Below are 144,179 nucleotides of genomic sequence, written 5' to 3'. Positions count from 1 at the left end.
TTTGCTAAGACATTTCCAGATGTTGTAGCTCGTATATACATACATTTAATATTTGTATCGATGATTGTGCTTGCATAGTCAATTCTGAAATACTGTTGAGTAAAATAAAAAGTATATTTAACTATGAGACATATTAATCTTAGTTTAGAATAGAAAAATGTCAATTTGTATTTTTTATTCATATATTTGTACAATATATGGATATTGTATCATCTTAGGTGCCTGGATGTACTATGCTAAAACCTGGCTAATTCAGAAACATGGAGTCTAGTCTTCCAAGAGCTTCAAGCAGCTTCAAATGTATAAATGCAAGAAGAAAAAATGGCAGGGGGACAAAAGCCACAGAGAATCTCCCTTTAAATAATAAGAAGCAAAGATAACATAGAAGAATGAAAGGCTCATTTCCATTCAGTGTTCTATTCACCAGCGGATCAAAAAGACCTACCCCATTTTTCTGGCTTTTCTTTGGAAAGGCAGGAAATTGAAAGCCCAAAGATACAATATAAGCAAACACAGAAGGAGGAGGAAAAAGAGAAAAAGGTGGAAGAAGAAATATGGACCTTGATGGTAAGGAGAAAGGAAACTAAAAAGAAACAAAACAATTCTAGAGAATAGTCTGTTACCTTCAATAAAACAAAACATGTAGAATTAGAAGGTAGGACAAGTTAGAATCTGCAAATGACCCAGTGATAAATAACGAAACTTCTCCTCATGTCAGATGAATTTATAGATGAATCTGCAGAATTAAACTATAAAGTATCTGCGTGCCCAAGTTTAAAGCATGTAATAGCAAAGTGTAGATTTAGCAACCTGAGGAAAACCAGTTTTCATCCCCATCCAACAAAAGAAAAAATAAGGTAATGAAACATAAAGCCAAAACCAAAAACAACAACAAAAAACCCACATCAAATTACAGCAATGATGAAATATTAGAAGGTCAATTTAACACTAACTGGTTTACAATAATAATGGAAAGTATTGGTCCTTTATACAATCACATAAATTTAATATGACTAATAGACACTTTGAAGAAAATTGACATTAACTTTAGGATTATCATCATATAAAGAGTTTGTGATTATCAAGCGAGCTATCTTGGAGCCACCAAACCATTCATACAACTGCATACTAAAACATGAGATGGATTTCCAACCCCAATTTGGGCAGAGAAGTAGGCAGCCCTGGGGGCTAACCTTGGGCACACCATAGGCCAGCCAGGAAGGAATTCCAGAAAGGAATACTGGATGTAAACTAGAGTTGGAGCCTAAAGAAGAATGAAAAGGAAGAATTTAAGGTTTTAAATAAAACATATATTACAGAATGTGTGCTTGAGAGCACATGACACACTGCAGACTAGTTGCTTCTCTCACTGGTCAGGGAAGAGTAGTTAGTAAATCATGTAGATGTAATCCATTCTACTTCATTTCTACTTATTGATATTGCTGCATGTAAGATAAAAGAAATAAGAAAAGGTAAAGTGTCTCTCCCTTTGTGCCTTACATGAGTTTGCCTGAGCTTGGAGTAATCTCAGTACCTATTTTTTCTACTCTGGCTTCAACTGTGAAGGTTTGGGCTGGCTCAGAACAGAGTAAAATAAGAAATCAATTATGGTATCATTCCAGCTTTCAGTAATAGTTAATTGATACTTAAGCCCTTCAAAACATTAAAAAGGTTGGAAATATTCTTTTTTTTAAGATTTTATTTATTTATTCATGAGACACACACACACACACACACACAGAGGCGCAGACACAGGCAAAGGCAGAGGGAGAAGCAGGCTCCATTCCATGCAGAGAGCGGGACGTGAGACTCGATCCCAGGTCTCCAGGACCACACCTTGGGCTGAAGGTGGCGCTAAACCGCTGAGCCATCTGGGCTGCCTGGTTGGAAATATTCTTAATTAGTTTTGCAAAAATATAATAATCCTGGTACCAATATCTGAAATATATAGCACAAAAAAGAAAACCAAAGCTCAGCTTTAAACAAAAATATGGATACGAATTTTAAATAAATCACTAAAAAAGTCCAAAGTAAATAATAAATAAAAAAGAATTATTTGTCACCGAAGAAGTTTTATCTCCTAAAAATACACACATAGTTATTATTAAATACTTTATAAAATATATCATATTAATAGATTCAATATTTTAAAAATATAAATTTTTTTTATTTTTTAATTGAAGTTCGATTTGCCAACATATAGTATAACACCCAGTGCTCATCTCTCCAAATGCCCCTCAGTGCCCATCACCCAGTTACCTCACCCCCCACCTCCCCTTCCACTACCCTTTGTTTGTTTCCCAGAGTTAAGAGTCCCTCATGGTTTGTCTCCCTCTCTACCCTCTCTAATTTTTCCCACTCTTTTTCCCTCCTTTCCCTTATAATCCCTTTCACTATTTCTTATATTTCCCATATGAGTGAAACCATATGATGAATGTCTTTCTCCAACTGACTTACTTCACTTATCATATTAATTTTTTTAAAATAGTACTGGAACATTTGTTTCAAACCCAAAGAATCAGGGTGGCTGAGTGGCTCAGTTGGTTAGCATCTGATTCTTTATTTTGGCTCAAGTCATGATTTCAGAGTGATAGGAATGATCTCTGTATTGGTTCATGCTGGGTGTGGAGTCTGCTTAAGATTCTCTCCCTCTCCCTCTGCCCTACCCCCATACTGTCTTCTTCTTTCCTAAATAAATAAACAAAAACAAAAACAAAGCATAATTAACCAAATGAAAAACCCAAGTTCTAACAAGCTTTAAAACATACTACAAATAGTAAACTTGATAAAAGATACCAGTCACTGAAGAGCAAACACCACCATACTATAAAGAGAAATAGTGAAAGCATCTCACTGAAGTCCGAATGGTAATAGCAACATCAGCATTTAACCTAACCCTAACTCTAACCGTAACCCTAAACCCTAACCGGGCACTAACCCCTAACCCTAACACTACACCTAAACCTATCCCTAACTCCTAACTCAAAACTTAACCTTAACCCTAAGCCTGTCCCCTAACCCTCACCCTAACTCTAACCATAACCATAACTCTAACAACTAAACCTTACTCTAAACCTAAACCTTACCCTAAACATAAACCTAACCCTAACCCTAATAATAACACTAATCCCTAATCCAGCCCTAACCCCTAACGCTAGCCCTAACCCTAAACTTAACCCTAATTCATAACTACCCCCAAACCAATAACTCTAACCCTATCTCCTAACCCTAACCATGAACCTAAATCTAAACCCTAACCCTAAACTTAACCCTAAGCCTAACCCTAAACCATAACAATAACACTAACCATAACCAAAACCCTAAATCTTAACCCTAAACCTAAACCTAACCCTAAACATAACAGTAACTTCAACACTAACCTTAAACTAAACCCTAAACTCCAACCCGAAACCTAATAACCCTAAGCCTAACCCTAACCCTAACCCCTAAACCTAACTGTAACCCTAACCCTACCCCAAACCTAACCCATAACCATAACACTAACCCTATTCCTTAGTCTTAACCCTAGCCATACCCTAAACCCTAAACCTTACGACAACCTAACCCTACCTCTAAACCTAAACCTAACACTAAACCTAACACTAACCCCTACTCTAACCCTTAGCCTAACCCTAATCTTAATGCCTAATCATAAACCTAAACCAAACCAATAACAATAAAATTAACCCTAATTTAACCCTAATTAACCCTTATCCCCTAATCATAACCCAAGCCCTAACTCTGAAATCTAACCTAACACTAACCCTAACCCTAAACCTAACAGTAACTCTAACAGGAACACATAAAAATAACCCTAACCTTAACCCTATCCCATAAGCATACCCTAACCTTAACCAATAACCATAACTCTAACCTGAAACCTAACCCTAACCTGTTAAACTAAACATTACCCTAACTTTATCCCTAACCCTAACCCTAACCCCTAAAGCTAATAAACTCTAACCCTGTTACCCTAACCCTAACCATTACCCTTAATCCTAACCCTAACACTAAGCCTTAACATTAACCATAATAATCCAAGCACTTACCCTAACCCCAACCCTACACCCTAACCATAACCTTAATCCTAACACTCACACTAACCCCTAACACTAACCCTAAGCCTAATATCAATTTATCCCAAAACCATAACCCCGAACCTAACCCTTAATCCTAACCCAAACACTAACATTACACTAACCCTAAATACTAACCCTAACCCTAATCTCTACCCTAACCCTAACCTTAAACCTAATCCTTAACAATAACCCTAACCTGAACCATAACTCATAATCCTAAATCTAACATAAAACCCTAATCCTAATCTAACCCTTAAAGCTAATCCTAACCGTAACCCCAAACCTATGCCAGACCCCAACCCTAAACTTAAACCTAACACTAACCCCTAACCATAGCCCTAATGCTAATCCCTATCCCTAACAGTACCCTAACCCAAACCCTAAATCTAACCCTAACACTAACACTAACACTAACCCAATTGCTAATCCTTAACCCTAACCTTAACCTAACCCTACACCTAACCTAACCCTATCCCTAAATCTAACCTTAAATTTAGCCCCTAACCCTAACCCTAATCATAAACCTAACCCTAAACACTAAACCTTACCTTACTCTAATCCCTAACCATAAACTTAACCCTAACCCTAAAACATAAAAATGACCCTAACTCTAAACCCTAACCTAACCCTAAATCTAAACAGAAACCCTAAACATATCACTAACTCTAAACTTAAAACCTAACCATAACCATAACCCTACTGCTAAACCTGACCCTAATGACTAAAGCTTACCTAACTCTAACCCTAGCATAAACTTAACCCTAAACCTAACCCTAAAACAGAACAATAACCCTAACTCTAAACCCTAACGTAACACTAAATCTAACCACTAACCCTAAACCTATCACTAACCCTAAACTTAAAACCTAACCATAACCAAACCCTAACCCTAACACTAAACTCAGTACTTGGCAAAACTTCCCGTCATGATAGCCTCACGGCCACACAGCGCCTCCTGTGAGCGAGGGCTATTTGCCCAGGGAGGAGTGAAGAGAGGCTGCCCTTAGTCCACTGGTCCTGGGGTCAAGTCTGCTGCCTAGATGCAAAGCAGCACGAGGTTGGTCTGGGTTGACCTCAGCCTCTCCCCAACAGCCCCTGCCCACCTAAGGCTTTGGCCTCCCCTTCCTGTTATACAGGATGCCAGACCAGCCACCCTATGTATTCCTTTCCCTGGACACCAGAGCCTGGCCTAGATCACAGTCATCGTGTATGCAGGCACCCTCGGGTGCCTGGCCTCAGTGTAGCATGAGATGGGCTGCGTATTAGCAGCTCGTAATAACCAGGGTGCTTTTACTAAAGACTTGGGTTGTCTTCTTTCAGGGGAATGAGATCAACCACCAGAAGAAGAGTAAGGTGAGGCTCTGTATGACTTCCTGTAGGGAAGGGTAGGGCTGTGGCTATCAAAGATGTCCCTGGGAGAAACATTCCTTGCCTCCATTTCTTCATTCTCACGTCACGGGAATAGTTTGATAATAAAGTGAAAGTCCCATCCAGTTAGTAAGTGAGGACAGGGGAATGGCAATCAAGGATAACTTGCCAGAGGAGGGGCAATTTATACTCACCTCTGAGAACAAGTTGGGATTGGATGAATTTGCAGGAAGGGGGCACCACGTGTGCAAAGACCCAGCACTGGTCCCCTGTCCCAGTGCTCAACCCTCCCAAGACCTTGCATCTCCCCACTCAGGCTCTGCATGCATCCTCTCCTCTTCTCTTGGCCCAGAAATACAAAGTCATGATGCAGATCATGCTGCTCCAGGTGTCTGCTTATCTTTACAACATAGAGCCCAAGGATCCATTTAGGGCCTGGTTCCAGTATGGGCAGTGGCTTGGTGAAGAGGGGAGGTGAGGCCCATCAAAAGCTGGGTGAGTGTAGGGGTAGACTCTTTCTGGTGACCATTCCAGGGATCCTTCTTCTTTGACTCCTGAGGAAGCCTCCAGCCTTGCTGCTGGGGCACCAGACTCCAGCTCCTAGGAAAATACCAGGAAAGACTCCTGAATTGAAGCTCCTGCTCAACTGACATGTGTCACTCTGTCCTTAGCTACATCCTGTCCTGCCAGCTGGAGCCCCGATCCTAGCTGGCCAACAGAACTCAAGAACAAAAAGAACTGACCATAGTCAACCTCAGGGCTGAGCCAGTGTCCAGTGGCAATGCACGTGCATGGGACCTATCTGCTCAACACCTCTTCCTCCCATCTCTTTACTTATGTGGAGGGCCAATATTTCATTGTCTGAAATCGCAATTGGTAGATTTTAATGTTATACTAAAGCCCCTTTTATTTTAGAGTCCAGGAGTATGGTTTGGTTCTTTTACTTCCTAGAGTAATCTAAAAGAGGTAGAGACTCTCATATTCTTTTTTTTTTTTTTTTTTTAGATCTTGTTTATTTATTCATGAGAGACACAGAGATAGAGGCAGAAACACAGGCAGAGGGAGAAGCAGCCTCCCTGTGGGGAGCCTGACTTGGGACTTGAACACAGGTCCCTGGGATCACAACCTGAGCCAAAGGCAGACACTCAACAACTGAACCACCCAGGCATCCTCTCATATTCATTTTATTTTTTTTTAAGATTTTATATTCATGAGACACACACACACAGAGAGGCAGAGAAAGAGACAGAGGGAGGAGCAGGCTCCATGCAGGGAGCCCGATATGGGACTCGATCCCAAGACTCCAGGATCATGGCCTGAGCTGAAGGCAGGTGCTAAACCACTGAGCCACCCAGGGATCCCCTCATATTCATTTTATACTAAGAAATTTTACAGTCATTAGCTCCTGTATGTAGAAAGAAGTAGAAGATCCAGCCCTCCTCACTAGCTACTGAATGGCACCCCCAACCTACCCTTTCTCAGAGGACAGAATAAGGAATTTGGGCAAATGGCAGAGACAGCCCCTCAGAACTGCTGAGATATAGAGGTTGGAGGTAATTTCACAGGGATAGCAACGACCACTGAATTCGGTGTTTTTAGGGTACCACTTGCCAGAACTACTTGCTGCAGGACAGTGGCTGCCTTTGTACACTTTAAAGGAAGGAGGACTTTTTCTTGCTTCTTTTGCTGATGTGGACTATTTTGACTTGGGCTTTGAGGGTTCTTTAACGTTCCCAGTATTTGGAACGTGTAGTTGTCTAGTTCAACCTCTGGAATTGCATCAACACTAAAGTGGAGATAAACATTTAAAGAGACCAAATCCTGCATGTGAAAGGATGAGGCCAGGGTAAGAGAATTAGCCAATGAAATAAGGGCAGGCTGGACTTTCCATCCTCAGTCTCATTCTAAGGGCTCTAGGATCACCCCTGACCAAGATTGGAATCTTCCTGGGATCCTTGTGAATAATCTCTGAATTCCTTTTCCCTCTTAGTTTGCATGTGGGGGAAAGATATTGGTGTACCTTGAGAGCCACACCTGGGCCAGGTTCCATGAACATCTGTGCTTACTTCTGAGCTAGGATTTCCCTCCTTCTTGCATTTCTTTGGGCATCTCTCTTGAAGGCAGAAATTCCCTGAAGGCCTCAGCCTCTTGGTTGGATATGTAATAGCCACTCTTCCCTGGCTAGGAGCTGATGGATTAGGGATTGGTTCTCCCTTGCTAGGATAACGTTTTGACCAGAGAAACCCCCATACTCTCCTTGCTGGCTGGACAAAATGACTTTTAGGCTTTTGTTGTTCTGATGTCCTTGGTCCCAGTCATTCACCAGTTTACACACTCAGTCTCAGTATACACACTTTCACTGACTTGTCTGAAATTGCTAACTGAGCTTGACCCCATAGGTCTTATGCTTCGCTTATGTCATGGGATGCATAAACTTTTCCTGTCAGGAGCTTTGAAAGATGATGAATGAGAGAGGAGGATTCGGGGGGTTCCATCAGGGGAATGTCACCAAACTGGTGGTCTGAGTAATCGAATGACAATAAATATATTCCTATCAATAATTACTATGAAACTAAATGGACTAAATACTCCGATTAAAAGATATAGGGTGACATTATGAGAGTGGATTAAAACACAAAACTCATTAAAGCAACAACAGTAACAACAAAAGGAAACAAGAATCACTTATGTGCTGCTGACAAGAGACTCATTTCAGACCTATAGACACTTGCAGAATGATAGTGAGCAGTTGGAGAAAAAAAATCTATCATTCAGATGGTTGTCAGAAGAAAGCAGGAGTAGGAACACTTCTATCAGACAAAACAGACTTTAAAACAAAGAGAATATAACAAGAGACAAAGAAGGACATTACGTAATAATAGCGGAGACAACACAACAAGAAGATATAACAGTTTTAATATCTGTACACTCAACATAGGAGCTCCCAAATACACAAAGCAGTTAGTCAAAAACATAAAGGAATTGACAGTAATACAATGATAGTAGAGGACTTTAACACCCCGCCTACTTTAATGGAGGGATGATCCAAACTGAAAATCAACAAGGAAACAATGGCTTGGACTGAGGCACTGGGTTCAACACATATATTCTGAACATTCCATATTCAAACAGCAGGATACTCATTCCTTTCAAGTGCACGTGGTATATTCTCCAGCAGAAGAAACATATTAGACCACAAAACAAGTCTCAACAAATTCAACAGGATTGAAATAATACCAAGAATCTTTCTGAGCACAAGGCTGTGGAACTAGAAATCAACCCCAAGGAAAAAAAAAAAAAACCTGGAAAAAAACACCAACACGTGAAGGTTCAAAACCATGCTACTAAACAATGAATGCATCCACGAAAATTCAAAGACGAAAAGAAAAAATTACATGGAAACAAAATGGCAAGACCATTTTCCAGCATCTTTGGGATACAGCAAAAATGGATCCTAAAGAGGGAAGGTTACAGCAATACAGGCCTACCTCAGACAAAAATCTCAAATCACATAAACTTACACAATAGGATCTGGCAAAGAACAGTAAACAAAACCAAAAACCAGCAGAAGACAGAAAATACTAAATATTAGAGCTGAACTATATGTTACAGAAAAAAATTAAAAACCAGTAGAACAGATTAATGAAACCTGGCTCTAGTTCTTTGAAAATAACAAAGTGATAATCTTCTAGCTAGACTCTTTAAATAAGAAGGGGGAAGCACTCAAAGAAACAGAATCACAAAGGAAAAAGGAGGAATTACAACCAAATCCATCCATACATAAATTATTGTAACAGAATATTGTGAAAAACTATTTCCCAACAAATTGGACAAACTACATGCAATGGATAAATTCCTAGAAGTGTAGACACTACAAAAACTAAAGCAGGAAGAAAGTGAAAAGTTGAACAGACCAATTACCAACAATGAAATTGAGTTAGTAATAAAAATAACTGCCAACAAACAAATGCCCAGGACCAGATGGCTTCACAGGCAAGTTCTACCAAACATTGAAGGAGTGGAATACCTACTCTTCTCAAACTGTTCAAAAAAATAAAAAAAGAAGGAGAACTTCACATTCATTTTATGAGGCTACCCTGACCCTGATACCAAAACCAGATAAATACATCACACACAAAAAGAGAACTACAGGCCAATATCTCTGATGAATAGAGGTACAAAAATTCTCAACACCAAACTACCTTATGGAATCCAGCAAAACATTACAAAAAATTTCAACACAATCCAGTGGAATTTATCAGGATGCAAGGGTGGTTCAATATTCAAGAATCAATCAACATGAAACATCACACCCCTTATAGAGAGGATAAAAACCATCTGATCATGTCAAGAGACACAGACAAAGCATTTGATAAAGTACAACATCCATTGATGAAAAAAGCCCTCAAGAGAGGAGCTCTAGGCATAAGAAAGGTCATATACGAAAAACCCACAGGCCACATTAACCTTTCTTCATGGGGAAAAATGGACCTTTCTCGCTAAGATCAGCAACTAGACAAGGATGTCCATTCTCACTACCTTCATTCAGTCCTGGTACTGGTAAGCCTAGCCACAGGCTTCAGACAACAAAAAGAATTAAATGGCAACCAAATGGAAGGAAGAGGCCAAACTTTCACTATTTGCAGATGACATGATACTCTATAGAGCAAACCTGACAGACTCCACCAGAAGTCGACTAGAACTGATAAATGAATTCAGTCAAGTAGCAGAATACAAAATCAACGTGCAGAAAACTGCTGCATTTCTATAGTGAAATAATGAAGTAACATAAGGAGAAATTAAGAAAACAATTACATTTAAACCTGCACCAAAAATAATAAGATACCTGGGAATAAACCTCACCAAGGAGGCAAAAGATTTGTTCTCTGAAAACTATCAAACAGCAAGGAAAGAAACTGAACAACACACACACCCACCCCAAACTGATGATCTATAAACATGTGTGAACTCAGCTGTAGCAATTAAAGGACTAAAATGCTCATAAGGTGGTAAAAAAAAAAAAAAAAAAAGGAAGCAACAAACAGACTGCTCAGATCTCACACCAAGTCCCCACTTCATGATCGGGAGCTTAAGGGTTCCTGGCTGACATGGTGAACATCATCCCTTGGGAACACGCTGGATGAACTAGCCCCAGATGAATTTCCATGGCAGTTCAGTGTCCTACCCCCCAAACAAAGGCTGCAACTTTCCCTAGAAACACAAGGAGCTGGCCTCTGCCAGGGAAGCCATTTCATATAGCCAAGGGACCTGACAGCCCGGGTGCTTTCTGACATGGGCCAGCCATCCTTGAAAATGATTTTTGAAAGGAAGGACAGGCAAGAGGATACTGGAACTCTAAAGAGAATGGGAAGTGACAGGGTCCAGGGCAGTCAAGGCCAGAAGGAAGCAAGTGTTTCTAGAGTAAGCCTGTTTGTATGCACTAACTCATTTTATCCACCCCCTGCTCCCCTCAAAAGAAATATGGGTTCTTGTGAATATTATCACTATTTTCTTATATGGTGAGGGAAACACAGAGGGGCAAGCAGGGTGCTTGATATTACACATGAAGAAATGAATAGTGTTGGGATTCTAACACACAGAATGATGGTTTTCTCTGTGAAAATGATGGTGGAATAGTCTATCCAACACACACACACACACACACAAGCACCTCACCCACGAGCTCATTTACCCTTAAGCAAGCTTGGGCTTTCCTGCTCCTACAGCTTTGAGTTTTGTGTCCTCCACCTAGAATGCCTGCTCACCTCAGGTCTGCCTCCCCAGGGAGTTGGCTCCCCCCCGGTGACTCCACAGTCATCAAGGAGAATCTTGATGTCTTTCATGTGACCAAGGCCCTGGTCAGTTCTGACCTCTTCCTGATCGCAGTGACCTTTAAATACAGAGCCTTGTCCCTATTTGTCCAATGGGATCAGAGGTGGGGGTCAGGATTTCTTTCTGTCTGACATACTAAAGGCCTGGAAAGGAGGAAGCAATGAGAATCTTCCTGGGTTGAAGGCACATTTACTTCTGGAGAGAAACAGCATCACATTGGTAAGCGGTGCTGAAGTAGAAACTTTGGCCACCCTCTTGCAACACAAAGTTCTGCCCTGTAGTTAACATGCTTCTTAATATGGAACTCCCTCATTGTTCCTAACCATGGTTAGTGGAAATAATAATTGGGCAAAACATAGTAAACAGAATTCTTCACCAGTCTTGGACATTTTGCCAAAGAAAAGAAACAGGCCTGAGTTTTCAATGTTCACCACTGGTGCCATGCCATGAGTGGCTGGTGCTGTCTTCCATCTGCATGTGCAATGGCCATCCTATCACACTGCATTGGAAGATGCATTGGAAGGCTACCAAATACTTTCGTCCTTCTCCCTGGGGAAGACATGCTGGAAAAGGCTCTGGAACTGGTTGAGGAGGACAGTGCTCGCTCTCCCAGCCCATGAGCAGAATATCTAAGCAAACTCCCATTAACCATGACACAATTTTGATTTTTCTGAACATTACTAGTGTGGGGCTGATGATGAGTGCCTGTAGCAGAAGAAACCTTGTTCTGGACCTAGGACAGAATCACAGCAGAGAGCCTGGGAGAATGGGCAGCTTGTCCTTGTCTAAGAGGCTGTTGGAAAAGCTGCCTAGAAAGCATGAGCTCTAGAAGAAGGAGCATTACCAGGACCTCTGGAGATATTAGGGTGGCTGGTGAGACAATGGCACTGTCTCACAGAGCTGGTTACCCACGGTGTTGGAAACTGAGAGAAATACAGTCCAGATTGGTGCTGAATGTGCACAGGTATCACATGGCTAAAGTAAAGACTTCCCAGCAGAAGGGAGAGCAGAATAGGGGTGTGGTGTGAAAGACAGTATAGGGCCTCAAGGGAGTAGCAGTCAGTGGCCCAGAGAGTTTGTAGCAAGCAATGGCACAGATTAAGCAAAACTGAGCCCTTCCTGGGGGACAGAAGGTCTCAAGTCTGGGATATGGATTAGTCTCAAGCAAATGGGCAATGGATGACTCTGTAGCAGGGCCACAGTTTACTTCTGGGGAAAGAGAGGTGCCCAGTTAGGAGGACAAGATCCTATTGCTGCAGGGGTCCCATAGACAGGTTGACTGATCCCTGAGTTTCTTGATCTCTTGAGAAGAATGGAGTGTGGAGGAATGAGGAAAGGAAAATCTACCCCCTTATGCATTAAGGACTGCCCTGAGCCAACAAGACTCCCATGACTGACCTCACGAGAATGATCAAACTGACTTCTACTCCCCACCTGCATATACCCACCACCTCTGTCCCACAATTTCCTTACATAAGCTGGATGCATTCTCAGCACTTTAGCAGTCTTGAGACAGTGCCATTGTCTCACAATTGTCTACTGTCTTCCCATATTGGGCTCACTGAAATAAATTCCTTTCTTGTTTCACCACCACTCCTCTTCCTGCCTTTGGATTTTGTCAGCAGTGAGTGCCTAGGCCTGATATGTCTGGTACCTCTAGAACCAGGTGATCCTACACTCCTCCACTCCAGGTAGAAGAAGTCAATGAGATGAACACAAACACCCCATTAATGGGAAGACATCTAAGCACCCACTGTGCCAATGACAATACAAATAGTAAACAAACATACAAATATATGCTCAACATCATATATCTTTAGGGACTTACATAACGGAAAAGCAATGAGAGAGCACATAACAATTGTTAGAATGGCGAAGTTACAACAACAAAAATGACAATAGCCATTGCCTGACAGTGAGGAACACTAGGAGGTCTTCATTTATTACTAGTGGAGTGCATGTACATCCACTCTGGAAGAGTCTGCAAGTTTTCTCCAAAGATACACAGTATCACTTTAGGTTCCAAAAATCATACATCTAGTAGTTAGACAACTTTCAAAACCATGACCAAATAAAAAACAAGCATCCCAATATGCAACTATGAATAGAACCTCTATTAATAATGACTAAAATCCTAACAAAACAATATGTCCTTCAGTAGACGAATGCAGAAGCAAACTAGGGTACACTCATGTGAAAGGAAGTAGAATTTGCCACCCAGAATAAGCATTTTGGCATGAACATTATTTGAGGCTGATTAATTGTTTAAAAAAAAAAAACAAATACGGAAGAATGGCTCAACACAGAATAGAAGGTACCTTTCCATGAGGAAAATTTATATTTATAAGAATCCATTTGTAAGGATATCTCCCTCTCTGTACCAGGAACAAACGAATGACTAAATCATTGGACTTAAACCTGGACTTAAAACTGCATAACAACTGTTTCTTTTTTTTTTTTAAAGAAAACAATGGGTAACAACCATGCCCTTGTTACTGTGCTTTCCCTGATAACTTTCCTTAACTGGCATACCAATAACCCAGACATCTTCTTGTCTTTAGCTAAACATGCTGTTCCAGTGGATGTCGTGAGCTATTTATGGCAGTTACTCAATTTTCCTAGGTATCTCCTATGTATACATCTTATTACTTCTATTTGTGTTTCTCCTGTTAATCTTTTATGGGGAGGAAGGGGGACTCAGCCAAGAACCTAGAAGAGTAGAAGGAAAATTATTTTTGCCCACTTACACATGTAATGCCATTCTATCCAGCAATATAAAGAATGAAATATCAACCCATTCAAAGATATGAATGAACCTTACGGCAAATAGAATTTAAATAAAATATCTTTTACAATAAAAAAGAAACAAACAAACAAAGAATCTAGTCTGAAGAGGCTTCCACACTTTATGACCCCTTTATAGGATATTCTTGAAAAGGCAAAACACAGAAGAGAAACAGATCATGCATTTGGGGTTTTGAAGTATTCCATAGGATACTGCAGGGATGACTTCTTGCTATCCCCTAAAATGTATTGATTTTTATATCCCAAGAAGCGAACCGTAATTTATTCAAATTTTGTATGTGGGATTGTCACAGGATGGAATAGATAATGTGACAAATAACCTCATAGTATTAAAATGTATGAAAAAAATCATCATAGGTGGTAGTTCAAGAGGTGTAGATATAAGTAAGTTTGGAAATGAATGGAATGTGTACTCTTAAGGCATCTTCTACTGAGCATGAGCAGCAGATTCTATTTTTCCATGGGTGTAGTAGCTAAATGGGAAAACCCTTCTGTAATCTGGAAAGGAAAATTTCTGTGGAATCAGAAAAGACCCCGAATAGCCAGGGGACTGTTGAAAAAGAAAACCAGAGCCAGGGGCATCATAATGCCAGATTTCAGGTTGTACTACAAAGCTGTGATAATCAAGACAATGTGGTCCTGGTACAAAAACTGACACATAAATCAATGGAACAGAATAGAGAACCAGAAATGAGCCCTCAACTCTACAGTCAACTAATATTCGACAAAGCAGGAAAGACTATCCACTGGACAAAGGACAGTCTCTTCAGTAAGTAGTGCGGGGAAAATTGGACAGCCACGTGCAGAAGAATGAAACTAGACCATTCTCTTACACCAGACACAAAGATAAACTGAAAATGGATTAAAGACCTAACTGTGAGACAAGAATCCATCCAAATCCTAGAGGAGAACACAGGCAACACCCTTTTTGAACTTGGCCACAGCCACTTCTTGCAAGATACACCTATGAAGGCAAGATAAACAAAAGCAAAAGTGAACTATTGGAACTTAATCAAGATAAAAAGCCTCTGCACAGCACAAGAAACAGTCACCAAAACTAAAAGTCAACCTACAGAATGGGAGAAGATATTTGCAAATGACAGATCAAATAAAGGACTAGTATCCAAGATATAGAGAGAACTTATTAAACTCAACACCCAAGAACCAAACAATCCAATCATGAAATGGGCAGAAGACATAAACAGAAATATCACCAAAGAAAACCTACACATGGCCAACAAGCACATGAGAAAATGCTCTGCATCACTTGCCATCAGGGAAACACAAATCAAAACCACAATGAGATCCCACCTCACACCAGTGAGAATGGGGAAAATTAATAAGATGGGAAACAACAAATGTTGGAGAGGATGTGGAAAAAGGGGAACCCTCTGCACTGTTGGTGGGAATGTGAACTGGTGCAGCCACTCTGGAAAACAGTGTGAAGGTTCCTCAAAGAGTTAAAAATAGATCTGCCCTACGACCCAGCAATTGCCCTGCTGGGGATTTACCCCAAAGATACAGATGCAGTGAAACACCAGGACACCTGCACCCCAATATTCATAGCAGCCATGTCTACCATAACCAAACTGTGAAAGGAGCCTCAATGTCCTTCGAAAGATGATGGATAAAGAAGATGTGTTCTATATATGCAATGGGATATTCCTCAGCCATCAGAAAGGACGAATACTCACCATTTGCTTCAACTTGGATGGAACTGGAGGGTATTATACTGAGTGAAGTTAAGTCAATCTAAGAAGGACAAACATTATATGGTTCCACTCATATGGGGTATATAAGAAATAGTGACAGGGATTATAAAGTAAAGGAGGGAAACTGAGTGGGACAAATTAGAGAGAGAAAAAACATGAGAGACTCCTAAGTATGGGAAACAAGCAAACAAAGGGTTGCTGAAGGGGAGAATGGTGGGAGGATACAGTGACTGGGTGATGGGCACTGAGGAAGGCCCTTTATGGGATGAGCACTGGGTGTTATACTGTATGTTCAGAAATTGAATTAAATTAAATATTTTTATAAAGGAATTCTTCCCCTTAGGACAGGGGTATTTGACCCACTTATAAATATAGATAGATGGATAGATAGATAGATAGATAGATAGATAGATAGATAGATAGATAGGATGAGCACTGGGTGTTACATGTTGGCAAATCGAACTCCAATAAAAAAGTATACAAAAAGAAAGGAACAATGAGTTAAATAAATGAGAGATGATGGGAGCCAAGTTTTTCACAGTTGAAATATGAAGTTTTAGAAAGTCAAAGAGAGATTACAATGTCCATGTGATAAATGGGTCAGGTTAGAGACATCAGTATAAACTCATCTTTAACTTAATATGGAGATGGACAGTTCCACATAGAAACTTGATAATTAGATGTGTATAAATTGGGTTGCATGCATATAATTTCTTGCATTGTCTATTGAGCACATTTCACACATGTAAAATCACGAGATCGTCAAGTGCCCCGCTCAGTGCCTGTCACCCAGTCACCCCGTCCCCCTGCCCACGTCCCCTTCCACTACCCCTTGTTCATTTTCCAGAGTTAAGAGTCTCTCATGTTTTGTCTCCTTCTCTGATATTTCCCACTTAGTTCCCCTCCTTATCCCTATAATCCTTTTCACTATTTCTTACATTCCCCGTATGAGTGAAACCATGTGATGATTGTCCTTCTCTGATTGACTTACTTCACTCAGCATGATACCCTCCAGTTCCATCCATGTTGAAGCCAAGGGTGGGTATTCATTATTTCTGATGGCTGAGTAATATCCCATTGTATATAAGACCACATCTTTTCTATCCATCATCTGTCGATGGACACCGAGGCTCCTCCCACAGTTTGGCTACTGTGGACATTGCTGCTGTGAACATTGGGGTAAAGACTCACTTTTTTGATCTAGAAGTCTCATTCCAAGAGAGGAACCAAAGAGCAAACCCCAGCTTACTTGCAGCAGTGAGCACCTACAAAAATCATGAATGTACTCACAGGGAGCAGGGAGAGCCACAAAATCAAGAGTAAAACTTGTGGTTTTCCATTCTGAAATCCTGGAGTCTCTTGTCTTATTCCTATTAAAGTTCAAATTCTTTAGAGGTGGGGGCTGGGCCTGGTTACTGATACCTACTACAGATCTGGGAATAGTATAGCCAGCCTTGGTAAGTGTGGAAGGAAGGAATAAAAAAAGGTATACATATGAAGATCTAAAATATAGTGTCCCAAATATCTTAAAAGCAAAAAACAGAAAGAAGAGCCAACTCACTAGTAAATGGTGACAATTTGGCACCATTAATTGACATGAAAACTGTGAAAGTGAGCATCTGAAAAGTTTATGTTGCCTACCACAAGGATATTACTCTTCAATATAAGAGTGATATATGTTACCATAATGAACCTGAAAACGTTATGCTAAATGAAAGAATCCAGTCACAAAAGACCACATATTGTAGGACTCCATTTCTAATACATATTCTGGACCTCTGTCCCTTTCGGCGCCCCCGGGAACCCCAGTTAAATGTAGATTTTTCTTCCTGAGGCTGTCATTTATTTCCCTTAATCTCTCCTCGTGATCTTTTAATTGTTTTTCTCTTTTTTCCTCAGTTTCCCTCTTGGCCATCAACTTGTCTTCCTTGTCACTCACTCGTTCTTCTACCTTGTTAACCCTCGTCGCTAGGACCTCTAGTTTGGATTGCATCTCATTTAATTGATTTTTAATTTCTGCCTGATTAGATCTAAATTCTGCAGTCATGAAGTCTCTTGAGTCCTTTATGCTTTTTTCTAGAGCCACCAGTAGCTTTATAATAGTGCTTCTGAATTGGCTTTCTGACATTGAATTGTAATCCAGATTTTGTAACTCTGTGGGAGAGAGGACTGTTTCTGATTCTTTCTTTTGAGGTGAGGTGTTCCTTCTAGTCATTTAGCTCAGTGCAGAGTGGCCAAAAACAAGTTGCATTGGGAAAAGGAGAAAAAGAGAGAAGAGAAAGAAGAAAAAGGAAAAAAAAAAAAAAAAAAGAGAAGAAAAGAAAAAAAAGGGGTGGGGGGAAGCAAACAGTAAACAAAACACAAGGGGGGAGTATGCTCTGATTCTATATACTGTAAATCCCTCGACTTCCCCCTGGAACTTTCCAGTGCCGCTTGGTCAATAACTTGCTCTTCCCTTGTCTGTCTAGCGGGTCTTCTGGGGGAGGGGCCTGCTGTGCTGATTCTCAGGTGTGTGCACCTGGGGAGCTGCCCCGCCCCCTGCCAGATGCACGGCTCAGTGGGAGCTGTTTATCCTGTGAGGCCCCTGCTCCGTCCAAGGCACGAGGTCACACCAGGAGGAACCCCAGTGGCGGCGGCCAGCTCGCAGCCCAGAGTCAGCTCCCGCAGTAGCTCCCGCAGCAGCTCCCACAGCAGCTCCCACAGCTCCCAGTCCGCAGGGGCCTGGATGCTCCGGGGCGGGGGCCGCTGACCTGCACAGCCTGGGGGCGCCCGGGACAGGAGCGTCCTTGCTGTCCTGGGCCCTCCCGGCCTCCGCCTGTCCCGGGGGGAGGCCGGTTCTTGGGCTGTGTCCCCGGGCGCCCTGTGCTCCGGGACCTGCGCTGTTGGATTCGCGCTCCTGGCCGCGCAGCCACCTCTCCGCGGAGCCGCCGCCCGAGCCCCTCCGAGCTGCTCCCACCCCGCAGCCCCCTCCGCGGAGCCTCTTCCTCTGCCCGAGCCCCCCCCCCCCCCCCCGCCAGCTGCTCCCGCCCCGCAGCCCCCTCCGCGGAGCCGCCGCCCGAGCCCCTCCGAGCTGCTCCGGGTCCCGCCGTGCGCGCTGCAGCCCTTAGGGAGCTCGGCGCACTCTCCCGGGGCGCAGGTGTCTGTTAGTGTCCCCGGGAGCCCGAGGGCATCCCCGCCCTCCTGGGGTCCTGCTCCAACTCCCTGCGAGCCCCTTTCCGCCCGGGAAGGTTGGTGCAGCTCCTGCTTCTCCCGGACTGGGCTCTCCTGTCCTGGGGACACTCGCCCCGGCCTCAGCCCGGCTCCTCGCGGGGCCCCTCCCCCTTGGAGGCCTTTTGTTTCCTTATTTCTTCCCCCCCACCACCACCCGTCTTCCGTCTTCCTACCTTGATAGTAGAAGCGCGAACTCTTCTCACTGTAGCATTCCAGCTGGTGTCTCTTTTGGGATCCCTGGGTGGCGCAGTGGTTTAGCGCCTGCCTTTGGCCCAGGGCATGATCCTGGAGACCTGGGATCAAATCCCAGGTCAACAGAGCCAGGATTAGGGAAGTTCCTTGTTTCCAATCCCGGTGCATGGAGCCTGCTTCTCCCTCTGCCTATGTCTCTGCCTCTCTGTGTGTGTGTGTGACTATCATAAAAAAATTTAAAAAAAATAATAATAAATAAATAAATCTCAGGCCTAGTTCGAAGGTTTTCAGGATGATTTGAAAGTTATCTAGGTAATTTGGTGGGAACAGGTGACTTGGGGACCCTACTCTTCGGCCTCTTGCCCCACCTCTCTAGGATTCCATTTCTAAGAAATATCCAGAATAGGCAAATCCATAGAGACCCCAGATTAGTGGTGGTAAGGGTATGGAGAGAAGGAAGTATGAGTAAATGCTAAAGGAACAGGATTTCTTTTGTGGTGATCGACATGTTCTGAAATTGATGCGGTGATTAAATGAATATGTAAAAATCAATGATTTATACACTTTAAATGGATAATTATATGGTATGTGGATTTTATCTCAATAAAACTGTATTTTTTTATAAAGGAAACAAATAGGTAGCCACTATGGGAGCACAAGAAATCACAGAATATGGAAGAACAGACTCTCATTAAATAAAGAGGGTTGCTGAAGAGGAAGTGAGTGGGGGATGGAGTAACTGGGAGATGGTCATTAAGGAGGGCATGTGATGGGATGAGCACTGGGTGTTATATGCGACTGACGAATTGCATCTGTAGATCTTCTGTGAAAGCAAGCACTGATGAATTGCATCTGAAACTAATGATGCACTATATCTTGGCTAGTTGAATTTAAAATAAAAAATACTTCATTGAAACATAAATAAAGTGGCAGCCAAAACATTGTTTAGGAACATGTTTTGACAGAATTCCTTTTCGAAAGGACAGGAAGGGCCTTGATGTCTCAGCTGTCCCAGGTGAAAGAAAGGATCTTTTAGACTTGATCTTCAAAGGAAGTTTTAGAAAGATTTGAGAATTTCTAAGATTTCTATTCTTTTCTTTTTTAAAAATTTAAATTCAATTTAGTTAACATACATTGTATTGTTAGTTTCAGAGATAGAATTTAGTGATTCATCAGTTGCATATAACACCCATTATTCATTACATCAAGTGCCCTGTTTGATACCCATTACCCAGTTACCCAATTGCCCACCAACCTCTCCTCCAGCAACTTTCTGTCTCCTAGAGTTGAGTCTTTCAGTTTGCCTCCCTCTCTGTTTTCATCTTATTTTATTTTCCTTTAACTTCCCCTATGTTTATGTTTTGTTTCTTAAATTCCACATTTGAGTGAAATCATATGGCATGTGTCTTTCTGACTGACTTACTTCTCTTAGCATAGTACATTCTAGCTCTATCCATAACATTGCAAATGGCAAGATTTCATTCTATTTGATGGCTGAATAATACATATATTATTAAGTGATATATATATATATATATATATATATATATATATATATATATACCACATCTCCTTTATTTGTTCATCTGCCAATGGATATCTGGGTTCTTTCCATTGTTTGGCTACAGTGGACATTATTGGGATGCATGTGCCCCCTTCGAATCACTGTTTGTATCCCTTGGATAAACACCTGGGAGTGCAATTGCTAAGTCATAGGGTAGATCTATTTAACTTTTTAAGGAACCTCCATACTGTTTACTAGAGTGGCTGAACCAGCTTACATTTCCATCAAGAGTACTGGGTGGCCCAGCAGTTTAGCACCTGCCTTTGGCCCAGGGTGCAATCCAGGAGACCCAGGATCAAATCCCACGTCGGGCTCCTGGTGCATGGAGCCTGCTTCTCCCTCTGCCTATGTCTCTGCCTCTCTCTCTCTCTCTCTCTCTCTCTCTGTGTGACTATCATAAATAAATAAAAATTTAAAAAAAAGTACTAGAGGGTTACCCTTTCTCCCCATACTCACCAACATCTGCTATTTCCTGAGTTGTTCATTTTAGCCATTCTGACCTATGTGAGGTAGAATCTCATTGTGGTGTTGATTTGTATCAAATCAAATCAAATGCTGACTGATATTGAGCATTTTTTCATGTATCTGTTGGTCATTTGCATATCTTTTTGGATAAATGTCTTTTCATATCTTCTGCCCATTTCTTGACTGGACTTTTTGTTTTTTGAGTGTTGAGTTTCTTATGTTCTTTATAGATTTTGAATACTAAGCCTTCATCTGATAAGTCATTTGCAAATAAATATCTTTGCAAATAAATATAATCTTTTTATCTTTTTATCTTTTATCTTTGCAAATAAATATCTTTGCAAATAAATATAAATAAATATATATATTCTTCTCCCATTTTGTAGGATGCCTTTTAGTTTTCTTGACTGTTTCCTTTGTTGTGCAAAAGCATTTTATCTTGATGAAATCCCAGTATTGTATTTTCGCCTTTGTTTCTCTTGTTTTTGGAGATGTATCTAGGAAGAAGTTGTTGTGGCCTAGGTCAAAGAGATCACTGCCTATGTTCTCCTGTAGGATTTTGATGGATTCCTGTCACATATTTAGGTCTTTCATCCCTTTTGAGTTTATTTGTGTGTGTGGTGTAAGGAAGTAGTCCAGTTTCATTCTTCTGCTTTGTCTGTCCAATTTTCCAACAGCATTTGTTGAAGAGACTATCTTTTTTCCATTGTAAATTCTTTCCTATTTTGTTGAAGATCAGTTCATCATAGAGTGGAGGGTCCATTTCTGGATTCTCTTCTTTGTTCCAGTGAGCTGTGTATCTGTTTTTGTGCCAGTACCATACTGTCGTGATTGATGTAACTGATTCCTGTGCATTGATTTTATATCCTGTGAGTTTGCTCAATTCCTGTATCAGTTCTAGGAACGTTTTGGTGGAATCTTTTGGGTTTTCTACATAGAATCATGTCATCTGTGAAGAGTGAAAATTTAACTTATTCTTTGCTGATTTGGATGCCTTTTATTTCTTTTTGTTGTCTGATTACTGAAGCTAAGGCTTCTGGTATATGTTGAACAACAGTGATGAAAGTGGGCATCCCCGTTGTGTTCCTGACCTTAGGGAAAATCTCTTAGTTTTTCCCTGTTGAGAATGATATTTGCTGTGGGACTTTAATATATGGGTTTTATGATGTTGAGAGTTATTGTTGGGGCCAGGCGGGAAGGGAAACTCCTCAAGATGGCGGATACCCCAAAATGGTTGAGGTTCCTGTCACCACCTCCACTTGGGATGCCAATGGACCAATGACCTGCTGACAGCTTGACGCAGACCCTTACATCTCTCCTTTGGACTTCCCCAACCTAACCCAATGCCCTTCAAACCCCAGAGGAGGAAGTCACCTTTGACTGGTCGAATTGCAATCCTTCCTTTGCATAGTGAGGGTCACTCTGACTGGTTGGATTGCAATCCTTCCTTTGCATATGAGCCAACCAATAGGAAACCGTTCTGCCTTACAACGTTATGTAAACCCCCTACCACCTTGTCTTGGTGCGACTTCCCCGACTCACATCCCCCCGCCCCCCGTGAGTTGTGGAACCTCACCCCAGGGTGCCTGCAATAAAATCTGTTCTTGGACCCTCGCTTGCCTTGGCAGTCTCATTTCCATTTAGTTACTAAAAAACCTAACAGTTATGTTCCCTCTATCCTTACATTTCGAAGGGTTTTTATCAAGAAAGGATACTGTATTTTGTCAGATGCTTTGTCTGCATCTATTAAGAGGATCATATAGTTCTTGTCCTTCCTCTTATTATTGTGGTGTATCATGTTGATTGATTTGTGGATGTTGAACCACCCATGCAGCCCAGGGATAAATCCCACTTTGTTATGGTGAATAATCCTTTTAAGGTAATGTTGGATCCTATTAGCTAGTACCTTCGTGAGAATTTTTGTATCCATGTTCATCAGGGATTTTTGTCTGTAATTCTCCTTTTTGGTGAGGCCTTTGTCTAGGTTTGAGAAGAGGGTAAAACTGGCCTCATAGGACGAGTTTGGAAGTTTTCCTTCCATTTCAATTTTTTGAAAGAACTTTAGAAGAATAGGTATTAATTATTTAAATGTTTGCTAGAAATTTGCTGGGAGGCCATTGGCCCTGGAATCTTGTTTATTGGGAGATTTTTGATTACTGATTCAATTTCTTTGCTGATTATGGGTGTGTTAATGTTTTCTATTTTTTTCTTGTTTCAGTTTTGGTAGTTTATATGTTTCAAGGAATTTCTCCATTCCCGATTGTCTGATTCATTGGCATATAATTACTTATAATATGCTCTTACAATTGTTTGTATTTTTTTGGTGTTGGTTATGATCTCTACCCTTTCATTATGATTTTATTTATTTGGGTCCTTTCTCTTTTCTTTTTGATAAGTCTATCTAGGGGTTTAGTAAGATGCTCTTTAACCTCCACATATTTGTGGCCCTTCCAAATTTTTCTTTGTGATTGATTGAAGTTTTAAAGCATTGTGGTCTGAAAATATGCATGATATAATCACAATTTTGGTAGTCGTTGTGACCTGATTTGTAATCCAGTATGTGACTTATTCTGGAGAACGTGATGTGTGTACTTGAAAAAAAAAATGTTTATTTGGTTGTAGGATGAAACACTCTGAATATATCTGTTAAGTCTATCTGGTCCAGTGTGGCATTTCAAGCCCTTGTTTCCTTATTTATCTGCTTAGATGACCTGTCCATTGCTGTGAGTGGGGCATGTAAGTTCCCTACTAGTATTGTGTTATTATCAATGAGTTTCTTTAGGTTGTCATTAACTGATGTATATATTTGGCAACTCCCAAGTTAGGTGTATAAATAATTATAAGCAATCCTTATATCAGACAAATTACATTTTTTTGGATGGACACTTTTATTATGATATAGTGTCCTTCTTCATCTCTTATAACAGTGTTTGGTTTAAAATCTAGTTTTTCTGGTATAAGGATGGCTACTCCAGCTTTCTTTTGATGTCCATTAGTATGGTAGATGATTGTTACCCCCACACATACACACACTTTCAATGGGGAGATGTCTTTGGGTCCAAAATGAGTCTCTTGTAAGCACCATAGCCATGGATCTTGTTTGTTTGCTTAAATTTTTTAGATTTTATTTATTTATTCATGAGAGATACACACAGATAGAGGCAGAGACATAGGCAGAGGGAGAAGCTGGCTCCTCACAGGAAGCCCAATGTGGGATTCGATCCTGAACCCCAGGATCATGCCCTGAGCTGAAAGGAGATGCTCAACTGCTGAGCCATGTAGGCATCCCAGATCTTGTTTTTTTTTTTAAATCCATTATGATATCATATGTCTTTTGATAGTAGTATTTAGTATTTTTACATTCAGAGTAATTATTGAAAGATATGAATTTAATGCCATTGTATTGCCTGTAAAGTAACTGTTTCTGTTCCTTTCTGGTCTTTATTAGCTTCAGTTTCTCATTTTGCTCGAAGGGTCCCCTTTAATATTTCTTGCAGGACTAGTTTAGTGTTCACACATTCCTTTAGTTTTGTTTTAGAAGCTCTTTATCTCTCCTTCTATTTTGAATGATAGCCTTGCTGGATAAAGTATTCTTGGCTGCATATTTGTGCCATTTAGCACTTTAAATATATCAGGCCAGTCTTTTCTGGCCTGCCAGGTCTCTGTGGACAGATCTGCTGCCAGCCTTATGTGCCTACCCTTGTAGGTTAAGGGCCTCTTCTCCTGAGCTACTTTCATGATCTTCTCTTTATTCTTGTAACTTACAAATTTTGCTAAAATATGTTGAGCTGTTAACCTAATTTTGTTTATTTAGAGGGGATTTTTCTGTGCCTCTTGCTGTGAATGCCTGTTTCCTTCCTTGGATTAGGGAAGTTCTCAGCTATGATTTGTTCAAATAAATCTGCCACCTTTTCCATCACTCTTCATCTTCTGAGACTCCTATAATATGGATATTTTTTGGTTTATGGAATTGCTGATTTCCATGTCTACCTTTATGATCTTTGCTATTACTGATTTGCTCCTCTGCTTCATTCATCGTCATTTTTATGGATTACACTTGAGACTGCACATCAGTATTTGCATTTTAATTTCCTCCTGACTAGACTTTATTTTTTTGTTTTTTGTTTTTAGGTTCTACAGTAAAGGATCTCCAGCATCTTTTATGCTTTATTTGAAGCCCAGCTAGTATCCTTATAATCTTTTTCAATTCTAATTCAGACATCTTACTTATATCTGAATTCATTAAATCCCTGATGATAAATACTACTTCCTGTTCTTTCTTTTGGGCTGAATTTCTCTATCTCATCATTTTATCCAGAAAATAAAAGAAGAAAGAAAAAGAAAGAAACAATAACAACAGCTATAGCCACCACTACAACAACAAAAATAAAACAAACAAAAAACACTAGATCCTCAAAAAAAAAAAAAACTAGATACTCAAGAAAGAAAGAAAAGAAACAAAAAAATAAAAATATATAATATATATGGAAATAAAAATTTTAAAAGAATAAAAAACAATTGAAAAATAAGGAAATAACTGAAATAGTTTTACTGAAGGATGAGGAATAAAAATACAAAGAATGCTATATGCTAGAGCTGAAGATTTGCAGACCTCTATGATAAGTAAACTTGGTGCAAGCAAGTTGTTCATGCTGGTTCTCTGGGGGAGAGTCCTGTTGCACTGATTGGCAGATGGCCTTGCCCTAGTGGAAATGTGCCTCCACTGCACAGGGAAACAGAACTTGCATTCATCCCACCAAGGTGGTGCTGTTTTGTTCCCTGGAGGCTTTCAGCATTGTTGGGCAGGATGAATATGGTGGTGCTCAGCTCCTTAGCCCCAGAGCTGAAAATGTACACCCCCTGTTCTTCAGTGAACCCTTACAGAACAATCAATCACTCTTGTCTCCCTAGTTTCCATCAGAACTCTGTTCATCCCACCTGTGACCAAATGTTTTTATCTCTGTGATGGGACTGAGTTTCAAAACTCCAAATTTTAGTGACTCCCTCAGCTTTTTGCTGGACCTGTCCCAGAAAAGCAATTGCAGGAGTGTGCAGTGGTTCACAATTTATAGCAACACAGGCAGCCAGCCAGTACCTAGACAGGCTGTTCTACACTGGCTTTCACATTCTAATGCCTGGGAACCATGCCGCACTTAGGCACCATCCATTCTCCCTGCTACCCCAGGGCTCCTCAGACCACACAGTCACACCTGGGAGTCTGCCTTGCTTCACCACCTGAGCACCTTTAAGTCAGGCATGTCTCCCACATAGCAGACTTCTAAAGGTTTGGATTTTGGTATCTATTGTTAATAATACTTTGGGGTACCCAAAGACTAAAACCCATATTTTCTTGCCTCTCTCAATGGTGCATGTTCCATCCCATCCCAGATATAGCACATTTTACCAGGTCCAGTTTACAGCAGGACCATGCCATCTAGGGTAGAATGAGTAATTCCTCACCAGGGATGCTTAGTAATTCATCCATCCTGGTGGAATATCCCATCATAAATGCCAGTAGATAATGGGATTTTTTTTTTTTTTACAAGTGTGATAGAGCTTGGTGTTCTCAGCAACATATCACCTTCATTCATGGTAAGATCCAGGATAATGGCTGTTCCCAAGGCTTCCATACCTTTATGTTATTAGGTGCCTCAACAGGGACCCCAGTCTGAAAATAGGTCCTATTGGTTGATCATTCAAATGTATTAAGTCCTGATGCAGTACTTTAGAGCACCCAGCCAACATGGTTTCACTTGTTAATAATTTAATATGTGGCTTTAATATTCTATTTTTTCTTTCTACCAACCCTTCTGCTTGTAGATTCTAGGAATGATGGAAGTTCCATCAAATGTAATGTTCTTTTGCCCAATCTTGCAGATTATGACTTTTGAAATGTGATTCCTGATCACTGTCTAGTTGATAATGATATTCATTCATGATGCTTAGCTTTTTTTAAGCCCCTGATTGTGGCAGCCTGGTTTGCATGGCAATATGAGAACGCTTGGATTAGTCATTATTCAGTGTTCACACAAACCATGCCATATTTAGGACCTTTACTCAGAGAATGGAGGTAAGTACAGTCAACTTTTCAGTCCCATACTGGTTGGGAACTTTGGTGCATGGTCCCAGATTCCTTTGGCAGATGCTTGGGAATTGTTTAGAACATACAGGACGTGCTGCTACTGCATTAACCAGGTCACTGTACTTCAAGGGCAATCTGGCACACTTGGCAATACATAATCCCAACAAGACACTGCACTGACATCTACTTCTGTGCACCCAAAGTGCTGTATCTATTGAATAATCAATTTTTAGGGCTGATACCCAAACTAGGGCATTAGCTCCCTCATTGCCAGGGATCAGAGTGCCTTATGAGCCAGGAAATGAAAAACAGTGAAAACTATCTCAGGCTCTTATAGACGAATTCATATATCTCTCCATATATCCTGACCACACAAGGGTATCCATGATTATACATCCCTCAGTTACCCATTGCCCCAGCCAAAGTGTTAATCTCTTTAGAACAGCCTAACTGTGAACCTACAGAGTTAATGACCAGGGCTGATGGGTGATCACCAGTCAAATCATTCTGAGTTTAGCCCATGGATTTGCTGTGGTTTATTCCTTCTTGAGAAATTACACCTGGAGAAGTTACACTGTGTACACATAACGGAGCTGTTGCTTTATGGGGTATATTGGATTCTTACCCCCTTCCAGAGCTAGGACACAAATTCTAGGGACATTCTCTCCTTTTTTATTTCTGCCATAGTGCCATCCATACATTCTGGAGTTACAGGTGTGGAGGCTGAGAAAATTAAGGCCATTCCACTTTAAGTTCAGTGTTAGCACAAGTCCAGCCATCCCAGGCCCCTGTGAATAAGAGCTGAATTTTACATTACTTCGGTTATAGGAGGAAAACAGCTTACAGCTTAACGTCCTAGAAAACCTCATATTAGAATGAGAACAGAGCCCCACCCAGTGGCAGGAAGCCCCTATTAGAATGAGAACAGAGCTCAATGCCCTTGAAAGCCCCATATCAGAATGTAAACAGAACTTGAGAAATTCCTTCTCCCCTTCTGGAGGTTCCCCTAGACCAGCCCATAAAAGTCAGCTAGAACCCACATCGGGGTCCAAGTCCCTGCTCCGCTGGGTCGGTATACTTGGGCCCAAGCTTGAGCTTGTAAATAAACCCTCGTGTGTTTGCATTGGTGTCAGCTCCTCAGTGGTTTCTCAGATTTGCAATCTTGGGCACAACATTTGAGGGCTTGTCCAGGATCCGAGAAACCCCCAGGACCCCATCCGGAGGGTTTCACACGTGGTGAGTGCACTCAACTTTTTCCACCTTTTGTGCATATATTTTCTGAGAGCTCTAAATTGTACTTTAACCTGTAGGAATTCCAATCTGTATTGGGTTGGCATTGGCTTAGGCGGATGTGCTGGTGGGCCGTCGACTGGGGGTCTTGAGGAGACGTCCCTTGCCCCTGCCTGGAGGACTCCTCAATTGTAAGGAGGACAGGGTCCTCATCTGTAGGAGGACGAGAGTCCTCATCTGTAAGGAGGACAGGAGTCCTCATTTGTAAGGAGGATGGAGGTCCCCATCTGTAAGGAAGACAGGAGTCCTCGTCTGTAAGGAGGGCTGACTGCCAGCCCTTCAGGTTACTTTCTGTTTTGTCTCCATGGCCACACGGGAACAGTTGTCTGTGTTGTTGTGTCCTTGCTAATCGTCTTTACTGTCTGTGTCTTGGTGTGGATTGGGGACATAACGGGGGAGAGAGAAACCACTCCCCTGTCTCTTATGCTCTCCCACTTCTCGGATGTTAGGGAAAGAGCTCATATTCTGAGCATAGACATACGGAGAGAGAGATTCCAAATTTATTGCATATCAGAATGGCCAACCTTTGACGTGGGATGGCCCCAAGAAGGAACTTTCCACCTACCTATTATCTTACAGGTTAAGGCCATGATCTTCAGGGACAAACCCGATGGCCACTCTGACCAGGTGCCCTACATCCTGATCTGGCAGGACATGATTGAGAATCCCCCTCCTTGGATAAAACCATTTTTACCCCCCAAAGCAGGACCCACCAAGATTCCAGCCCTGCGGAAAGCCGAGAAGGAGATGGACTCTATGCCCCAAGTGCCCCTTAATCCGGTTTTGCAGGATTCCTCCCTGGAGGACCTGATCCTCCTGCCACCCTACCGGGCACCCCCCTCCCCCTTCCGCCCCTCCATTGGAGGCTCTGGGGGCTGCAGAAGGGGCGCCACCCCTCCCTGATGAGGGAGTCCCTGTGCTTGGGCCAGCAGAGGGGACGCACGGTGGGACCCACGGGGCAGCCCCACCTCCTTATGCGGGTTGGCCGACTCCACCGCCCGTCCCCTCCACGCCATGGGGCTCCCCCGATGAGACTGGTGGACAGCTACTGTTATATTGGCCGATCTCCACCAGTGATTTATATAATTGGAAAACCCAAAATGCAAAGCTCTCTGATAATCTGAGAGATCTAATAGGGCTTTTAGATACTGTTCTCTTTACCCACCAGCCTACTTGGGAGGACAGCCAATAGCTCTTGCAGGTTCTCTTCACCACCAAGGAGAGAGAATGAATTCAGGTGGAAGCCGGGAAGTCTGTCCTGGTGGAGGACAGACAGCTGACTCAAAACCCAGACCTCATAAATGCTGCCTTCCCTTTATCCCGCCCCACCTGGGACCACAACTTGGCTGAAGGTAAGGAGAGACTCCGGGCCCACCACCAGACTCCAGGCTGCCATGTGCAAGCCTACTGATCTGGCCAAGGTCTATGATGTGAGACAGGGTAAGGATGAGAGTCCAGAAGCCTTCTTAGAGTCATAGAGGCTTTTAGGCAGTGCACCCATATGAACCCAGAAGCCCCAGAAACAAAAGCCACAATTATCATGGCTTTTGTTAACCAGGCAGCACCGGACATTAAAAAGAAATTGCAAAGAGTAGAGAGACTGGGAGAGAAGAGCTTGCAGGACTTAGTGATAGTAGCAGAACGAGTCTATAATAATAAAGTCCGGAAGAACAACAAACCAAACTAAGTGACTGGCAGACCCGAAACCTGGCCAAGATCCTGCTGGCCACAACCATGGACGACCCATGGGAAAGACAGAGGCACCTCAAGAAGCTGGCCTCAGAGACAGGTAAGGAGGATGGCCCTGGTCCCCATTGGGAGTGCCCTAAGCTGAACAAAAACTAATGTGTTTATTGCAAAGAAGAGGGCCACTGGGTGAAAAGCTGCCCTAACAAAAGATCTAAGGCCCCTGCCAAGATCTTGGAGATGGAAGACCTGGACAACTAGGGGAGTCGGGGTTTGGCACCGCTCCCCAAGCCCAGGGTAACTCTCAGAGTGGAGGGGCAGCCCGTTGAATTCCTAGTGGACACTGGGGCACAACATTCGGTTTTATTACAACCCCAAGGGAAATTGGCAAGCAAGACTTCATGGGTGCAAGGGGCCATGGGCACCAAACAGTACTCATGGACTACCCGAAGAACTGGGGATCTCGGCAGGGCCGGGTATCCCACTCCTTCATGGTCATCCCTGAGTGTCCTTACCCATTGTTAGGTCGGGATTTGCTCACCAAGATGGGGCACAAATTCACTTCCAACCCGAAGGGGCAAAAATCCTAAACAAGGAAGGGCACCTGATTCAGGTGCTTGTCCTGAGTTTAGAAGACAAATATCATCTCCACCAAATGCCCTCAGCCCCAGTGACTGACATTGACTGTTGGCTGCAGGAATTTCCCCAACCATGGGCAGAAACTGGGGGAATTGGGCTGGTCCGCACCGATGGTCCAAATACGTAGAACTAAAGTTGGGGGCAGACCCTGTCAGGGTCCACCAATACCCCATGCCTCTCTTCTCCCTAATCCAGACTGGGACCCCCCTCTGCATGACTGTCAAGAAATTTTGGCACAAGGGCACGGAATCAGCTGATCTCCAGGACCAGCCACTGCCAAACGCCACCCGGTACACAGACGGTAGCAGTTTCATCCAAAAAGGAATCAGATACGCGGGGGCAGTCGTAACCACGGAAATGGAGACCCAATCCGGGGGCACCGACCCTGCCGGACACCCCCAACTATACTGATGCTGATTTACACTGGATCAAATGCTTCCCTGTGACCCAGTGCTTGCATGGCTGGTGGAGGGCCGCAGACTCCAGCATCCTCCAGCCAGAGGAACTAGGATGGAGAGGCCTGTCCAGAATGCATTGGGGTACTCCTATGGGAACAAGGAAGATGGAAGACCTCATACGACATGCAAAGATTGAGATTAAAGACTCTCGAGCAAAGATGGAGCAGATTGTGGCAAGCTGCCACGCAGGCCAGTTAACTAATGCCACCGCCCATGGATCTAACCTGGGCACCCGGCTCCGAGGGGACCGCCCAGGAGCCTACTGGGAAGTGGACTTCACTGAGGTAAAACCTGGAAAATGCGGATACAGGTATTTACTGGTGTTTATAGATACTTTTTCAGGATGGACAGAGGCATTTCCCACCAAACATGAAACGGCACAGACCGTGATCAAGAAACTGCTGGAAGACATCTTACCGAGGTATGGTTTTCCTGTGAGGATTGGATCAGACAATGGACCAGGATTCGTCTCTGAGGTAACACGGGGAGTGGCCCTAGTACTTGGGGCAGATTGGAAATTACATTGTGCATATAGGCCGGAGAACTCAGGACAGGTAGAGAAGATGAACAGAACATTAAAGGAGACCTTAACTAAATCAGCCCTGGAGACTGGCGGGGACTGGGTGACTCTCCTCCCCTTCGCCCTATATAGGGTGAGGAACTCCCCATATAAGATGGGACTGACCCCCTATGAGATCATGTTCTGTCTTCTCCACCTATTATCCCCAATTTAAAACCTGATGTGCTTGCTGAATTTAGTGATCACCAACTTCTTTTCTCCCTCCAAATGTTACAACGAACCCATGAGCAGTTGTGGCCTAAGCCGAGGGCCCTCTACGGACTGGGCCACCCCCGGATCCCCATCGATATCGGCCAGGTGACTGGGTGTACGTGCGGAGATACCAACACAGGACTCTTCAACCTCGCTGGAAGGGACCTTACACCGTGATCCTGACCACTCCCACCGCTCTCAAGGTCGACGGGATTACTCCCTGGGTCCACTACACCCACATCCAGCCAGCTGACCCACACACCGTTCTCAAGGACTTTGTTCCAGAATGGAAAAGCCAACCAGACAAGGACAATCCCCTAAAGCTAAGACTGCGCCGTTCTCACTTATTTCGCACCTCCAAGACTCCCTAGTCTGAGGTTGTCCTTCAAAATAGAAGGGGATTAGACTTAGTCTTCTTACAACAAGGTGGGGGTTATGTGCTGCCTTAAACGTAGGATGTTGCTTCTTCACTGAAATGTAAATGGGAGCGAGAACAGCAACAAGGTTTGTTCAAATCCTGGTTTAATCATTCCCCCTGGCTCACTTTGAAAGCAACCTGGACCCATCGTTGTTGGGTCCTTCCTTAGGTTCCTCTGATAGGGGGAAATGTGGAGGCTGAGAAAATTAAGGCCATTCCACCTTAAGTTCAGCGTTAGCACACGTCCAGCCATCCCAGGCCCCCCGGGAAGAAGAGTTGAAATTTACATTACTTCAGTTACAGGAAGAAAAAAAAAAAAACAGTTTACAGCTTAACTTCCTAAAAGCCCCATATTAGAATAAGAACAGAGCCCAAGCCAAGGGCAGGAAGCCCCTATTAGAATGAGAACAGAGCTCAATGCCCTTGAAGGCCCCATATCAAAATGTAAACAGAACTTGAGGAATTGCTCCAGCCCTTCTGGAGGTCCCCGAGACCAGCCCTTAAAACTAAGCTAAAACCCACCTCGGGGTCCGAGTCCCTGCTCCGCTGTGTCGGGTGCACTTGGACCCAAGCTCGAGCTTGTAAATAAACCCTCGTATGTTTGCATCGGTGTCGGCTCGTCAGTGGTTTCTCGGATTCGCAATCTTGGGCACAACAATAGGCACATCTAACTTAAATGATAACCCTACTTGAGAGATGCCTAGATTTTCAATTTGCCCCATTAGTACTTTTGCCTTCTCAAAGGAGGCCACTACTCTGATCCTCATTCTTACACATGCCTTTCTTTACCAGGCAGTACAAGAGATTGAGACACTGTACCAGGTAGGGAGTAAAAGTCCTTAAAACTCCAAAATTCCTACAAAGGCTTGTACCTTCTTCACATTCTTAGGGGGCAGATAAGCTTGCACCTTATCAATCACAATTTCTGGGACAATGTAAATTCTTATTTAAAGACTCCCAAAACCTTATGGTGGTACCTGGGCCTTGAATTCTCTGTGGGTTCACCATCCATCCTTTCCCTCGCAGATGTTCCAGCAAAACCTGCAAAGTGTCATGTAAGGCTTTAGATGTTAACGTACATTGCTGTGCCCAAGATTACGTATCCGAGAAACCACGGGGGAGCCGACACCATGCAAACACACGAGGGTTTATTTACAAGCTCCAGCTTGGGTCCAAGTGTACCCAACACAGTGAAGCAGGAACTTGGACCCCGAGGGGGGTTTCAGCTTAGTCTTATGGGCTGGTCTAGGGGACCTCCAGAAGCAGGGGTGGGGGGGGGGTGGAATTTCTCAAGTTCTGTTTACATTCTGATATGGGGCTTTCAAGGGCATTGAGCTCTGTTCTCATTCTAATATGGGGCTTCCTGCCACTGGGTGGGGCTCTTTTCTCCTTCTAATATGGGACTTTCTAGGGTGTAAGCTGTAAACTATTTTTTTTTTTCTGTAACTGAAGTAAGGTAAATTTCAGCTCTTATTCCCAGGGGCCTGGGATGGCTGGACTTGTGCTAATGCTGAATTTAAAGTGGAATGGCCTTAATTTTCTTGGCTTCCATAATATCTTTCATGTAGTGGTCTCATTATACTGAAGTGAGGAAGGAGAACAGAGATAGGTCTCAGGTTACCCTCTCATGAGGCTATGCAGATAGCTTTGGGGAAGCACATGGAAGGCTCATTATTTTTCCTCCCACAAAAAGGCAAATTGATGTTAGTCATCATAAACCTATCAGTCTTTTCCATGAATCTCCTTGGAGGTTGAGGCACTTTTGCAGAAATGTTCTTTTTTGTTGTTACAGTATCAGATTAAAACAATAATTGTCTCAAATGAAAAAAGACTTTAAATTGGCCGTTATTAAAGATTAAAGATCTGGTGAAATTTCCTTATAATGCAGTTGACCAGGGTATTTGGGTATTTCTGTGACATACATTTTAAAATTATGACTGATAAAGTAATACCAGGATATATTAGATTTCAATATTATTCTAAAGAAAGTTTAGCATCACTTTTTAAAATTTTATTTTATTTATTTTCCCGTAAAATGGAACATATGTAAAAAAGATACATAATTTTAAAAAATACTTTTAATAGAGAAGACTCAATGTTCTTAACTAATCAAAGACCTAATAAAGACAAAATAAGAATCCTTGTTTTCTAGGCAGATTTCATTAAAAGTAAAGGAAAATCTTTGTTCATAATTTCTTATTAAGAGAAGACTAATAATTTAAGAAACCTATGTCCTTTCAACATAAAACCAAATTCTAATTTTGTACCAATGTGCTTTTGTAAAATTCTCCCTCTTTTTCTTTCTTTTTAACTCTGGGGGCAGTGTCTTGGGTATCTACTGGGGTGTTTACATTGCAGAGAAATAAGATTTACAACTTTGAAAGACAGAGAAAGAATTCAAGTTTTCTTTTGGAGGGTTTTTTTTTTTTTTTTTTTTTTTTGGTAATTATTACTCAAAATTTTCCAACGTATTAGATGCCAAAAAGCATGGCATTTTTTTCATCAATTGCCATAACATTCTCCTTTTTGTTCTTATTATTTCCCCAGAGATTTCATCCATTAGCATCCTAATTAAACTTTGTCAAAAGCCCCTGGATCTTAATCCAAGGCATTTTGTACTCTCCAGCTTTGCAAAACAGTAGGCTAATGCCTTTAATTTACTGCTTTTCTACATTGTCTGTCAGCCCCAAAGGTAGCAGAGAAGTGACAACTTCTTGCCCTTTTCTAAACTCTAATCTCAGTTCTTTTAACTTTCTAACAAGTTTTATCCTTCAGTTGGGCATCAATGGCCAGCTAAACTGTCTACAGTAGAGGCCAGTTCCATCACTGCACCCCTTTGTTTCCCTTCCCTGTGGCAGTGTGTTGTACACAGTTCCTCACATGAGCCCCTTAAAATAGCCAGTGTTTGGGAGGTGTGCTTATATTCATGTACTGATTCGCAAGTTGTGACATACACACCATCTCTCCCGCCACACAGTCATTGGCCAATGTGGAATTTTCTCCACAGGTGCTCTTTTCCCAAGGCTAGGGAACATAGTTAAGAAGCTTGTATAGGCCACTACTCCCCACACAGAGGTCAATAGTCAACTCAGGATTTCCCCTATGGATGCCTCTTTCCCAAGGCTAGTTTCTTTAGTCTCCTGGCTGGCTTGCAAATTGTCAGTTCACAAGCTCCTCTAGAGATTCCCAGGTGTAATCTGAAACAGGGCCCCACACCCACTCACCAAATCCTGAAAGTTTATATAGAAAATAACTGGCATTTGTCATATACTTTGTGGATGATCTTAATACCACATCATTATCTCAAGTCTATGTATTCCTTAAGGCAGTCTCTGGAAGTGTAAAAGGCAAATGGAATGCACATTCCTAGGACAGGAGAGGAATTGAGGAGCTTCTGATTACTGGGGTCCAACTCATGGATAAACTGGCAGACACAACTTGTCAATGACCTTCCCCAGCAAGTATCCTCTTGGAGAATGTAACATTAGAGCCAAGGCTTAAAGAAGTGAAAGCACAAGCCATGTGAAGGTCTGGGTGAAGAGGATCCCAGAAATTCTGGCAAGAATGTAGAGCAACAGGAATAGTCATATATGGCTGGTGGGAATACAAAATGGTATAGGCACATTTGGAAGACATTATGGTAGTCTCTTACAAAGCTATGCATAATCTTACCATCCAATCAACAACTGTGCATCTCAGTATTTACCCAAAAAAGCTGAAAATATTTTAAGAAGTAGAAAGCAGGGCAGCCCTGGTGGCCCAGCAGTTTAGTGCTGCCTTCAGCCCAGGGCGTGATCCTGGAGACCCGGGATGGAGTCCCGCATCAGGCTCCCTGCAGAGAGCCTGCTTCTCCCTCTGCCTGTGTCTCTGCCTCTCTCTCTCTCTCTCTCTCTCTCTCTTTCTGTCTTTCATGAATAAATAAATAAAATCTTAAGAAAAAAAAGTTGAAAGCACAAAGACCTGGACACAACATTTATAGAAGCTTCTTTCATAATTGCTAAGTAACCAAGAAGACCCTAAGTAGGCAAATGGATACATAAACTGTGATACATCCAGACACTGGAATATTATGCAATGCTAAAAAGAAGCAATCAAGCCATAAAAGACATGAGGAAACTTAAATGTGTATTATTGAATGAAAGAAACCAATCTGGGAAATCTATATATTCTGATTTCAACTATATGATATTCAGAAAAGGCAAAATTATGGAGACTGTGAAAAAATCAATGGTTTCCAGGAGTTAGAAGATGGAAAGGGATGAATAGGAAAAGTACAGAGGGCTTTTAGAGCAGTGAAGATAATCTACATGATACCATAGTGATGGATATGCCAAATCCATAGAATGTACACCAAGAGTGAACACTAATGTGAACTACGGACTTAGGATGATTACGATGTATTGAGGTAAGTCAATCAATTTTACCAAATGTACCACTGTGGTGGGAGATCTTGATAATGAGGGAGCTATGCATGTTGGGGATAAGGATTATATGGGAAATATCTGGACCTTCCCCTCAATTTTGTTATGAATCTTAAACTGCTCTTAAAAGAAAAATAAGGACAGAGAGAGAGAGAGAGAGAATCCCAGGCAAAGGCAACAACAAACCAAAATACTTTGAGTGGGTATCTATTTGATGAATTCAAAGAGAAAGGAGGCCCATGTGGTTAGAATCTGATTAGTGAAGGACAAGGAGATAGGGGATAAAAGACAAGTAATGGTGAGTTTAAGTAAGACCTTATGACAAGCAAAAAGAAGTTATAGGGATTAGGCTATGGTAAGAAATTATATTTGTTGGTTTGCTTATTTGTTTGAATAGAAGCTGTGTCAAACCCAGTTGTAGAAATAAACAGAGACCATCTACATGAGAGCAGAGTCTATTATTCTGAGCTTGCTGTAGCAAGAGAGTTAGCCACCATCTCTTGTATTTGGCAGAGACTCAAAGGCAAGCAGAGAACTAGGAAAGCTTTATAGTAGAAAAAAGGAAAAGGTTTAGGCTTACTCTGATTGGATGTTGTTGGCATGGAGAAGCTGGAGGCAGTATAACTAGGAGAGGGTCATCTTTTTTTTTCTTAAGATTTTATTTTTATTTTTTAAATTGTGTTTTCTTTAAATTCAATTAGTTAATATGTATTGTATTACTAGTTTCAGAGGTAAAGTACAGTGATTCATAAGTTGTGTACAACACCCAGTACTCATTACATCACATGCCCTCCTTACTGCCCATCATGCAGTTACCCCATCTATCCATTCCCCTACCCTCCAGCAATGCTTAGCCACCAAAAACTTAAATCTTACCATTTGCATTGACATGGATGGAACTACAGGGTGTTATGCTAAGTGAAATAATCCAAGAAAGACAATTATCACAGGAGAGGACATCTTTTTTTTTTTTTTAAAGATTCCATTTATTTATTCATGAGAGACACAGAGAGAGGCAGAGACACAGGCAGAGGGAGGAGTAGGCTCCATGCAGCGAGCCTGATGTGGGACTCGATCCCAGGACCCCAGGATCATGCCCTGGGCTGGAAGGCAGACGCCCATCCGCTGAGCCACCCAGGCGTCCCAGGAGAGGACATCTTATGTGAAAAGTTTGGAGAGCATATTCAGTTCTCCTTTGGTTAGTCCTAAGTTAGAAGATGGGGCAAATATAGGAAAGTTGACAGTCATTGACCAGGTTTTTACTCTGAACTAATGTTGGAGACAGAAATTATAGTTTGGATGCCTAGAGAATTGTAGATCAGAATTGTATTATACCTGCTTTGTCCATGTCTGTTTATATATTCAATATCCCACAGTTTATGTGCCTTCAGGTATTTTCTCAGGAATGGTTTTCTACTTGAAGCAAATGCAGACCCTTCAGGAAGATCCTCTAATATCACCTACATTCCTGTGGGCCATAGAAGAGAGATTTTCATCTTCCCTGCAGGGGGGCTCATTGAGCTCAATTACATTTCACTGCAGGGGCCACACCATTGTGATGTACTGCTTAGTAATCCTAGCACTGACCTATTGTTCCAAGTCTTCCTATGGCTCACTGACATGATCCTACAATACTTTGCCTCCCACTTCCTAGCTAGGCTTCCTTGATGCCTTGTGTGAAATGTGGTGAAAACACTAGGCATCTCTACATGTGCACCAGTTTTCCAGGAGATATGCAACACTGCAGGCTGTGACTGGGAAGCTGAGGCATAGCACTGAATGAGCACTGACATGCTGTGGGTGCCACTGCATTTCTCGTGGGAACTTTCCCCATGGTTGTAACAGCACTCTAGCTTGGCTTAAGGGTTAACTTGCTTCAAGTTAACACACTCTTTGCTACTGACCTAAGGCCCTTGATACAAATTAAGGGCAACTAATTCACTGTCTTTGAGATCTGTAGACCACTGGCCCTGGGAAATGAAGAACCAGAACTTTCCCAGGCCACAGAGACCAGCAAATCTTATTGAAGCCTCCTCAGCTTCCTGATTAGCTCAGCAATCTTTTAGCAAAATGTTTTTCTTTTTTTAAGGTCACACAAATAACCTCCCTTTTCACATCTGTAGATCTTGCCTTCCTTTGCAGAAAGAACAGAGTACTCTTGCACAACCCCCAGGTACCAAGGAACTAGACCTTCTTGCACAACATTTAAGCAGAGATAACTGTAGCTGACATAATCGAGTCTATATGTATTTGAGAAATTTCATAGACCACTGCACTCCATTAACTGATTAAAACCCTTTGAAAATCTTTGAGCCAGGCAGAAACCTTAGGCTGTTGGACAAGAGTCTGCCTTCTCCAGTTTGCCAGCCTCCTGAATAAAGCTCATATTCCTTTCCAATCAACACTGTCTCTTGAGTTTGGCCTTTTGAGCAATGGGCAGCCAAACTTGGGTTCAATAACATGTTGCCTGCAGGTAATGTAAGGAGCAACCAGGAAAGGTGAGGAGTTGAAGCCCCAATGAGTGAACTTGGATCAGTAAAATATAAGAAAAAGGACAGAAGTGATGTATCTATATTTCTTTCCATCCCATGATCTTTGTGAAATGCAATATTTTATAAATCATCTAGTTTATCCAGAAATGTTCCATGAGATGGGATAAAAATGATTCCAGTGAGGTGGATTCTACTGAATATGAGATTCAACTGGCCATTTTGGGGTCCTATGCCACTGAGTCAACAGATGAGAGAGAGAGAGACAGAGACAGAGAGAGAGGATTAATGGGTACGGTGATTGAGCTATATTACCAAAAAGAAATTGCATTGTTGCTATGCAATATGTAAAGAACTATGTATGTAACTTGGAATTCTGAGAGTGTGTCTTAGTACTTTCATAAGTGATTGTGAAGTGCAGTAAAGAAAAGAGGAGGAGGAGGAGGAGAAAGGGAGGGGGGAGGAGGAGGAGGACAAGGAGGAGAGGAAAAGAAAAAAAGGCAGAACGAAGGAGAACTTAAGCCTTTCAGGAATGAAGATTTGGGTTACTCAACTAGGTAAAGAATATAGAGCATCTAAGTTTCTGATGGAAAGCAAGGTGAATGTGGAATGGGTTGAAGAATGAAGCAACTATGACCTCATGACCAATTACCGAAAAAAAAAGAATGTAGTGTCTTTGAACATTTTTTTTTGCTTGAAATATGCATGTTAATTTGTGTAAAACAACCATTTTCTTTTTTTCCCTTCCCATTTTATTTTATAAACTCATTGGAGGTTAGATCAACAATTAGTTTCCAGGAAACCAAATATTCAGTGTGACTGTGACTGGATTTGAGAAGTAATTAATAGAGTCAGCTACTTCTTGGAATTGTGCATTTCCTTATTCTAGGAAAAGGATAAGAACTCATTCACTTGTAAAAGAGAGAAATCTATTTCTTGTTAGTTAAATATATGGAGTTGTTTTGGTGATGTGTAGGAGTCCAAGTGGAGTCCAACAGTGCATATGAAAACTGAACAAAGGAATAGAATGTGCTAGTTATCAGTGTGTTTCCTTTCAAGTCTCAGTTCACTATTTTCTGCTCTGTGAAAATTTATATTGACCTTTAAGTATTTTTCTTTTTCTGGCCAGTGTATTAAGCTTTAGTAGTAGAAGTCACTGGATAAACACTGCAGAAAGAAGGAGTTTTTCCTTTCTAATTCTGGTGGCTTATAGGCCAGGATGTTGGAGAGCACATATCTTTTCCTCACTGCTTGGTCAATATGATTTTTCCAATATTAGATTCAAGTAAGCAGCTTTATATAGCATTTGATAAATGTGTACTTTCTCTAGGCCTTGATGTGGGCAACAGCAGAGACCTCAGATATTGTAGTCTTGTCCCCAGCCCAGGTCTACTTCCCATAACATTTTGTCAGTTTCATATAGGTGCATGCCTGTGGCCCTGAGGCCTACAGCTGGTTGCTTAAGTGCATTTTGAGCAGCAGCCCAGGTATGTCCCAAACTGAGCCATACATTAGGTTCCCACAGAGATAACCTTGTAGGCTCTCAGTTTCAGCCGAACCCACAGGAGTTCCTTGTGTCCTTTTACAATTCTACCCTTCAGGGGTTATTCACCTGTGTCTCAAAAGTGTGCTTCTGCTTGCCCAGTGACTGTTGACCTGCTCTGATCTAGGCCATTTGTTGTTTCCTGAGTTGTTAATTTTAGTCATTTTGCCAGGTCTGAGGTGATATCTCATTGTGGTTTTGATTTGTATTTCCCTGATGATGAGTGATGTTGAGCATTTTTTCATGTGTCTATTGGTCATGTATATGTCTTCTTTGACAAAAAGTCTGTTCATGACTTCTGCCTATTTCTTGACTAGATTTTTTGTTTTTGGGTGCTGAGTTTAATAAATTCTTTATAGATTTTGGATACTAGCCCTTTATCTGATAAGACATTTGCAAATATCTTCTTACAATCTAAAGGTTACATCTTAGTTTTGTCGAATGTTTCTTTTGCTATGCAAAAGCTTTCTATCTTGATGATGTCCCAATAGTTCATTTGTTTCTTAAAGCATGGAGTTTTAAAGGCAAGCAGGCTCGGCTGGAATAGAGCCTGAAGATAGAGCTGCCCCTGGAGATAAGGCAGACAAAAAACCAAGGGGACAAACAATGTGGAAACAGTAATCTGAAGCAAACCTGAGGCATACAATGGGGAGCTTATTCATTTTTCTTGGAGCATGTCCCTGAAAGGCAGCGTTCATGGAGATGGCTCTCTGGGAACAAAGGAACTTGTTGGTGCCATTCCCCTACCCACACACCAGAGTAAACCCAGAGCCCTTTATTATTACAGTGTCCTCCTTTGTCTCTTGTTACAGTCTTTGTTTTAAAATCTGTTTTGTCTAATATAAGTATTGCTACTATGACTTTCTTTTGACATCCATTTGTATGGTAAATGTTTCTCTGTCTCCTCCTTTTCAATCTGCAGGTGTCTTTAGGTCTAAAATGAGTCTTCTATAGGCGGCATATACTTGGGTCTTACTATTTTTTTTTTAATTCATCCAGTTATCCTATGTCTTTTGATTGGGGCATTTAGTCCATTTACATTCCAAGTAAGTATTGATAGGTATGAACTTATTGCTATTTTATTACTTGTTTATTACTTGTTTTGTGGTTGTTTCTTAAGTTTATCTGTGATCCTTTCTCTCTTTTTTTAAGATTTTATTTATTTATTCATAAGAGACAGAGAGAGAGAAGCAGAGACACAGGAAGAGGGAGAAGCAGGCTCTATGCCGGGAGCCGGATGTGGGACTTGATCCCGGGACTCCAGGATCATGCCCCTGGCCGAAGGCAGATGCTAAACCGCTGAGCCGCCCAGGGACGCCCTCTCGTTCTCTTTCATGGTTTGCTGGTTTCCTTTAATGATACATGTGGATTTCTTTCTTATACTTTACAGATTTTAGTGATTTTTGATTTTTGATTACCATTAGGTTTGCATATATCATGTTTTGCATAAAACAGTCTATATTAAGTTGATGATCGTTGAACCCACTCTCATTCCTCTCGTCTCTATGTTTTAGGCATTTGGTGTCATATTTTATGTCCTTTTATTTCATGAGTTCCTTGACTGTTATTTTACAGAAATATTCATTTTTATTGCTTTTGTGATTCCTACGTTTATGTTGTCATTTTTTTCTTTCTCCTCAGACTTTTGTTTGGGAAACTCTTTAAATGTCCTTCTATTCTGAATGATAGTCTTGATGGATAGAGCATTCTTGGCTGCAGAAGACAGTTCCCCATTCAGCACTTTGAATGTATCACGCCACTGGCTTACAAACATTCTGCTGAAAAATCCTCTGATAGCTTTATGAGTTTTCCCTTGTACGTAACTGTCTTCTTTCATACTGCTGGATTTAATTTTTTCTTCTTTCACTACATTTTGTATTTTTAAAATATTTATTTATTTATTCATGAGAGACAGAGACAGACAGAGAGAGAGGCAGAGACACAGGCAGAGGGAGAAGCAGGGTCTCTTCAGGAGCCTGATGTGGGACTCGAACGCGGACCCTGAGATCACACCCTAAGCCAAAGGCAGATACTCTACTGCTGAGCTACCCAGGTGTCCCACATTTTGCTATTTTAATTACAATATATCTTGATGTGGATCTGTTTGTTTTGTATTTGTTGGGGCATCTTTGTGCCTCCTGGATCTAGATATTCTTTTCCTTCCCCAGATTAGGACAATTTTCAGCTATTATTTCTTCAAATAAAATTTCTGCCCCTTTTCACCTCTCTTTTCTTTTTGGGATCCCTACAATGTGAATATTATGCTTGATGAAGTCACTGAGTTCTCTAAGTTTATTTTCATTTTGCATAATTATTTTTTATCTCTTTGTTCAGCTTCATTACTATCTTCTAGTTTATTATTTTTCCCTCAGTTTCTTCTAGCCTGCTATTTAATCCATCAAGTATATATTTTTAAAATATTTATTTATTTTTGAGAGAGAGTAGTGAGTGAGTGAGTGAGGTTGGGGAAGATGAAGAGAATCTTCAAGCAGACTCCTCAGTGGGCACAGAGCCTGATGTAGGTTCAATCCCAAAACCCATGAGCTGAAACCAAGAGTCAGATGCTTAACTGACTCAGCCATCCAAGTGCCCTGCCATCAAGTGTATTTTTAATTTCATTTATTATGTCCTCATCTTTAATGGTTCTTTTTTATGTTTTCCATCTCTTTGTTAATGATCTCACTGATGCATTCCAGTCTTTCCTCAAGTCCAGTGAGTATGTTTATGATCATTACTTTAAATTCTCTATCAGGCATATTACTTGTATCTGTTTTACTTAGGTCTGTTGCTGTGATTGTCCTGTTCTTTCTGTGACATGTTCCTCCTTCTCATTTGCCTACCTCTCTGTGTCTGTTTCTGTGTATTAGGAAAGTCAACTGAGAGTTTTCTCTTGAAAGCAGTGGGTGGGATGTGCATTTTTAACTAGGTGGCACTGGTCCTCCTCCACCAGGGATGCTGCAGATCATGCACAGTAGAGGGGTGCAGTTATAACAAGCTGTGCACATACTTTGTGGGAGGTTAGGAAGTCCAGCACTGGCTAGGTTTGTACAGGTTCTCTGAAGGAGGGAATTCACAGCCCTTGAGTCTAAGACAGGTCTGTCTGTAGAGGCCAGGGCATGGTGAAAGGAAGTTTTGTACTGAATATTGGAGCCTTACTGGTTCTGGCAGGTGGCTGGGTGTTTTTGATGAAGAGTTGGGGAGGGATATGGCACCTTTTAGCTCCTTTATTCCTGGAGAAGCCCTTTAGGGAATTCTGAAATTAGTCTTCCTCCTATATGCTAATTCTCAAAGCCAGATGTTATGGGCATTTCTTTTCCCTTTGTAGGCTCACTGGTGTACTAGTAATTCTCCCCTCCCTTTCTTTTGCCCACAGCTCTCTCCCTCTGATGGTCAGACCTATAGGTGTTTATGTTCTCACCTAGTCCTCACCCTTCCTCCTCTCTTTCATTGTGGCTTTTCCCCCTACATTTTGTTATGGGCTTTGTTCAGTCAGTCCCTGAGTCCTTTTCTGGGTTGTTTTCTCAGGTGCAATATTTATCTCATTGTACCTATGGGATGAAATGGGTTTGTGGACTTCCTCCTCTGCCATCTTCCCTGTAAGCTCCTAAACAATATTTTCTCAAACAAGGAAATTTTGTTGAGAAGAATTGCAGTTTTTCAAATCTCTTAAATGTTTGGCCTAATTAAAGAAAGTTGGTGAAAAAAATTTTAAAAAGACAAAAAAATACAGACATCTTCTATTCATAAACTGAAAAACAATATTATTAAGGCGTTACCATTATTCAAAATGATCTCCAGATTCAATGTAATCCATATCAAAATTCAAACATGTTTACAGAAATAGAAAAAATTTCTAAAATTCATGCAGAGTCTTTGAGAGTCTTGTAAAGGCAAAAAGTCTTGAAAATAGACTAAAGACAGGGACACCTGGGTGGCCCAGCAGTAGAGTGTCTGCCTTTGACTCAGGGATTATCCCGGAGTCCCAGGATGGGGTCCTATATCAGGCATCCTGCATGGAGAGTGCTTCTCTCTATGTCTCTGCCTCTCGCTCTGTGTCTCTCATGAATAAAGAAATAGAATCTTAAAAAAAAAAAAAAGAAAAAGAGCAGAGGTCTCACACTTCCTGATATCAAAACTTATAAAGCTATAGTAATCAAAACAGTGTGGCATTGGCATAAAGACAACATATAGATCAATGAAATGAAATAGAAAGCCCAAATATACACCTTCATGTAAATAATTAAAGAGTTTTTTGATATATTTTTTATTGGAGTTCGATTTGCCAACATATTACAACATCCAGTGCTCATCCCGTCAAGTACCCCCCTCAGTGCCCATCACCCAGTCACCCCTGCCCCCCACCCACCTCCCCTTCCACTATCCCTAGTTCGTTTCCCAGAGTTAGGTGTTTCTCATGTTCTGTCACCCTCACTGATATTTCCCACTCATTTTCTCTCCTTTTCCACTTCAGTCCCTTTCACTATTTTTTTATATTCCCCAAATGAATGAGACCATATAATGTTTGTTGTTCTCTGATTGACATAATTTCACTCAGCATAATACCCTCCAGTTCCATCCATGTCGAAGCAAATGATGAGTATTTGTGATTTCTAATGGCTGAGGAATATTCCATTGTATACATAGACCACATCTTCTCTATCCATTCATCTTTCAATGGACACCAAGGCTCCTCCCCCAGTTTGGGTATTGTGGACATTGCTGCTGTGGACACTGGGGGCAGGTGTCCTGGTCTTTCACTGCATCTGTATCTTTGGGGGTAAGTCCCCTAGCTGTTGTAGGGTAGCTCTATTTTTAACTCTTTGAAGAACCTCCACACAGTTTTCCAGAGTGGCTGTACCAGTCCACATTCCCACAAGTACGCAGAGGGTTCCCCTTTCTCCACATCCTCTCCAACATTTGTTGTTTCCCATCTTATTAATTTTCAGCATTCTCACTAGTGTGAGGTGGGATCTCATTGTGGTTTTGACTTGTATTTCCCTGATGGCCAGTGATACGGAGCATTTTCTCATGTGATTCATGGCCATGTCTATGTCTTCCTCTGTGAGATTTCTATTCATGTCTTCTGCCCATTTCATGATTGTTGAGTTTTAATCAGTTCTTTATAGATCCTGGATACTAGCCCTTTATTTGATCTGTCATTTGCAAATATCTTCTCCCATTCTGTAGGTTGTCTTTTAGTTTTGTTGACTGTTCCTATTGCTATGCAGAAGCTTTTTATCTTGATGAAGTCCCAATAATTCATTTTTGCTTTTGTTTCCCTTGCCTTCATAGATGTATCTTGCAAGAAGTTGCTGTGGCGAAGTTGAAAAAGGGTGTTGCCTGTGTTCTCCTCTAGGATTTTGATGGATTCTTGTCTCACATTGAGATCTTTCAGTCATTTTGAGTTTATCTTTGTGTCTGGTGTAAGAGAATGTTCTAGTTTCATTCTTCTGCATGTGGCTGTCCAATTTCCCCAGCACCATTTATTGGAGAGACTGTGCTTTTTCCAGTGGATAGTCTTTTGTGCTTTGTCGAATATTAGTTGACCATACTAATATTCGACATTATTAGTATGGGGCCATTTCTGGGTTCTCTCTTCTGTTCCATTGATCTGTGTGTCTGTTTTTGTGCCAGGACCACACTGTCTTGATGACCACAGCTTTGTAGTACAACCTGAAATCCGGCACTGTGATGCCCCTGGCTCTTGTTTTCTTTTTCAACTTTCACCTGGCTATTCAGGATCTTTTCTGATTCCACACAAATCTTAAGAGTATTTGTTCCTACTCTGTGAAGAAAGTCCATGGTATTTTGATAGGGATTGTCTTGAACGTGTACATTGCCCTAGGGAGCATTAACATTTTCATAGTATTAATTCTTCCAATCCATGAGCATGAAATATTTTTCCATCTTTTTGAGTCTTCCTCAATTTCTTTCAGAAGTGTTCTATAGTTTTTAGGGTATAGATCCTTTACCTCTTTGGTTAGTTTTATTCCTAGGTATTTTATGCTTTTGGGTGCAATTGTCAATGGGATTGACTCCTTAATTTCTCTTTTGTCAGTCTCATTGTTAGTGTATAGAAATGCCACTGATTTCTGAGCATTGATTTTGTATCCTGCCACACTGCTGCATGGCTTTACGAGTTCTAGCAATCTAGGGGTGTACTCTTTTGGGTTTTCAATGTACAGTATCAAGTCATCTGTGAAGAGGGAGAGTTAGACTTCTTCTTTGCCAATTTGAATGTTTTTATTTCTTTTTGTTGCCTGATTGCTGAGGTGAGGACTTCTAGTACTATGTTGAATAGCAGTGGTGAGAGTGGACATCCCTGTCCTGTTCCTGATCTTAGGGAAAAGCCTCCCAGTGTTTCCCCACTGAGAATGATATTTGTTGTGGGCTTTTCACAGATGGCTTTTAAGATGCTGAGGAATGTTCTCTATATCCCTACACTCAGGAGTTTGATCAAAAATGGGTGCTGTATTTTGTCAAATGCTTTCTCTGCATCTAATGAGAGGATGATATGGTTCTTGTTTTTTCTCTTGTTCATATGATCTATCACATTGATTGCTTTCCAAGTGTTGAACCAGCCTGGCATCCTGGGGATAAATCCTACTTGGTCATGGTGAATAATTTTCTTAATGTATTGCTGGATCCTATTGGCTAGTATCTTGTTGAGAATTTTTGCATCTGTGTTCATCAGGGATGTTGGCCTATAATTCTCCTTTTTGGTGGGGTCTTTGTCTGGTTTTAGAATTAAGGTGATGCTGGCCTCCTAGAATGAATTTGGAAGTCTCCATCCTTTTCTGTCTTTTGGAACAGCTTTAGTAGAATGAGTATTGTTTCTTCTTTAAACGTTTGATAAAATTCCCCTGGAAGCCATCTGGCCTTGGACTTATGTGTCTTGGGAGGTTTTTGATGACTGCTTCAATTTCCTCCCTAGTTATTGCCTGTTCATGTTTTCTATTACTTCCTGTTCCAGTTTTGGTAGTTTGGGGTTTTCCAGAAATGCATCCATTTCTTCTAGATTGCCAAATTTATTGGAGTATAATTGCTCATAATATGTTATTTCCTTGGTATTGATTGTGAGCTCTCCTTTTTCATTCGTGATTTTATTAATTTGAGTCTTTTCTCTTTTGTTTTTAATAAGGCTGGCTAATGGTTTATCTATCTTATTAATTCTTTCAAAGAACCAACTCCTGGTTTTATTGATCTGTTCCACAGTTCTTCTGGTCTCTATTTCATTGAGTACTGATCCAATCTTTATTACCTCTCTTCTTCTGCCTGGTGTAGGTTTTATTTGCTGTTCCTCCAGTTCCTTTAGGTGCAAGGTTAGCCTTGTGTATTTGAGTTTTTTTCAAATTTTTTGTGGGATGCTTTTATTGCAATATGTTTCCCTCTTAGGCCTGCTTTTTGCTGTATCCCAAAGATTTTGAATGGTTGTATCTTAATTCTCATTAGTTTCCATGAATATTTTTATTTCTTCTCTAGAGAAGAATAGAAATAGAAATAGAATAGAAATAGAATATTTCTATTTCTTCTCTTCCCTTTCAACTTTTAGCAGGATGCTCTTTAAGTTTTTCTGTGTGTTTGAGTTTCTTCCAAATTTCTTCTTATGATTGAGTTCAAGTTTCAGAGCATTATGGTCTGAAAATATGCAGGAGACAATCCCAATCTTTTGGTAGGGTTGAGACCTGATTTGTGACCGGGTATGTGGTCTATTCTGGAGAAAGGTGCATCTGCACTTGAGAAGAATGTGTATTTAGTTCTGTTTGGATGTAAAGTTCTGTAAATATCTGTGAAATCCATCTGGTCCAGTGTATCATTTAAATTTCTTGTTTCTTTGGAGATGTGCTTAGCAAACCTGTCGATTGTAGAAAGCACTATATTCAAGTCACTAAGTATAAGTGTATTATTATCTAAGTATGTCTTTACTTTGGTTATTAATCGATTGATATACTTGGCAGCTCTCACATTAGGAGCATAAATATTCATGATTGTTAGCTTCTCTTGTTGGATAAATCCTTTAAGTATGATATAGTGTCCATCTTCATCTCTTACTACAGTCTTTGGGGTAAACTTTAATTTATCTGATATGAGGATTACTACCCCTGATTTCTTTTGAGGACCATTTAAATGATAAATTGTTCTGCAACCTTTCATTTTCAGGCTCTAGGTGTCCTTAGGTCTAAAACGAGTCTCTTGTAGAAAGCAAAAAGATGGGTCTTGCATTTTTATCCACTCTGAAACCCTGCGCCTTTGATGGGATCATTTAGCCCATTAACATTCAGAGTTACTATTGAAAGATATGAATTTTGTGTCATCATAATACTTATTCAGTCCTGTTTTTGTGGATTATTTCTTTGGGCTTCCTCTTTCTTTTACAGGGTCCCCCTTAATACTTCTTGCAGAGCTGGTTTGGTGGTCACATATTCTTTGTTTCTGCCTATCTTGGAAGCTCTTTATCTCTCCTATTCTGAATGAGAGCCTTGCTGAATAAAATATTTTTGGTGCATGTTCTTCTCATTTAAGACCCTGAATATATCCTGCCAGCCCTTTCTGGCCTGCCAGGTCTCTGTGGAGAGGTCTGCTGTTCATCTAATATTTCTCCCCATACAAGTTAGGGATCTCCTGTCTCTTGCTGCTTTAAGGATTTTCTCTTTATCTTTGGAATTTGCAAGATACCTCTCTATTTCTTGGATCTGAAGGCCTGTTTCTCTCCCCAAGTTAGGGAAGTTCTCAGCTATGATATGTTCAAATATGCTTTCTAGTCTTCTTTCCCTCTTGGTGCCCTTTGGAACCCCAATTAAACCTAGACTTTTCCTTCTGAGGCTCATTTATTTCCCTTAGCCTTTCCTTGTGGTCTTTTAATTGTTTTTCTCTTTTTCCTCAGCTTCCTTCCTTCCTATTAACTTGTCTTCTATCTCACTCACTCTTTCTTCTACCTCATTAACCCTCATCATTAGGACCTCCATTGGATTGCATCTCATTTAACTGAGTTTTAATTTCAGCCTGATTAGATCTAAATTCTGCAGTCATGAAGTCTCTTGAATCCTTTATGCTTTTTTCCAGAGCCACCAGTAGCTTTATAATTGTGCTTCTGAATTGGCTTTCTGACACTGAATTTTAATCCAAATCTGGTAACCCTGTGGCAGAGAATACTGTTTCTGATTGTTTCTTTTGTGGTGAGTTCTTCTTTCTAGTCATTTTACTCAGTGCAGAGTGGCTAAAAATGAGTTCTACTGGAAAAAGGAAGAAAACAAAAAGAAAAAAATAAAGGAGTATCTTCTGATTCTATATACTGTAAATCCCTTGACTTACCTTGGAGCTTTCCAGTGCTGCTGGGTCAAGAACTTGCTCTTCCCCTGTTCTTCCAGCTGGTCTTGGCGGGGGGAGGGGGGGGGCGCTGCTGTGCTGATTTTCAGGTGTATGTACCTCAGAGATATGCCCTGACCCCTGCCGGGTGTTGGACTCAGTGGGAGTTGTGTACCCTGTGATGTCCCTGTCCCCTTCCACCCCCCTAGGCAGGAGGTGACACCAGGAGGAATAGCAACACTGCTGGCGGCCAGGTCTCCAGCCCTGAAATCAGCTCCTGCAGTAATACCACAGTCTCCCTGTTCTCACTGGCCTGGATTCTCTGGGAGCTGGGGGATGCTGATCTGCACAGCTTAGGGGCACCTGGCAGCAGGAGAGTCCTCGCTGTCCTGGGCCCTCCCCGCTTCCACCTGTCTGGGGGAGCGCAGGATCCTGGACTGTGTCCCGGGGTGCCTTGGTATCCAGGGCCTGCGCTGCCAGAATCGTGCTCCTGGGGCTGTGGTTTCCAAAGGCAGTAGGGCGCAGCCCCTTCTGCCCCCGACCCCCATCCGGAGCTGCAGCCTGAGCTTCTCCTGACGTCCCGCTGGGCGGGCGCTCCAGCCCTTTACCGAGCTTGGCCTTCAGTCTGTGGCGTGCTCTTTCCCAGGGTGCACCTCCTCTGTTAGTGACCCTGGGAGACTGGAGACTCCACTGTCTCTCCTGCGGTTCTGCTCAGTTTTCCTGCTAAGTGCCTTTCCATCCGGTTAGTATCTGGTGTGGATTTTTAAGTCCCCGCTCCTCCAGGACTGGGCTTTCCGGCCCCAGAGGCTTTGCTGCCCGGCTTTAGCCTGGCTCCTCGCGGGGGTCCCTTCCCCACTTGATTCTTTTTTATTTTTCTTTTCTGCCTTCCTACCTTGTTAGAAGTGCAAACTCTTCTCTCTGTACATTCCAGCTGTCCTCTCTTTAAATCTCAGGTCGAATTCATAGGTTTTCAGGATGATTTGAAAGTTATCTAGGTAAGTTTGTGGGGACAGGTAACTTGGGGACCCTACTCCTCCGCCATCTTGCCCCCCTCCCCTTAAGTGGTTTTTAACTACAGTCCCAAAAGCATTCAATGGTAAAGAATGATTTTTCAACAAAGAGTGTTGGGAAATCTGGATATTCATATGCCAAAGAATAAAGTTGGATGCTCACCTTCCACCATTTACCAAAATTAACTCAAAAAGGATCAAATACTTAAACGTGAGAGCTAAAATTATAAAAGTCTTAAGAAACAATAGGGGTATAACTTCATGACATGCTCTTGGAAATGGTTTCTTGCATTTGATATCAAAAGCACATGCAACAACAACAAAAAATCAGATCCCAACATTATTTAATACTTTTGTAGATCAAAGGACACTAATAATAGAGTGAAAAGACAACCAAATGGGAGAAATTACTTGAAAATAATTATATCTGATAAAAGATTAATATCCAGAATATACAAAAACTCCTACAAGTCAACAACAAATAAGAGACAACCAGATTTAAAAGTGGACAAAGGGGGTTGAATAGACATTTCTTTAAACATGGTATACAAATAGCCAATAAGTACATGAAAAAGTATTCAACATCATTAATTTTTAGGGAAATGCAAATCAAAACCATAAGATGCCACTTCATACTCACTAGGATGGCTACTATTCAAAAAACAGAAAGTACAAGTTGGGAATGATATGGAGAAATTGGAACATTAGTGCATTACTAGTGGAAATGTAAATTGGTGCATGTACTGTGGAATACAGTTAAGCAAGTTTTTCAATAATTAAACAGAATTACAATATAATCAAGCACTTCTACTTCTGGGCATATACCCCCTCTCACATTGAAATCAGGGTCTCAAAGAGTTATTTGAGTTTTTATGTTCATTGCAACATTGTTTACAATAGCAAAAATGTGGAAGAGACCCAGTGTCCATTGACAGATGAATGGATAGATAAAATGTGGTATGTGCATGCTATGGAATATCATTCAGTCTTTAAAAGGAAGAAAATTATACGTAATGAGCACTGTTGTAATATGCAACTGATGAATCACTAAGTTTTACCCCTGAAACTAATAATACACTATACATTAACTAAATTTAATTTAAATTAAAAATTTTGTAAAAGGAAGAAAATTCTGACAGATGCTACAACATGGATGAATCTTGAAGACATTAAAATAAGTGAAATAATTCAGTCACAAAAGGACAAATATTGTATGATTCCACTTATATAGGATACCTAGAGTATCCAAATTCTGACATTCACAGTAAATACAGAAATTTGCTAGGGGTGGGGGTTGCAGTGAAGGGGATGGGATGGCCAGTTACTGTTTAATGAGTATAGTCAGTTTGAGAAAATGAAGAGTTCTGGAGATGAAAGGTGATGATGATTATATAACACTGTGAATTTACTGAATACCACTGAACTTAAAATGGTAAATTTTACATTATCTATATTCTAACTTAAAAAAAGGGGAAAGATAAAAGGACAGCTCAATGACTGAATCTGCTTCTACATTCAATCTCTTGAAATATGTTGCTTTGGTTGATGTTTCTGAAGAAAATATGGTTTCATATAGATATGTAGTTGGAAGAAAGGAATACTTAGTTTTTCCACATAATTTTTAAAAGATTTTATTTTATTTATTTATGAGAGACACAAAGAGAGAGGCAGAGACATAGGCAAAGGGAGAAGCAGGATCCCTGGGTGGGGGGGGAGCTTGATGCAGGACTCGATCCCAGGACCCCAGGATCATGCCCAGAGCTGAAGGCAGACGCTCAACCACTGAGCCACCCAGGTGTCCCAGTTTTCTCACATAATTGTTAATGTTTTTCTTTGATAGTCCACCAAAATGTGACAAGATTGGCAGCAATGAAGAATCTGAAACCATATTAATTTTTTTGTTTTGTTACATTAAAATTTGTTATTCTATCTCACTCTCCAAATGGATCTTAAACTCATGTATTACTTTGTAATGTAATGTATCAGTCATTTGGAAAATATCTGTTTATTGGGATATGCAACCCAGTGTTTCTTAGCTGGAGGTGATTTTGCCCTTTAGGAAATATGGCAATGTCTGGAAACAGGTTTGGTTGTCACACTCAAGGCTTTCTAATGCTGTCTAACTAAGTAGAGGCCTGAGATGCTGCTAAACATCTTATAGCCCCTTCACAACAAAGAATTATACAACCTCAAATGTCAATAGTTGGAAGACCTAGTCTATTTAATGCTGACATACTTCATTATACAATATCAACATTTTATATTTGTTAATATTATCACTAATATTTGTAAGCATTAAGGAATCTGTCAGGATCATGATGGTATACATAAATTCACTAAAAACTTAAGGACTCAAATTTTACTATTTGCAGTGTGTATTTCCAGTTATTTTCCTTCATGTTACAAAGCACATTTTATCCATTTTCTTTTTTTAAAAGATTTTATTTTATTTATTCATGAGAGACAGGCAGAGACATAGGCACTAGGAGAAGCAGGCTCCCCATGGAGAGCCTGATGTGGGACTCAATCCCAGGACCCTGGGATCATGACCTGAGCCAAAGGCAGACACTCAACCGCTGCGCCATCCAGGTGTCCCCATTTTATTTATTTTCGAGAAAATGTCCTAGATATATTTTAAAAAGTCTGAAAACTAATTATCAGTTGTTTTTTTCAAAGAAAATTGTGTTCCTTGACAAAAGGAGTTATTTCTCACAATCATATAACTTGTTTTACCTAAGACATCCATCATATTTGTATAGTACAAATATTTATGGGTATTCACCTTCTATTTCTTTTCCTGTGAATGTGTGAAGTGACTAACACAATGACTAATAATACAGTTTGGTGCTACTGCCTTGATTAAAGTAGCCGCAGTTTTGCCTACCATTGCTTTAGAACCATCAGTGCAAATGTCAACACATTAGAAAAACCAAATCACCTTCATATCATTAGAAAAAATTTTGACCTTATGAATTCTCTGAAAGAGTGTCAGTGATTCCCAGAGTCTTAGGGAACATACTTTGAGAATTTTTGCTCAAGGCTTATGTGACATAAGTAAGCTCTAATTTGTTTAAGGTTAATTAGGTTTTATAATGCAAGAGAGGGATTCCTGGGTGTCACAGTGGTTTGGTGCCTGCCTTTGGCCCAGGGCGCGATCCTGGGGACTTGGGATCGAGTCCCGTCGGGCTCCCTGCGTGAGGCCTGCTTCTCCCTCTGCTTGTGTCTCTGCCTCTCTCTCTCTCTCATGAATAAATAAATAAAATCTTTAAAAAAATGCAAGATAACTTGTAGTTTTCAAGCCATCTTGTATAGGCTTACAAAAACTTAGCAGTTAGAAATGCTATTTTTCTGAAAATATTTGTCTCTTTTTTTAAGCTTTATTAAGATGTGACTGACAAAAACTATATATTTGAGGTGTACAATATGATATTTTGAGATACATATACATTGTAAAATGATTATCCCTATAAAGCTAATTAACATATACATCACCTCACAGTTACCATTGTGTGTGTGAAGAATACTTAAGAACTACTCTTTTAACAAATTTCAAGTATGCAATACAGTATTATTAACTACAATCACCATGCTATAGAGTAGATCTCCAGAACTTTTTCATCTGCCTAACTAAAACTTGAGATACTTGAATTTATAGTAATTTATTTCAAATTCTGAGGAAGATTAGGCAGAAGAAGTTAAGAAACACTTATTTTTAGTGGTTTAGATATGTGTTGTTGATTGCAATTAAAGACTGGAAATCACTGCAATACCTATCATTAAAGTTCTGCTAAGTCAGATAGAACCTACATATATACTGGACTAAATCATACCATAAAACAGAACATTATCTATCTGCATTAGAAGACAATATTAGGTATAAAAGAAAAAAATGAGGTTAATATATATACAAAAGAGAAATAATCCTCAGGATTATTAGTGAAGAAACCATGGTACAGAGATATTCTTTGGTTCTGCTTTTCTTTTTCTATATTTGTATATAATATTTCCTTTTAAATCATTCCTCATATTCTTATATCTTTGTGCTGACTCAAAAGTAGGGTAGCATGTCCTTCTCAGGCAGTTCTGCTTAGAAATCAGCACAACATGCACCTTAGTCCTCTCCTCCCTTGTTCCAGGGAGTTGCAAACAGTGTTGCAAACATAATGAATATTTGGTCCATAACTTGGGACAGTAGAAAGAACACCAGCTTTGAAGTCAGTTCAGACCTGTGTCTGCTGCATAGTTGAAATTGTGAGCAAGTAAGTTACTTAATTTTTCTGACTCTGAATTTTCTCACTTGGCATATGGCAACAAAATATGTATATATCTACCTACTATGAGGATTAAAGGAGCTGAAGCACATAAGCACCAGCACAATGCTAGGTGCATAAGAGCTTCATAAATGACAATTATTATTAATTTAGTTCACTAAGGGACTTGTTTAGATTTTATCAGCTCTTCTTTCCCAATTCTTCTTGCATAAGTATCCTGTGGCACCTTAGTCTTCCCTGGTAAGCTACTGTAGAAAGTTAAGTAATTATGTGCTTTCCTGGTTCTTTTAAGCACATTTTAAAGCAAAATTAGCTATTTTGCACCCAGATAGTACTTTAAATAAGAATGCTCCCTGTTGTCTTGATTTCAAAAGAGAGTTTACATTTCTTTGGATGATTTTGCATGTTTATGATTAAATGTATCATATAGAGTGTAAGTTAAATATTACATTTTATTTATTAGATAGGATCCTGTCTAGCAAAACAGCCACAATTTAAAACAGATCAATTGTGTGGACTGAAATTCAAAATCTGAATGTCCTATTAGACTCCCTTACTGATATAAAAATATATTAAATGTATCTAGCATTCTAAAGTAATTTTTAAAAGACTTTTGTTTTTTCATTTTCAGCTTTCAGCCTGGTATGGCAGAAAAACCAATGTGTATGCCCATACAAATACCCCATGATGAAGATATGGTTGAGTATATCTTTCAAATAGAACTTTTCATTTTGTACTTTAATGAGATTGGGTATTTTTAAAATATTGACTCAGTAAAATAATATAAGCATAGATGATAAAGACTCATGTTTGTTGTTTGCACATGAATTAACTTTTATATTGATTGGAGTTAAATATCAATGATGGTTTAAATAACTGTTGCTTATTTCTTGAGTTTGCAGACTGTTTTAGTAGTGCAAAAGAGAACACCAAAGAATAAAAAATTAAAACTCAAGAGCCTCCTCTTAGGTGAAGAGTATTATTTTGATGCGGGTACTTGTAGAAATTTATGTTATGATAATAACTTTTATTTTTATTTTTTTTTATGATAGTCACACACACACACACACACACACACACACACACACACACACACAGAGGCAGAGACATAGGCAGAGGGAGAAGCAGGCTCCATGCACCGGGAGCGTGACATGGGATTTGATCCCGGGTCTCCATGATCGCGCCCTGGGCCAAAGGCAAGCGCCAAACCGCTGCACCACCCAGGGATCCCAATAATAACTTTTAAATGAAATCATTTTAGGAAGTGATTGGGTGATTACTTGTTTATTTCTTTGCTAAGTTTCATTTTAAGATGAGCCTCTGTGCCAGGGACAACATATAATAATTCACATAAAAATTTACACTAAAACAGAGAGTAGTATGTCAAAATAGATGAAAACTTGGCTTTAGAATTCTTTTTGAGCAGAATTTCAAAGGTATACATGAGTATTGATCTATGTTAAATAGTGTTCATTTATGTCTTAATAACTAATGCCTCCTTCCTGGTATTTTCTCTTCCTCCAAACATGCAGCTTTCTTTATATCCAAAATACAATGTTTTTCCTTTTCTCCTTCTCACTGATACTCCTTTGGTGGGAATGGCTTATACAATCTTTTTCTATCAGTCACACTTTTAAAATCACAACTGATCCACCTTTCATCTTCACTGCTTTTTAAACTACTGTCAAGTTCATATTCAGAAATGAAACCACTGACATGTCCATTCCATATTATTTTTGGCTACCCTTTTGCATTAAATCATGGTGAACACTCCTTTGTTTACATGATATTAAAATAATAAAATTTTAGAATTAGAAGGGATGCCAAAAGCCAATAGTCAAACTGATAAAATCTGATACATAAATGCTTGTGATACACACTTTAGGAAGTAATCTTACAGTCCATTTTATTTAACGCTTTTGCAATTGGCACCTTAGTTTATTCTCACATTTAAATATTAAAAATATCATGCTCAAACAGTAGGAAAGAGAAAAACTTTTCTCAATCTAGGCTTGTTTGTTTTTTCCTCAGCAATAACTAATTTTTGGACAACTTTTCAGACCACCAAACAGATCAACCTTATTCTTTGCTTTTTGTTTTAGTTTCTAATGAAGTTTAATTTGCAAACATATAGTAAAACACCCAGTGATCACCCATCAAGTGCCCTCTTCAGTGCTTGTCACCCTGTTACCCAACCCCCACCCATCTCCCACAAACTTTTGTTCATTTCCCAGAGTTAGGAGACTCTCAGAGTTTGTCCCCCTCTCTAATTTTTCCTACTCATTCTCCTTCTTTCCCTCATAATCCCTTTCACTATTTTTTATATTCCTCGTATGGTTATATAATGATTGTCCTTCTATGATTGACTTACTTCACTCATCATAATATCCTCCAGTTCCATCCACGTCGAAGCAAATGGTGGTGATTCACCTTTCTCATGGCTGAGAAATATTCCATTTTATACACAGACCACACCTTCTTTATCCATCTGTCTTTCAATGGACACCGAGGCTCCTTCCACAGTTTGGCTATTGTGGACATTGCTGCTGTGAACATTGGGGTGCAGGTGTCCCGGTGTTTCACTGCATCTGTATCTTTGGGGTAAATCCCTAGTAGTGCAATTGCAGGGTTGTAAGGTAGTTCTATTTTTAACTTTTTGAGGAACCTGCACAGAGTATATCAGAGTGGCTGCACTAGTTCACATCCTCACCAACAGTGCAAGAGGGTTCCACATCCACATCCTCTCCAACATTTGTTGTTTCCTGTCTTATTAATTTTCACCATTCTCACTGGTGTGAGGTGGGATCTCATTGTGGTTTTGATTTGTATTTCCCTGATGGCCAGTGATGCAGAGCATTTTCTCATGTGCTTGTTGGCCATGTCTATGTCTTCTTTGGTGAAATTTCTGTTCATATCTGTTGCACAGTTCATGATTGGATTGTTTGTTTCTTTTGTGTTTTATATGTACAGTATCGTATCATCTGCAAAGAGGGAGAGTTAGACTTTCTTCTTTGCCAATTTGAATGCCTTTTATTTCTTTTTGTTGTCTGAATGCTGAGGCTAGGACTTCTAGTACTATGTTGAATAGCAGTGGTGAGAGTGGACATCCCTGTCGTGTTCCTGATCTTAGGGGAAAGGCTCCCAGTGTTTCCCCATTGGGAAGGATATTTGCTGATGGCTTTTAAGATGTTGAGGAATGTCCCTCTATCCCTACACTCTGAAGAGTTTTGATCAGGAATGGATGCTGTATTTTGTCAAATGCTTTCTCTGCATCTATTGAGAGGATCATATAGTTCTTGTCTTTTTTAATTTTCTTGTTGATATAATCTATCCTGTTGTTTTATGAGTGTTGAACCAACCTTGAATCCTGGGTTTAAATCCCACTTGGACATGGAGAATAATCTTCTTAATGTACTGTTTGATCCTATTGGCTAGTATCTTGGTGAGAATTTTTGCATCCGAGTTCATCAAGGACATTGGTCTATAATTCTCCTTTTTTATGTGGTATTTGTTTGGTTTGAAATCAAGGTTATGGTGTCCTCATATAATGAGTTTAGAAGTATTCCATCCCTTTCTATCCTTCGGACCATCTTTTTTTGAATAGGTATTATATCTTCTTTAAACATTTGATAGAATTCCCATGGGAAGCCATCTGGCCCTAGACTTTTATGTCTTGGGAGGTGTTTGATGGCTAATTCATTTCCTCACTGGTTACTGGCCGGTTCATATTTCTATTTCTTCCTTTCCAGTTAGTAATTTGTGGTTTTCTAGAAATGCATCCATTTCTTCTAGATTTCTGTATTTGTTGGCACTAGCTGCTCTTAATACATTTTTAAAATCATTTGTATTTCCTTAGTATTGGTTGTGATCTCTCCTCTTTCATTCATGATTCTGTTAATTTGAGTCTTTCTCTTTCCTTTCATAAGGCTTGCTAGGGGTTTATCTATCTTATTAATTCTTTCAAAGAACCAACTCCTGGTTTTGTTGATCTGTTCTACAGTTCTTCTGGTCTCTATTTCACTGAGTTCTGCTTAAATCTTTATTATCTCTCTTCGTCCTCTTGGTGAATGCCTTACTTGCTGTTCTTTCTCCAATTCCTTTAGATGCAAGGTTAGCTTGTGTATTTGTGTTTTTCCAATTTTTACAGAGTGGCTCATATTGCAATGTATTTCGCTCTTAAGACCATTTATGCTGTACCCCAAAGATTTTGAATGGTTGTATCTTCATTTTTATTCGTGTCCATGGATCTTTTTAATTCTTCTCTAATTTTCTGGTTGACCAATTCATCTTTTAGCAGGATGCTCTTTAACTTCCATGTGTTTTGGTTTCTTCCAAATATCTTCTTGAGATTGAGTTCTAGTTTCAAAGCAGTGTGGTCTTAAAATATGTAGGGGACAAGCCCAATCTTTTGGTATTGGTTGATACCTGATTTGTAACCCAGTATGTGGTCTGTACTCAAGAAAGTTCCATGTGAACTTGAGAAGAATGTGTATTCAGTTGCATTGGGAAGGAAATAGAGAACTTTCTGCATACATCTGTGAAATCTATTTAGTCCAGTGTATCAGTTAAAGCCCTTGTTTCTTTGGTGATTTTGTGCTTAGAATATCTGTCATTTGCATAAAGTGCCATGTTGAAGTCTCCTACAATTAGTGTATTATTATCTAAGTATGTCTTTACTTTTGGTTATTAATTGTTTGATATACTTGGCAGCTTCCATATTAGGGATATAAATATTCATGATTGTTAGGTCTTCTTGTTAGATCGACCCTTTAAGTATGATATAGTGTCCCTCTTCATCTCTTACTACAGTCTTTGGGATAAACTTTAATTTATCTGCTATGAGGATTGCCAGCCCAGCTTTCTTTTGAGGACCATTTGAATGGTAAATGGTTCTCCACCCTTTCCTTTTCTGTCTGGAGGTGTCCTTAGATCTAAAATGAATCTCTTGTAGACAGCCAACAGATGAGTCTTGCTTTTTTATCGAGTCTGATACCCTTCATCTTTTGATGGGATCATTTAGCCCATTCACGTTCAGAGTAACTATTGAAAGATATGAATTTAGTGTCATTATAATACCTATTCAGTCTGTTTTTGTGGATTGTTTCTCTGGGTTTCCTCTTTCTTTTACAGGGTCCTCCTTTAATATTTCTTGCAGAGCTGGTTTGCTTATCACATATTCTTTCAGTGTCCACCTGTCCTGGAAGCTGTCTCCTTCTATTCTGAAAGAGAGTCTTGCTGGATAGAGTATTCTTGGCTGCATGTTCCTCTCATTTAGGACCCTGACTATATCCTGCCAGCCCTTTATGGCTTCCAGGTGTCTGTGGAGAGGTCTGCTGTTAATCTAATATTTCTCTCCATATAAGTTAAGAATCTCTTGTCTCTCTGCGTTAAGGATTTTATCTTTATCTTTGGAATTTGCAAGTTTCACTATTAAATGTGAGGTGTTGAATGGTTATTCTTGACTTTGGGTGGAAAGGTCCTCTCTATCTCTTGGATCTGAATGCCTGTTTCCTTCCTCAGATTAGCCCAGTTCTCAGCTATGATTTGTTCAAATATACTTTGTGATCTTCTTTCCCTCTCAGCATCCTCTGGAACCCCAGTTATATGTAGATTCTTCCTTTTCAGGCTATCATTTATTTCCTGAAGCCTTTTAATGGTTTATTAATTGTTTTTTTCTTTTTCCTAGCTTCCTTCCTCACCACCAACTTGTCTCATATGTCACTCACTCTCTCTTCCACCTCATTAACTCTAGTAGTTAGGATATTCAGTTTGGATTGCATCTCATTTAATATATTTTTAATTTTGGCCTGATTAGATCTCAATCCTGCAGTAATGAAGTCTCTAGATTCCTTTTTGCTTTATAATTGTGCTTCTGAATTGACTTTCTGACATCGAATTGAAATCCAAATTCTGTAACTCTGTGGCAGAGGGCATTATTCCAGTTCTTTCTTTTATGGTGAATTCTTCCTTCTAGTCATTTTGTCCAGTGCAGAGTGTCTGTATGAGCGGGATGAGTCAAAAATATGAACCACGACCTAAGTAAAATGCACCCTAGATGATTCTGAAGAGGTCAGAGGCCAGGAGCTAAAAAAGAGAAACAGAACAAAATAAAACAAAAGGACAACTAAAGTGGAAAATAAATTTTAAAACAAAGTAGTAAAACTAAAAGGCCAAAATCCACAAAGAAAAAGAAAAAAGAAAAAGAAAAAGTAAAGGAAAGTGGGAAAAGAGAAAAAAAAGAAACGGGGGCTGGCGAGATGGTGATGGTGAAGTAGTGGTAGTGGTAGTGGAGAGAGAATGTAGTCAATCTGAGAGGTCCTAGAGGGTGATCCTTTTGGTTCAGAGTGTATTTTGTTATGTATGTTAGAAGATGCTCAATCCCAAATTTATATAAACCACCAATACTTATAGAAAGCCCCAACATTGACCACCAAAACATAAACAAGATAAAAGAGGGGAGCAGAATGGGAAGGAAGAGAGAATACAATCTCACAGAATGAATGAGCACAGTGTTCCACTTGGTTCTGGGTGCATACTGGTCATGTTTTAGAAGGTATTAACTTCCACCATTGTAAAACAAAACAAGGCAGAAGAAAAAAAAAAAGAAAAACACAAAATAAAAACCCATATCTTGTATATCTACCAAAATTAAATTGAGTATGTTGAAGGGAATCTAGAAGTGAAAAATCTATCTAATACATGTAATTGTAGAAATATGAAAGTCAAAAAGAAAAAAACTTAAAGAGCTGTTAAAATATTAAAGTGAGAAAAGAGAATAAATATTGGAAACTTTTAGTCTGATTAAAAACAAGTCATTATTAAAAAGAAACATAAAAGAAATATAAATAAGGACCCTCTAGTTATATATATTATTTTTCCTCAGTCCTGAAGCTTTCCAGTGCTGTTTGGTCCAGAACTTGCTCTTCCTCTGTCCTTCCAGTTGGTCTTCTGGGGGCAGGGCCTGCTGACTTGCCCAGCTCGGGGGGCCCACAACAGGAGAGTCCTCACTGTCCTGTGCCCTCCCCACCTCTGCTGTCCCAGGGAGAGTGCAGGATCCTGGGCTGTGTCTGCTCGGCACCCGGGGATCTGGGGCCTGTGGGCTGGACCCGTGCTCCCAGGGCATGGCCCCCGTGGCTATTGGGGCTCAGCCACCTCTGTCTGGAGCCCCTGCCTGACCCACTGACTTCTCCCCGATGCCCCAGAGGGCTGTGCACTCCAGCCCTTTACCAAGATGGGCCATAGGTGTGCAGTGAGCTCCCCCCATGCTCCTCCTCTCATAGTGACCCCTGGGGAATCTGGAGACTTCCCTGACCCTCCTGAGGTCCTGACCGATTTCCCTGCTGAGCACTTTTCCATCAGGGAAAATTCCCATGAGGATTTTTAAGTTCCCACTTTTCCAGGGCTGGGCTTTCCTGCTCTGGAGGCTTTCACTCCTCTGCTTTAGCCTCCCCATCTTTTTTCAGTTTATTTTATTCCCTCCCCCACTTTATCCTATTTCATTTTATTTTTATTTTTTCGCCTTCCTACCTTGTTGAAAGTGAAAACTTTTCTCTCTGTAGCGTTCCGGCTGTTCTCTCTTTAATCTCAGGTCGAATTTGTAGGTGTTCAGGATGTTTTGAAAGTTATCTAGGTAAGTTTGTGGGGACCAGGTGAATTGAGGACCCCTATTTTTCCACTATCTTCCCCCTCCTCCAACCTTATTCTTCTTAATAGCTCCCTACTTCCAGGTACAGAGCTGTTATGAATGTACTTTTTTTTAAAGATTTATTTATTTATTTATTCAGAAAGAGAGAGAGAGGCAGAGAGACAGGCAGAGGGAGAAGCAGGCTCCATGCAGGGAGCTGACGTGGGACTCGATCTCGGGTCTCCAGGAACACACCCCAGGCTGCAGGCCGTGCTAAACCACTGCACCACCGGGGCTGCCCTGAATGTACTTTTCTTCAATAACTGATCCTTTCTAGGTAGCAGTAAGGTAACTTCTGTTTCCACCCCCCCCATCTCCTCATCCTCCTCCTTTCTTCTTCTGAATTCTGTATAATGCTGCATTGAATATCTTTCTATGTGCTTCTTCATGTATATGTTTGAATACTTTGCTACAAATGGAAATGTTGGGTCAGAAATTAAACACAATTTAAAATTTTATCATAATGACCAAATCACTCTATAAGGATATTATGCCAATTTATACTATAACCATCAATATGTGTGAATATCTAGGTTTTTTTAGATTTTATTTATTTATTAATGAGAGACACAGAGAGGCAGAGACATAGACAGAGAGAGCAGCAGGCTCCCTTCAGGAAGCTTCTTGTGAAACTCCATCCCAGGACCCTTGGATCATGACCTGAGCCAAAGGCAGATGCTCAATCACTGAGCCACCCAGGTACCCAAGATGCCCAGATTTTAAAAAAATATAATTTCTCTCCTGTATTGGAATTCAAGGCTTAACTATACTCACTTAATAGTTTTTATCAAAGTATAATTAATATAGTGTTATATTAATTTCAGGTATATAATATGATTCAACGATTTGATACATTACTCGGTTCTCAGTTCTCATAATGATAAATGTACTCTTAGTCCCTTTTCCTTATTTCATGTGTTTCCCTACTCCTTTTCTGATAACCACCACTTTTCTCTCTGTACTTAGGAGTCTTTTTTTTTTGCTTGTCTTTTTTGTGTGTGTTTTTTTTCTTAAATTCCAAATATAAGTGAAATCATATCATACATGTTTTTCTCATAATGGCTTATTTCACTTAGCTTTATACTCTTTAGATCCATCCCTGTTGTTGCAAATGACAACACTTCATTCTTTTTCATGGCCAAGTAATATTCTAACATATATAAATAATATATATTCTGCTATATATATATATATATATCCCATTATATATAAATGATATTCATATATATATCACATATTTTCTCTCTCAAGCTATTATTTAAACTCTAGTTAGTTAACACACAGTTTAATATTAATTTCACATGTAGAATTTAATGATTCAACATTTATGTACAATACTTGGTGCTCATCAAATACAAGTGCCCTCCTTAATCCCCATCACTTATTTATCACATCTTCCCATCCAACTCTCCTCATAACCATCAGTTTGTTCTCTATAGTTAATGGTCTGTTTCCTGGTTTCCTTCACTTTTTTCCCCTTATGTTCATTTGTTTTGTTTCTTAAGTTCCATATGGTATTGTCTTTCTCTAAACTGACTTATTTCACTTAGCATAATACTCTTTAGCTCCATCCATGTCATTGCAAAGGCAAGATTTCATTCTTTTTAATGGCTGAGAAGTATTCCACTATATATATATATATATATATATATATATATATATATATATATATGATGAAGATTGAAAATGACACAAAATATATATACCATTTCTTCTTTATCTATTCATCAGTCGATGGACATCATTTGGGCTCTTTTCAGTCGATGGACATCATTTGGGCTCTTTTCATAATTTGGCTATTATTGATAGTATTGTTGTAAACATTGCAGTGCATATATCCCTTCAAATCAGTATTTTGGTATTCTTTGTGTAAATACCTAATAGTACATTGCTGAATCTTAGAGTAGTTCTATTTTTTTACTTTTTGAGTAATCTCCATTACTGTTTATCAGAGTGGCTTTACCAGTTTACATTCCCACTGACAGTGTAAGAGGGCTGCCCTTTCTCCATATCCTCACCAAAACCTGTTGTTTCCTATGTTGTTATTTTAAGCCCTTCTGCCAGGTGTGAGGTGATATCTCATTGCACTTTTGATTTGTATTTCCCTGAAGATGAGTAATGTTGAACATTTTTGCATGTTCCTGTGGTCATCTGGATATCTTCTTTGGAAAAAATGTCTGTTAATGTCTTCTGCTCAATTTTAACTGGATTGTTTGCATTTCAGGTGTTGAGTTTTATAGGTTCTTTATATATTTTGGATACTATCCCTTCATCAGATATTCCACTTGCAAATATCTTCTGTTGTTCCATAGGTTGCCTTTTCATTTTGTTGATTATTTCCATTGCTGTGCAGAAGCCTTTCATTTTGATGAAGTCCCAATAGTTTATGTTTACTTTCGTTTCCTGTGCCTTATATCTAACTTTGCTAGAGCTGATGTTAAAAAGGTTACTGTCTATATTATCCTTTAGGATCTTAATGGATTCCTGACCCATATTTAGGTCTTTCATTCATTTTGAATTTATTTTTGTATATGGTGTAAGGAAGTGGTCCAATTTCATTCTTTTGCATGTGCCTATCCTGTATTCCCAACACCATTTGTTAAAGAGAATGTCTTTTTTCCATTGGATATTCTTTCCTGCTTTATTGAAGATTAATTCACCATAAAGTTGTTTGTTAATTTCTGGGGTTTCTATTTTGTTCCATTGATCTATGTGTCTATTTTTGTGCTAGTATCATACTGTTTTGATGGCTACTGTTTGTTACATAACTTGAAGTCCAGAATTGTGATGCCACCAGGTATGGTTTTCTTTTTCAAGGTTGCTTTGCTTATTTTGTGGTTCCATACAGATTTTAAGATAGGTTAGTCTAGTTCTGTGACAAATGCTGTTGGCATTTTGATAGGGATTGCAATAAATGTGTAGATAGTTTTGGGCACAATAGATATTTTAACTATATTAGTTCTTCCAATGCATGACCATGGGATGTCTTTCCATTTCTTTGTGTCATTTTCAGTCTTCTTCATCAGGGTTTTATAGTTTTCAAAGTACAGGTCTTTCACTTCTTTCTTGAGGTTCATTCCTTGGTATCTTATTGTTTTCAGTGCAATTATAAATGAGATTGACTATTTGATTTCTTTCTGCTGCTTCATTATTGGTGAATAGAAATGTAACAGGTTTCTGCTTGTTGATTTTGTATCCTGTGACTACTGATATTGTATGTCAGTTATAACAATTTTTTGGTGGTCCTTCATTTTTTCTACACAGAGTATCATATCATCTGCAAATAGTGAAAGTTTGACTTCCTTCATGCTGGTTTGGATGCCTTTTATTCCTTGTTGTCTGATTGCCGTGGTTAGGACTTCTAATCTTATATTAAGCAACAGTTCTGAGAGTGGATATCCCTGTCTTCTTCCTGATAATAGGGGAAAAGCTCTTAACTTTTCTTATCCCATTGAGGGTGATATTAGCTGTGGCTTTTTCATAGATGGCCTTTATTATGTTGAAGTATGTTCTTCCTAAGCCTACTTTGTTGAACCTTTTATCATGAGTGGATGTTAAATTTTGTGAGATGCTTTTTCTGCATCTATTGAAAGGTTAATGAAAAAAAAAGAAAGGCTGATATGGTTCTATTTTTCTTTGATATGGTTCTAATGCTTTCTCCTATTTATGTGATGTGTCACATTGATTGATTTGTGAATATTGAACCACCCTTACAACCATGAATAAATCGCACTGGATTGTGTTGAATGATTCTTTTAATGCACTGTTGGATTTCACTTGGTAGTAATTTACTGAGAATTTTTGCATCTGTATTTATAAGGGATATTGACCCATAGTTCTCTTTTTTAGTGGAGTCTTTATCTGTTCTTGGTACCAGGCTAATATTAACCTCAGAGAATGAATTTGGAAGTTTTCATAGCATTTCTAATTTTTGGAATAGTTTGATAAGAACAGCTATTAATTCTTCCTTAAAAGTTTGGTAGAATTCACTTGTGAAGCCATGTGACCCTGGACTTTTGTTTATTGGGAGATATTTTATTACTGATTTAATATCTTTGCTGGTTATTTGGTCTGTTCAAATTTTCAATTCCTTCCTGTTTTGGTTTTGCTAATTTATATTCTAGGAACTTAACCATTTCAGGTTATCCAATTTGTTGGGATATAGTTTTTCATAATATTCTCTCATAATTGTGTTTCTGTAGTGTTGGTTGTTATCTCTATGGCTCTCATTTGTGATAGTATTGATTTGTGTCCTTTGTCTTGTCTTTTTTGGTAAGTCTGGTTAGGGGTTTATCAATTTTATTTTTTTTTTTCAAAGAACCAGCTCCAATGATTTCATTGATTGGTTTTATTATTATTATAATTATTTTTTATATCACTTATTTCTGCCTAATCTTTATTCTTTCCCTTCTTCTGCTGGCTATAGGCTTGTTTGTTGTTCTTTTTTGAGCTCCTTTAGGTATAAGGTTAAGTTGTTTATTTGAGATTTTCTTGCTTCTAGAGGAAGACCTGTATTACTCTTTACTTCCCTCTTAGGAACACTTTTGTATCATCCCGAGGCTATGGGCCATTGCGTTTTCATTTTCATTTCTTTCTATGTATTTTTTTCTTCTGTTATTTCCTGGTTTGCCTATTCATTTTTCAGTAGCTTTAATTTCCATGTAGTCTGTTCTTTTCAGTCTTTTTTTGACTTTTTCTTGTGGTTTTCTTCAAGTTTCATAGCATTGTGGTCTGAAAATGTATATGGAATGATCTCCATCTTTTTGTCCTTGTTGAGGCCTGATTTGTGACTAGTATGTTTTTTTTTGTTTGTTTGTTTTGTTTTTTATTGGAGTTCAATTTGCCAACATATAGCATAACACCCAGTGCTCATCCCATCAAGTGCCCCGCTCAGTGTCCATCACCCAGTCACCCTCACCCCCTGCCCACCTCCCTTTCCACCACCCCTTGTTCTTTTCCCAGAGTTAGGAGTCTCTCATGTTCTGTGTGACTAGTATGTTATATATTTTTGAGAATTTCCCATGTGCATTAAAAAGAAAGTGTATGCTGCTGTTTTAGAATGGAATATTCTGAATATATCTGTGAAGTCCATCTGGTCTAGTGTGTAATTCAAAGTCATTGTTTTCTTGTTGATTTTCTATTTAGATGATCTGTCCATCAAAGTGAGGTTTTAAAGTCCCCAACTATTATTGTATTATTATCAATGGGTCCCTTTATGTTTGTTGTTAACTTTTTATATATATTTGGGTGCTCATGTTGGGTGCATAAATACACACAATTGTTATACCTTCTTGTTAGACTTTCCCATTTTATTATGATTTAGTGCTCTATCTTGTATTTTGGTACAGACTTTGTTTTGAAGTCCTGTATTCTACTAAAATCTTGTTACTCTGCTTTCTTCTGATAGCCATTCATATGATAAATGTTTCTGCATCCTCTCACATTCAATCTGCCAGTGTCTTTACGTATAAAATGAGTCTCTTGCCAGAAGCATACAGATGGGTCTTCTTAAAAAATTAATTCTGGGGCAGCCTGGGTGGCTCAGCAGTTTGGCGCCGCCTTTAGTCCAGGGTGTGATCCTGGAGGCCCGGGATCGAGTTCTGCGTTGGGCTCCCTGCATGGAGCCTGCTTCTCCCTCTGCCTGTGTCTCTCTGCCTCTCTCTCTCTCTTTCATGAATAAATAAATAAAATCTTTAAAAAAATTAATTCTGATAGCCTATGTCTTCTGATTGGAGCATTTAGTACATTTAAATTCAAAGTAATTATTGATAGATATGTATTCAGTTCCATAGCATTACTTGCTCTGTCATTGTTTCTGAATATTTTCTCTGATCCATACTTGTCTTTATCACAGTTGGCTTTCTAATCAAAGAATCTCCTTTAATATTTCTTGTAGGGCTGTTTTAGGAGTCATGAATTCCTTTAGTTTTTATCTGTCTGGGAAACTCTTCATCCCTCCTTCTGTTCTTAATGACAGCCTTGTATATAGAATATTCTTGGCTGCATATTTTCCCATCCAGTCCTTTGGATATGTCATGCAAGTTCCTTTTGGTTTTCTAACTTTCTATACAGAAGTCTTCAGCCAGTCTAATGGGTTTTCCCTTGTAAGTTAAGGACTTCTTTAGTCCTAGTCTATTTCACGTGTCTTTTGGCCATATGTATGTCTTCTTTGGAGAAAAGTCCGTTCGTGTCTTCTGCCCATTTCTTGACTGGATTTTTTTTTTTTTTGGTTGTTGAGTTTGATAAGTTTTTTTCATAGATTTTGGATACTAGCCCATTATCTGATAAGACATTTGCAAATATCTTCACCCATTCTATAGGTTAGTATTAATTAACTGTTTTCTTTGCTGTACAACAGCTTTTTACCCTGATGAATTCCTGATAGTTCAATTTTTCTTTTATTTCTATTACCTTTAGAGATGCCCAGCAAGAAGTTGCTGCAGCCTAGGTCAAAGAAGTTGCTTCCTGTGTTCTCTAGGATTATGATGGATTCCTGTGTCACATTTAGGTCTTTCATTTGAATTTATTTTTGTGTATGGTGTAAGAAAGTGGTCCACTTTCGTTCTTCTGCATGTTGCTGTCCAATTTTCCCAATATCATTTGTTGAAGAGACTATTTCTTATTGGATGGTTTTTCCTGTTTTTTCAAAAATTAGTTGACCATATAGTGCTAAGTTAATTTCAGGGTTATCTATTCTGTTCCATTGATCTATGTGTCTGTTTTTGCACCACTACCATACTGTCTTGATGACCACAGCTTTGTAAAAGTTTGAAGGGGGAGATTGTGATGCCTATAGCTTTGATATTCTTTTTCATTATTCCTTTGGCTATTCAGGGTCTTTTCTGGTTCCATACAAATTTTAGGATTTTTGTTCCAGCTCTATGAAAAATGCTGGTGGTATTTTTATAGGGATTGCATTGAATGTATAGATTTCTTTGGGTAGCATAGATATTTTAATAATATTTGTTCTTACAATCCATGAGCATGGAATGTTTTTCCATTTCTTTATGTATTCCTCAATTTCTTTCGTAATTGTTCTATAGTTGTTAAAGTAGAGATACTTTGCCTCAATGGTTAGGTTTATTCCTAGGTATTTTAAGGTTTTTGGTGCAATTGTAAATGGCATCAATTCCCTGATTTCTATTGCTTCTGCCTCATTGTTAGTGTATAGAAATGCAACTGAATTCTGTGCATTGATTTTATATCCTGTGACTTTGCTCAATTCCTGTATTAGTTCTAGCAACTTTTTGGTGGAATATTTTGGGTTTTCTACATAGAATCATGTCATCTGTGAAGAGTGAAAATTTGACTTCCTCTTTGCTGATTTGGATGCTTTTTATTTATTTTTGTTGTCTGATTACTGGGGCTAACGCTTCCAGTATTATGTTGAACAACAGTGATGAAAGTGGACATCCCTGTTGTATTCCTGACCTTAGGAGAAAAGTTCTTAGTTTTTCCCTGTTGAGGATGATATTTGCTGTGGGACTTTCATATATGGCTTTTATGATGTTGAGTTACATTCCCTTTATCCTTACATTTTGGAGGGTTTTTATCAAGAAAAGATGCTGTATTTTGTCAGATGTGTTCTCTGCATCTATTAAGAGGATCATATGGTTCTAATCCTTTCTCTTATTATTGTGGTGTATCATGTTGATTGATTTGTGGATGTTGAACCACCCATGCAGCCCAGGGATAAATACCTCTTGGTTATGATGAATAATCCTTTTAAAAGTACTGTTAGATCCTATTGGCTAATATCTTGGTGAGATCTTTGTATCCATGTTCATCAGGGATTTTAGTCTGTAATTCTCCTTTTTTATAGGTCTTTGTCTAGGTTTGGGAACAAGTTAACACTGGCCTCATAAATGACTTTGGAAGTTTTCCCTTCATTTCTATTTTTTGAAACAGTTCCAGAATAATTGAAAGAATAAATAATTCTTTTTTTTAAATAATTCTTTAAATGTTTATTAGAATTTCACTGTGAATCTGGCCCTGAACTATTGTTTGTTGGGAGATTTTTTTTTAATTTTTATTTATTTATGATAGTCACACAGAGAGAGAAAGAGGCAGAGACACAGGTGGAGGGAGAAGCAGGCTCCATGGAGGGAGCCCTACGTGGGACTCGATCCCGGGTCTCCAGGATCGTGCCCTGGGCCAAAGGCAGGCGGTAAACAGCCGCGCCACCCAGGGATCCCTGTTGGGAGATTTTTGATTACTGATCCAATTTCTTTGCTGTTATGGGTCTGTTCAGGTTTTTTATTTCTTCCTGTTTCAGTTTTGGTAGTATAAATGTTTCTAGGAATGAATCCATTTGTTCCAGATTGCCTAATTTGTTGGCATATAGTTACTCATAGTATTCTCTTAGAATTGTTTGTATTTCTTTTGTGTTGTTTGTTATCTCTCCTCTTTTACTAATGATCTTATTTATTTAGATTCTCTCCTTTTTCCTTTTGATAAGTTTGGCCAGGGATTTATTGATCTTATTAATTCTTTCAAATAATCAGCACCTAGTTTATTTGATTTGTTCTACTTTAAATATATATGTATATATATATACAAAAATAAAATTCAATACAGAAAGAAAGCCAAAAAGGATATATCTATATAAAATGTAAATGTAGAAATGAAAGTTGAAAAGATTTAAAAACAAAGAGTTGATAAAAAAGAAACTATTTGAAAAGAAAAAAAAGAAAAAGAAACAGGAAATTTAAACTGAAAGACTAAAGACGCATGTAAAAAAGACTAATTCTATATACTATTTTCCCCTAGTGCAGGAACTTCTTTCTTTCTTTCTTTCTTTCTTTCTTTCTTTCTTTCTTTCTTTCTTTATTTCTTTCTTCTTTCTTCTTTTCTTCTTTTAATATATATATTTTTTAATAAATATATATTTACAATAAATAAATATATTTATATTATAAATTATATATATTTTATAAATAATATATATTTTAATAAATACATACATTATTGAAGTTGTATTTGCCAACATATAGTATAACACCCAGTGCTTATCCCATCAAGTGCCCTCCTCAGTGCCCGTCACCCAGTCATCCCATCCCCCCACCCACTTCCCCTTCCACAACCCTTTGTTTGTTTCCCAGAGTTCTGAGTCTCTCATGGTTTGCCTCTAATTTATCCCACTCATTTTCCCTCCTTTCCCTTATAATCCCTTTCACTCTTTCTTATATTCCCCATTTGAGTGAAACCATATGATGATTGTCCTTCTCTGATTGACTTATTTCACTCAGCATAATATCCTCTAGTTCCATCCACATCAAAGGGCATTCATCCTTTCTGATGGCTGTGTAATATCCCATTGTATATAGAAATCACATCTTCTCTATCTATTCATCTGTTGAAGGACATCTAGGCTCCTCCCAGTTTGGCTATTGTGGGCATTGCTGCTATAAATATTGTAGTGCAGATGTCCCAGCATTTCTGAATGATCTATAAACTTGGTATTCCACTGAGGATCCTGCTTGTCTTTTCAGGGAGGAGCCTGTTGCACTGATTTTCTGGGGTGTTTGCCTGGGCTGTGTTGTACTTTCCTTGCCAGAAGGCCAGGCTCAGTGTAAGCTGCTTCTGGTTCCTCTTTGTGGCTTTTGTTCCCTGAAGGCTTTCTGGGCCCTTTCAGGAGATGAAAATTAAAATGGCCGCTTTGGATCTCTTGCCCTGGAGCTGAAAGATCACAGCTGGTAGTTCAGTAAACTCTCAGGGATAAGTAGTTTTCACTTGTGTGTGTGCCAAACTCTGGAGATTTCTGTGGTGTGGACCTGCAACCTATCCCACTGGGGGAAAGTGGAGGGCCACTAAGTTTCTGCACTTTGTAGGGCCCCTGCATGGAGAGTGGTTGGATATTCCAACATGCACCTGTGCTGTCCCTCCTGGGATAAGGTGGATGGTCACTATGTTTCTGCCCTTTACAGAGCCCCTACATGGAGAGCAGTTGCCCAATCGCGTGGGGGGTTTTCTGTTTATTGCTAACCAACCCCAGAAACTTGCTCTGATCTCACTGACTGATACTAGTTTCCCAGTCCAATGCTTGGTAACTCTGCTGCATCAGGCATTCCCATTTTTTTTTTTCTGTGACTGTAGGGATCCTGAAACCACATTTCCCACCTAACATTCTGGCCCACTTTGCCACCTGAGCATCTTTCAGGCAGGGATCTCTCTTACTGGAAAAAAAAAAAAAAAAAAAAACATGTAAAAGTTGATTTTCTGCTCTGTGGCTACTTTTCTTTCTGGTAGCTTGTTTCTGGAAAGCTCCCACCCTCCACTCTATATATTCCTATATATTCCCTTGAATTCACTTCTCTGAAACTCCAACCTTGGAAAAAGTAGTCTCTTCAATTCGTAGAATTCCATCAATTCTTTTCTTACATATCAGATTGAATTCATAGGTGTTCAGAATGATTTGATAGTTACGTTCAAGGGATCAGAAGAAATAAGGTCTCCCACTCTTCTGCCATCTTGATTCACCATCAAAGACTTTATTTACTTACTTGAAAGAGAGAGAGCACCAGGGGGATTGGGGGAGTGGCATAGGTAGAGGAAGAAGCAGACTCCCTGCTCAGCAGGGTGCTCAATGCAGGGTACAGTCCCAGGACCTGGAGATCATTACCTGGGCTAAAAGCAGATGCTTAATTGATTGAGCCACCCAGGCGCCCCTACAAGCATTTTTTAAAATTCTAGTTCAGACATCTTATGCCCATATTGGTTAAATCGCTGGCAGTGAGTACAATCTGTTCTTTCTTTTGGGGTAAATTTCTCTGTCTTGTCATTTTGTCCAGAAAAGAATACAAGAAAGAAAAAGAAACAACAGTAATAACAACTAGAATAGAAAAAAATAGAAAAAATCAAAAACAAAATAAAATAAGAAAAATTCAGGACGCCTGGGTGGCTCAGCAGTTGAGCACTCCCCTTCTGCCCAGGGTGTGATCTTGGAGTCCTGGGTTCCAGTCCCACATCAGGCTCCCTGCATGGAGCCTGCTTCTCCCTCTGCCTGTGTCTCTGCCTCTCTCTGTGTGTGTCTCTCATGAATAAATAAATAAAATCTTTTTCTAAAGAAAACTTCAAAGAAGAAACAAAACAGAATGAAACAAATAAGTAGATCTTGAGTGTGTTTTGTTCTGCTTATTAAAAGAAACAAGATCCCCAGAAAGGAAAGAAAAACATATATACAAAAATAAAATAAAATAGAGGCAAGATGGTGGAGGAGTAGGGTCCCCACCTCACTTGGCTCCACCAACTTACCTGGATAACTTTCAAATCATCCTGAACACCTACAAATTCAATCTGAAATTTAAGAGAGAATGGTCGGAAGCTACAGAGAGAAGGGTTTTTGCAGACAAAAGTAAAATAAAAAAGAATCAAGTGAGGGAGGGGCCCCGGGAAGAGCCAGGCTAACGGGGTACGGGCGGGCAGGAAAGTCCAGCGCAGGAGAAGCGGGAAATTTAAAAAATCAGCACCAGATTCCTCCTGGAGGGAAAAGCACTTAGGGAAATGGGGCAGGACCGTGGGAGGGGCGGGGAAGCCTCCAGATTCCCGAGGTCAGTAAGAGAGGAAGTGCACCCAGGGGAAAGCTCAGCACACACTGCGGGCTGATCTCTGGGAGGCCTGGGCGTGCCGGTGGGGAGTCGGGGAGAGGCCGGGTGGTCAGGTGGGCAGCTCCGGCCGGAGGCGTCTGCACCCCGCGGCCTTGGGAGCCACGGCGGGACCGCGATTCCAGCCCACGGGCCCCAGAACCGAGGGAATCCTGCACGCCCCCCACCCCCCGCACAGCTGAGAGTGGGGAGGACCCAGGGCAGCAAGCCTCCCCTGTCGCTTGGCGCCCTGGAGTGTGCGGGTCAGCACCCCTCCCCGGGAGCACCTGGGCCAGGGCGGACTGGGAGCTGCGGGCGGTTCCCCAGGGGAGCTGGCCTCCGACCGTGTTGGTATTCCTCCTGGTGTCCCCTTGTGCCTGGCGGTGGGGCAGGGACCGGGTCCTCACGGGTACGCAGCTCCCACTGAGCCCAGCACCTGGCAGGGGGTGGGGCATCCCCCCCAGGTACACATACCTGAGAATCAGCAGAGCAGGCCCGCCCCCAGAGACCAGCTGGAAGGACAGAGGAAGAGCAAGTTCTGGACCAAGCAGCGCTGGAAAACTCCAGGGAAAGTTGAGGGATTTACAGTATATGGAACTAGAGGTTTCTTCCTTTTTGACTTCGTATTTCTACAATTACAGGTCCTAGATATATTTTCCACTTCTGGAGTCCCTTCAACATAATCAACTTAATTTTGGGAGAAATACAAGATATGTTCTTTTTGTTTTGTGTTTTTTGTTTTCTCTGCCTCATTTTCTTCTACAATGGCAGGAGTTACCACCTTCTAAACATAACCAGCACGCACCCAAACCAAGTGGAATACCATTCTGGTTCATTCTGTGAGATTATATTCTCTCTTCCTTCTCAACTGCCCCCCTCTTTTATCTCATTTATGTTTTGGTGGTCAATGCTGGGGCTCTCTACAGGTATTTCTGCTTTATATAAATTTGGGACTGAGCATCTTCTAACATACAGAACTTAATACACTCAGAACCAAGAGGATCACCCCCTAGGATCCCTCAGATAGACGACATTCTCCCTGCACTACAATTTCGTCACCACCACCATCTCCTAGTAACCCCCTTTTTTCTCCTTTTATATTTTTCTTTTTTTCTCTTTGCTTTTTTCTCTTCTTTTTTCTCTTTTATTTTTTTTCTTAAGATTCTTTTTTTTTTTCAAGATTTTATTTATTTATTCATGATAGTCACAGAGAGAGAGAGAGAGGCAGAGACACAGGCAGAGGGAGAAGCAGGCTCCATGCAGGGAGCCCGACGTGGGATTCGATCCCGAGTCTCCAGGATCGCGCCCTGGGCCAAAGGCAGGCGCCAAACCACTGCGCCACCCAGGGATCCCTTCTTTAAGATTCTTGATCTTTTATTTTTTACCACTTTGTTTTAAAATTTGTTTTTTCACTTTAGTGGTCCTTTTGTTTTATTTCATTCTGATCTTTGTTTTCAATTTCCAGTCTCTGACCTCATCAGAATCATCTAGGTTGAAGTTTACTTAGGTCTTGGTTGATATTCTTGACTCAGCACACTCATACAGCCACTCTGCACTGAGCAAAATGACTAGAAGTACTCACCACAAAAGACAGAATGAGAAAGAGTACTCTCTGCCAGAGTTACAAATTTGGATTACAATTTGATATCAGAAATCCAATTCGGAAGCACAACTATAAAGCTACTGGTGGCTATGGAGAAATCATAAAGGATTCAAGAGACTTCATGACTGCAGAATTTAGATCTAATCAGGCCAAAATTAAAAAATCAAGTAAATGAGATGCAATCCACACTGGAGGTCCTGATGACAAGGGTTAATGAGGTGGAAGAAGGAGTGAGCAATATAAAAGACAATTTTATGGCAAGGAAGAAAAGGACAGCTGAGGAAAAAAATAGAAAAATAATTAAAAGACCATAAGGAAAAGTTAAGGAAAATAAATGACAGTACCAGAAGGAAGATTCTATGTATAATTAGGGTTCCAGAAAACACCAAGAGGGACAGAAGGCCAGAAAGCATCTTTGAACCAATCATAGCTGAGAACTTCCCTAGTTAGGGGAGGGAAACAAGCATTCTGATCCAGAAGATAGAGGAGTCATCCCCAAATCAATAAAAACAGTTCAACACCTAGACATTTATACTGAAACTTGCAAATTCCAAAGAAAGATAAAATCCTTAAAGCAGAGAGAGACAATAGATCCCTAATTTATATGGGGAGAAATATTAGGTTAACAGCAGACCTCTCCACAGAGACCTGGCAGGCTAGAAAGGGCTGGAAATATATTCAGGGTCCTAAATGAGAACATGCAGCCAAGAGTACTCTATCCAGCAAGGCTCTCATTCAGAATAGGAGAGATAAAGAGCTTCCAAGATAGGCAGAAACTGAAAGAATATGTGACCACCAAACCGGCTCTGCAAGAAATATTAAAGGGGACCCTGTAAAAGAAAGAAGAAGTCCAAGGAAACAATCCACAAAAACAGGGACTGAATAGATATTACAATGACACTAAATTCATATCTTTCAATAGTTACTCTGAACGTGAATGGGCTAAATGAACCCATCAAAAGACAGAGTACTGGACTGGGTAAAAAAGCAAGACCCATCTTTTTGCTGTCTACAAGAGATTAATTTTAGACCTAAAGACACCTACAGCCTGAAAATGAATGAGTGGAGAACCATTTACCATTCAAATCGTCCTCAAAGGAACGCTGGAGTAGCAAACCTCATATCAGATAAATTGTTTATCCTAAAGACTGTAGTAAGAGATGAAGAGGGACATTATGCCAATAATATCAGTTAATAACCAATGTAAAGAGATACTTAGATAATAATACACTAATAGTAAAAGACTTCAGCACAGCACTTTCTGCAAATGACAAGTATTCTAAGTGCAACATCGCCAAAGAAACAAGAGCTTTAAATGATACACTGGACCAGATGGATTTTGCAGATATATATAGACCTTTGTATCCGAATGTAACCTAATACACATTCATTTCACTTGCACATGGTACTTTCTCCAGGATAGACCACATACTGGGTCACAACCAGGTCTCAACCGATACCAAAAGACTGACTGGGACGGTCCCCTGCATATTTTCAGACCACAATGCTTTGAAACTAGAACTCACTCACAAGAAGACATTTTGGAAGAGACTCGTGGAGGTTAAACAAAATCCTGCTAAAAGACAAATCGGTCAACCAGGAAATTGGAGAAGAAATAAAAAGATTAATGGAAACTAATGAAAATGAAGATGCAACCATTCAAAATCTTTGGGATATTTCTAAGAGGGAAATAGATTATAATACAAGCATCCCTCAAAAAAATTGGAAAAAACTCAAATACAGAAGCTAACATCACACCTAAAGGAACTAGAGAGAGAGCAGCAAATAAAGCATTCACCAAGAGGAAGAAGAGAGATAATAAAGATTTCAGCAGAACTCAATAAAATAAACACCAGAACTGTAGAACAGATCAACAAAACCAGGAGTTGGTTCTTTCTTTGAAAGAATTAATAAGATAGATAAACCACTAGCCAGCCTTATTAAAAAGAAAAGAGAAAGACTCAAATTAATAAAATCATGAATGAAAGAGGAGAGAACACAACCTAAACCAAGGAAATAAAAATGATTTTAAAAACATATTATGAGCAGCTAGAAGAAGTGGATGCATTTCTGGAAAACCACAAACTACCAAAACTGGAACAGGAATAAATAGAAAACCTGAAAAGGCCAATAACCATGGAGGAAATTGAAGCAGTCATCAAAAACCTCCTAAGACACAAAAGTCCAGGGCCAATTGGCTTCCCAGGTGAATTCTATCAAACGTTTAAAGAAGAAACAATACCTATTCTACTAAAGCTGTTCTGAAAGCTAGAAGGGGATGGAGTACTTCCAAATTGTTTTATGAGGCCAGCATCACTTTAATTCCAAAATCAGACAAAGACCCCACCAAAATGGAGAATTGTAGATATTGATCCCTGATGAACATAGATGCAAAAATTCTCAACAAGATATTAGCCAATAGGATCCAACAGTACATTTAAGAAGTTTATTCACCATGACCAAGTGAGATTTATACCTGGGATCAAGTGTGGTTCAACACTCATAAAACAATCAATGTGATAGATCATATCAACAGGAGAAAAAACAAGAACCGTATGATCCTCTCAATAGATGCAAAGAAAGCATTTGACAAATACGGCATCCATTCCTTTTTTTAAAAAGATTTTATTTATTTATTCATGAGAGACACTGAGAGAGAGAGAAGCAGAGACACACACAGGCAGAGGGAGAAACAGGCTCCATGCTGCTGGGAGCCCGACATGGACTCAATCTCGGGACTCCAGGATTACGCCCTGGGCCGAAGGCAGGTGCTAAACCACTGAGCCACCCAGGGATACCCTACAGCATCCATTCCTGTTCAAAATTCTTCAGAGTGTAGGGGTAGAGGGAACATTCCTCAGCATCTTAAAAGCCATCTACAAAAAGCCCACAGCAAATATCATTTTCAATGGGAAAACCCTGGGAGCCTTTCCCCTAAGATCAGGAACAAGATAGGGATGTCCACTCTCACCACTGCTATTCAACATAGTACTAGAAGTCCTCGCCTCAGCAATCAGACAACAAAAAGAAATAAAAGGCATTCAAATTGGCAAAAAAGAAGTCAAACTCTCCCTCTTTGCAGATGACATGAAAGGGTATGTAGAAAACCCAGGCCACTCCACCCCAATATTGCTAGAACTCATCCAGCTATTTGCCAGTGTGGCAGGATTCAAAGTCAATGCCCAGAAATCAGTGGCATTTCTATACACTAACAATGAGACTGAAGAAAGAGAAAATAAGGAATCAATCCCATTTACAATTGCACCAAAAAGCACCGATACCAGGAATAAACCTAACCAAAGAGGTAAAGGACCTGTACCCTAAAAAACTACAGAACACTTCTGAAAGAAATTGAGGAAGACACAAAGAGATGGAAAAACTTTCTTCAGAGAGTTGGAACATATCATGTTAAGATTTGTATGGAATCAGAAAAGACCCCAAATAGAGGACTATTGAAAAAGAAAACCAGAGCTGGGGGCATCACAATGCCAGATTTCAGGTTGTACTACAAAGCTGTGGTCATCAAGACAGTGTGGTACTGGCACAAAAAAAAAGACACATAAATCAATGGAACAGAATAGAGAACCCAGAAATACCCCCTCAACTCTTTGGTCAACTAATATTTGACAAAGCAGGAAAGACCATCCACTGGAAAAAGGACAGTCTCTTCAATAAATGTTGCTGGGAAAATTGGACATCCACATGCAGAAGAATGAAACTAGACCATTCTCTTCCACCAGACACAAAGATAAACTCAAAATGGATGAAAAATCTCAATGTGAGACAATCCATCAAAATCCTAGAGGAGACACAGGCAACACCCTTTTTAAACTTTGCCACAGCAAATTTATATCTATGAAGGCAAGGGAAACAAAAGCAAAAATGAATTATTGGGACTTAATCAAGATAAAAAACTTATGCACAGCAAAAGAAGTAGTCAACAAAACTATAAGATATCCTATAGAATGGGAGAAGATATTTGCAAATGACAGATCAAAAAAGGGCTAGTATCCAAAATTTATAAAGAACTTATTAAAATTCAACACCCAAGAAACAAGCAATCCAATCATGAAATGGGTAAAAGACATGAACAGAAATTTCACCAAGGAAGACATAGACATGGCCGACAAGCACATGAGAAGATGCTCCTCATCACTTGCCATATAAATCAAAACCACAATGAGATACCACTTCACACGTGTGAGAATGGGGAAAATTAACAAGACAGAAAACCACAAACGTTGGAGAGGATGTGGAGAAAGGGGAACCCTCCTGCACCGTTGGTGGGAATGTGAACTGGTGCAGCCACTCTGGAAAACTGTGTGGAGGTTCCTCAAAGAGGTAAAAATAGAGCTGCCCTACGACCCATCAATGGCACTACTGGGGATTTACCCCAAAGATACAGATGTAGTGAAATGCCAGGACACCTACACCCCAATGTTTATAGCAGCAGTGTCCAGAATAGCCAAACTGGGGAAGGAGCCTTGGTGTCCATCGACAATGAATGAATAAATAAGATGTGGTCTATATATATAATGGAATATTACTCAGCCATTAGAATCAACAAATACCCACCATTTGCTTCGACGTGGTTGGAACTGGAGGGTATTATGCTGAGTGAAGGGAGTCAATCAGAGGACAATCATCATATGGTTTCACTCATACAGGGAATATAAGAAATAGTAAAAGGGATTAAAGGGGAAAGGAGAGAAATTGAGTGTGAAATATCAGAGAGGGAGACAAACCATGAGAGACTCCTAACTCTAGAAAACAAACAAGGGGTAGTGGAAGAGAAGGTGGGCAGGAGCATTGGGTGACCTGATGATGGGTTCTGAGCTGGCACCTGACAGGATGAGCACTGGGTGTTATACTATATGTTGGCATATCGAACTCCAATAGAAAATATACCAAAAAAATTAATAAAATAAAATGAAAGGAAAGGAAAGAAAAAAATAAAAATTATAACATATATGTAAAAAACAAAACTCATCATTAAAAAGTAATTGGAAAAATATGAAAATAACTGAAAAACCGAGAGACTAAAGAATTTAAAAAAAAACAAAACATGAATGCTATATCTGTTTTCTCCAAAACCTAAGGTTTGCATCTCCCTATGTTCAGTACATTGTGTTGGCCAGTTCTTGCTGCTGATGTTCAGGGGGATGGACTGTTGCCTTAATTCTCAGGTGCCCTTGCCTTTGTGGAAAGGTCCCTCCCTTGCCAGGGGGCTGGGGTTAATGTAGGCAGCTCTGCATTGCATTATGTGTTGCTATTTCACTCCTGCAAGCTCTCTACACTGAAGGGCAGCATGTGGATGGCAGTGGCCTGCTCTCTAGCTCTGTAGCTGAAGGTCATGCCCCCACTCCTCAGTGAGTCCTCACAGAAAAGCAGTCAGTCACTCTTGTCTCCTTGGTTTTCATCCAAACTTTGTGTTCACCCAGCCTGTGACCGTTTTTTTTTTTTTCCTCAGGCATGCAACTGAGTTTCAGGTTTCTAAATTTTATAGACTCCTGGATCGTCAACCCATGCCATTTCTCCTAGGGGACAAAGGGGTCTTGCTATGCCTCTGCCTTTTGCTGGGCACCTGTGTGGAAAGCAGTTGTTCAATCATTCAGCTGCTCACAGTTTATGGCAACACAGAGCAGAAAGCTGGTGCAGAAACTCACTGTTTTCAGTGGCCTTCCCCTCTCCTAAGTGTGAGAACTCTGCCACACTCAGGCACACTTGTTCTTTTTGTGACCCTGGGGATCCCAAGACCACGATGTCACACCTGGGATTCCATCCCACACCACCCGAGCACCTTAAGGCAGGCGCATCTCCCACTGTTGCAGACTTCTAAAAGTTCTGACTTTGCACCCTGCAGGTTATATTTTGTGAAAGCCTCCTTAAGCAGGCTCCCTCCCTTTCACCGTATCTTCAGATATATCTTCCTGGATTTAAGTCTCCACAACTCCTACCTTCCAAAAAAGTGGGTGCTTTTCTGCTTATAGAAAGGCAACATTTTTTTCCTCAGATATCTGATTGATTCCACATGTTTCAGAATGACTTGCTAACTCCCTAGCTGTATTCGATGGACCAGTGAAACTTAGGGTCCCCTACTGCTCTGTCATCTTAACTCCACTGGCCTGCTCTACTTGATTTTGATGGGAGTTCTCTGTGCCTCCTGGATCTGGATGTCTATTTTCTTCCTCAGATTAGGGACATTTTCAGTTACTGTTTCTTCAAATAAAATTTCTGCCCCCTTTCTCTCTCTTCTTTTCTAGGACTCCTATAATATTCATGTTATTACATTTGATGGAGTCACTGAGTTCTGCAAGTCTGTTCTTGTGTAATGCTTTCTCTATGCTGTTCAGCTTCTTTAATTTCTGTTACTTTGTCTTCTATGTCATTAATTAATTCCCCTACTTCTTCCAGCCCACTGTACATTGCATCAGGCCTGTTTCCAATCTCATTTATTGTACTCTTCATCTCTGACTTTTTTTTTTTTACTCTTCTCTCTCTGCAGTGAGGCCTCACTGATCTCTTATATTCTTTTTTTTTTAAGCCCAGAGAATATCCTTGTGATTTTTGCTTTAAATTCTCCATCAGACATGTTACTTCTATCTGCTTTGCTTAGATCTCTGGTTGTGAACTTATCTTGTTCTTTCACTTGGGATGAATTCCTCCGTTTGACATTTTATCTAAGGTTTGCCTTATTTTGTATGTTAGAAAAGCCCATTATGTTTCCTGGTCCTGATACTCTCAGGACCCCTGAATGGGTCATGCTGTGTCCAGGGTCTGATGCTTCAGGGAGTGCCTCTGGTTTGTGCTCCATGCATTTGCTTTTGCTCTATTCTTCACACCAGTGGTCTGCAGAGGCTTTCCTTGCCTGCAGTGGGCAGTGCTTGACCCCTGGCCAAAATGGTTTTAACTAAGTGTGCTCTGGTCTGCTTGTTGACTGAGACCTGATACTACTTCCACTAGGACTGAAGTCCTGCAGAACTTTCAGGTCAGGAGACATAGTGTGGGCAGGGTTTCTGCTGGTCTTCTGTAGGTGGAGCCTGCCACATTGTGCTTGAAGCAAGTTTGACTTGGAAGGGTATTCCCACCAGAGTGCAAGGGGTGGGGCTTTGTGCAAGCAAGTTTAGACAACCAGTGGTGGCACTGTGCTGCTTCCAGCAGCTCTGTGTTTATGCTGACTGACAGATGAGGGAAATGTTGCCAGGCAGCTCTTTTGTTCCCAAGATGCATCTGCGAACAATGCCTTTTTGGTCTGTACTTGGAGAAGAGTAAATAATCTGCCCCCTGTGTGCCCTAGGCAATGATCAGAGTGCTATTTCCATGGGATCTGCTACTGAGTTGTTTGCCTGCCCTCTCTCCAGGAGCAGCACAGTGCCCTTGGAGCTCTATCCTAGCCAAGGCAGCTCACCTTCAAAACTGCAGGCTTTAAGCCCCACTGGTTGCAAGAACTCACGAAATTCAGCCCTTCTAGATTTCCAATCCCATACCTTTTGCAAAACATTCTCTTTGTGTGTTCCCCTGTGTGCTCCTCTTTCATTCTTCCCTGCAGCTCTGGCTCTCTTCTTACAGCAGCACCTATGATCTTTTTCTCCCCTCTACCACTTCTCCACATTTCCTGCCTTCTTTGATGTGGCCTGTTCTCTCCCTTTAGTTGTGGAGTTTGTTCTGTCATTCTTCAGATTGATTTCTGGGGATATTTAGGATGATTTCATAGTTATCCATTTATATTGATGAGACAAGATGAGCAAGATGAGCCTAGGTCCTTCTACTCCACCACCATCCTCCTCTTCTTCCTCTCTATTTACTATTTTTTAAGTTGAAGCAAAATTTATGTGTCTGGAAAAAGACTTATTTGCTCACAAATTTGCTTCATTTGAATATTGTCTGAATTATGATAATCAAATGATAACTGTAATTTCTTCAACATGTTAAAATCGTATTTCAAATGATATTACTAATTCTAATTAATACTTTTTCATTTTTATTTTTTTAAGCAAAAAGGAGATAGTGTCCGTTGCTTAACAATGCTTGGTCATTTTGGTTTTGAATGTTTGCCTCATCAATTGGTGAACCGATCTATCCAACAAGGATTCTCTTTTAATATTCTGTGTGTGGGTAAGTGCCTGACTCCTCTTCTGAATTATTAATTTTCTCAAATGCTCATTTCAATTTATCTTAAGTAGTGTAACACTGGTGCTGTTACTTCAAGACTGTGTCTTTTCATCTGTGTTTGTTTCCATCATGTTAGTCATATTACTTAGACTTTTTTCTTTAAATGTTTCAGTGCTCTTCAAAATCTGATGTATCTTTATGTATATATTTTTCTATATTATATTAATGACTGAGTCAAGAGAAGCATGTATACTTTAAAGGACATTATAGTCATTGATGTATTTGAGACCCTTTAAGCCACTTTAAGAGTTAAGAGTGTTACTTCTCAGCCATCTTATGCCCCTAGATAATGTATCTATGTTTATTACAGGAGAAACTGGGATTGGAAAATCAACACTCATTGACACATTATTCAATACTAATTTGAAAGACAAAAAATCCTCGCATTTTTACTCAAATGTTGGACTTAAAATTCAGACATATGAACTTCAAGAAAATAATGTTCAATTGAAATTAACTGTTGTGAGAACTGTGGGATATGGTGATCAAATAAACAAAGAAGCCAGGTTAGTGATTTCTTATTTTGATAATAAAAGATTTTCTTATTTCAAGGAATTTAGTATCTTTGTTGATATTTCCGTGTCTATATCACTCCCTTCTGCCTCTATCTTCACACAGCTTTCTCTGCTACCTTTATATCTCTTTTAAAGACATTTGTTGTTGCATATGAGTACCTAGATAATGCAAGATAATCTTATTTATATACTCTTTACTTTCAAGAAGATTAAGTCCTAGGGTAGCTCTATTTTTAACTTCTTGAGGAACCTCCATGCCATTTTCCAGACTGGCTGTAGCAGTTTGCATTCCCACCAACAGTGTAAGAGGGTTCCCCTTTCTCCACATCCTTGTCAACATTTGTTATTTCTTGACTTGTTAATTTTATCCATTCTGACTGGTATGAGGTGGTATCTCATTACAGTTTTGATTTGTATTACCCTAATGATAAGTAATGTTGAACATTTTTTCATGTGTCTGTTGGCCATTTGTATGTCTTCTTCAGAGAAATGTCTGTTCATGTCTTGTCCATTTCTTGACTGGATTATTTTTGGGGTGTTGCATTGAATAAGTTCTTTGGAGATTTTAAATTCTAGTTCTTTATATGATGTCATTTATGAATACCTTCTCCTATTTCATAGGCTGCCTTTAATTTGGTTTATTGTTTCATTTATTGTTCAACAGCTTCTTATCCTGATGAAGTCCCAATAATTCATTTTTACTTTTGTTTTTCTTACCTTTGGAGATATGCCTTAGAGAGAAATTGCTGCAGCCAAGTTCAAAGATGTTGCTGCCTGTGTTCTCCTCTAGGATTTTGATGGATTCCTGTCTGGATTCACAGTTAGGTCTTTCATCCATTTTATTTTATTTTATTTTATTTTATTTTATTTTATTTATTAATTTAATTTAATTAATTTAATTTTTGAAGCTTTTATTTATTTGTGAGAGACCCAGAAAGAGAAGCAGAGGCAGAGACATAGGCAGAGGGAGAAGCAGACTCCCCAGGGAGCCCGATGTGGGATTCGATCCCGGGACTCCAGGATCATGCCCTGAGCTGAAGGCAGACACTCAACCACTGAGCCACCCAGAGGCCCCTTTCATCCATTTTAAATTTATTTTTGTGTATGACATAGAAAGTCACCTTGTTTATTTTATTATTTTTAAAAGATTTTATTTATTTATTCATAAGAGACGAGAAAGGCAGAGACATAGACAGAAGGAGAAGAGACTTCCCTGTGGGAAGTCTGATGAAGGATTCAATACCAGGACCCTGGGGTCATGACCTGAGCCAAAGGCAGATGCTCCACCATTGGGCCACCACGTGTCCCTAAAGATGGTCCAGTTTAATTTTTCTGCGTGTGGCTGTCCAGGTTTTCCAACACCATTTGCTGAAGGGAATGTCTTTTTAATTTTTTTTAAAATTTTTATTTATTTATGATAGGCACACAGTGAGAGAGAGAGAGAGGCAGAGACACAGGCAGAGGGAGAAGCAGGCTCCATGCACCGGGAGCCTGACGTGGGATTTGATCCTGGGTCTCCAGGATCGCGCCCTGGGCCAAAGGCAGGCGCTAAACCGCTGCGCCACCCAGGGATCCCGGGAATGTCTTTTTATATTGGATATTCTTTCCTGCTTTGTCAAAGATTAGTTGATCATAACGTTGATGGTCCATTTCTGGGTTTTTTATTCTGTTCCATTTATTTGTGTGTCTGTTTTTGTGCCAGTATCACACTCTTGATGATCATGGCTTTGTAATACAGCTTGAAGTCTGGAATTATGATGTCCCCCAGTTTTGCATTTCTTTTTCAACATTCCTTTGACTATTTGGGGTCTTATCTGGTTCTGTTCAAATGTTAGGATTGTTTGTTCCGGCTCTATGAAAAACGCTGATAGTATTTTGTTAGGGATTGCACTGAATATGTAGATTGTTCTGGGTATGGCCTCTTCCAATCCATGAACAGGGAATGTTTTTCCATCTCTTTGTGCTTTCCTCCATTTCTTTCATGAGTGTTCTGTAGTTTTTAAGGTATAGATCCTTTACCTCTTTGGTTAGGTTTATTCCTAGTTATCTTATGCTTTTGGGTGCAATTGTAAATGGAATTGATTCCTTGATTTCTCTTTCTGCTACCTCACTGTTACTGTATAGAAACGCAATTAATTGGGACACCTGGGTGGCTCAGCGGTTGGGTGCCTGCCTTTGGCTCGGGGCGTGATCCCAGGGTCCCAGGATCGAGTCCCATGTTGGGCTCCCCACATGAAGCCTGCTTCTCCCTCTGCCTGTGTCTCTGCCTCTCTCTGTCTCTCATGAATAAATAAAATATTTAAAAAAACAAAAGAAATGCAACTAATTTTTTTGCATTGATTTTATATACTGTAACTTTGCTGAGTTCTTGTATGAGTTCTAGCAATTTTGGGGTAGAATCTTTTGGGTTTTCAACATAGAGTATCATGTTATCTATGAAGTTTTGTTCTTCTGAATGTCTTTTATTTCTTTTTGTTGTCTGATTGCTGAGGCTAGGACTTCTAGTACTATGTTGAATAACAGTGATGAGATTGGGCATCCGTGTCATGTTCCTGGCCTTAGGGAATGGCTCTCAGTTTTTCCCCATTGAGGATGATATTTTCTGTGGGTTTTTTGTATATGGATTTTATGATATTGAGGAATGTTCCCTCTATCTCTACACTGCAGAGGTTTTATCAAGAAAGGAAGGAATGTTGTATTTTGTCAAATGCTTTTTCTGGATCTACTTAGAGGATCATATGGTTCTTGTCCTTTCTTTTATTAATGTGGTTCATCACATTGATTGATATGTGGATGTTTAACCACCCTTACAGCCCAGGAATTAATCCTACTCGGTCATCGTGAATAATCCTTTTGATGTATTATTGGATTGTATTAGCTAGTGTGTTAGTTAGATTATTTATATCTATATTCATCAGGAATATTGGTCTGTAAATCTTTTTGGTGGAGTCTTTGTGAGATTTTGGGATCGAAGTAATGCTGGCCTCATAGATTGAGTTTGGAAGTTTTCCCTCCTTTTCTACTTTTTGAAGCAGCTTCAGAAGAAGGAGTCCTAATTTTTCTTTAAATGTTTGTTAGAATTCTGCTGAGATGCCATCTGACCCTGGACTCTTGTTTATTGGGAGATTTTAAAAAATATTTATTTTATTTTATTTGTGTATTTTTTATTGGAGTTCGATTTGCCATCATATAGTATAACACCCAGTGCTCATCCCATCAAGTGCCCTCAGTGCCCATCACCCAGTCACCCCTTCTCCCCACCTGCCTCCCCTTCCATTACCCCTTGTTCATTTCTTAGAGTTAGGAGTCTCTCATGTTTTGTCTCCCTCTCTAATTTTTCCCACTCATTTTCCTTCCTTTCTCCTATATTCCTTTCACTATTTCTAATATTCCCCGTATGAGTCAATCAGAGGACAATCATTATATGGTTTCACTCATATGTTGGGAGATTTTTGATGACTGCTTCATTTTCTTTGCTGGTTACGGGTCTGTTCAGGTGTTTTTATTTCTTCCTGTTTCCGTTTTGGTAGTCTATAAGTTTCTAGGAGTGCATCCATTTCTTTCAGATTGCTAAATTTGTTGGCATAGAGTTGCTCATAATATTGTCTCAGAATTGTTTTATTCTTGATTATTGGTAGTGATTTCTCCTCTTTCATTTATGATTTTGATTTTTGGGTCTTTTCTATTTGAAAAGTCTGGGTAGGGGTTTATTTATCTCAATTATTTCAAGGAACCAACCCTACTTTCCTTGACCTGTTTTACTGGCTTTTTAAAAATTTTTTTGATTTTTTTTTTAAATCGTTGATTTTTTTATTTCTGATCAAAAAAATTCTGATAGATTTGATATCTGATCATTGATTTCTGCCCTAATCTTTGTTATTTCTCTTCTCCTGCTGGAGTTAGGCCTTATTTGCTCTGTAATGTTATGTTATATATTTGAGACTTTTCTTGTTTTTTGAGAAAGGCCAGTTTTGCTATATGCTTCCATCTTAGGATCACTTTGCTGCATCATAAATGTTCTGAAATGTTGTATTTTCATTTCCATTTGTTTCCATGTATTTTAAAAATTCTTCCTTAGTTTCTTGTTGACCCATCCATTCTTAGTAGGATTCTCTTCCATGTATTTATGGTCCTTCTATGTTTTTCCTGTAGTTGCTTCAAGTTTTAAAGCACTGTGTTCTGAAAATATGTATCATATTATCTCAAACATTTTGTACTGGCTGAGTCCTGATTGTGACCTGATATGTTATCTCTTCTGAAGAGTGTTCCATATGCATTTGAGAAGGATGTGCATCTGCTGGTTTAGGATTAAATGTCTGAATGTATCTGTGAAGTCCATCTGGTTCAGAGTGTCATTTGAAGTCTTTGTTTCCTGGTCAATCTTCTACTTAAAAGATCTGTCCATTGCTGTGAGGGAGCGTTAAAGTACCCTACTATTATTGTATTATTATCAATGAATTTCTTTAGGTTTGTTTTCCTTAGCTAGGATCACAAATATTTATGTGTTAGATCTTCTTGTTAGATAGATGCTCTTATTATGATATATTATCCTTTTTCATCCAGGATGGATGACTCTGTGTAAGTGGCTGTATTGTACTATGTGTTGGTGTTTTGTTCCCTGAAGGCTTTCAGCATGGGATGGGATAAAAAAGGCTTTCAGCATGGTGGGATAAAAATGATGGTGTCACAGTAGTCCATGATGGTCTGCTTTTGTTGATTTTGATCCAGTTCTCTGTGCCTCCTGGATCTAGGTATCTGTGCTTTCCCTCCAGATTAGGGAATTTTTCAGATATTATTTCTTTCTCTCTTTTTTAAAGATTTTATTTATTTATTCATGAGGGACACACAGAGAGAGGCAGAAACATAGGCAGAGGGGGAAGCAGCCTCCCCTGTAGGGAGCCTGATGCAGGACTCGATCGCAGCATTATTACCTGAGCCAAAGACAGACACTCATCCACTGAGCCACTTGGGTGTCCCTCAGCTATTATTTCTTGAAATAAATTTTCTGCTTCCTTTTCTCTCTTCTTCTTCTGAGAGTCCTGTACCATGGATGATATTATGTTTGGTGTAGTCACTGAGTTCCATAGGTCTATTCTCCTTTTGCATAATTCTTTTTTTTTTTTTTTTTTTTTTTTTTTTTTTGTTCAGCTTGGTGACTTTCTTCCATTACTCTATCTTCTAGGTCACTAATTCATTCCTCTGCCTTTTCTTTCTGCTGTTCATTCTGTCAATCATTAATTTAGTTTATTGTGCTCTTCCTTTCTGCTGTTTGTTCCTTATCTCTTTGTTAAGGTTCTTACTCATGTCTTGGACTTTTCTCAATTCCAGTGAGTCCTCATGCTCATTGCTTTAAATTTTCTATGAGGCATATTACTTTTATCTGCTTCGCTTTGATTGGGTTGTCCTATTCTTCCAATTTGCATAAATTTCTCTGTCTCCTCATTTTGTCTGCTTCTTTGTGTCTGTTTATGTGTGTTAAGAATGTCAGCTATGTCTTTTTCTCTTAAAAGTAGTGACTTTATGAAGAGGAGGTTCTGTGTAGTGTTCCCTGTGCACTGGAACCTGGCACTTGAGTAGAGTATCCTATGTGTGTTGCTTACATCCTGCTTTTGTGTCATAGTCATTTTTCCTTTCAGTTCAGTCACCTGCACTGACTCTTTGCCTGTTGTGGACACTGCTTGTTCTCTGTACTTAGTAGAACCCAGGTAAGGCAACTCTTAGGGGTTGTGCCTGCTGGAGAACTTGGGGGTAGGGTAGTAGTTTTAGCCAAATTTTCTTTGTGCAACTAGTCTTATGCTGGATCCCTTGAAGTGCTGAGGCAATGGGAGTCTTGGCTTCAGTGTGAGAGGATGTGGGTTGCTGGGCATGGTGTGTGATGATAGGTGTGCATGCTGGTTCAGGTGTGCAATGGTGGCTGTGCACCCAGCAGCTGGGCAGGGATTATATGCAGCTTAACAAAATTTTCCCTGAGCTCAGGGCTGAGGCTGGCAGGCTTGGAATGTGGGGGTCCTCAGGAAAACTTGTGGACATGGCACATTGCTAGCAATTTGGTTAGCTACTGTCTGTGCAACCCAAGGTCCTGCAGATGGCCCTGTGTTTATGCTGGGGAATGGGAGAGCAAAATGACACCTGTTGGGTCCTTCATTTTCAGTGACATCTCCTAACATGCTCTGAAATCAGTATAAATGGATATGTCTCCTGTTTGCCCTCAGCACTATGTAAACTACCATATTTTTAAAGATTTATTTATTTATTTATTCATTTATTTATTTATGATAGACGTGGAGAGAGAGAGAGAGAGAGAGAGAGAGGGAGGCAGAGACACAGGAGGAGGGAGAAGCAGGCTCCATGCTGGGAGCCTGATGTGGGACTCGTCCCAGGCTCCAGGATCGAGCCCTGGGCCAAAGGCAGGCGCTAAACCACTGAGCCACCCAGGGATCCCTAAACTACCATTTTTTATGTTACCTCCATGCACAGGTTGCTGAATCTTTAAGGGGAATGATACAGCTATCACTAGTCCTCTAGGCTTGCCCAGGGTCAAGTCAGTGGGCATTTAAAGCTCCAGGTAGGTTTTAAGCCCCATTGGTTATACAAACTCATAGAATTCAGCCCCTCTGGCTTTAAAAATCAAAAGCTACGTGGGTTTGTCTTCCCTGTGTGAACTCCCTGGCACAAGGATCTGTTTCTCTCCCCTCTCTGCACATGCAGGTCCCTCCCTCTTATGAACAGTCTTCCTCCCCCTTTCTGACCTTCCTAAACATTCAGATGCAGCTTCTTTTGTGTATTAAGTCATGGAATTTGTTTTGCTAGCGTTTGGATCACTCTCTGATTTATTAACTTGGATGTGGGTGATATCTATTTGTAAACATGGGATACAGTGAACTGTGTCCTACTCTGCCATCATCCCAAGCTCCCCCGTATTAATTATATTAATTAAATGGTTAAAAGGCAGAGTATAGGTGTTATTAATCTGTCATGCTAATCTGTTGAAATAATCTTTTTATTTCAGCTACCAACCTATAGTTGACTATGTAGATGCTCAATTTGAGGCTTATCTTCAAGAAGAATTGAAAATTAAACGTTCCTTCACTGACTACCATGATTCCCGTATACATGTGTGCCTTTACTTCATTTCACCTACAGGACATTCTCTGAAGTCTCTTGATCTATTAACAATGAAAAACATTGACAGTAAGGTGTGTTAGATAAATCCATCAGCCTATTAAGATTTGATAATTATTTTGTGATAATGTATAACTTGAAGGTATTTGAATACAAGAATTTATATGTTAATGTTAAAATATAATTTTTTCTATTAATCTTTAAAGCACTTCTCTTAATTTCCAAAGTATAGCATTGCAACGTACCACAGACTTAGTAGTCTAAACAGAAATTAATTTTCTCAGTTATGGAAAGTAGAAGTCCAATATGAAAATGCCACCAAGGTATTTTTTTCTTTGAAAACCTATTTTTTTTTTTAAATGATAGTTGCCTTCTCACTGTGTCCTCACATGGTGTTTCCTCTGCACATATCTGATGTCTGTATGTCTGTTTCTTACTGGGGGTTTGGGCCTCAACATAGGCACCGGGGTGGGATGATAATACATTCAGCCCATAGCATTTGATAAACTTCAACCTTAGTTTGCTTTCCAGAAAAATTTAATTAGGTATTAGGAAAATAAGATACAGGTTAAAAAATAATAAGATAAAAATTTACAGTTTTTTTGTGATTTAAGATAACAGAGATTGTGGTAATTTATCTGTAATTTTCAAATTGAATTCATTCTACATCACTATAAAGCAATCCCATTAACATTTATCCGTTACCACTGATTATGTGAAACATGAAGTTTTCATGATCTTGGTTAGTGGTCTATCACAGAGGATTCAGAATGCAATATGTATGAATATATTTTTTCCAGTAGAGGGTAAATATATATATATGAAAGAAATTTTTATGCCATGAGTTCTTTTTTATCCTTTATTAGGGTAAAGAGAGAAAAAGTACAAAATCTGGTTTCTTTTTATCAAAGAAGTCTTGGCTTTTGCTCTATATGGTTCAAACTGGAAAGAAATTTTGTATTTTAATGTTACATGTCACCAAGTTTTTAAAAAGAAGTTAGACTTCTAGTTAAAATCAAGAGCTGCCTCAATTTCTTTATTATTAGTATATTCAATTGCCAGGGACACTCAGTTTTATTTTTAATATTATGGGTAGCTCTTATCATGAAGCAATTTCCAGATATAGAAAATTGTTAATTTTTTTTTACAAGAACATACAGGAACAATGGGGTGGGCAATGGTGATTTTGTGTGTCTATTGTCTTCTCTTCTAGGCTGCTCAGTTCCCTTCTGCAATAAGTGACTTTCATTCCTCAAGTCTAAATATCTAAATTATTAACATGGAAATTTTCCATTTATTATATGTTAAGGTTTTACTATCATTAGAAGATAGCTTTCTTAGCAATACAATCCAAGATATTTGAATCTACCTTAGAAGTTGTATGCTTTTTATTGTGGAAGGAATTATTTAAGATTCTAAAATTAGGTAAAAATTTGAACATCCGTGTTATTATTGAAGCCCTAGATTTGTACAAGGATTTTTTAAAATGTGCTTTGAAGAATCTAAAACAAAAACAATACACCTGGAGCTTATTTTTATGCATTCTTACCATATCACAAAACTTGATATTATGTAGCTATGATTTAATAAGATAACTTATCATAATAATAATAAAATGTATCTTAGAATTTTGCAAATTTTTTTATTTCTACAAAGTTTAATTATTAAAATGTAGGGAGAGAGGAGTGATCATATTGTAGAACTAGGAAAAAAGTTTATGAATAAAATTTCAACCTCAAATATACAATATAGAAATAATACCTTTTTACAAATTACAGATATATTTGTGAGCAAAGTGTTATACACATGTATACATGTCGTCAGCCTTCAGAGTATGGTAACAAAAGAAGGGTCTATTATTTTTAGATGGCCTTTGGAAAACACAAGCAAATCTATCTACAAAGGCATGGATTTATGGAGAAAGGGATGCAAATGAATGGCAGGTAGAAGGACAAAATTAATTTAGGGTACAGTTTTGATGAAAGCACTCAGTTTAATAAGACATCAAATTGATAATGAATTAATTGGACTATCTTATTCTACTACTTACATTTTACAAACTCAAATGTGTTGAAAGTGTAAGAAAGCTTGAGAAAAGAAATTTGAAACCTCTATACCTGAATTCTAACAAAAGGTTAATCTTCAAAAGTATTGATGAAAATCAGTACTTGGAAAGCCATTTTGTGAGGAAGGTACAGTAGTAGCCAGTGATTATCTAGTTGTAAAAATTTATTGTCAGAGCTTGTAAGGTTTTGATGTAAAAATTCCAAGATTAACAACAAATCCTCAATGGTAGGATTTTGTTTGCTACCTTATTTACAGGTGAACATTGTACCATTGATTGCCAAAGCAGATACAATTTCTAAATATGATTTACAGAAGTTCAAGTGTAAAATAATGACTGAATTGGTTAGTAATGGCATCCAGATATATCAGTTTCCAACAGACGATGAACCTACTGCTCAGGCGAACTCTTCAATGAATGTAAGTTTTTTTTTTTTTTATGAATGTAAGCTTTTAACTATTGCATATCAATTCTATTTTGTGCAAAAATAAAAATATAATTTATAAGTAACAATATTAGTAATAAATTGTCACTTGTATCTGACAAAGATACTTTAAAACCTATTGCAAAATCTCTTTTCTTTCCTCTCCTCACTTCTCTCTTTCATCTCTCCCTCCCTCCTTTTTCTTCTTTCTTTCTTTCTTTCTTTCTTTCTTTCTTTCTTTCTTTCTTTTCTTCTTTCTTCCTTCCTTCTTTTTTCTTTCCTTTAGTTATTCTCCTCTACTACCTCTAAGACCTCCTCTCACCAATATAGGCAACCACTAATCATCTTCCCTATTGTAGATGATTTCTCTGTTCTGAACACATCATATGAATAGAATTAATGATACTTGATCTTTTCGTGTACTTATTGGCTATTAGTATATCTTCTCAGAGAAATATTTGCTTGTATTTCTTTTAAAGGTTCTGGAAAATGGAAAAAAAGATTCATTTTTAAGTGAACTTTTGTCTTTTTATCATTGGTCTGTAGATTATTTATATATTCTAGACACAAGTTTCTTATATGTTCCTCAATACAACTTGGAAGTATTTTCTCCCAAGCTGTTGGTCATTTCCTCACTTTCTTTTTACCATCATTTGAAACACAAAAGGTTTAATTTTGATGAAGTCCAATTTATCTGTTGTTGTTGTTGTTGTTGTTGTTGTTGTTTACAGTTTTGGTGTCATATCTAAGACTACCTTGCTAAATCCAAGGTAATAAATTTTTATGTTTTCTTCTAAGAGTTTAAAAAATTATGGTAAAATACACATAACATGAAATTTACCATCTTACATATTTTGCAGTGTACAGTGGAGTGGTATTAATCATTCACAGTTTTGTGCTCCCGCCATCACATCTATCCACAGAACCCTTTTCACAGTGCAAAACTGAAAGCCTGTATGTAACTCCACATTATCCCTCCCCATAGCCCCTGGAAACTACCATTGTACTGTCTGTCTATAAATTTGACTGGTCAGGATAATTCCTGAGAAGAGAATTATGCAATATTTGTCCTTTAATGTTTGTACAACTATTTCTTGGAGTCCTATATTTGATTACTCTGAGTATATTTCAAGAAGTGGAATTGTTAGATTTTATGGTAATTTTATGTTTAATTTTTTGGAGATCTGTCATACTGTTTCCATAGTGTCTGCACTAATTTTCATTATTAACTGCAGTGTGCAAGTATTCTAGTTTCTCTACATCCTAACCAATGCTTGCTCTTTTCTGTTTTTTTTTAAATAATAGCTAATCTTAATAGATGTGAGGTGTTATCTCACAGTGGTTTGATTTGAATTTTCCTAATGATTACTGATGTTGAACATCTTTATATGTGCTTTTGACATTTGTATATTCTCAATGAAGGAATGTCTAAATATCCATTGTATTTAGTTGTCTCATTTGTTGGTGTGCAGTTGTTAATAGTATTTATTTATTTTTATTTTTGTTTCTGCAAAGTTAGCAGTAATGTGTCTCTTTCATATCTGATTCTAGTAACTTGAGTCTCTTCTTTTCTATCTTGGTTGATCTGACTAACGGTTGTCAATTTTTTCAAAGAATCCATTTTTAATATCTTTCATTTTTCTGTATTTTACTGTTCCTTATTTTTTCTTTTTTTGTATATTTTTATTGGAGTTATATTTTCAACATATAAGACTGAGTGTTCATCCCATCAAGTGCCTAACTCAGTGCCTGTCACCAATCACCCCATCCTCCCGCCCACCTCCTCTTCCACTACCCCTTGTTCATTTCCCAGAATTAGGAGTCTCTTCATGTTTTGCCACCCTCTCTGATTTTTTCCACTCATTTTCTCTCCTTCCCCTATGATCTGCCCTGTTTTTTATATTCCCCGTATGAGTGAAACCATAAGATGATTGTCCTTATTTCATTAATTTGCACTTTACCCAGTATATTGCCTTCCTTCTGCCTGCTTTAGGTTTAGAATTTTTTCCTTTTTTAGTGTCTTAAAATAAGTGGTTAGGTTGTGGATTTGAAAATTATCTTTTTTCTTTTGTAAAATTTAAAATTAAATAACAGGGATGCCTGGGTGGCTCAGCGGTTAAGTGTCTGCCTTCAGCTCAGGGTGTGATCCTGGAGTCCCAGGATCGAGTCCTGCATCGGGCTCCCTGTATGGAGCCTGCTTCTCTCTCTGCCTGTGTCTCTGCCCCTCTCTCTCTCTTTCTGTGTCTCTCATGAATAAATAAATAAAATCTTTAAAAAATTAAAAAATTAAATTAAATAACATAGAGTGTATTATTAGTTTCAGAGGTGGAGTTTAGTGATTCATCAGTTGCATGTAGCATCCAATGCACACTAATCAAGTGCCCTCTCTAACATCCATCACCCAGTTAATTGCCCCATCCCCCATCTATTTCCCCTCCAACAACTCTCAGTTTGTTTCTTATAGTTAAGGAACTATAGGAACTATAGAAACTCTTATGGTTTGTTTCCATCTCTGATTTCATCTTATTTTATTTTTCCTTCCTTTCCCTTCTTTTCATCAGTTTTTCTTAAATTCCAACAGATGAGTGAAATCATATGATATTTGTCTTTCTCTGACTGATTCATTTTGCTTAGCATAATACTCTCTATTTCCTTCCACGTCATTGCAAATGGTAAGATTCCATTTTTTGATGCCTGAGTAATATTCCATTGTATACATATCACATCTTATTTATCCATTCATCATACAATACGTATTTGGGCTCTCTCTCCATAGTTTGGCCATTGTGGACATTGCTGCTATAAGTATCAGGATGCATGTACCCCTTTGAATCAGTATTTTTGTATCATTTGGGTAAATACCTAGTAGTGCAATTACTGGATCTTAGGGTAGTTCTGTTTTTAACTTTTTGAGGAACCTCCATACAGTTTGCATTCCCACCAACAGTGCAAGAAGGTTCCCCTTTCTACACATCCTTTCTAATACCTGTTGTTTCTTAGGTTGTTAATTTTAGCAATTCTCTCAGGTGTGAGGTGGTATATCATCATGGTTTTGGTTTGGTATTTCCCTGATGATGAGTGACATTGAATATCTTTTCAAGTGCCCCTTAGCCATTTATATGATCTTTGGAAAAGTGTCTATTTCTGTCTTTTGCCCATTTTTTAACTGGATTATATGTTTTTTTGGTTGTTGAGTTTGAGAAGTCCTTTATAGGTTTTGGGTAGTAACCCTTTACAGATATGTCATTTGCAAATATCTTCTCCCTGTTGGTTGCCTTTTAGTTTTGTTGATTGTTTCCTTTGTGGTGCAACAGCTTTTTATCTTGATGAAGTCCCAATAACTCATTTTTGCTTTAGATTCCCCTGCCTCAGGTGATATGGCTAATAAAAAGTTGCAAGGCTGAGGCCAAAAAGATTTCTGGCTGTGTTCTCTAGGATTTTGATGGTATTCTGTCTCACATTTAGATCTTTCATCCATTTTGAGTTTATTTTTGTTTTATGGCATAGGAAAGTGGTCCAGTTTCATTCTTTTGCATGTTGCTGCCCAGTTTTTCCAACACCATTGTTGAAGAGACTTTTTTCCCTTTGGATAGTCTTTCCACTTGTTTGAAGATTAGTTGATCATAGAGTTGAGGGTCCATTTCTGGGTTCTCTATTCTGTTCCATTGATCTGTCTGTTTTTGTACCATACTGTCTTCTTTTAAAAAAGATTTTATTAAAAGAAAAGATCTTATTTATTTATTTATTTATTTATTTATTTATTTAACACAGAGAGAAAGTAAGAGCACAAGCAAGGGAAGTTGCAGAGGGAGAGAGCCTACAGAAGCAGACTCCCCACTGAGAAGGGAGCCTATTGTATGGCTCAAACCCAGGACCCTGGCATCATGACCTGAGCTGAAGGCATCACACTTAACTGACTAAGCCACCCAGACACCCTAGTATCATACTGTCTTGATGGCTAGCTTTATAAAATAGCTTGAAATCCAGAATTGTGATAGCTCCAGTTTTGTTTTTCTTTTTCACAATCATTTGTCTATTTGAGGTCTTTTCTGGTTCTGTACAAATTACAAATTACAGGCTTATTTGTTCTAGTTCTGTGAAAAAGGTTGGTGGTATTTTGGTAGGGATTGCATTCAATATGTATATTTCTTATGTATGCTAAAATGTAGACATTTTAACAGTGTTTGTTTTTTGAATACATGACCATGAAATATTTTTCCATATATTTGTGTCCTCTTCAATTTCTTTCATAAGTGCAGAGATCTTTTACTTCTTTAGTTAGATATATTCATAGGTATCTTACAGTTTTTGGTGCAGTTGCAAATGGGATCGATTTCTTGGTTTCTTTATCTGCTGCCTCATTATTGGTGTATAGAAATGTAACAGATTTTGGAGGAAGACGGTGGAGGAGTAGGGGACCCTAGTTTTATCTGGAATTCAGCTATATAGCTATCAAATCATTCTGAACACCTATGAACTCAACCAGAAATTTAAGGAAAGAATTGTTGCAATTTTTCAGAGAGAAAAGAGACCACTTTTTGCAAAGTAGGAGGTGTGGAGATGTGAATTCCAGGCTATATATTGGAAGATAAATGGGTGGAGGCAGGGGAGGGTACCTCCAAAAGCGGGGTACCAGAAAGCAATATAGCAGCAGAGTGTAAAATCAAAACCTTTACAAGTCTGCTCCAGTGAGGGACATTCCTGCCTGAAAGGCACTCAGGTGGTGAGCAGGTGGAACCTTAAGAGGGACAATGTGGTCTCAGGATCCCTGGGATCATAAAAAGAACACGGGTGTCTGAGTGTGGCCGAGCTCCCAAGGATTAGAGCAGGGAAGCTAGCTGCAAACATAGAGCCCAGGAATGGGCTTTCAGCTCTGTGTTGCCATAAACCACAAACTGTGGCAGGGTCTGATGACCACTCTCAGCAGGGGTCTAGCAAGGGGCAGAACCATGGCAAGACCCCTAATCATCCCCCAAGAGGAGTGGCACAGGTGCACACCACCAGAGTCTTTAAAGTTTGGAGACTCAAAACAGGTCGCAAGCCTGAGATAAAAGTGCTTGGTCACAGGCTGTGTGAACATGGAGTGTGGATGGAAACCAGGGACACAAGAGTGATTGCTTTTCTGTGAGGGCTCACTGAATATTGGGGGTGCAATCTTTCAGCTCCAGAGCTGGAGATTGGGAGACTGCCATTTTCATTTTAATCCCCTAAAGTGGTATGGGAAGCCTCCAGGGAACAAAAGCAAAGAGAAATCCTGAGCCATTTACACTGAACCTGGCCCCTGACTAGGGCGGTGTAATTCCCACCAGGCAAAGCCACCCGAGAATCAACACATCAGGCCCCTCCCCCAAAAGACCGCAGGAACATCTGGCTAACACCAAGGTTACAGATCACACAGAACTGCAAAACTGCAGCACGAGGGGCAAATGGTATATAGAATTCATGTGTTTTTTACCTCATGATTCTTTAGTCTTTCAGTTTTAATATATTTTCCTTTTTAACTAATTTCTCATTTTATCAACTCTTTTTTAAAAGTTTTGTTGAATTTTCATTTTTACAGTTATATTCTATCTTTTCATTGTATATAATTTAATTTTTGTAAATGTGTAAGTTTTTCTTTCTTTACAATTGCGGGATCCAGTTTTCTTCTAAAAGAAGAAGAAAGAAAGAGAGGGGAGCAGTAGGTATATTTGAGTAAATTATAGCTCATAAATTCCCCAATCTGGGGAAGGAAATAGGCATTCCAGTCAAGGAGGCACAGAGAACCCCCTTCAAAAAATTAGGTCAACACCTTGACAGGTAATAGTGAAGGTTGCAAATTTCAGAGATAAAGAGAAAATCCTGAAAGCAGCTCAGGCAATAGGTCTTTAATCTACAAGGGTAAAAATATAAGGCTGGCAGCAGAGCCATCCACAGAGACCTGGCAGATGAGAAAAGACTGGCATGATATATTCAAGTGCTAAATGAGAAAAATATGCATCTAAGAATACTTTATCCAGCAAGGCTGTCATTCAGAAAGGAAAGAGAGATTAAAGAGCTTCCAGGACAAACAGAAACTAAAACAATTTGTGATCACTATATCAGCCTTGTAAGAAATATTAAAGGGGATCCTTTAAGTAAAGAGAGAGTCCAAAAGCAACACAAACCAGAAAAGGAAAGAGCCTATATCCAGAAACAGTGACTTTACAGGGAATACAATGGTATTAAATTCATAGTTTCAATAGTTACTCTAAATGTAAACAGACTAACTAATCCAATCAAAAGATACAGGGTAGTAGATTGGATAAAAAAAAAAAAAAAAAAAAAGCAAGACCCATTGATATGCTATCAACAAGAGACTCATTTTAGACCCAAAGGCAACTCCAGGTTAAAAGTGCGGAGATGGAAAACCATTTATCATGCCAATGTCCATCAAAAGAAAGCTGCAATGGCAATCCTTATTTCAGAAAAATTAGATTTTAAACCAAAGAGTGCAATAAAAGATGAAGAAAGACACTATATCATAGCTAAAGTGTCCATCCAACAAGAAGATCTAACTATTGTAAATATTTATGCCCCTTAAATGGGAGCATCCAATTATATAAACCAATTAATAGCTAAATTAAAGAAATACATTGATAATAATACCATAATAGTAGGAGACTTTAACACCCCACTCAAAGATCAGAAGATCAACAAAGATCAGAAGATCTAAATTAAAGGAATACATTGATAATAATACCATAATAGTAGGAGACTTTAACACCCCACTCAAAGATCAGAAGATCAACAAGGAAATAAAAACTTTGAATGACACACTGGACCAGATGGACTTCACAGATATATTCAGAGCAGTTCATCATAAAACATTCTTTATGATACACATTCTTTTCCTGAATGCATATGGAACATTCTCCAGAATATGCCACATAATGAGTCACAAATTTCGTTTAAAGTAGTATCAAAGGCCTGAGATCATACAATGCATATTTTTAGACCATAATGTTTTGAAACTTGAACTCAATCACAAGACGAAATTTGGAAGGAATTCAAACACTTGGAGGTTAAAGAATGAATGGGTCAACCAGGAAATTAAAGAAGTTAAAAAAATTATGGAAACAAATGAAAATGGAAAAAAAACAATGGTTAAAAACGCTTGAGATGCAGCAAAAGTGGTTCTAAGAGGGAAGTATATAGCAATGCAAGCCTTTCTCAAGAAATAAGAAAGGTCTGAAATACAGAAGCTAACTTTACACCTAAAGGAGCTGGAGAAAGAATGGCAAATAAATCTTAAACCAAGCAGAAGAAGAGAATTAATAAGGATTAGAACAGAAATAAATGAAATAGAAATTAAAAGAACAATGGATCAATGAAAGTAGGAGCTGGTTCTTTGAAAGAATCAGTAAACTTCTGGCCAGACTTATCAAAAAGAATAGAGAAAGGACTCAAATAAATAAAATCATGAATGAAAGAGGAGAAATGAAAAAAAAAAAAAAGAAAGAGGAGAAATAACAAACAACACAAAAGAAATACAAATAATAAGAAAAACATATTATGAGCAACTATATGCCAACAAATTAGGTAATCTGGAACAAATGGATTCATTTGTGGATTCATTCCTAGAAACTTATAAACTACCAAAACTGAAACAGGAGGAAATATAAAACATTAACAGACCTTTAAACAGCAAAGAAATTGAAGCAGTAATTTAAAATCTCCCAAAAAAATGAAATTCCAGGGCTGGATAGCTTCTCAGGGGAATTCTACCAAGAATTTAAAGAACTAATACCTATTCTGAAACAGCTCCAAAAAATAAAAATGGAAGGAAAACTTACAAACTCATTCTATGAGACAAGCATACCTTGATCCCAAAACCAGACAAAAACTTCACTAAGAAGGAGAATTATAGACCAATATCTCTGATGAACATGGATGCAAAAATTCTGAGCAAGATACTAGCTAGTATGATCCAACAGTACATTAAAAGGATTATTCACCACAGACATGTGGAACTTATTCCTTGGCTGCAAGGGTGGTTCAACATCCTCAAATCAATCAATGTGATACACTACATTAAAGAAAGGACAAGATGCATATGATTCTCTCAATAGATGCAAAAAAAGCATTTGACAAAGTACAACGTCCTGTTTTGATTAAACAAAAACAGTCCATAGTGTAGGGATAGATAGGTGCAATTGCACCCAAAACCATAAGATACCTAGAAATAAACTTAAACAAAGAGGTAAAGGATCTGTACTCTGAAAATTATAGACACTTATGAAAGAAATTGAGGAAGACACAAAGAAATGGAGAAATATTCCATGCCCATGATTGGAAGAATAAATATTGTTAAAATATCTATGCTACCCAAAGCAATCCACAGATTCAAAGCAGTCCCTATCAAAATACCATTAACATTTTTCACAAAGCTGGAACAGAAATCCTAAAATTTGTATGGAGCCAGAAAAGATCCCGAATAGTCAAAGTAAAGTAATGTTGAAAAAGAAAACCAGACCCAGGGGCAATACAATGCCTGACTTCAAGTTGTACTACAAAGCTATGATCAGCAAGACAGTGTGGTGCTGGCACAACAACAGACACATAGATCAATGGAACAGAATAGGGAACCCAGAAATGGCCCCTCAACTCTATGGTCAGCTAATACTCGACAAAGCAGGAAAGAATATCCAATGGAATAAGGACAGTGTCTTCAACAAATGGTGTTGGGAAAATTGTACAGCCATGTGCAGAAGAATGAAACTGGACCTTTTTTTGTTGCATCACACAAAAAAAAAAACTCAAAATGGATGAAAGATCTAAATGTGAGATGAGAACCCATCAAAATCCTAGAGGAGAATACAGATAGCAACCTCTTTTAGGTTGCTTCCACCAGACAGCAGCTTTTTGCTATACACATCTCCAAAGATAAGGAAACAAAGGCAAAAGGGGACTATTAGGACTTTGAGATTAAAAACTTCTACACAGCAAAGGAAACAGTTGACAAAATCAAAAGACAACTTACAGATTTGGAGAATGGATTTGCAAAAGTTTTATCAGGTAAAGGGTTAGTATCTAAAATCTACAAAGAACTTATTAAACTCAACAGTCTAAAACACATAATCCAATCAAGAAATAGGCAGAGGACTTGAACAGACTCTATTTCTCCAAAGAATACATACAAATGGCCAATAGACACATGAAAATGCTCCACATTACTTGGCACCAGTGAAATACTGATTATTGAATATTAATTTCAAAACTTTGAAAAGATACCAGCTCACATAAGTCAGAATAGCTAAAATTAACAGATCAAGAAATGCTATATGTTTGCAAGGATGTGAGGCGTGGAGAGAAGGGAACCCTCTTATGCTGTTGGTGAGAATGCAAGCTGGTACAGCCACTCTGGAAAACAGTAGCAAGATTCCTCAAAATAGGAATAGAACTACTCTAGGACACAGCAATTGCACTGCTAGGTATTTACCCAAAAGATACAAATGTAGTGATCTGAAGGAGCACATGTTTCCCAATGTTTATAGCAGCAATATCCACAACAGCCAAACTATGGAAAGAGCCCAGATGTCCTTTGACAGATGAATAGATATATATAAATAGATAGGGATATAGATAATAGATATAGATACAGATAGATATATACAGTCAGAGATCCAAAAATGAATCTTGCCATTTGCAATGTTGTATATAGAACTAGAGGGTCTTATGCTACGTAAAATACGTCACTCAGAGAAAGATAATTATCATATGATTTCACTCACATGTAGAATTTAAGAAACAAAACAAAGGATCATAGAGGAAGTGAGGGAAAAATAACACAAGATGAGATCAGAAAGGGAGATAAATCATAAGACCCTTAAGCATAGGAAAGAAACTCAGGGTTGCTGGAAGGGAGGGAGTAAGGGGATGGGTTAAGTGGGTGATGAGCATTAGGAAGGGCCCATGATATAATGAGCACTGGATGTTATATACAACTAATAAACTGAATTCTATCTTGAAACTAATAATACACTATATGTTAATTAATTGAATTTAAATAATAAGAAATGTAACAGAATTCTGCACTTTGATTTCATATCCTGAGGCTTTGCTGAATTCCTATGAGTTCTAGCAATATTTTTGTGGAGTCTTTTGGTTTTTCTATATAGAATATCACATAATTTGTAAATCGTGAAAATTTGACTTCTTCCTGCTAATGTAGATGACTTTCATTTATTTTTGTTGTCTGATGGCTGAGGCTAAGACTTTCAGTAACGTGTTAAGTGATAATCATTAGAGTGGACATTTTTGTCTTTGTACTGATGATAGGAGAAAGACTCTTATTTTTTTATTTTTTATTTGACAATGACCTGTAAAACATTTATTATTGCCCTTTTCATGTCATCTTGATTTATATTTCTACTTAAAAAGAATAACAAACTTCTAAAATATAATACTTCCTTTGATTTGATTTTTTGTATATTTTTATTGGAGCTTGATTTGCCAATATATAGTATAACACCCATGCTCATTCCATCAAGTGTCCCCCTCAGTGCCAGTCACCCAGTCACCCCATCACCTCGCCCACCTCCCCTTCCACTACCCCTTGTTCTTTTCCTAGAGTTAGAAGTCTCTCATATTCTGATATTTCCCACTCATTTTCTCTCTTTTCCCCTTTAATCCCTAATTAAGAATGATATTAGTTGTGGGTCTTTCATATATGACCATTAAGATGTTGAGTTGTCTTCCCTCTATTCCAACTTTGTGGAGGGTTTTAATCAGGAAAGGATGCTGTATTTTTGTCAAATGATTTTTCTTAATCTAGTGAGAAGATGGTGTGGTTCTTATCCTTTCTTTTTTTAATGTGATGTCTCACGTTGATTAATGGATGTTGAACTGCTCTTACAGCTAAGGAATAATCCCATTTGGTTGTGCTGAATAATCCTTTTAATGTACTGTTGGATCCCATTAGCTGGTATATTTGCTGAGAATTTTTACATCCATATTCATCAGCGGTATTGCTCTGTAATTCTCCTTTTTAGTGGAATCTTTAGTTTTAGGTTCAAAGTGATGCTGGCCTCACAGAATGAGTTTGTAAGTTTTTCTTCCATTTCTATTTTTTGGAACAGTTTTAGAACTGGTATTAATTCTTTAAATGCTTGATAGAATTCCCCTGGGTAGCCATCCAGCCCTGGAATCTTGTTCATTGGGAGATTTTTAATTACTGTTTCATTTTCTTTCCTGGCTATGTGTGTCTTCGGATTTTCTATTTCTTCTTGTTTTAGTTTTAGTAATGTGTAAGTTTCTAGCAGTGTGTCTATTTCTTCTAGATTGTCTAGTTTGTTGAAAGATAATTTTTCATAGTACCCTTTTATAATTGTTTGTGTTTCTGTGGTGTTAGTTGCGATCTCTTTCATTTGTGATTTATCTATTTGTATCCTTTTCCTTTCTTTTTGAATATCTGACTAGGTGTTTATCAATTTTGTTAATTCTTTTGAAAAATCACCTGTCAGTTTTGTTAATCAGTGCTACTGTTTTGTTTGTTTGTTCCCATATCATTTATTTCTGCTCTAATATTTATTATTTTCCTTCTTATACTGACTTTAGGCTTTATGTACTATCCCTTTCTTAGGTGCTTTAGGTGTAAGTTTAGATTTTGTGTTTGAGACTTTTCTTGCTTCTTGAGGTAGACCTGTATTGCAAAATACTTCCCTCTTAGAACTCCTTTTGCTACATCCCAGAGATTTTGGGCTCTTGTGGTTTCATTTTCATTTGTTTCTATGTATTTTTAAAATTCTTTAATTTTTTTGTAAACCCATTTATTCTTTTTGAAGATTTTATTTATTTGAAAAGAGAGAGAGTAAGAAAAAGCACAACCAAGGGGTGGTGCTGAGAGAGGTCAAGCAGAATTTCCACTGAGAGATGAGCTTGATGTGTGCTTTGATCCCAGGACCCCAAGACCATGACCTGAGCTAACGTCATATAATCAACTGAGCCACCCATGCCCCAATTCATTTATTATTTGGTGGGATGTTCTTTAATCTCCATGTATTTGAAGTCTTTCCAAATTTTTTCTTGTGGTTGACTTCCAGTTTCATATTGTTTTGGTCTCAAAATATGCATAATATGATCTTGATCTTTTTGTACTTGTGGAGGGCTGATATGTGATGCAGTATGTGATCTATTCTATAGAATGTTCCATGTGCGTTCAAGAAGACTATGTATTCTGCTGCTTTAGGATGAAATGTTCTGAATATATCTGTTTAGTCCATTTGTTTCATTGTGTCATTCACAGCCCTTGTTTTATTGTTGCTCTTCTACTTAGATTATCCATCCATTGCTGTGAGTGGGGTGTTAAAGTCCCACACTGTTATGTGTAATTATTAATGAGTCTCTTTATGTCTGTTATTAATTGGTGTATATATTTAGGTGCTCCCAAGTTGGGGGCATATTTACCATTGCACGTTCTTGATGGGTAGAAACCTTAATTATGATATATTTCCCTTATTCATCACATGTTATAGTCTTTGTTTTAAAATCTAGTTTGGATAGGCAGGGAAAAATGGCAGAAGAGTAGGGGTCCTTAATTCACCTGGTCCCACCAACTTACCTAGATAACATTCAAAACATCCTGAACACCTACAAATTCGACCTGAGATTTAAAGAGAGAACAGCCAGAAACTACAGAGAGAAGGGTTTTTCGCTTCTAGGAAGGATCATCTAGAGTAAAATTTACTTAGGTTGTGGTTGATATTCTTGACTCAGCCTGCTCGTACAGCCACTCTGCACTGAACAAAATGACTAGAAGCAAGAATTCACCACAAAGAAAGAATCAAAAACAGTATTATCTGCCACAGAGTTACAGAATTTGGATTACAATTCGATGTCAGAAAGCCAATTCAGAAACACAATTGTAAAGCTACTGGAAGCTCTGGAAAAAGCATAAAGGACTCAAGAGACTTCGTTACTGCAGATTTCAGATCTAATCAGGCCAAAATTAAAAATCAATTAAATTAGATGCAATCCAAACTGGAGGTCCTAATGATGAGGGTTAATGAGGTGGAAGACAGAGTGAGTGACAGAAGATAAGTTTATGGCAAGGAAGAAAGCTGAGGAATAAAGAGAAAAACAATTAAGACATCATGGGGAAAGGTTAAAGGAAATAAATGACAGCATCAGAAGGAAGAATCTACATATAATTGGGGTTCAAGAAAAGGCCAAGAGGGCCAGAGGGCCAGAGAGTATATTTAAACAAATCATAGCTGAGAACATCCCAATATGGGGAGGGAAACACGTATTCAGATCCAAGAGATAGAGAGGTCTCCCCAGCCAAAAAAAATGAAGAAAACAGTTCAACACCTTGACATTTAATAGTGAAACTTGCAAGTTCCAAAGCTAAAGAGAAAATCCTGAAAGCAGCAAGAGACAAGATACTCTCAACTTATATGGGGAGAATATCAGACCTCTCCACAGAGACCTGATAAGCCAGAAAGCACTGGCAGGATATATTTAAGGTGCTGAATGAGAAGAACATGCAGCCAAGAATACTTTATCCAGCAAGGCTCTCATTCAGAATAGAAGGAGAGAGAAAGAATTTCCAGGACAGGCAGAAACTGAAAGAATATGTGACCACCAAACCAGCTCTGCAAGAAATATTAAAGGGGATCCTATAAGAGAAAGAGGAAGCCCAGAGAAACAATCCACAAAAACAGGGTCTGAATAGGTATTATGATGACACTGAATTCATATCTTTCAATAGTTACTCTAAATGTGAATGGGCTAAATGATCCCATCAAAAGACACAGGGTTTTGACTGGATAAAAAAGCAAGACCCAACTATTTGCTCTCTACAAGAGACTCATTTTATTTATTTTTTATAAACTTACTTTTATTGGTGTTCAATTTGCCAACATATAGAATAACACCCAGCGCTCATCCCAACAAGTGCCCCCCTCAGTGCCCATCACCCAGTCACCCAGACCCCCCGCCCACCTCCCCTTCCACCACCCCTAGTTCATTTCCCAGAGTTCGGAGCCTCTCATGTTCTGCCTCCCTCCCTGATATTTCCCACTCATTTTTTCTCCTTTCCCCTCTATTCCCTTTCACTATTTTTTATATTCCCCAAATGAATGAGAGCATACAATGTCCTTCTCTGATTGACTTATTTCACTCAGCATAATACCCTCCAGTTCCATCCACGTCAAAGCAAATGGTGGGTATTTGTCATTTCTAAAGGCTGAGTAATATTCCATTGTATACATAAACCACATCTTCTTTACCCATTCATCTTTCGATGGACACTGAGACTTCTTCCACAGCTTGGCTATTGTGGACATTGCTGCTGTGAACATTGGGGTGCAGGTGAAGAGACTCATTTTTAGACCTAAGGACACCTCCAGCCTGAAAATGAACAGGTGGAGAACCATTTACCATTCAAATGGTCCTCAAAAGAAAGCTGAGGTAGCAATCCTCATATCAGATAAATTAAAGTTTATCCCAAAGACTATAGTAAGAGATGAGGAGGGACACTATATCATACTTTAAAGGGTCTATCCAACAAAAAGACCTAACAATCATGAATATTTATGACCCTAATATGGGAGCTGCAAGTATATCAATTAATAACCAAAGTGAAGACATACTTAGATAATAATACATGTATAGTAAGAGACATCAACACACTGCTCTCAGCAAATGACAGATGTTTTAAGCAGAACATCACCAAAGAAACAAGGGTCTTAAATGATACACTGGACCAGATGGATTTCACAGATATTTACAGAGGGAAATAGATTGCAGTACAAGACTCCCTCAAAAAATTGGAAAAAACTCAAATACACAAGCTAACTTCTCACCTAAAGGAACTGGAGAAAGAACAATGAGTAAAACCAACACCAGGCAGAGGAAGAAAGATAATAAAGATTGGATCAGAACTCAATGAAATATAGACCAGAAGAGCTGTAGAACAGATCAACAAAACCAGGAGTAGGTTCTTTGCAAGAATTAATAAGATAGATAAACCCCTAGCCAGCCTTCTTAAAAAGAAAAGACTCAAATCATGAATGAAAGGGGAGAACCACACCAATACCAAGGAAATACAAACGATTATAAAAACGTATTAGGAGCAGCTATAGTCTAATAGATTAGGCAATTTTGAAGAAATGGATGCATTTCTGGAAAACCACAACTTACCAAAACTGGAACAGGAAGAAATAGAAAACCTGAACAGGTCAATAACCAGGGAGGAAATTGAAGCAGTCATCAAACACCTTCCTAGACACAAGAGTCCAGGGCCAGATGGCTTCCCAGGGGAATTCTATCAAACGTTTATAGAAGAAACAATACCCATTCTACTAAGACTCTCTGAAAGACAGAAAAGGGATGAAGTACTTCTAAACCCATTTTATAAGGCAGCATCACCTTAATGCCAAAACAAGACAAAGACCCCACCAAAAAGGAGAATAATAGACCAATATCCCTGATGACGTCAGATGCAAAAATTCTCACTATGATACTAGCCAGTAGGCTACAACAGTATATTAAAAGGATTATTCACCAGGACCAAGTGGGATTTATCCCCAAGATGCAAAGATGGTTCAACACTCGTAAAGCAATCAATGTGATTCATCATATCAACAAGAGAAAAAACAAGACCCTATGATCCTCTCAATATTTGCAGAGAAAACATTTGACAAAATACAACATCCATTCCTTTACCTCTTTGGTTAGGTTTATTCCTAGGTATCTTATGCTTTTGGGTGAAATTGTCAACGGGATTGACTCCTTAATTTCTCTTTCTTCAGTCTCATTGTTAGTGTATAGAAATGCCATTGACTTCTGGGCATTCATTTTGTATCCTGACACACTGCCAAATTGCTGTATGATTTCTAGCAATCTTGGGATGGAGGCTTTTGGGTTTTCTATGTAGAGTATCATGTCATCGGCGAAGAGGGAGAGTTTGACTTCTTCTTTGCCAGTTTGAATGCCTTTAATGTCTTTTAGTTGTCTGATTACTGAGGCTAGGACTTCCAGTACTATGTTGAATAGCAGTGGTGAGAGTGGACATCCCTGTCTTGTTCCTGATCTTAGGGGAAAGGCTCCCAGTGCTTCCCCATTGAGAATGATATTTGCTGTGTGCTTTTCGTAGATGATTTTTAAGATGTCGAGGAATGTTCCCTCTATCCCTACGCTCTGAAGAGTTTTGATCAGGAATGGATGCTCTATTTTGCCAAATGCTTTCTCTGCATCTAATGAGAGGATCTTATGGCTCTTGGTTTTTCTCTTGCTGATATGATGAATCACATTGATTGTTTTACGAGTGTTGAACCAGACTTGTGTCCCGGGGATAAATCCTACTTGCTCATGGTGAATAATTTTCTTAATGTATTGTTGGATCCTATTGGCTAGTATCTTGCTGAGAATTTTTGCATCCATGTTCATCAGGGATATTGGTCTGTAATTCTCCTTTTTGGTGGGGTCATTGTCTGGTTTTGGAATTAAGGTGATGCTGGCATCATAGAACGAATTTGGAAGTACTCCATCTCTTTCTATCTTTCCAAACAGCTTTAGTAGAATAGGTATGGCTTCTTCTTTAAACGTTTGATAGAATTCCCCTGGGAAGCCATCTGGCCCTGGACTCTTGTGTCTTGGGAGGTTTTTGATGACTGCTTCAATTTCCTCCCTGGTTATTGGCCTGTTCAGGTTTTCTATTTCTTCCTGTTCCAGGTTTGGTTGTTTGTGGCTTTCCAGGAATGTGTCCATTTCTTCTAGATTGCCTAATTTATTGGCGTATAGCTGTTCATAATATGTTTTTAAAATCATTTGTATTTCCTTGGTGTTGGTAGTTATCTCTCCTTTCTCATTCATGATTTTATTAATTTGAGTCTTCTCTCTCTTCTTTTTAATAAGGCTGGCTAATGGTTTATCTATCTTATTAATTCTTTCAAAGAACCAAGTCCTGGTTTTGTTTATCTGTTCCACAGTTCTTCTGGTCTCGATTTCGTTGAGTTCTGCTCAAATCTTAATTAACTCTCTTCTTCTGCTGGGTGTAAGATCTATCTGCTGTTTTTTCTCTAGCTCCTTTAGGTGTAAGGTTAGCTTTTGTATTTGAGTTCTTTCCAGTTTTTGAATGGATGCTTGTGTTGCGATGCATTTCCCCCTGAGGACTGCTTTTGCTGCATCCCAAAGATTTTGAATGGTTGTATCTTCATTCTCATTAGTTTCCATGAATCTTTTTCATTCTTCCTTAATTTCCTGGTTGACCCTTTCATCTTTTAGCAGGATGGTCCTTAACCTCCACGTGTTTGAGGTCCTTCCAAGCTTCTTGTTGTGATTTAGTTCTAATTTCAAGGCATTATGGTCTGAGAATATGCAGGGGACGATCCCAATCTTTTGGAAATGGTTCAGAACCGATTTGTGACCCAGTATGTGGTCTATTCTGGAGAAAGTTACATGTGCACTTGAGAAGAATGTGTATTCAGTTGCGTTTGGATGTAAAGTTCTGTAGATATCTGTGAAATCCATCTGGTCCAGTGTATCATTTAAAGCTCTCGTTTCTTTGGAGATGTTGTGTTTAGCAGACCTATCTAGTATAGAAAGCGCTAGATTGAAGTCACCAAGTATAAGTGTATTATTATCTAAGTAAGTCTTAACTTTGGTTATTAATTGATTAATATATTTGGCAGCTCCCACATTCGGGGCATATATATTGAGGATTGTTAAGTCCTCTTGTTGGATAGATCCTTTAAGTATCATATAATGTTCCTTTTCATCTCTCACTACAGTCTTAGGGGTAAATTTTAGTTTATCTGACATAAGGATGGCTACCCCTGCTTTCTTTTGAGGACCATTTGAATGGTAAAATGTTCTCCAACCTTTTATCTTCAGGGTGTGGGTGTCCTTCTGTCTAAAATGAGTCTCTTGTAGACAGCAAATCGATGGATCCTGCTTTTTTATCCAGTCTGACACGTTCGCCTTTTGAATGGGTCATTAAAGCCATTCAAGTTCAGAGTTACTATTGAAAGATATGAGTTTAGTGTCATCATGATATCTATTCAGTCCTTGTTTTTCTGGATTGTTCCACTGGACTTCTTCTTAAAGGGGAATTTTAAGAGTCCCCCTTAAAATTTCTTGCAGAGCTGGTTTGGAGGTCACATATTCTTTCAGTTCCTGCCTGTCTTGGAAGCTCTTTATCTCTCCTTCCATTTTGAATGAGAGCCTTGCTGGATAAAGTATTCTTGGTTGCATGTTCTTCTCATTTAGGACCCTGAATATGTCCTGCCAGCCCTTTCTGGCCTGCCAGGTCTCTGTGGAGAGGTCTGCTGTTACCCTAATACTCCTCCCCATAAAAGTCAGAGATTTCTTGTCTCTTGCGGCTTTAAGGATCTTCTCTCTATCTTTGGAATTTGCAAGCTTAACTATTAAACTTCCAGGTGTTGAACGGTTTTTATTTTTTTTAGGGGGGGATCTCTGTATGTCCTGGATCTGAATCCCTGTTTCCCTTCCCAGATTAGGAAAGTTTTCAGCTATGATTTGTTCAAATACATATTCTGGCCCTCTGGCCCTTTCAGCACCCTCAGGAACCCCAATTAAATGTAGTTTTTTCTTCCTCAGGCTGTCATTTATTTCCCTTTATCCTCATGGTCTTTTAATTGTTTGTCTCTTTTTTCCTCAGTTTCCCTCTTTGCCATCAACTTGTCTTCTATGTCACTCACTCATTCTTCCACCTCATTAACCCTTGTCATTAGGACTTCCAGTTTGGATTGCATTTCATTCAATTGATTTTAATTTCTGCCTGATTGGATCTAAATTCTGCAGTCATGAAGTCTCTTGAGTCCTTTATGCTTTTTTCTAGAGCCACCAGTAGCTGTATAATAGTGCTTCTGTATTGGCTTTCTGACATTGAATTGTAATCCAGATTTTGTAACTCTGTGGGAGAGAGGACTGTTTCTGATTCTTTCTTTTGAGGTGAGGTTTTCCTTCTAGTCATTTTGCTCAGTGCAAAGTGGCCAAAAACAAGTTGTATTGGGAAAAGGAGAAAAAGAGAGGAGAGAAAGAAGGAAAGAAAAGAGAAAAAGAAGAAAGGGAAAAAGAGAGAAAGAAAAAGAAAGAAAGGAAAAAGAAAAGGGTGGTGGAAGCAAACAGAAATCAAAAATCAAAAAAACAAAACACGGGGGAGTATCTTCTGATTCTGTATACTTTAAGTCCCTTGACTTCCCCTGGAACTTGTCCGTCTAGCTGGTCTTCTGGGGGAGGGGCCTGTTGTGCTGATTTTCAGGTGTTAGCACTTGGGGGAGCTGCTCTGCCCCGTGCCTGGTGCAGAGCTCAGTGAGGGTTGTTTACCCAGTGAGGCCCCAGGAGGAACAGTCGCAGTGGCGGGGCCAGCTCTGCAGCGCTGGAGTCAGCTCCCGCAGTAACTCCGGAGCTCTCCGTCTGCAGGGCCTGGAGGCTCCGGGGCGGGGCCGCTGATCTGCTCAGCTCGGGCCAGGAGTGTCCTTGCTGTCCTGGGCCCTCCCGGCCTCTGCCTGTCCCGGGGGGAGGCCGGATCCTGGGCTGTGTCCCAGCGCCCTGTGCTCCCGGGCCTACGCTGTTGGATTCACGCTTTGGCCGCGCATCCCCCTCCGCAGAGCCACCGCCTGAGCCCCTCCGAGGCTCTGGGTCCCGCCGTGTGCGCTGCAGCCCTTCAGGGAGCTCGGTGCACTTGCCCGGGGCGCAGGTGCCTGTTAGTGTCCCAGGGAGCTTGAGGGCATCCCCACCCTCCTGGGGTCCTGCTCTAACTCCCTGCGGGCGCCTTTCCACCCGGGAAGGTTGATGCAGCTCTTTGCTTCTCCGGGAGGGAGCTCTCCTGTCCTGGGGACACTCGCCCAGGCCTCAGCCCGGCTCCTCGCAGGGCCCCTCCCCTTTGGAGGCCTTTTGTTTCTTTATTTCTTTTTCCCCATCTTCCTTCCTTGATAGAAGCGTGAAGTCTTCTCACTGTAGCATTCCAGCTGTTCTCTCTTTAAATCTCAGGCTGAATTTGTAGATTTTCAAGATGATTTGAAGGTTATCTAGGTAATTTGGTGGGGACAGGTGACTTGGGGACCCTACTCTTCTGCCATCTTGCCCCTCCCTCTATAATTTTATCTTCTATATCATTGAATTGTTCCTTTCCTCGACCATCCTTGTTTTTATGGCTTGAATTTGTGTTTGCATCTCAGTTATAGCATTTTAAAATTCCAATGTGACTAAATTTTAATTCTTTTATCTCTGCAGTAAGGGATTCCCTAGTTTCTTCTATGCTTTTTTTCAAGCCCAGCTGGTATCCTAATAATTGTTATTTGAAATTCTCATTCAAACATCTTTTTTATATCTGTTTTTATTAAATCCCTGGCCATTGGTCCTATTTTCTGTTCTTTCTTTTTGGGTGAATTCTTCCACTTTGTCATTTTTGCAGAAAAAAAATAAAACAAAGTAAATCCTATTGTGTTTCAATCTGTTTGTTAAAAAGAAGTTAGATCAACAACAACAACAACCAAGAAGCAGCAGCAGCTAGGTACAAAAAAAAGAAAATTAAAAGAAAGATAATATATAAAAATAGTTTAAAAATAAACAAAAGAAGAATAATAAATAATAAAAATAATAAATAGAAATAAAAAAGAAACTACATCCTATTCCCCCTAGAGATGAGGCCTTACAGCTCTCTATGATCAGTAGACTTGTGTGCAAGTTGTTTCTGCTTGTGTTATGGGGGTGGGGCCTCATGCTGATTCTCAGGTGGAGACTTGCTCAAGTGAAGATGTGCCTGGAGGATGTGGGGAGTCTAGGAGGAGGGAAAGTGAGGGGGGCAGAGCTTGGTGTAGGGTGCTCCAGCCTCCACTAGATAGAGTTTTGCTCTCTTAAACCTTTAACACTGATGGGCAGGGTGAAAATAGTGATACCCTGCTCTCTAGCCCTGGAAATGAGAGTTCACACCCACCATTCTTCAAGAAGCCTTAACAGAAATTCAAACAATCATCCATGACTTGGTGGCAGCTAACTTCTAAAACTTAATATTTTATGTTTTGCTGCTTATACTACCATGTGGAGTCTCTGTAAGAGGGATCCCTCCCCTCCAGAGCCCCTGTAGTTCTTATCTCCCCCAGATCTTCCCTCTGAACTTCTTACCTTCCAGAAAGTGGTTGATTTTCTACTTATAGTCTTGCAATTTTGTTCTTTCAGTCCTTAGAGTGATTTATTTGGTGTTCAGATTGTTTTGATAATTATCTAGCTGTGTTCAAGGGATGGGGCAAATTTAGCTTACCCCTATTTTTCTGTCATCTTAGATCCTCAAATCATACCTGAAAAGATAAACATGGTAGTTAACTTAAATTTCAAAACTACCATCTGTACTTAAAAACCATAGCATGCTTGGAACAAACAATTCTAAAATCTGTATGGAATCACAAAAGACCCCAAATAGTTAAAGTAATGTTGAAAAGGAAACCAAAGCTAGAGGAACCACAATTCTGGACTTCAAGCTGTATTACAAAGCTGTGATCATCCAGACAGTATGTTACTGGCACAAGAACATACACAAAGATCAATGAAACAAAATAAATAACCCAGAAATAGACCCCCAATTCTATAGTCAACTAATCTTTGACAAAGCAGGAAAGAACATCTAATGGAAAAAAAACAGTCTCTTCAAAAAATGGTGTTGGGAAAATTGGACTGCCACATGCAGAAGAATGTAACTGGATCACTTTCTTACACCGTATACAAAAATAAATTCAAAATGGATGAAACATCTAAATATGATTCGGGAATCCATCAAAATCCTAGGGAGCAGAGGCATCATCCTCTTTCAACTTGGCCCCTGCTATTTCTTCTTAGACACGTCTCCAGAGGCAATGGAAACAAAAGCAAAAATAAACTATTGGGACTTCAGGAAAAAAAACAAACAACAAAAACCCAAACCTTTTGTGAAGCAAAGGAAACAACCAAACTAAAAGGCCACCTACAAAATAGGGGAAGATATTTAAAAATGACATACCAGATAAAGGTCTAGTATCCAAAATCTATATAGAAGTTCTCAAACTAAACACCCCAAAAACAAAAAAATCTAGTCAAGAAATGGGTAGAAGTCACGAACAGACTTTTCTCCAAAGAAGATGTAGAAATGGCTAGCAGACACATGAAGAAATGCTCAACATCACTCATCATCAAGGAAATATAAATCAAAACCACAATGAGATACACCAGTCAGAATAGCTAAAATTAACAAGTCAGGAAATAACAGATGCAGAGAGGATGTGAAGAAACCCATTTACACATATGATTTCACTCATATGTGGAATTTAAGAAACAAAGCAAATGACTTTAGGGGAAGGGAAGGAAAAATAAAGTAAGATAAAAACAGAGAGGGAGGCAATTTACAAATGACTCTTAACTAATTAATGAATTCAAGGCTGCTGGAGTGGAGAGGGGAATTATTGGGGTGATGGGCATTAAGGAGGGCACTTGATATAATGAGAATTGGGTGTTATATACAACTGATGAATCCTGAATTCTACTCCTGAAACTAATACACTATATATTAGCTAACTTCAATTTAAACAAACAAAACAAAACGAAAAAAAAAAAAAAAACACGTATCACATATCATCCTATCCACAAATATGAATCAAGGAATTAATAAAATAAAAAGATGTAAAATATAACACATTTAGAATGTAGAGAGGGGAAATAGAAATTTAGCTTTTTAAAGATGGGTTAGTGGTGCACCTGGGTGGGTCAATGGTTGAGCATCTGCCTTCAGCTCACATCATGAACCTGGGGTCCTAGGATTGAGTCCCACATCGGGCTCCCTGTAGGGAGTCTGATTCTCCCTCTGCCTATGTCTCTGCCTCTGTTTCTGTATGTCTCTCATAGATAAATAAATAAATAAATAAATAAATAAATGTAAGTTTTAAAAATATGGGTTAGAACTTAAGTGACCATCATTTTAAAATAAACTACTATACACATAAAATGTTATATGTAAACATAATGAATGATAAACAAAAATAAAAAACCTATAATAGACATAAAAATAAAAAAATAGAATAACACTAGAGAAAAACATGAAACCACAAGGAAGAATGAAAGAGAAGGAGGAACAGAGAAGAAGTATAAAACAACTGTAAAACAACTAATAACTGGCAATAAGTACCTATTTATCAGGATGCCTGGGTGGCTCAGAGCATGATCCTGGAATCCCAGGATCGAGTCCCATATCAGGCTCCCCACGAGGGGCCACCGTCTCCCTCTGCCTGTGTCTCTGCCTCTTTCTCTGTGTCTCTCATGAATAAATAAAATATTTTTTAAAGTACCTATTTATCATTAATCACTTTAAAGGCAAATGTTTTAAATGTTCTAATCCAAAGACATAGAATTACTGAATGGATAACAAAGTAAGACCCATATGTTGTATATAAGAAATTCATTCAGACCTAAAGACACACTCAGATTAAAGGAGGAGATATGAAAAAAACATTTAATATGTAAGTGGAAACAAAAAGAAAATCATAATTTAAGAAACAAAATAGGAAAACAGTATGTAAATTCCTCAGAAATTTAAAAATAGAACTATCCTATGATCCAGGGGTTACACTATTTGGTATTTATCTCCAAAATACAAAAACACTAAATCAAAGGGATGAATGCACCTCTATGTTTATAATAGTATTATTTACAAGAGCCAATTTTTAAAAAGATTTTATTTACTTATTCACAAGAGACACAGACATAGGTAGAGGGAGAAGCAGACTCCCCGCAGAGAGCCAGATATGGGACTCAATCCCCCAGACCTGGGATCATGCCCTAAGCTGACGGCATATGCCTAACTGCTGAGCTATCCAGGCGTCCCTACAAGAGCCAATTTTTAAAAAGATTTTATTTATTTATTCATGAGAGACACAGAGAGAGAGAGGCAGAGACATAGGCAGAGGGAGAAGCAGGCTCCATGCAGGGAGCCTGATGTGGGACTCGGTCCTGGGACTTCAGGATCACACCCTGGACCAAAGGCAGGTGCTAAACCACTGAGCAACCCAGGGATACCATACAAGAGCCAAATTATGGAAGCAGTCCAACTGTCCATCAGTAGATGAATGGATAAAGAAGATGTGGTATATCTATATAATGGAATATTATTCAGTCATAAAAGATGAAATCTTGCTATTTGCAATGGCATGGATATAGCCAGAGAATATAATGCCAAGGGAAATAAATCAGAAAAAGACAAATACCATATGGTTTCACTCATGTGGGCTTTAAGAAACAAAACAAATGATCAAAGGAAAATAGAGAGGGAAGCCAAGAAACAGACGCTTAACTATTGATAACAGATTGGATATGAGAAGGGAGATGGGTTTGGGGGATGGGTTAAATAGGAGATAGGGATTAGGGAGTGCACTTGTGATGAGCACCAAGTGTTGAATGGAAGTGTTGAATCACTATATTGTACACCTGAAACTAATACTACACTATATGTTAACTGATTTGAATTTAAATAAAAACTTTATAAAGAAGTAAAACTATTTTAAAAATCCATAAGATCTTGTACAATTCCTATCCTCCTTGAGGCCATTAACTTATATACACTATGGGATCACTGATATGGCTATTAAGGCTTCTTGTGAGGTTTAAAGGCCATAATCTTTGCAAAGTGCCTGATACACAGGGTCTAGATACAACAAATAAGTAATAAGTACTAATTCTGTGTCTTTAAATTCTCTTTTGTTATTTTTCATACACCATTTATTTTAAGATTTCACAAACTAAACAGTTTTCTGAATTGAAAAGCTGAGTATTGTAAAATTTTTATTTATTCTTCCATGTTATTTTTTTAGTTTTGTCTTAAAGATTTTGGCCTCTCTAATTGTACCTGTAGGAATTCATAGGGAATACTTTTTATTTTTATTTTTTTAAAGATTTATTTATTTATTTATTTATTTATTTATTTATTTATTTTAGACATAGAGAGAGAGAGAGAGGCAGAGACACAGGAGGAGGGAGAAGCAGGCTCCATGTCAGGAGCCCGATGCGGGACTCGATCCCGGGACTTCAGGATAGCACCCTGGGCCAAAGGCAGGCGCCAAACCGCTGAGCCACCTAGGGATCCCCACTTTTTTTTAACCCAATTTAATTAATAAATTAAATACTGTTAATTATTAAATACTTAACATGATGCCTAATAATTTTTATTTTAGATACTTTTTGTATATCAACTCTTCTATTCAGACAATCTATGCAACTTCTGACAGACCATGAATTTATCTTGCATATTTCTGCTGTCTTTACATCCTGCTCAAAGCCTTATTTTTACTTATGATTATTCTTCTTACTTTGCTTATCATCTTCCCAAATCTCCCTTGAGTTGCACATTAATTTTCAAATCTCAGAGTGACCCTTTAGTTTTGTTTAGAATTAACTGAGACATATATAGTACTATTTACTAATATACTCTAATTGTATATCCATTAACTGGTTATTAGAGTTTTTTTCCTTAATACTTCCCATTTTAACTTCTGTACTGGAGTTAAAAGTGGTTTATTTATTCTTTCCTCAACATTTTTTCATTTCAGGGTAAAGATAATATGAAAAATATTGCATCTCATAAAAATACTTTTTATTTGTATTTCCCACAGCAGAACCCCTTGCTTTTGGCTTTACTCAGCAGACAGTTCTCAGTTGTCTGCATGGCTTGATGATAATGCTTGAAAAAATTAATTTGCACATATTTACTACCAAGGCATAAAATCTGTGACAGGGTAGATGCCTTATTGGAATAAACTTATTATGATATTCTTGTCTCTATAGATTTCCAAAACAGAAATAATTAACAGAGTAGGCCATATTGGTATACGGGAACATGATTAAAGTTGTTCTTACTTTTAGGGACAATTACCATTTGCTGTAGTAGGGAGTATGGATGAAGTGAAAGTTGGAAAAAGAATGGTCAGAGGCCGTCAGTACCCTTGGGGAGTTTTACAAGGTAAATGTGATGGAAGTGAGCAGGCTTGCTCAGGAAAGTGTCTGTGTGTGTGTGTGTGTGTGTGTGTTGTGTGTGTGTTTGTGTGTGTATTCTTAGAGTCTTAAAATATTTTGACTTGAGTCAGCACTGGTAATTGTTGCTAAACAGTGAATTAAGAGTTACTAATGAAAAACACAAATTCTTTTTCATTTAAGCTAATTCTTACTTTGACTATAATTCATTCTCATAGGAGTTTACTAGGTAGTTCTTTAGACAAAAATTCACAGAGGTTTGCTATAATCTCTTCATTTACCCCAACCTGACATGCATAGTATCTCTCTGTGCATAAATTATTACATTCAGAATGTTGGAAAATGCTTTGAACAAAAGATCTTTGAACAAAATTAAAGCGCAAATACTAGTGTTTAAAACCTGTTACATATATTAATTACTACTTAATTTACAAGACATTTTTAAATGGTCAATAGACAAAAAGTATGGTAAACTATTTTTAAAATAATGAAATGTAATTTATCTTTGGAAAAATTATACTTTTTAAAAAGATTTTATTTATTTATTCATGAGACACAGAGAGAGACAGACAGAGACATAGGCAGAGGGAGAAGCAGGCTCCTCGCAGGGAGCCTGATGTGGGACTCGATTCTTGGACTCCAGGATCACACCCTGGGCCAAAGGCAGATGCTTTTGCTGAGCCACCCAGGCTATCCCAGAAAAATTATACTTAAATATTTATATAAACTATCTAACATTGGGGATCCCTGGGTGGCTCAGAGGTTTAGCGCTTGCCTTCGGCCCAGGGCGCGATCCTGGAGTCCCAGGATTGAGTCCCGCGACGGGCTCCTGCGTGGAGCCTGCTTCTCCCTCCTCCTGTGTCTCTGCCTCTTTCTCTCTCTCTTTCTCTCTCTCTCTATCATGAATAAATAAATAAATCTTTTTTAAAAAACTATCTAACATTGTGATGAGTTGAAATATTTTAACAGGCACTTATCTCTGGTTTATATAATTTTAATGGAAATTACTGGAGATTGGATTATATCCACTTATACTAGTTTCCAAAATGTTGTTTTATTAATTGATACATTAAAAATTAAATTTATGAAACACTTAAAAACAATATATTTTAATTAATATGAAATTTGGTTACAATGTCATGCACAATAAAATATATATTGTGCTCAGTAGCCTGGATATGACACACAGGAAAGAGCCATGCAAATTTATTGATTGATTTTAAATAGTAACTAATTTGGTCTCATAAATATGGGGTATAAATAGTATTTGAGAATGAAAATATGCATAATTTTTGGTGCCTTCATAGTAGCAGGATTAACATTATGAAACTATTTACTTTAGTGAAATTATGTGTTAAACGTTCTTTGTAAGTGCTCTGTGAAATACCTTGGGGGCAGTTGTAAAATACCAACAATTATTAACAAAAAACTATACCATACACTAATATAACATGTTAATTCACTCTTTCCTATTTATTCTTTGGCTAATAAATTTCAGATAAACTTCCTGATCCAAAAACAAACTCTGCTTATAACAGATAAATTACAAAGAATTATATCTATTAATCATAACGATCTCTTAGTTATTACTTTAAACATGTTTCTCATGCATACATTCACTCAAGAATACTTATTGAGTGCCAAGAGTTGATGATAAGTGCTGTTGCTTTCTTATTTTCCTGCCTAGTGGAAAATGAAAATCACTGTGATTTTATCAAGCTCCGGGATATGCTTCTTTGTATAAATATGGAAGACCTGAAAGAACAAACCCACATTCAGCACTACGAATGGTACAGATGCTGCAAACTGAAGAAAATGGGCTTTACTGATGTGGGTCCAGACAACAAGCCACTTAGGTGAGTGGAAGAGATCTTGTCAGAAGAAGCTAACAAGATTTAGAAATCCTGTAAAACCATGAGATTCAATCATTTGGGAAACAGAGTAACTGTACATTTCACATTCTGGTCATCCTGAATTGTATTTTTTGAATCATCATCAGACTTAGATGGAGAGAATTATTAACAGCAATGTAATTCAATGACCCATTTATATGCTCAAATAGGAGTATTCAATATGTGCATATGTTGAAATGTGTATCCAAAAGAAAAATATTACCTTGTTTTTACTTTTGTATTTTATATGAAATAGATGTTCATGAAGGAGATTTTAAATATTGGCAAAGAGGGATCCCTGGGTGGCGCAGCGGTTTAGCGCCTGCCTTTGGCCCAGGGCGCGATCCTGGAGACCCTGGATCGAATTCCATGTCCGGCTCCCAGTGCATGGAGCCTGCTTCTCCCTCTGCCTATGTCTCTGCCTCTCTCTCTCTCTCTCTCTCTCTGTGTGCGACTATCATAAATAAATAAAAATTAAAAAAATAAATATTGGCAAAGATAGATAAAGGCTAGCGGAGGATATTGAGAATGGCAAGGGACATCACATTGAGTGCTGGATGAAGGAAAGAGGAAAAGCAGCAGTAATGTTGGAGAAGTCAAGTGAAAATAGTTTGAGAGCAGATGTATTTAGTTATTTTAAGAGGACTAGGATTTGTACTGCAAAGGATGACAGTGTATACCAGTGATACTGGTATATCAATTTTTTTAGGTATTTGAAGACAGCCAAAAGTGAACTGATTTAAATTTTGAAAGATGCCGGACTTAAATTTTAATTTTAATTTTGAGAGGCAAGAGAGATTGTTTTTAAAGAAAGATGGTAAGAAAAACAGATTTTTTTTCAGTCTTAAAATCATTTTAAAAAGAAGTATAGTTGATACCTGGTATTACAATAGTTTCAGGTGTACACATAATTGTTTTATAACTTTATATATTATGCTATGCTCACCCCAAGTGTTGCTACCACTTGTCACCATACAACACTATTATAATACCACTTACTATATTTCCTATGTTGTGCTTTTCATCTCCATGACTTATTTATACTGTAACCAGAAGCCAGTACCTCCCACTCCCTTTCACCCATTTTGCCCATCTCCCATTCCCCTTCCCTTAGCAATCACCAGTTTGTTCTCTGTATTTATTCTTCTGTTTCTCCTTTTCTTGTTTATTTGTTTGTTCCTTTGCTTAGTTTTTAGATTCCACACACAAATGAAATCATATAGTACTTTTCTTTCTATGTCTGTCTGACATTTCACTTGTGTCATACTCCCTAGGTCCATCCACATCATAAGTAGCGAGATCTTATTCTTTTTTAAGATTGAGTAATATTCTTAACACACACACACACCACATCTTGTTTATCCATTCATCTATTGATGGAAACTTAGGTTGCCTCCATATCTTGGCTAAGATAAATGGTGCTGAAATAAACATAAGGATTTATTTATTTTTTTCAAATTAGTGTTTTCATTTTCTTTTGGAAAATAACCAGTAGTGGGATTACTGGAACGTATGGTATTTCTATTTTTAATTTTTTAAGGAAACGTCATGATTTTTTTCCACGGTGGCTTCACCAATTTACATTCTACTCAAGAATGCATGAGAGCTCCTTTTTTGCCACATCCTCACCAACATTTTACGTTTTTATTTTTTTGATTCTAGCAATTATGTCAGGAATAAGAGGATATCTCATTGTGGTTTGATTTGCATTTCCTGATGATAGAAATGTTGAGCATTTTTTATGTGTCTGTTGGCCAGCTGTATATTTTCATCAGAAAAATGTCTATTCACTTTCTCTGGCCATTTTTTAATCAGTTTTTGGGGTTTTTTTAGTGTTGAGTCATAGTCATATAAGTTCTTTATATATTTTGGTTATTAACCTTTTATCAGAGATATCGTTTGCAATATTTTTTCCATTCAATAGATTGCCTTTCATTTTCTTGATGGTTTACTCCACTGTACAAAAGCCTTTTATTTTGGTGTAGTCACAATAGTTTATGTTTGCTTTTATTTCTTTTGCCTGAGGAGACACAGGTAGAAAAATGATGGTCAGTGTCCAAGAGACCACTGCATATGTTCTCTTCCAGAAGTTTTATGGTTTCAGGTTTCACATTAGGGTATTTAATTAATTTTGACGTTGTTTTTGTGTATGGTATAAGAAACTGGTCCAATTTCATAATTTTGCATATAGCTGTATAGTTTCCCAGTACTATTTTGAAGAGACTTTTTCCATTGTATATTTTTGCTTCCTTTGTCATAAATTAATTAATCATATAAACCTGGGTTTGTTTTTGGGTTCTCTACTATGTTCCATTTTTATATGTGTTCCATTTATCTATGTGTCTATTTTTGTGCCAGTACTATATGATTTTGATTATGATGCTTATTATTATAATTGATAATAATATTATTATTATATTATGGTGCCCAACATTATTTTTTAAAGATTTTTTTTAGATTTTATTTATTTATTCATGAGAGACACACACAGAGGCAGAGACAGAGGCAGAGGGAGAAGCAGGCTCCATGCAGGGAGCCTGATGTGGGACTCGATCCTGGGTCTCCAGGATCATACCCTGAGCTGAAGTCGGAGCAAAACTGCTGAGCCCCACAGGCTGCCCTAAAGATATTATTTATTTATCAGAGAGAGACAGAGCACACAAGCAGGAGGAGCAGCAGAAGAAGAGGGAGAAGCAGGCACCCTGCTGAGTAGGGAGCCCAATGTCAGCCAGATCCCAAGATCCTGGGATCATAACCTGAGCTGAATGCAGCCTTTTAACCTACTGAGCCACCCGGGCACCCTGCCTGGCTTTATTTTAAATAAAAACCTTATAAAGTAGAGGTTTTCCCAAGTTTTATTATCAAAAGTTCTAAAGAAGTGTGATATATTGAAAGGTGGTGGTAACAAGCAATCACTAATATCGTTTCAAAATTCTAGTATTCTTTAGGCACACTGTCTATATATTCTACAATATTGTACCTCACTTTTTTTATACCTCATGATATAGAAATTTCTATTCAATACATGAAGAAAATGTTGGTAAATGCCCTCACGTGGGACTTAACCTACAGTATATATTTTTACTGGGTTATTTATATTACCATTTTAATATGAGAGTAATAACATATTTTTTATAGTTTTCAAGAGATCTATGAAGCCAAAAGACAAAAGTTCTATGATCAATGTCAGAGGGAAGAAGAAGAATTGAAACAAAAATTTATGCAGCGAGTAAAGGAAAAAGAAACAACATTTAAAGAATCTGAAAAAGAGGCAAGTTCACTAGTCTGGTATAATTTGTATTCATTTGTAGGTGTGTTTTTAGTTTGGAGTTTTAATCTCAAGGGTTTAGTTGATGAGTTTGGAGAATATTTGCTATTTTTCTAAAGATAGCTATTTACAATATGGATTTAGAATATAAGCTTTAAAAATTATTGCCAGCAATTTTATTTTTTTAGAACGTATAATTTTATTTTTTACATTTATTTTTTATTGGAGTTTGATTTGCCAATCAAAGATATAGATGCAGTGAAAAGCCAAGACACCTGCACCCCAATGTTTATAGCAGCAATGTCCACAATAGTCAAACTGCGGAAGGAGAATTTGCCTTTTAAAAAATGAAAATAATTTTGTAAATCCTATTTGCTTTTATTTTATAATTGGAATTTTCACATAAATTTTAATTTATAACAAATTCAAGCTATTAACTTCTGTGAAGAGTCATTACTTTCTTTTTTAAGGTTTTACTTATTTGAGAGAGAGAGAAAGAACACAAGCAGGGAGAGAGGGAGATAGGCAGAGGGAAAGGAAGAAGTAGACTCCCCACTGAGCAGAGAGCCCGATGTCTCAATCTCAAGACCCTGAGATCATTTTTTCTCCTTTCCCCTTTATTCCCTTTCACTATTTTTTATATTCCCCCTCCAAAAAATGAGTGGGAAATATCTGAAAGGGAGACAGAACATGAAAGACTCCTAACTCTGGGAAACGAACTAAGGGTGGTGGAATGGGAGGTGGGCAGGAGGTGGGGGTGACTGGGTGACAGGCACTGAGGTGGGCACTTGACGGGATGAGCACTGGGTGTTATTCTATATGTTGGCGAATTGAATACCAATAAAAAATAAATTTATAAAAAAAAGACCCTGAAATCATGACCTGGGCCAAAGGCAGATGCTTAACTGATTGAGCCACCCAGGCACCCCAAGAGTCATTACTTTCTAACACTACTACTGAAAATTTTTCTTCCCTTTATAAATAAGTTAGTGAATGTTGACTAACACAAGACTTATTTAGAAAGCTTTTGGTTGGTGAACTATGTTAATTTCTTTTTCATTTCATTCTTTTATGTTTCCAAAGAAATGGGAAAAGAAGACTACTATAGTCTTTTTATGGTCTATACTATAGTGTTGATTATTTGCACCAATACCTTTTTAACAAAAAAATATGCTTGGAATCATAAATATCATTCTCTCAAGTGGATGTGGTTTAACTTAAGAATTTAGTTTTGAGCAGAAATAAGTAAATTGAGACATCATTTTTTCTTTTATTTTTGTAAAGATTTTTTTTATATTTTTGTAAAGATTTTATTTATTCATGAGACACACTGAGAGAGGCAGAGATATAGGCAAAGAGAGAAGCAGGCTTCCTGCAGGGAGCCCAATGCGAGACTTAATCCCAGGACCGCAGGATCATAACCTGAGCCAAAGCAGATGCTCAACCACTGAGCCACTCGGGTGTCCCAAAACATGAATTTTTTTCAATAAAAGCAAAATAGTGACTAGGTGTTGTATACCAGATGTCTCAATCATGGACATCTTGGACATTTGAATCATGGACAATTGAACTATAAGTAATACAAATTCTAGCAGCTTAGGTATAAAGGTTAAGTTTTGAAAGTATCCAAGGGTTTCATATGGAATCCAAGAATAAGAAGCATAGCTGGGTCTCCTGATAACCTAAATCCAGAGTAGGAAGTGACCAGAAACCAAATCAATCATGTAAATTCTCCTCTACCTTATTCCCTTTGGTTATGGACCTTATCTATGTACATCTGCTTCATTTTTGCTCTCTGGACATCAGTTTTTCTTCTATTCTTCAGTTATATGTTCCCTCAAGAAAAACCAAAAACAACCTAAAATTGGTTGTGCAAAGTGATGAGTAGATGAAATTCTTTTTTTCTTTTAAGACTTTATTATTCATGAAAGACACACAGAGAGAGGCAGAGACATAAGCAGAGGGAGAGGCAGGCTTTCCGCAAGGAGCCTGATGTGGGACTCAATCCTAGACCCAGGATCACGGCATGAGCCAAAGACAAATGCTCAAGTGCTGAGCATCTGTGTAGCTGAAATTCTTAACAAAGACTAATAAATGACTTTAGAAAAAATGCTGGTAGAAATAAAATGACCAAGATTGTAAAAGCATCCACACAGGACAAAGTGACAGGAAACAGATGTACAGGCTTTCTCAGAAAAGGAAAAACTTAATTATTGAAAATATGATAAGTACGCAGCAACTAGGATTAGCTGACAAGGAAAGTGGAGGCTCACAAGTAAACTTTTAAAGCACATCTAGCCGATAGATTAGTCAGAATTCAAAATTACAACTTTACAATTTTCAAATACTTAAAAACTGAGACGCTTGTACATTTCCCACATTACTAGAGATCATCTTTCTTTTCATTTTTTAAAGGCTTTTATTTTAATTTCAGTCAGTTGACATACAGTGTTATATTATTTTCAGGTGTACAATATAGTGATTCAACACTTCCATATGCCACCCTGTGCTCATCACAACAACTGCAATCCTTAATTCCCATCACTTATTTAACCCATCCTCCCCAGTTCTTCCCCTCTGGTAAATATCAGTTTGTTATCTATAATTAAGAGTCTATTTCTTTCTTTTCTTCAAAAAATTGTTAGTTAACATAGAGTGCAATATTGGTTTCTGGAGTAGAATTCAGGGATTCACTATCTACATGCAACACCCAGTGCTCATCACAGCAAGTGTCCCCTTTAATAGCTATCGCTCATCTAGCCCAATTCCCAACTACCTCCATCCATTAACCCTGTTTATTCTAGAACACTAAGAGTCACTAATGTCTTGTTTCCCTCACTCCCTTTTTTCTTTTCCCTTTTCCCATATGTACATCTGTTTTTTTTATATTCCACATATGAGGGAGATCATGTTACCTGTCTTTCTCTGACTTAATTCACTTAGCATAATACACTCCAGCTTTATCTAACTCATTGCAAATGGCAAAAATTCATTCTTTTTGATGGCTGAGTAGTATTCTATTGCATGTATATACCACTTCTTTATCCATTCATGAGTTGATAGATATTTGGCTGCTCTCTGATTTTAGCTATTGCTGAAAATACTGCTAAAACACCAGAATTCATGTAACCCTTTGAGCCTGTATTTTTTTCTTTTGGGTAAATACTGAGTAGTGCAATTGCTGGGTCACAGGGTAATTCTATTTTTAACTTTTTGAGAAAACTCATACTCTTTTCCAGAGTGGCTACACCAGTTTGCATTTCTGCCAACAGTGCAAGAGGGTTCCCCTTTCTCTGCATCCTCACAACCTCTGCATCCTCTATTTTCCAGAATTCCTGCACCAGTGTGGATTCCTATCAAAACTGTAAAAGGGTTCCACTTTCTCTGCATCCTTTCCCCATCTCTTATTTCCCAGGTTGCTAAATTTATCCATCCTGAATGGTTTGAGGTAGTATTTCATTGTGGTTTTGATTTTTCTCTAATGATGAGTGATGTTTCATGTCTGTTGGCCATTTGTATGTCTTCTTCGGAGAAATGTCTGTTCATGTCACTTGCCCATTTCTTGACTGGATTTTTGTGTTTTTTTTGGCTTTGAGTTGATAAGTTCTTAATAGATTTTGGATAATAGACCTTTATCAGATATATCATTTGCGAACATCTTCTTCCATTCTGTAGGTTGCCTTTTAGTTTGGTTGATTATTTCCTTTGCTGTGCAGAAGCTTTTCATCCTGATGCAGCCCCAATAGTTTTTGCTTTTGTTTTCATTGCCTCTGGAGACATGTCTAGGAAGAAGTTGTTGCAGCTGAGGTCAAAGAAGATGCTGCCTGTGTTTTTTTGTAGGATTTGATGGAATCACATTTAGGTCTTTCATCCATTTTGAGTGTAAATTTATCTTTGTGTATGGTGTAAGAAAGTGGTCCAGTTTCATTCTTATGCATGCGGCTGTCCAATTTTCCCAACACCATTTATTGAAGAGACTGTCTTTTTTTCCAGTGCATTTTCTTTCCTGATTTGTCAAGGATTAGTCGACTATAAATTTGAGGGTCAATTTCTTGGTTCTCTATTCCATTCCATTGATCTATGTGTCTGTTTTTATGCCAATACCACACTGACTTGATGATCACAGCTTTGTAATAGAGCTTGAAGTCCAGAATTGTGATACCTCCAGCTTTGGTTTTCTTTTTCTACATTCCTTTGGTTATTTGATTCCATACAAATTTTAGGACTGTTCTTGCTCTGTGAAAAATACTGGTGGTAATTTGATCAGGATTACATGGAAGGTGTAGATTGCTTTGGGTAGCAGAGACATTTTAACAATATTTGTTCTTCCAATCCATAGCATGGAATGGTTTTCCATTTCTTTATGTCTTCCTCAATTTCATTCATAGTGTTCCATAGTGTTCAGAGTACAGAAATTTTATCTCTTTGGTTAGGTGTAATTCCTAGGTATGTTATACTTTTTAGTACACTTTAAATGGCATCAATTGCTTTATTCCCCTTTCTGTGCTTCATTGTTGGCATATAGAAATGCAACAGATTTCTGTACATTGATTTATATCATGCCAGATTACTGAATTACTGTATCAGTTCTAGCAATTTTTTTTGGTGGAGTCTTTTGGGTTTTCTTCATAGAGTAAGTATGATGCCATTTGTGAATAGTGAAAGTTTGGCTGCTTCTTGGCCAATTTGGATGTCTTTTATTTCTTTTTTGTTGTCTGATTGTTGAGGCTAGGACTTCCAGTATTATGTTGAACAACAGTTGTGACAGTGTACATCTCAGGCATGTTCACGATCTTAGGGGGAAAGCTCTCTGTTTTCCCCATCGAGGATGATATTAGCTGAGGTTCTTTCATATATACCCTTTATGATGTTAGGTTATGTGCCCTCTATCCCTATTTTATAGAGAGTTTTAACAAGAAATTATGCTGTAGTTTGTCAAGTGCTTTTTATGCATCTTTTGAGAGGGTTATGTCACTATTATCCTTTCATTAATGTGGTTTATCACATTGATTGATATGTGGATGTTGAACCCCCAATGCAGCCCAGGGATAAATTCTACTTAGTTGAGGTGAATAATTCTTTTATTATACCATTTGATCCAGTTAGCTAGTGTCTTGTTGAGAATTTTTGCAACCATGTTCATCAGGGATATTGGCCTGTCATTTTCATTTTTAGTGAGCCCTTTGTTTAGTTTTGGGATCAAAATGATGCTGGTCTTATAGAATGAGTTTGGAAGCTTCCCATACGTTTCTACTTTTCAGAACAGTTTCAGAAGTATAGGTATTGATTCTTTTCCTTTTTTTACATTTTTTAATTTGAATTCAATTTGCCAAACATAAAACAGTGCTCATCATACCAAGTTCCCACCTCAGTTCCTGTCACCAGTTACCCAATGCCCACCCACCTCACCTTCTGCAACCCTTTATTTGTTTCCCAGAGTTAGGAATCTCTCATTAGTTGTCTCCCTCATTAATTATTCCTATTCAGTTTTCCTTGTTTCCTTTATAATCCCTTTCACTATTTCTCATATTACCCATAGGAGTGAAACCATATGATGATTGCCTTTCTCCAATTGACTTCCTTCATATAGCATAACACCCTCCAGTTCCAACCATGTCGAAGCAAATGGTGGGTGTTCATCCTTTCTGATGGATGAGTAAAATTCCAATGTATGTATAAACCACATCTTCTCTATCCATTCATCTGTAGAAGGGCATTGAGGCTCCTTCCACAGTTTGGTTATTGTGGACATTGCTGCTATAAACATTGCGGGGGGGGGGGGGCAGGTGTTCTGACGTTTCAATGCATCTGTATCTTTGGGGTAAATACCCAGTAGTGTAATTGCTGGGTCATAGGGTAGCTCTATTTTTTAACTCTTTGAGGAACCTCCACACTGTTTTCCAGAGTGGCTATATCAGTTCCCATTCCCACCAACAGTGCAAAAGGGTTTCCCTTTCTCTACATCCTCTCCAACATTTATTGTTTCCTGTCTTGTTAACTTTTGCCATTCTCACTGGGGTGAGGTGGGATCTCACTGTGGTTTTGATTAGTATTTCCCTTATGCCAAGTGATGCAGAGCATTTTCTCATATGCTTGTTGGCCATGTGTAGGTCTTCTTTGAAGAAATTTCTGTTCATGTCTTCTGCCCATTTCATGATTGGATTGTTTGTTTTTTGGGTGTTGAGTTTGATAAGTTCTTTATAGATCTTGGATACTAGCCCTTAATCTGATATGCCATTTGTAAATATCTTCTCCCATTCTGTAGGTTGTCTTTTTTAAAATTTTATTTATTTATGATAGTCACACACACACAGAGAGAGAGAGAGAGAGAGAGAGAGAGAGGCAGAGGGAGAAGCAGGCTCCATGCACCGGGAGCCCGACATGGGATTCAATCCCGGGACTCCAGGATCGCGCCCTGGGCCAAAGGCAGGCGCCAAACCGCTGCGCCACCCAGGGATCCCTGTAGGTTGTCTTTGAGTTTTGTTGACTGTTCCTTTGCTGTGCAGAACCTTTTATCCTGAATAAGTCCCAATAGTTCATTTTTGCTTTTGTTTCCCTTGCCTTCATAGATGTCTTTTGCAAGAAGTTGCTGTGGCCAAGTTCAAAAAGGGTGTTGCCTCTAGGATTTTGATAGATTCTTGGCTCACAGTTAGATCTTTCATCCATTTTTAGTTTATCTTTGTGTCTGGTGAAAAGGAATGGTCCAGTTTCATTTGTTTGCAGGTGGCTGTCCAATTTTCCCGGCACCATGTATTGAAGAGACAGTAACTTTTTAGTGGATAGTCTTTCCTGCTTTGTTTAATATTATTTGATCATAGAGTTCAGGATTCATTCCTGGGTTCTTTATTCTGTTCTATTGATCTATGTGTCTGTTTTAGTGCCAGTACCACACTGTCTTGATGATCACAGCTTTGTAGTACAACCTGAAATCTGGCATTGTGATCCACCAGCATTGGTTTTCTTTTTCAATATTCCTCTGGCTATTTGGCATCTTTTTTGACTCCACACATATCTTAAGATGATTTGTTTCAACTCTCTGAAGAAAGTCCATGGTATTTTGATAGGGATTACTTTGAATGTGTAAATTGCCCTGGGTAGCATTTGACATTTTCACAATATTAATTCTTCCAATCCATGGCATGGAATATTTTTCCATCTCTTTGTGTCTTCCTCAATTGCTTTCAGAAGTTTTCTGTAGTTTCTTTTAAAGATTCTATTTATTTATTCATGATAGACAGAGAGAGACAGAGAGAGGGAGGCAGAGGAGGAGGAGAAGGAGGAGGAGACACAGGCAGAGGGAGAAGCAGGCTTCATGTAAGGAGCCCGATGTGGGACTCGATCCTGTGACTCTGGGATCATGCCTTGGGCTGAAGGCAGGTGCTAAACCACTGAGCCACCCAGGGATCCCCTGTGCCCTAGTTTTTAAGGTATACATCTTTTACCTCTTTGGTTAGGTTTATTCCTGGGTATCTTATGCTTTTGGGTGCAATTGTAAATGGGATTAACTCCTTAATTTCTCTTTCTTCAGTGTCATTGTTAGTGTATAGAAATGCCACTGATTTCTGGGCATTGATTTTGTATCCTGCCACACTGCCGAATTGCTGGATGAGTTCTAGTAATCTTGGGGTGGAGTCTTTTGGGCTTTCTTGTTCTTGTACAGTATCATGTCATCTGTGAAGAGGGAGAGTTTTACTTCTTCTTTGCCAATTTGAATGCTTTTTATTTCTTTTTGTGGTCTGATTGCTGAGGCTAGAACTTATATGCTATGTTGAATAGCAGTGGTGAGAGTGGACATCCCTGTCGTGTTCCTGATCTTAGGGGAAAGGCTCTTAGTTTTTCTACATTGAGAATAATATTTGCTGTGGGCTTTTCGTAGATGGCTTTTAAGATGCTGAGGAATGTCCCTCTATCCCTACACTATCAAGAGTTTTGATCAGGAATGGATGCTGTATTTTGTCAAATGCTTTCTCTGCATCTTTTAGGAGGATCCTAAGGGTCTTGTTTTGTCTCTTGTTGATATGATCTATTACATTGATTGTTTTATGAATGTTGAACCAGGCTTGCATCCCAGGGATAAATCCCACTTGGTCATGGTGAATAATCTGAATGTACTGTTGGATCCTATTGGCTAGTATCTTGTTTAGAATTTTTGCATCTGTGTTCATCAGGGATATTGGTCTATAATTCTCCTTTTAGGTGGAGTCTTTGGTTTTGGAATCAGGGTGATGCTGGTCTCATAAAATGGGTTTAGAAGTATTCCATCCCTTTCTAGCTTTCGGAGCAGCTTTAGTAGAATAGGTATTTTTTCTTCTTATATGTTTGATAGAATTTCCCTGGGAAGCCATCTGGCCCTGGACTTTTGTGTCTTGGGATGTTTTTGATGACTGCTTCAATTTCCTCCCTGGTTATTGGCCTGTTCAAGTTTTCTATTTCTTCCTGTTCCTGTTTTGGTAATTTGTGGATTTCCAGAAATGCATCCATTTCTTCTAGATTGCCTAATTTATTGGCATATAGCTGCTCATAATAAGTTTTTTAAATCGTTTGTATTTCCTTTGTATTGGTTGTGATCTCTCCTTTTTCATTCATGATTTCATTAATTAGAGTCTTTTCTCTTTTGTTTTTAATAAGGTTGGCTAATGGTTTATCTATATTATTAATTTTTTCAAAGAACCAACTCCTGGTTTTATTGATCTGTTCTACAGTTCTTCTCATGTTTAAGTGAAGGCTTTTCTCATTGATTTTACCCTTATTTATACATACCACACTCTCATATCCCCAGATCTTTCACTTGTGTGTAGATATTCATTTCCTTCTCAGGCATGAAAATGTAATTAAGAGACATGCAGCTTCAGCAGAGGAAAAATAATTTTTATTTAAAACCATGGATCTCAAACTTTGCTGCACATTAGTCACCTGAGGAATTTCTAATAGTGGTGATGCTCAGGTTTCCACTCCAGAGAGTGTGATGCAACTGACCTGTGTGCATCCTATGCTTTGGGAAACTTGCAACCTTACCAAATTATTATAATGGCCATTTAGAGTTGAGAACCACTAGTCTTAACATGCTTGTGTTCTTCACAGCCATATAAGCCAGCTAATTAATATTGTGGCAGTTTAAACTCCTAGTCTGTTTCTCAAAAAGTTAACTGAAAATAAGTTTTCCCTCATACTTTTTATGCCATACTAGCCATAGCTTTAAAAATCATACTTCCTCTGATGTATACAAGCAATCTTTTTTTTAAAGAACCCTGATTTTTTAAAAAAATTTTATTTACGTATTCATGGAGACACACACAGAGAGAGAGGGAGAGACACAGGCAGAGGGAGAAGCAGTCTCCATGCAGGGAGCCCGATGCGGGACCTGATCCCGGGGCTCCAGGATCACGCCCTGGGCTGGAGGCAGTGCTAAACCCGCTGAGCCACCAGGGCTGCCCACAAGCAATCTTTATATTGAATGAAGTCATGCTAAAAAATCCAGGGCTTTCTTTAATGGAAACTAAGATGATATTATCTGCTTCTTATAGTTAATTAGGCTCATTTTAAGTCCCAAAGATTATAAAAGCAAATAAAAGTAACTGAATGAGGTTTTTGTTTCTTCCTATAATTATGCTAACCTTACTTAACTGAGGAAATTATCTGACTTTCTTTCAAAATACCTTCACCAAATAAAGTGTCAAGAAATATTTTATATTCCATGTCATATTTTAATGTATGTATTTTTAGTGGACATGAATCTATCAAATTTTACTCAAAGAAGTTTATGGGAAATTGTAGAGTTAAAAATATATACCTCATTAGGAAAATTTTCTACAATTGAGTGTTTTTCATAACTGTGTTTTATTACATTTGGTTCAATGGTTAAAATTAAAAGTAAGAAGGAAATTCCATATCTAATTTTTTACTTTAAATATGAAAATTTGAGGCAATTAAGATCAAGCTCTATTTTAATGACTAGGTTATGTTTGATAACCAGTAGGAAAGACAAGCATGTTCCTGGGCATGTTCTACCATAGTGTGCTTTGAGTCACAACTGCACGTTTGTTTCACAGCTACAGAAAAAGTTTGATCATCTTAAAAGAGTCCAACAAGAGGAGACAATGAAACTTGAGGAGGAGAGAAGACAACTGGAAGAAGAAATAATAGATTTTTATAAAATGAAGGCTGTTTCTGAAACATTACAGACTCAAGTGTGCACCAACATAAAGAAAGAGAAAGATCGTAAGAAATAGTCCTCTCTTACTATTCTGTGCATTGTAGAACCCTATCATGCTCAGTTCTACATTCCTATGAGATTACCTTCATAGTACTTAATTGTACTAATTTTTAAAATTTGTATTCTTATTGTATATATTCCCCAACTAGAATGTTAACTCCTCAAGAGCAGGTACCCTGATCATCTTGTTGGATTCTGTATCCTCAGTGTTTACAATAAAGTTTCCATTCAATAAATATTTGCTAAAAAGAAAAAAATAATCATTTTTAAAGACTATTTATTTATTTATTTATTTATTCATGACAGACTCAGAGAGAGAGAGAGAGGCAGAGACACAGGCAGAGGGAGAAGCAGGCTGCATGCAGGGAGCCTGACATGGGACTCGATCCTAGGACTCCAGGATCATGCCCTGGGCCAAAGGCGGTGCCAAACCATTGGGCCACAGGGGCTGCCCAGAAAAAAAACAATCAAAAGAATATATAGCACAGTGTAAGTAATGTAGATTAGCTATGGGATTTTTTTTTTTACCATAACTCCGGCTATGATTCCAGTGCACACTTTTTAACATATCTAAATATACAAGTAGGAGATTTTTTAAAAAAGAAGTAGGAGATTTGTTCATGAGCCATATGCATAAAATATGGTATAAAAAGCTAATCTTAGGAGAGAGTAGTTAAGATGGTGAAGAAGTAGGGAGATTCTGGGCTTTCCCTGTCACTTAAACACAGCCATATTGAGGTCAGATCACTTGGAATACCCAGGACATTGATCCGAGGATTGGAAGAAGGATCTCCACAGTTTGAGGGAGACAGCATGGCAGGTGAGAGGTACATGGAAGTGAATTAGGGAGATAAAAACTTTTGTGCTGCAGAGGAGACAGAACTGTTTCCACAAAGAGAGAAAAGGGAGAGTGGGATAGAGGAATTAAAAGAGTGAGGTATTGGGTTCTCACAAGAAGAAAACCTCTTGGACCAAGACTGAGGAGCTTGGAAACTGAGTGGCATTAATGTTTCACAGTGTGTGGAGCTCACACTCAGAGGTTTTGAAAGCATGTGACTTTCATAGGAGCAGACCTGTAACATGCACTCCGGAGAGAAGGAGGGCTCTGGTCTTGGAATGCACACAGAATGGTGTAGGGATCACCAGGGTAACAGAGATTGTTCCCCCTCCTGCAGTACATTTGGAAGAGGGTATATTGCTTCTCCAAGGAAAAAGATCCTGCAGGTACCAGCAAATGGCCTTTCATAAGCAGGGGACAAAGGCGAGGGCAGAGGGTGGATATTCTGGTCACTACTTTTTGAGGTGGACATATCATAGCTTCTGAGCACTATAAAGGCAGAAGACTGATTTTCTGGGGCAAAGGGCACTAGTCAGAGCACAGCTAAGCTCTAATCCAGAAAAAGGAGTAGATCTGAGTGGTTGGCTCCTTTAAGATTTGGAGTTTTGAATCCCAGCCCTGCCAAAGATAAAATGCAGAAGTGGGCTCTGGGTGTGCTAACAGCTTTCACTCTTCTGTGATGGCTTCCTGAACAGCAAGCAATGTGTGATCCCATCTGAGGAAGAGAGAAGGGAATTTCACCATTTTACTCCTGCTACCAACACAGACATCAGAGAGCAACAAAGTGGCCACCAGTGGAGGTGGGAGCTGCTTATATCAATCCCAACTATCCCCCCATCCTTTCTTGGCAACTGTTTTGTTTTTTTTTCTACAAGGGCAGGATTGACTCTGAGCCAGCACAGAAGGCCTCTCCTGCAGAAGACCAAACAGGCAGCAGGCCACATGCACCGAGTCTATTAATCATGCAGTGCTTCAAAGCATCCCTTCAATTCTGGTAGAAATAGCCAGACTGTGTGTGTGTGTGTGCATGTGTGCGTGTGTGTGTGTGTGCGCGCGTGTGTGTGTGTATTATATAAAGGGCTGTATATATATATATATATATGTACACACACACATATATATTCTTTTTACTAATTCTTTTGTCTCTTCTCTTTGGAATCAGGCTTATAGTTTTATGTGTGCTTGTTAGTCTGTGTTTAAATTTCTTTTTCTCATTTTTCTTTGGATCAGGCTTCTTTTTTTCTTTGCTTTATTTTTCCTTTCTTTTTCTTTGGAATCAAGCTAATTGTTTTGATTGTCTGTTTGGTTTTCTTTGTTCTCTTTCCTTTCCTTTTTTTGAGCAGGCTTTCCTTTTTCTCTTTTATCCCTCTCTCTCTTTTCTTTCTTTCCAGGATTTTTTTTTCAACAAACAAATCAAAGTATACTTACATAAATTAAAGGTCCAAGAACTCTCCATTGCAAATGAGGAAGAACTCTGCAGAGGACTGACCAAGTTATCAGCTAGGAATACTTCATACAGCAAGGCCTTCATTTAGAAGAGAAGGAAGATGAAGAGTTTCCAGGGCAAAAAGAAACTAAATGAGTTCATGACCACTAAGCAAGCCCTGCAGGAAATTAGAGGGGACACTTTGAACAGAAAGAGAGACAAAAGGTAACAAAGACAAGAAAGGAACAGAGACAATCTACAGGAACAGGGACTTTACATGTAATACAGTGGCACTAAATTCATATCTTTCAATAATTACTCTGAATGTACATGGACACAATATTCCAAGCAAAAGACACAGGGCATCAGAATGGATAAAAAAATAAGACTACTTTCCATGCTGTTTACAAGAGACTCATTTAGACCCAAAGACACCTCCAGATTGAAAGTGAAGGGACATGGGCAGCCCAGGTGGCTCAGAGGTTTAGCGCTGCCTTTGGCCCAGGGCATGACTCTGGAGACCCAGGATCAAGTCCCAAATCGGGCTCCCTGCGAGGAGCCTGCTTCTCCTTCTGCCTGTGTCTCTGCTTCTCTTTCTCTCTATGTCTCTCATGAATAAATAAATAAAATCCTTAAAAAAAAAGTGAAGGGGCAGAGAACCATCTATCATGTTAATGGACATCAAAAGAAAGCTGCAGTAGCCATCCTTATACCAGGAAAACTAGATTTTAAAACAAGGACTGTAATAAGAGATGAAGAAGGGCACTATATCTTAATATAGGGTTATTTCCAAAAGGAAGATATAACAGTTGCAAATTTTTATGCCCCTAACTTGGGAGCAGCCAAATATATACATCAATCTAATAATTCATATTAAAAAATCCATTGATAATAATACAATAATAGTAGAGGACTTTAACACCCTGCTCACAACAATGGACAGATCACCTCAGCAGAACAACAAGGAAACAAGGGTTTTGAATGCCACACTGCACCAGATGGACTTAGCAGATATATTCAGAGCATTTCATCCAACATCAACAGAATACACATTCTTTTTGAGTGCACATGGAAAATTCTCCAAAATAGATCACATCTTGGGTCACAAATCAGGACTCAACTGGTCCAAAGAGATTGAGAGCATACAATATGTAGTTTCAGACCGTAATGCTATGAAATTTGGAGTCAACCACAAGAAAAAAGTTGGAGGGATCACAAATAACTGCAGGTTAATAAACATCCTCCTAAAAAATTAATAGGTCAAAAGTAAATTAAAGAAAGACATAAAAATACATGGAAGCAAATGAAAATGAAGAAATGATATTCCAAAACATTTGAGGCATGCAAAGGTGACCCTAAGGGAGAAGTATATAGCAGTACATACCGATCTAAGAAGCAAAAGAAGTCTCAAATACACAACGTAATCTTACACCTAAAGAAGCTGGAAAAAAACAGCAAATAAAGCCTAAATCCAGCAGAATAGGGGACATAAAAAAGATTTGAGAAGTAAACAATAATATAAAATTTTAAAAGCCAGTAGAACACATCCACCAAACTAGGAACCAGTTATTTGCAGGAATTAACCAAATTGACAATCCCCCCTAGTCACACTTATCTAAAAGAAAAGAGAAAAGGCCCAAATAAATAAAATCACAACCACACCAAAGACATACAATTGTGGGAGAATACTATGAGCAAATGTATGGCAACAAATTAGGCAATCTAGAAGAAATGTATGCAGTCCTAGAAACATATAAACTTCTAAAACTAACAAAACTCAAACAAGTAGAAATAGAACAGCTGAACAGATCCATAAACAGCAAAGAAATTGAAGCAGTCATCAAAATTCTCCCAACAAACAATATTCTAGGACTGGATGGATTCCCAGGGGAATTCTACCAGACATTTAAGAAAGAATTAATATTATTTTTCTGAATATATTCCAAAGAACAAAAATGGAAGGCAAACTTCCAAACTCATTCTATGAAGCCAGCATCACCTTGATCCTGAAACTAAAGACCCCACTTTAAAGGAAAATTGCAGTCCAATATCCCTGGTGAATATAATTCAAAAATTCAGAACAAGATTCTACCTAATATGATGCAACAGTACATTAAAATGATTATTCATCACGATCAAGTGGCATTTATTCCTGCACTGCAGGTGTGGTTAAACACCAACAAAACATTCAGTGTGACACACCACATCAATAAAGAAAGGAAAAGAATCATATAATTCTCTCAATGGATTCAGAAAAAGCATTTGGCAAAATACAGCATACTTTCTTGAAAAAATTCAGTGTAGGGATAGTAGGAACATATCTCAACATTATAAAGGTCAGATGCAAAAGACCTTCAGCTAATATCTTACTCAATGGGGAGGAACAGGATAAGGATGTCCACTCATCACTGTTGTTGAAGTTAGTACTTGGTGACCTAGTCTTGGCCATTAGACAACAAAGAGAAATCAAAGGTATTCAGAAGAGGAGAGAAGTTAAACTTTCATTCTTTGCAGATGACATGATACTCTATGTAGCAAACCCAAAAGATTCCACCAAAAAATTTCTAGAACTGTTAAAGGAATTCAGCAAAGTCGCATGGTATAAAATCAATGCACAGAAGTCTGTTGAATTTCTATATACCAACAATAAAACAGAAGAAAAAGAAACCAAGGAATTAATCCCATTTACAATTGCACCAAATAACATGAGATACCTAGGAATAAACCTAACCAAAGAGGTAAAGGTGTGCTCTGAAAACTGTAGAACACTTATGAAAGAAATTGAGGAAGATACAAAGAAATGGAGAAATATTCCATGCTCATGGATTGGAAGAATACATGTCCTTAAAGTTTCTATGCTACCCAGGGCAATTTACACGTTCAGTGCAATCCCTATCAAAATACCAGTAGCATTTCTCAAAGAGCTGGAACAAACAAGTCTAAAATTTGTATGGAACCAGAAAAGACCCCAAGTATCCAAAGGAATGTTGGAAAAGAAATGCAAAGCTATGGGCATCACAATGCCTGACTTCAAGCTGTCTCACAAAGCTGTGATCATCAAGACAGTGTGGCACTGGTACAAAAACAGACATGTAGATCAATGGAACAGAATCGGAACCCAGAAATGGACTCTCAACTCTATGGTGAACTCATTTTCAACAGAGTAGGAAAAGATCCAATGGAAGAAATCTCTTCAACAAATAGTGTTCAGAAATCTGGGCAGCCATATGCACAGGAAAGAAATTGGTCCACTTTCTAACACCAAACACAAAAATAAACTCAAACTGTATGAAAGACCTAAACGTGTGACCAGAATCCATCCACATTCCAGAGGGGAACACAGACAGTAAACTATTTGCCCTCAGCCGAAAAACTTCTTCCTAGACACATCTGCAGAGGCAAGGGGAAAGAAAGCAAAAATTTAAGTATTGGGACTTCATAGGGATAAAGTCTTCTGCACGGCAAAGGAAACAGTCAGCAAAACTAAAAGGCAGCCTACAGAATGTGAGAAGATATGTTCAAATGACATATCAGAAAAAGGGCTAGAATCCAAAATCTATTAAGAACTTATCAGACTCAACACCCAAAGACAAGAGGGCGGGGCAAGATGGAGGAAGAGTAGGGTCTCCAAGTCTCCTGTCCCCACCAACTTACCTAGATTACTTTCAAATCATCCCAAAAACCTACGAATTCGGTCTGAGTTAAAGACAGAATAGCTGGAACGCTACAGAGAGAGGAGTTTGCACTTTTAACAAAGTAGGAAGACTGAAACAAGTAAAAATAAATAAAAAAGAATCCAGTGGGAGAGGGGCCACCGCGAGGGGCCGGGCTAAAGGCAGGCTGCGAGAGCCTCCAGGACAGGAAAGCCCAGGCCCAGAGGAGAAACTTTAAAAATCTTCCCAGATGGAAAGGCGCCCACAGGGAACTCGGGCAGGAGCCCAGGAGGGGCAGTGGAGCCCCCAGGTTCCCGGAGTCCCTAACAGAGGAGGGGCGCCCCCGGGAAAAGCAGCCACATGCCGCAGGCCAAGCTCCCTAAAGGGCTAGAGTGCGCCCTTCAGGGCCCCGGGAGCGGCTCAGGGGGTGGTTCCGGATGGAGGGGCTGCGCAGCTGCGGGAGCCCGATTCCAGAAGCACAGGCCCTGGATACCTGGGCTCTGGGGGACATAGCCCAGGATCCTGCCTCCCCCAGAACAGGTGGAGACCGGGAGGGCCCAGGACAGCGAGGACGCTCCTGCTGCCGGGTGGCCCCAGGCTGTGCAGATCAGTGTCAAGCCCCCGGAGCATCCAGGCCAGTCCGGACTGGGAGACTGTGGTAGTTACTGCTGGAACTGACTCTGAGGCTGGAGAGCTGTCAGCCGCCACTGTTGTTTCTCCTTTTGTCACCCTGTGCCTGAGACTGAGTGGGGCCGTGAGGGAACAGATGTTGCACAGGATAAACATCTCCCACTGAGCTGTGCACCTGGCAGGGGGCGGAGCAGCTCCCCCAGGTGCACACACCTTGAGAATCAGTAGAGTATCCCCTCCCCCAGAAGACCAACTGGAAGGACAGGGAAAGAACAAGTTCTTCACAGAGCAGTGATGGAAAGCTCCAGGGAAAGTTGAGAGATTTACAGTATATAGAACCAGAGGATAGAACTCCTTGTTTTGTTTTAGTTTTTGCTTTCTGTTCTTTGCTTTTTTGTTTGTTTTTTCTCCTTTGTTTCTCTTTTTTTCTTCCTTTTTCGAGTACAACTGGTTTTTAGCCACTCTGCACTGAGCAAAATGACTATAAAGAAGAACTCACCACAAAAAAAAAGAATCAGAAACAGTACTCTCTCCCACAGAGTTACAAAATTTGGATTACAATTCAGTGTCAGAAAGCCAATTCAGAAGCACAATTATAAAGCTACTGATGGCTCTAGATAAAAGCATAAAGGATTCAAGAGACTTCATGACTGCATAATTTAGATCTAATCAGGCCAAAATTAAAAATCAATTGAATAAGATGCAATCCAAACTGGAGGTCCTAATGACGAGGGTTAATGAGGTAGAAGAATGAGAGAGTGACATAGAAGAAAAGTTGATGGCAAGGAAGCTAACCGAGGAGAAAAGAGAAAAAGAATTAAAAGAATATGAGGAGCACATGAGAAAATGCTCCGCATCACTTGCTATCAGGGAAATACAAATCAAAACCACAATGAGATACCACCTCACACCAGTGAGAATGGGCAAAATAAACAAGGCAGGAAACCACAAATGTTGGAGAGGATGCGGAGAAAGGGGAACCCTCTTACACTGTTGGTGGGAATGTGAACTGGTGCAGCCACTCTGGAAAACTGTGTGGAGTTTCCTCAAAGAGTTAAAAATAGATCTGCCCTAAGACCCAGCAACTGCGCTGCTGGGGATTTACCCCAAAGATACAGATGCAGTGAAATGCCGGGACACCTGCACCCCGATGTTTATAGCAGCAATGTCCACAATAGCTAAACTGTGGAAGGAGCCTCAGTGTCCATCAACAGATGAATGGATAAAGAAGATGTGGTTTATGTATACAATGGGATATTACTCAACCACTAGAAACGACAAATACCCATCATTTGCTTCGTCATGGATGGAACTAGAGGGTATTATGCTGAGTGAAATAAGTCAACCGGAGAAGGACAAACATTACATGGTCTCATTCATTTGGGGAATATAAAAAATAGTGAAAAGGAATAAAGGGGAAAGGAGAAAAATGAGTGGGAAATATCAGAAAGGGAGACAGAACATGAAAGACTCCTAACTCTGGGAAACGAACTAGGGGTGGTGGAAGGG

At 38.9% G+C, this 144,179-nt stretch overlaps 1 protein-coding gene across 5 annotated transcripts; it reads left to right on the top strand.

Annotated features, from left to right (window-relative positions):
* The first annotated feature begins 43,695 nt into the window (after positions 1-43,695).
* On the top strand, positions 43,696-136,373 carry SEPTIN14 (septin 14). Of its 5 annotated transcripts, XM_072791312.1 has the most exons (10): positions 55,461-55,600; positions 56,244-56,310; positions 84,476-84,596; positions 84,964-85,159; positions 92,178-92,364; positions 94,613-94,774; positions 120,643-120,739; positions 122,438-122,606; positions 125,781-125,913; positions 135,960-136,369. In XM_072791312.1, the coding sequence occupies exons 2-10, from the start codon at positions 56,257-56,259 to the stop codon at positions 136,137-136,139; spliced, it is 1,299 nt and encodes a 432-aa protein (XP_072647413.1). In that variant the 5' UTR covers positions 55,461-55,600; positions 56,244-56,256; the 3' UTR covers positions 136,140-136,369. The 5 variants fall into 5 exon arrangements, with proteins under 5 accessions (XP_072647412.1, XP_072647413.1, XP_072647414.1 ...); XM_072791311.1 differs by lacking the exons at positions 55,461-55,600; positions 56,244-56,310 and adding an exon at positions 43,696-43,737; XM_072791310.1 differs by lacking the exons at positions 55,461-55,600; positions 56,244-56,310 and adding an exon at positions 80,561-80,822 and having other exon boundaries at positions 135,960-136,371.
* The last annotated feature ends 7,806 nt before the right edge of the window (positions 136,374-144,179 follow it).

Source organism: Canis lupus, chromosome 21 (genome assembly GCF_048164855.1).
Source record: "Canis lupus baileyi chromosome 21, mCanLup2.hap1, whole genome shotgun sequence".
Lineage (NCBI taxonomy): Eukaryota > Metazoa > Chordata > Mammalia > Carnivora > Canidae > Canis > Canis lupus.
This window is presented reverse-complemented; position numbering and strand designations above follow the sequence as displayed.

Excerpts from the sequence above, each read along its gene's own strand:
- SEPTIN14 (XM_072791310.1), top strand. The coding sequence starts at position 80,661 with ATGAGATACCACTTCACACGTGTGAGAATGGGGAAAATTAACAAGACA. Across the intron at positions 120,740-122,437 it reads CCCTTGGGGAGTTTTACAAG|TGGAAAATGAAAATCACTGT; the intron begins GTAAATGTGATG and ends TTTCCTGCCTAG. Across the intron at positions 122,607-125,780 it reads CCAGACAACAAGCCACTTAG|TTTTCAAGAGATCTATGAAG; the intron begins GTGAGTGGAAGA and ends TATTTTTTATAG.